This window comes from Ixodes scapularis, unplaced genomic scaffold, assembly GCF_016920785.2.
Source record: "Ixodes scapularis isolate PalLabHiFi unplaced genomic scaffold, ASM1692078v2 PGA_scaffold4__175_contigs__length_147842914, whole genome shotgun sequence".
Lineage (NCBI taxonomy): Eukaryota > Metazoa > Arthropoda > Arachnida > Ixodida > Ixodidae > Ixodes > Ixodes scapularis.
Genome location: NW_024609879.1, coordinates 57,773,224 through 57,917,402, shown reverse-complemented (window position 1 = coordinate 57,917,402; position 144,179 = coordinate 57,773,224). Strand labels below are relative to the sequence as shown.

At 45.4% G+C, this 144,179-nt stretch overlaps 1 protein-coding gene across 1 annotated transcript; it reads right to left on the bottom strand.

The window, feature by feature from the left end:
- Positions 1-60,966: 60,966 nt before the first annotated feature.
- On the bottom strand, positions 60,967-134,772 carry LOC115325237 (cytochrome P450 3A6-like). Its single transcript, XM_042293573.1, has 9 exons — positions 134,587-134,772; positions 120,002-120,178; positions 71,598-71,697; positions 68,090-68,168; positions 67,607-67,715; positions 64,945-65,033; positions 62,195-62,335; positions 61,524-61,689; positions 60,967-61,053 (listed from the first exon to the last, which is right to left on the bottom strand). The coding sequence occupies exons 1-9, from the start codon at positions 134,770-134,772 to the stop codon at positions 60,967-60,969; spliced, it is 1,134 nt and encodes a 377-aa protein (XP_042149507.1).
- Positions 134,773-144,179: the final 9,407 nt, after the last annotated feature.

Sequence of the window (144,179 nt, the reverse complement as noted above, 5' to 3'; positions counted from 1 at the left end):
CAAATGTAATTGTTTGTGACTTAATAAACTGATTGATTGATTGATTAATATCAAAGATGTAATAACCTTGAAATAAAAGGAGTGCCAGAGGAAGGTGATGCATGTGACGTTGTCAAAAGAATTGGGAGTCTCCTGAACGAGCCGATCCTTGACTCGGATATTGACATACGTCACCGTGTCCCGACCTTCAAGCCCTCTGAAAAGAACATAATTGTTCGCTCCGTGCAACGCACGAAGCGAGATAAAATTCTTCGAAAAGCCAAAAAGCAGAGAATGACAACTGAAAATCTTGACTATGGTGGGAACAGTAGTCCTGTTTACGTCAACGAACATCTGACGAGTTCAAACAAAAATCTTTTGGGTGCCGCTGTAGCCAAGAAAAAAACGGTTGGCTGGAAGTTTGTGTGGTCCTCGGGCGGGAAAATCTTCGCGAGAAAGGATGAGCAAGCAAATGTTCTAAGGATTGCTAACCTGGGTGACGTTGAAAAAATAACAAACTAAACAAGATGACTACAGCCACGGGATACACGCAAAGCCATTATAATGGAGGACACTAAACCTGATTGTAACTATTACGATTGTCAGGCATTTAATAAAAAATATGGAAAAGGTGAAGGACAGTTTAAATCTATACACTTAAATACAAGAAGCATAAAAAATAAGGTAGATGACCTCGAAATATTTTTACACTCATTGAGTGCGAAATTTGAAGCCATAGTACTCACTGAAACCTGGTTATCTAAAGAAGACACACCACCGTACCTGCAGGGTTATAAATGCGAACATCTGAGCAGATATGAGAAAAGGGGCGGTGGCATAGCTATTTATCTAGAAAATAACCTACAGTCTCAGGTTATAAATGACCTAACAAGAATGGATGAAAATGTCGAAAGCTTATTCATTAGAACATCTAATACTGAAGTTGCTGCCTTGTACAGACCACCCTCCGGCAATATGTTTTAATTCATGCAATTTCTTGAAAACGCACTATGCATCCACGGGTCGTTATCTCTGTCATTCATTATTCCCGGAGATGTGAACATAGACACGCTTTCAGGTGACCGTCATGCGAGAGAATTACGCGACATCATCCATCAGTATGCCTGTGACAATGTGATAACACTGCCAACCGGGGTGACTACAGACACTGCTACATCTCTTGACGTCTGCATTACAAACCTAGATAGTGGTCATATTACAGCTGGCGCTATATTATATGACCTTAGTGACCATTTTCCCATCTTCTGCTTTGGGTCTTATTTAACTGGGGAGCATAACAACGAAAAACAAACGTTTTGGCACCGCCCAATAAATGACGGCTCACTACAAACTTTTCGCTGCCTTATAGAACAAGAAAGTTGGGATGACGTCTACGGAGAACGTGAAACGGACCGTGCCTATAAAATTTTTGAGACTAAATTTAGACAGAATTATGATGCTGCATTTCCCCTGAGAGAGATAAAAAGAAGGAAGAAAATAAGAAAACCGTGGGTATTTGGCGACCTGTATGAAAGAATAAAAGAAAAAAAACGCAAGTATCATGCTTTCATCATAAGTCGGGATCTCTCTCTTTTAACTGAATTCAAAAGGTTTCGAAACAAACTGAACACCGATCTGAAGAGCGCGAAGTGCGATTATTATCAAGATAAGTTTCTGCATCATCACAATGATAGTCGAAAAGTATGGGACACCGTAAATGATTTAACCAATAAAAGGTCAACACGATATAGCTTGAAGGAAATATTAATAGACAATAGAAATGTATCTGGAAAAGAACTAGCAGACGAAATGAATCGGCATTTTATTGAGGTGGGCACGTACATGGGGAATAGTGTCAGCACAGATAACAGTGTGTCCACGATGAATCAGATGCAGTCTATCATGCTAATTCCAACTACGTCAAATGAAGTGCAAAGAATAATTAGAAACTTAAAAAATGATGTGGCCGCTGGAGATGATGGAATAAAATCTTTACCTATAAAACAGAATTAAAAATAGCCAAAGTAATTCCTGTGTATAAGGGAGGAGGAGAGGAAAATATTAATAATTATAGGCCGATCTCGGTTCTTCCAGTATTTTCAAAGATTTTTGAGCGCATTATCAATGACAGGCTAACGAGTTTTTTTCAGAAGCACCAAACAATAACGCAGGCTCAATACGGTTTTCAGAAAAATAGGTCTGCGGAACAAGCACTAATTGATATAAAGGATAAAATTGTTGAAAATATTGCAAACAAATTATTGACTCTTGGAGTTTTTTTGGACTCACAAAAAGCGTTTGATACTGTGCAGCACAATATTCTATTGAAAAAACTTGAAATCTACGGTGTACGAGGAGTTGCACTAAGACTAATAAAAATGTATCTTTCAGATCGTTATCAATATGTATCTATAAATGACCATTCATCTAATAAATTGAAAATACGACATGGTGTTCCTCAAGGCTCTATTTTAGGCCCTCTGTTATTTCTCGTGTACATTAATGACATTACGACAATACCAGGTTCCCCTGAACTAATAATGTATGCCGACGACACAAATAGATTCTTTGCTGGTGCGAAGAAAAAGTGCGTCGAGAAGTTGGCTAATGAATATCTTTCAAAATTATCAATATGGTTGCAAATAAATCGTCTACAATTAAATACAAAAAAACTAAGTACATAATTTTTAAACCAGCAAATAAGCAAGACTATAGTTCCATTAAAGTAATATACGAAGGCACAACATTGGAGCAGGTAGCAGAACAAAAATTTTTGGGCGTCTGGTTTGCTGAGGATCTATCATGGAATTGCCATGTAAACAAACTAAAGGCTGATTTATCCCGGGTAACAGGATGCATTTATAGAATACAAAATTTGATACCGACCTGGTTAAAACACACATTGTATTTTTCCTTATTCTACTCCAAAATTTGTTACGGTATTTTGGTCTGGGGAACGACGACGGCGGCGAATTATAATACAATTATCCTTCTGCAAAAAAAAAAAAAAAATCTTACGAATGTGTGAAAATTATAAAGGGGATGCCAGAAATTTAAGAACACAACCACTCTTCATCAAATATGATATTCTTAAGGCAGATCAAATATATTACTTCAAACTTTTACTGGGGATACATAAAAATTGACTTTACACCACACCAGCGAACAGCCTTAGTGCATATCCGATTAGAAATCCGAAGTGAAGGATGCCGGCCATAAGAACCAACTATGGTCAACAAACTTTCATTTTTCAAACAACTAAAACTCTAAATAGAACGGACTTCAACATTAACTTTAAAAACACGTTACCTGGTTTTAAAAGGGATTGTAGAAGTTTCCTGGTTGGCAGTGAAATCGCATTATCATTTGGATAGTGTATTTCACCAAGAATACAATCACTAGATATAGCTAATTTCAAAGATTTGTTTTCATTGTATTCCTTCATGAGAACTTGCTTGTGATGCTGATATGTCGGAGGAGCACAAGATTGCATTCTAGTTTTTTGTTGTTACTGTTTGTTGTTACTGTTTTTGGTTTCTTACGACCAACACTCGTTTATAGAGTTTTTTTAGCAAATGAATATAGTGTCTATTCTTCTTGTTTCTTTGACTTGTTTCTCTTGTTGTATTTTAACTGTATGATGTTTTGTAGAATCTGTTATTATGTAACTACATTGAGCTGCTGGACTTTAGGGGGCAAAGGCCTTGTCAGGCGTCACGCCTTTCTCTCTGCCCCCTACGCGGCAAACCCGCGAAACAAATAAAGAAAAAAATTGCTTCGGATTGCTATCAGAGCACCGCCTCCGTGAATTTGCTTGCACATTTTGTAATCTCTGTCCCCACGATAGACAGAAAACTGGGGCGGAAAATACTCGGTACTAGGAATATCCTTCCGCAACCATGTCTCAGTTATACAATATATGTCATATTTAGTAGCGATACAATTTCCCATGAACCTCGCAGCCTTTCCACGGATGCTAAGTGTATTCTGGTAATACAAAGATAGTTTGCGTGCATTCTTCATCGCCGTTCCTAGGTTGGTTGCTCGTTTGGTCAAAACGCATGCTGTCCTTTAGCGTACCGTAAAACGGACGAAATAGACAACTCTCAGGCCACAATTCAGTGTCGCTGATGACGTCCAATTTGTCATCGTATACAGCAATGTGGAAGGAGGAATAAGTGTCAAACTTAAACAACCGGAAAGAATAAACAAAAATTCGGGATGCAAACAGACGATACAACTCTTTCAAATCTCAACTACATTTATTTTGTCTCCGTTCAAACGACGGCCATCGAGCAGGTTCTGGGGAGGGAGCAGGAGAAGAAAAAAGGGGGGGGGGGAGGGTTGAAAAAGGAAGAGGGGGAAAAACGCGTTATTTGCGGCCTTTCCCTCAAGGTTAACATTAAAAAACGAGCGTGTTGGTAAATACTTAACCGGGAAGAATGAACACAAATTCGGGACGCAAACAGACGATACAACTCTTTCAACTCTCAACTACATTTATTTCGTCTCCGTTCAAATGACGGCCATCGAGCAGGTTCTGGGGAGGGAGCAGAAAAAGAAAAAAAGGGGGGGGAAGGTTTGAAAAAGGAGGAGGGGAAAAAACGCCTGGGGCACACAAGGCAGGTGACCTCGGTAAATGACGCCAACAGTTCACAAACATTTGCAGATGATGTATCCGGGTGAAGGCGTGTTACAAACACAGACTTCCGCGGGCGACGAACACTTGAGATGCTCGACGACTTGCATTTGCCTGTTCTTCATGGTGCTCTGCTTCCGTCTAACCTATTGGAAGCCATCGTTGGCTTCGTCTGTCGTAGCATCGTTGATGTTGCTCTGTCGGCCCTTCTTGTTGTGGCACTGGGATTCAAAGCTGTCATCGTACCGCTTCCTTGCGCCACGGTGCGTTGCGCAGTGCTGGCTAACTTGCCCGGTTCTGCCGATTTTCGCAGAGCGCCGGCGAACGTAGCCTGTTGTTTCTCAGGTGGGGTCACGGTGGGAGGATTTTCGAACACAGCGCGAAGTTGGTTCACGGCGTCCAACGTCTCGCTCGCCCTGGCTCGCAGCTCTCCATTTTGATCTCGGAGCGCACCAATCACTTGCCCCTGAGACGACACCACCGCTGACAGCTTGTCTACTCTTGCGAGCAGCAATTCCACAAGGCCGAGAAGCTTGTTCTCGGTATCAAAGTTGTGAGCCACCGCTGGGACCGCTGGTTCTTTGACGCCAACTTCTTTCGTAGAAGGGGGCGTGTCGCTTATCGAATTTCGCCGCCGAGTGCAAGTTTTGCATTTATATTTTCTCCGTCCGCTTGCCATAAGCACATCGTAATCTTCCGCGGTTACGTTGATACATTTACAATGAAAGCGTTGGCCACAGTCGCCGCGGCACTCGAGATACTGCTGCCTGCCGAAGATTTTCTTGGAGCAGTCGGCACACACGTCCTCCGCATTCGCCATCTTGGCGAATATATGTATGATTAGTCATACGTGTGAAGCAGGCGTGCCGTAGACCAACTCGGCTGCAGAACAGCCAAGATCTGCCTTAACACTTTTTTTTGTGCTTTCCGACGATGGTAATGTTTTCAAAATCAGGAGCACATTGGCATACTCGGCAATGCGCCGGAAGATGGCCAGCAGACATTAGTGCGCCCCCCGCAGGGGGCACCTGTGAAAGCAGGTGTTTGGAGAGTGGCGTCTCCACGGGCCCCGAGCCTCGCAGGGGACGCCTGCACCTTAGGTGCTAGGTGATTGGTGAGTAGCGTCACCACGGACCCCAGCCACGTGGGCCACCATACCCGCACGCAGGCGGCACCTACTTTAGTAGCTGCTTGGTGAGTGGCGTCACTACGAACCCCGAGCCATGTGGGTTCGCCCACCCACGTCTAGCTGTGCGTGGCGTACGCATGTCCGGGGAACAGGGGACCCTGGTGGTTGAGTTGAGCCCAGGGTATATTTGGATCCTACGGGGTCCCCCGGGCGAGGCAATACACCGCTCGGCTCCTGCTTCTCGAAGACAGGTGTCCTGGCTTGGACCGACCAAGATGATTCAGTCAGTCGCCTCTTCTACCCTCTTCTTCCTTCTTTCACTTTTCGTCCCACCTTTTTCTCTTTTCTTCTACACTCTCATTCTTCCTTTTTCACCTTCCTAGGTGGCAAGGGTCAACCTTGAGTGGAAACAGGTCCTGTCCCTGCAACCACATTAGGGTATAGTGCCCGTGCAGCACTGGTATAGTCGGATGCAACCTAAGAACAATCTTTTAGCGGCACCCACAAGCGCATTGCGCCCATCTGAAGTGCCTCCGCCGTCGAGAAAGTAGTTCGCTAGCAACGTTGCTCTTTCTTCCTCCAGGAAACGTGTCTTAAACTACTACAATATTTATTTAATTCATTCAGGACATTTAAATAAGTTAGAATACGTTTTTGTCAACGAAATAGCTGTTTAGTAAAGAAAGAAAGTCATGTCCTTATGTACCGTCTTCCCAATTCATTTTCTGTCCAAGGTACTGTCTAACATACCGTCTAACATACCTCTCAGCTGTGCTAAGCCTCACGCCCGCTTCGAAATTTTCGTTGGCGATAGCGTCGCTGGATTCTCACGTTATCGCGCAAAAACTGCTGCAAACGCAAGCCGATACCATAAAGATTTCGTGGCGTAACCTCGGGCACGTAAAACACGGTGCAAAAAAGCAGAATAATTGTCACGAGAAACTATAGCATCGCGTTGCTAAGGCCAGCAGCCATGTTGAGCTTTTTTTTTTCAAAAGGATCGCGATTGGTCTACAGAATCGTGACGTCATGAAAACAATTGGCTGGCGTTTCTTGGCGTAGGATTACATTTTCCTCAGAGAGGCATTTCCGGTTTTTTCTTAGCTTGCAACCGACTATAGTGTAATTGTATCAGCCAATCCTTTCTTGCTATGGCACATTACTTACCCCCTTGTTGGGCTCCGTGGTGGGCGGTGCACCCGGGCACTGAATTTCCTTCCCATCTGTATGGGTTCTATGCTAAAACAAACTGATCGGCCTCCTAAAAGAGTCCGCACCGAAGCCCTTTCAACGTTCCTAAACAAAGACGACTCCAACTCCAACGACTACTTCACCAGGATTTTTGTACAGCATTCTGAGGACACTGCTAAACCACTGTCCAAGGTATCTCCTTTCATTGTTGCTAAGGCTCTCCAAAGCACACTAGGATCAAAATATGAAGCCAAGAAGCTCTTTTCAGGTGACCTCCTTGTGGAGGTATTCCAAAAATTCCAGGCCACAGCTCTCCTGAACATCCAAACTATCCATGACATCAAGGTGACTGTTTCTCCTCACCACACACTCAACACCATTCGGGGTGTAATATCGGAGGATGATCTGGCTGACAGCTCCGAAGACAAAATTCTGGAGGGCCTGCAGGGCTTAAGGTGTTGTTGCCGCAAAATGAATAAAGATCCGACGGGACGGCGAGGGATGACCCACTAGGCACATAATTCTAACCTTCGAGAGAAGTACGCTGCCCCCTTCAGCGAAAGCAGGCTACATCAATTGCAATGTGCGGCCGTACATTCCAAATCCTCTCCGCTGCTTCCGTTGCCAGCGCTACGGCCATGGCTCGCGCTCTTGCCGTGGTCGTGAGACCTGTGCCAGATGACAGCTGATACTGGCACCTCTTCTGCTCCGGAAACGGACCTAGATGAGATGGGTTGGCAGACATTTTTATAATCTTTTACTCCAACTCCCTGAAACCTTTCTTTTACTTGCAGACTTTAATGTCCACAACTCTCTATGGGGCAGTGACCACGTTGACGCCCATGGTCGAATGATAGAATCAATTTTAACGTCTCAGTCACTTTGCCTTTTTAACACGGGAGAACCAACCTACTTTAGCCCATCCTCATTATCATCCTCGTGTATTGATCTTTCCATTGGTAGCGCTTCCATGTTTACTTCCTTTACATGGGTCGCAGATACTAACCCACATGGAAGCGAACACTTTCCGATTTTCTTGAAAATCAACCTTCCCCCAAAGTGCGTGCCGATGCGGACTGCCCGTTAGAAGTTTGAGAAAGCAGATTGGTCTGTTTTTACCGAGGCGACTCAGCTTGCATGTACATCATTTGATAAAATATCTGTGGACCAAGTTACAGAACTTTTAATTGAGTCTATTCATTATGCGGCATCTCTTGCTATTCCTATGACTTCCACGCATCTGCCTCGGAGACCCAAGTCGTGGTGGAATGAAGAGTGTTCTGAATCGAGAAAGAAACAAAACACAGCCTGGGGTATTTTTTGACGTTAACCCTCGCAGAGTAATCTCCTCACGTTTAAACCTATGAAAGCTCGGGCAAGATGCATTTGCCGCCACTCTAAGCGAAAGAATTTCCAGTGGTACGCCTCTTCAATTAATAGTACTGCAACTCTGAAGGAAGTCTGGGATAAAGTTCATCGGATCGAAGGGTTATACCATGCTTTCACAGTCCAGCTTCTCTCCCACAATGGGGTCTGTCCAGAGATCCTAGAGGGTCAGGCCAATCTTCTTGGCCAGCATTTTGCTCGTGTATCAAGTTCGGAAAACTCTTCCTCAGCATTTCTTAGATACAAAGAGCAAGCAGAAGCGCATGCCGTGAAGACCTCAGGTACAGTTTGTAAGGCTTACAATCAACCCCTCACGCAGCGTGAACTCGAAATGGTCATTCGCTCAGCAAAGCCGTCAGCTCCTGGACCTGATGGTGTCCACTACTGGATGCTTACGCACCTTCACCCTTCTACACTACTTCTTATCTGATACCTCTTCAATCGCCTCTGGCAAGAGGGCAGATTCCCACTGGCATGGAAGGTAGCCACAGTCGTACCACTTTTGAAACCCGGGAAGGACGCTTCCTCCGCATCTAGCTACCGTCCAATCGCCCTCACCAGGTACCTAATCAAGACATTTGAACGCATCAGTAATAAAAGGCTCATGTACTTTTTCGAAACAGAAAACATTTATATAAAAGTCAATGTGGGTTTCGTTCCTGCCATTCCACCGTTGAACTTCGAACTTTTGAACTTTGAACTTTATTTCAGCAACATTATGCCGAGGACACCGGACAAAAAGCTAACAGAAGCTAGCTTGACTGGGTCCGGTGCCCTTGCATGTACAGGGAACACCATCATATTTAAACAATCCTAAATATTTCTTACAACATTCAAATCGAACAATTTAAAATGTTCCAATAAAAATTTTAAAATCACCGACATTAGAGAACATTTTATTTCTTAATTTAATAACACAAAAAAGTACGCAATGTTTTCTTAGTTATACAATGAATATCGATGCGGTTCATTACAATGTTGTTAAGCAATGTAGGTAGATTATGAGCAAGAGACTGCAGTGCATAATTTGTACGGAAATGGGGAACCTTCCAGAATTCTCTACGACGAACATCGAAGACTGATTCACGCTCAGTCAGGTTTGCTAGCTGTGACAAAAAAGCAATAAACTCCAAAGTTGAAAAGGCGTAAGAAAATAGCAAACGATAGTCATAAATACAAGAAACTTTCATGATATTGTAGCTCAAATATAATGGTTCAGCATGTGTGTCGTACGGAACATTAGCAATGAAACGAATAATTTTTTTCTGAAGAGTTATTAGTTTGTTGACGTTACTTTTGGTCGTTGTGCCCCAAACTAAATGGCAGTAGTTGATTTGTGAGCCGAACAGAGCATGATAAATTTGAATCTTAACTTTTGTAGGCAAAAGAGCGCGACAGTGACCGATGATGCCAGCTACCTTTGCCAGTTTGTGAGTTAGAAATTCTATATGATGATCCCATTGCATAAACTCTGAAAAAATTATGCCTAGCGTTTTATGATGACTTACTATTTCAATTTCCTTGTTTCCAATCTTAAGAGCATAACTAGCATCAATATGTTTATTTACAGGTCAAAAAACAATCGCTTTTGTTTTGGTAGTATTTATTTCGAGGCCATTTTTTTCTGACCATAAGAGAAACTTTTCTAAGATAACATTACATTTAATAATCAGTTCATCGATATTCGTCGCAGAAATAAAAATACTAGAATCATCTGCATACATTATAAAACATGAGTGTTGACAAATGTTGACGACGTCATTTATGTACACATTGAACAGAAGTGGGCCAAGTATGCTGCCCTGCGGAACACCAGACTTCAATAGTTGCAAAGATGAGGTATAACGATTTATTGAGACACACTGTTTGCGATGTTGTAGATATGACTGAATGAGTACCAAAGACGTGCCCCGTACACCATACCAGGAAAGTTTATCAAGAAGCGTTGCATGGTTAAGAGAGTCGAAAGCTTTGCCAAAGTCAATAAAAAGTCCCAGTGTCATCTGTCGTTGCTCTATATTTTTTAATATTAGTTCCTTCTGCGTTAACAAGGCGCATTCCGCAGACTTTCCCTTACGGAAGCCAAACTGGAAGTCAGTCAGCACTGAATGTTTATCAAAAAAGTTATCTAAACGACGCAAAATAATTTTTTCTAGCCCTTTGGAAAATATGGGTAAAACAGATATTGGCCTATAATTCGTAATTACATTTTTATCGCCTCCCTTATGTAAAACGGAAACTTTCACGAGTTTCATGTTATCTGGGAACTTGCCAGTTGACAAGGCCAAGTTAAATATATATACTAACATTGGGGCAATTATATCAATCACAAATTTGACGGGCTTTATTTGTATGTCATCAATGTCGTGACTTCTGCTATTATTAAGTTTCATAAATACATTAAACACTTCTGACTCGTCAGTAGGGGCCAGGAAAACAGATTCGTCTACTCGACTCGAGATAGACGAGGAGGCACACGCATTGTGAGTGCGGGTAGGTAAGTTTGTAAAAGGGCAATTAAAATAATCAGAGAGCGGTATTCCCGATACGTTTTCACCAGATATTGAAAGCGTATCTATTGATTGTTTTTTATTGTTACGTTGAAGTACTGTGTTTATGGACTGCCATACAATGGCGGGGCTCTTTTTGTGCGCGGCATGAAAGAGACGTTTGTGATAATCTGACTTTGCTTTTTTTAGTGTAGATGTAAGTTAATTGCGATATTTCTTGAACGCAGTATTATCATCGTTATCTTTTGACGAGAGGTAGGTCTGATACAATCGATTTTTCTTTCGTATCATTGCTAAAATAAACGGGGTAACCCATGTTTTTCTTATTCGCTTTTTAGTCGTGACAGTCTTGTATGAAAAAGATGCGATGTAAATTGACGGGAATGTACTTATGAACTCATCATACGCGCTGTTCACGCACTTTCTCAAGAATACAGGGCTCCAGTTAGTTTCCATCACTGTGCTTCGAAAACACCGCAGTTGGCGGTCTGTAACAGGTTGAAAGGTAAAATGTTTACTAGCGCCGCTGGATAATTGGTGACTTTTAAAACATAAAAATATAGGTAAATGATCGCTTAGATCACTACTTATCGTACCTGCGCTGGCAACAACAGTGTTTATATTTGTAATAAAACATCAATAGCAGTTGATGTAGAATCGGTAATTCTAGTAGGAGACGAAATGACATTGTAAAACCCGCTACTACTGAGAGTGTCCTTAAGTCGCGACGAAACAGGCGAGTTCTCCAAAAAAATTCACATTTAAATCACCACCAAGAACAAGCAAATAGTTATTAGCACTAACAAAATCCAAATACTTTTCAAGAAAATGCAAGCAATTATTCAGATTGCCAGCTGGAGGGCGATACAATACAGATAGCAGCTGGCGCCCATGTTTCAGACTTCGAATCTCATAGTCATCTGTAATTTCATTAAATGGGTCAAGTATTTCACACTGAATATCTTCTTTGACATAAATGCAAACCCCGCCCCCTCGTTTTCCACTCCGGTTTAAGAAAAATTGATTGTAGCCAGATAAGATAACAACATCGTCTTCGCTTTGGTACCATGTTTCGGAAAGCATTATTATTTTAAACATAAAACATAACTGGTGTAAAAGGGTAATAAAACTATCCGTTTTACATTTCACAGAACGTATATTTAAATGCAAGATAGAGGTCATGCCATCTATTTATGCGTGCTGCTTTAGTTCATTGGGCAACAAATTTTCTTGGTAATCTGTCATGTGGTTAGGTTCGTTTGTGTCCCCCCGACAGCGCCCGAAACAACGTTTATATCTTCGCTTCCGAAACGGCGTGACGAAGGGAGCGGACCAAACAACTGCCTGAAAATACTGCCCTCTGGCCAGACAGACACGCTGTTTACGGTCTCAAATGCATCTTTATCAACAAGAACATGAAAAGATGCGTAATATGGGAGTCTCGTTTTTAGCTTAGTGCAGGTAAATGATTTACCTTGTAGAACAGGTGCGACGAGGTCTTCAACGTCCTTGGTTGTTGTTTCAGGAGAGAGCCTTGACACAAATAGAGCACTTTTTTGGGGGGCAGGGGGAATTGCAGATATCTTGGATGTTTTCGAAGTGCCGACAGATGGTTTAACGGGCTTGCGGTACGTGACACGAGTGAAGCCGTCCTCATCCATGTTCTTTCGCCGAACAGCTTCTTGGTGCTGCGTAGAAACAGGGGGCAATGGTCCAGAACGACCGGTGGTGCCCACCGAAGCGTTACCTCGTGGTGCTTCTCGGTGCATCTGTAGCCTCTGATGCTGGGAATGCAGAGGCGGAAACGCTGCAGCAGTTGAGGCATACGAAGGCAAGGTCGAAGTACCGGCGTCATCACTCGTTTGCGAGGCGTGTTGTTTCACAAACAAAGAAACTGTCTCGTTGAGGCGATGTACCTCTTGACGGAGCGATGCATTTTCCGCTTTCAATCGCGCGAAATTGTCGGCGAGTTCTTCGAGCACGGCTTGAATGTCTTTTTTTGTCTCCGGTGGGGGAGTGGCGTGCCAAACTTTCTCGGTGCCGGGTGCAGCATGCCTTGGCGTCGTTTGAGGCGTAAGCTCACCGCCCTCTTGACTCGTTTGCCTGGTGCATTTTGAGCATTTGTATCGGCTCACGCCTTCTTCCATCAGCAGGTCGTAGTCCTCGTCGACGATGTCGACGCATTTGCAGTGAAAATAAATCGAGCACACACAGCATGCGATAACTTTCTGTCGATAGTGAAAACCCGCGGAGCAGCTGCCGCACGCGTCCTTCGGGCTCGGCGCCATCTTGAAACTACCATTTGGTTGACCATTTGGTGCGCCTTGAAACTACAATTCGTGAAGCTTTTGTTAATAAACAACACTGCTTATAAGTGTTTTTTGACCTGGAGAAGGCATACGACACAGCATGGCGCTATGGAATTCTTCGTGACTTGTATGAAGTAGGGGTACGTGGGAGGTTGCTTGCTATCATAAAGAGCTATCTATCTGAGCGAACCTTTTCTGTGAAGTTGGGCACTGCTCTCTCCAGAGAATTCGTTCAGGAGACTGGAGTTCCGCAAGGCGGTGTCTTGAGTGTTACACTCTTTATAGTCAAGATAACCTTAATAGCCCGGTCTATACCTCCATCTGTGCAACATTCTCGTTATGTGGACGATCTCCAGATATCCATTTCATCATGCAATCTTTCCATTTGTAAACGTCGACTCCAAGTTGCAATCAACAACCTCTTGCAATGGGCAGACGAAAATGGGTTTAGGTTTTCTGCTGATAAGACAGTGTGTCTGCTAATTTAGGAGAACGGGAATCTCTGTAGAGCCTTCTTTACGAATGCACGAGACTCCCATCCAGGTAAAGAAGGGGCATAGGTTTCTGGGTCTTATTTTCGACCGTCAACTGTCCTTCATATCTCACATGAAGAATCGAAAAATAAAATGTCAGAAATCACTAAACCTCCTCAAAGTTCTGTCCCACAAGACATGGGGCTCTGATCGTCTGTCTTTTACAAATTTATCGCTCTGTGATTCGTTCACGTCTGGACTACGGCAGCTTTGTACACGGATCTGCTAGGCAATCAGCTCTTAAGGCTCTGGACCCCATCCATCATCAGGGACTTCGTTCAGCAATTGTAGCCTTCAGAACGTCACCTGGTCTCAGTCTCTATGCTGAGGGAAATGAGAAGTCACTTGACAGACTGCGATTATTCCTGGGAATTATGTACTCGCTAAGGATACGATCAGTCACTCAGCATCCAGCACGGGAGGCTGTTGAGGGCACTAAATATCAGAAGACATTCGAAAACAAGCTTAGGTTTATCCCTCCATTTGCGATGAGAAACAGAAATTTGGCAAAGTCTATTGGGATAGACAGTAAGCTCCCAGTTGATACAGTTGCAAGGACGGTGGCACCATGGGATTTCAACGGCGTACGTTGTGATTTTTGATTAACAAAGTTGAATAAGAAGGATACGCCAACTAAGGATATGCAACAAGAATTTTTCGAAACTCCACAAGGAACACGATTCTCATTCCCACTACTACACAGGCGGCACAAAAACTGAATTATTTGTTGGCTGTGCCATGATTGGCCCCTCAGTGAGAAGTGTTCATAGGCTTAATTTGTCCGCTACTGTTTTCACTGCTGTACAGCATGGCCTTCTGCTTGCAGTATGTCATATCATCCAAACAAGTAACTCTCGGTCAGTTGTATATACAGATTCACTGAGTGCTTTACGGGCTCTGACATCGCTTGAAACCCCAAAGAATGCCCTCGTTGTTTTATTACAAAACAAAATAGTAGCAGCAACCAGGAAAGGATGTAATGTTCTATTCTGCTGGGTACCGAGCCATGTCGGAATCCCAGGGAACGAAGAGGTAGATCGTGCTGCGGGCACTTCTGGCTCCCGTGCTGTAGACACTAGTAGCATCCCATAGAAATTACTGTGCCCTAATTAAATACCATGTTAAAGCCCAGTGGCAAGCAGAATGGAGCCTACAGGTATCAAACAAACTGCACATGATTAAGACTTTTCTTAGTGAGTGGCAGAGTGCTAGGCACAGAGACAGGTTTTATGAGGTAGTCCTTTGTCGACTGCGCATAGGGCACACGCGGCTCACGCACGGACACCTCTTACGTGGGGAGGGCCCTCCTGTATGTGAACCTTGCCAGGAACCGCTGAGTGTCTCACATATCCTTCTAGAATGTCCTGCATATGAAGAAAAACGCCTCCACTACTTTTCCCAGCTGTACTAAGAGCATGTTCCTTTACACCTATGTGTGTTACTTGGAAATCAGACACTACTCCCACCCACCCAGGTTTTTAAGTTTTTAAAAAGCGTTGATCTTTTACACAAATTGTAGCATTATTTATAATGTAAGGTCCTACACTTATTTTATTCATTTTGTAAATTATCAGCTGCTCAAGCTCTTTCTTCTCCAAAATCCCCTTCTGCCATAGTATCTTTTCTTGGCGCATCATAGCCTCAGCTGTTTTTGCGCCACAATACCCCAATCTACTACTACTACTACAGTAGTGCGCCAACGGAAGCTGCATGCTCCTTGGTGCGGTCGTTAATACACCGCTCAATTTGTCCAATGTAGCTTTTGCCACATGACAACGGAATACGGTACACAACTCTTTTTTCGCACAGGGCGTACGTTGCTCGGTGCGCGATGCCACAGGTGGACCTCTGATTTTGATCATTAATACAATTTACCTTACGGCACATAGCATATGCCTTGTTGGGGGCTGAGCATACGACCTGTATGCCTTGTCGGCCGGCGATCTTTTTTAGGCGATGCGTTATCCCGTGGATGTATGGCATCACCACAAGAGGTTTGGGGGCTTCTATTTGGTTGGTTGTGCGTGGGTTTCCTGTTTTTGCCGCACTTTCTTGCAGAGGGTCTCGCATACCGGTATTAGGAGTGTACTTGCGTAACCAGAGTCCTGAAGCCTACAGAGCTGTTTTTGAAAGCTACGGCCGACTCGATGGGGGCAAGGTTTTTGTAATGCCGAGGCGAGAGTTGCCAACCCTCGTTTTACAGTTCTTGAGTGTTCGGAGTTGCTTGGAAGGAATCCCTTACATGAGCGGGCTTCATACATCCAGCACACGTGGGTATTTCTGAACTCCAAGCAGAGATCCAAAAACCGTATGGACTGGTTTACCAGAAGTTCCTGGGTGAAAGATAGTCCTGGAAAGCTGTGCTTAAAGGTGCGTAAGACAGCATCTTAACACCCGTTGCTGGGCTCGTCTGCTTCGGAATTACACAGTACGAGAAAGTCATCCACGTACCGGAAAATGACCTCGATGCGTTGATCTTTTAGATTTTCTTGGGTATTCTTACCGCATGCTGCAAGGTACAAATCGCACAAGTATGGGGCTACTCGGGATCCTATGCAGACTCCACTTTTCTGTACATAGCGTTGCTCCTGGTGTGATACCACGGTAGCTGTGAGGTAGATTTCTAGAAGCTCCAAGAAGCTATCAAGGCCTATACCAGCTGCATTCTGGAAGCATTGAAGCCCCTGCTCATCGATGTTTGTTCGGAGGATCATCAGGAGAGCGGCATGGGGAATCGAATAATACATGTCTGTGATATCTAAGAAGAACCCCGATACTATTTCACATCCTTTTTCCTGAAGAAAGGAAATCACTCGGTCCGAGTTTGATATCCTGAAGGAATCGTTTACTTTAACTTGTGATAGAATCTTCGCCAAGACCTGTGACACATTACTTTGCCACGTGTGTCTCTCTGATACGATGGCGCGAAAAGGAACATTGTTTTTGCGTGTTTTTGCCGAGAAAAAGACACAATTCGCCGTGTTGGGATCCTCTGATTTTGGTGATGAGGCTTCTGCATCGTACCTTTTCGAGTAATTTTAGGATGGATATTTTGCTGATAGAGTTTGTTTTGGATCTACATGTTTGAAGTTCTTCGTTATGGCTTGTTCGGCTTTTTCTCCATACGACCCCGCAACAAGGACTACAAATCTTCCCTCTTTGTGGGAGAGGCACAGCCTTAAGTCTTTGTGACGTAGTTCCTGCACCGTTGAGGCAAATGTCATCTTTGTGGTGTCCTGGTTGCGTAAGCTGGCAAAGCATTCAAGTCCCTCATTGATGATTTGCGATGATGTTTCCTGAGGTGCTTTGGACGCGATTTCCCGTACCATTAGGATTTTATCGATGGCGTCTTGCCTTGGTGGGAGGCAGAACTTAGGTCTTTGTTCGAGCACGCGTCGGGCTGGTGCCGAAAGAGATACGTCCCCGATGATCTGGAGCGGCGAGCTTTTTGGTGCCGTCGTAACTCTTCGTGCTAGATGTTGTTTCCATGTTGGGAGGAAACACATTTTTCAAAAGTACTCCGTGGTGTATCTTGTCACTGTCATGTGGTTTGAAAAAGCGTTGGGGCTGAAAGATTCCACCCTGAGAAAATCAGTGAGAATGCGAACTTGGCGCCATGCCTCTGATTTCAGAATCTTCGAAACTCGTTGGGCACGCTCCTGTGATGGTTTAATGAAGCCGAAGAAATGCCGTACCTCGTCAAGAAGTATCTTCTTTCTGATGCTGTTGGCGAGCAACCTTGCCCGGCCGATGTTGGTTGGAATGAGATGACAAAGACCTTGCGGGTCAAGCAGGTGAAAATAAAGAGAAGATGTGCTCAGAGAACTGGAAAGATAATTCGTGACTGCCTGTAGCTGAGCCGGTTGGTATGAAATAGTAGCAGCAACGAGGAAAGTATCCCAGGTAGCACAAAACATTATAATAACATTAATTTTTTGTTGTGTAAGTTGAAATAACGTTTTGCGTTAGATGTAAATGTTAGAGCAACGTTCAAATACAACGCACAACGTTTTAGGTATGTTCGCAATGTTAGTGTAATGTTCAAATTAAACATAAAACAATATTGTTGTGTACAAAATGTTATAACAAAATTTAATATATTACTGTAAAGCAATGTTATGAGCACTAAAATTTAAGCAACATTTAGTAACATTATGCTGCCAACATTATTTTGAAGTTTACAATTAAACACCACGTACAGTAACAATTTATTGGTTTAATGTTTTCAACAGAGTAACATTTTTGCAAATGTTGTCAGAAAATGTAGTACACTATTTCAGTTTCAGATTTTATTGAAATGTAGCGTGAAGGTACAAAAAATGGCAAGGAAAATGAAAAGATAGGCTATGCAACTTTTTTGCATTTCATGTCTTTTGCCCTATAAAGATTCGATTTCGATTAACCATTTCTGTAGCAGCTGCAAACTCCAAAAAAACGGAAAATCTTGGAAACCTAAATGGAAAATGTGATCCATAGAAAGACGACCATAAATAGAATATACTTTGTTTCACTTGTTTTTTTGTTTCACATGAATATTCACTTCCCTTTACCAGGAAGGTCTGAGGGGAGAGGTGGTGATTATGTCGACTATGGAGCTTGTGGATAAGTAAAGCGATGATGTGCATCACGACAGCCCTTTCGTCCCTTCTTGATAAACGGTTCGTCTCTCGGCTTGCCAGCTTGACCCTTCTAAGGTGTTCACTATATTTCTTTGGCCCTCTTGAAGTGACCTGCATCCCACTATGATTTACTACAGAGATGCCCGAAAGTGGTGGATAAATTATCTGAAAGTATAGAAACATGCGCCTCCTTAAATAACAAAACATAATAAAACATAATAAAATGACTCAATAAAGCGCCACACATGAGATCACCTCTAGCCTGCCAGTGAAGGACCAGAATTCTTGCCAATGTCAGAGCAGTGAGTGATCGGGAGCGAGCATGGCTGCCGAAGAATAGCGTAAGCATCCCCCCTTTGCTGAACACTTTCAGCTGACCTTATAAGATCAACCTCATAAGAGTCTCATATGGAGCTGTGATACTCTAGGAGTGGCAGGCCCAGGACTATCAGAGGCACCTAAGTGAGCTATGGCCTGTTTCGGTGGACATACAAAGTACAAAACCCAGTGTTTCGCATATTTTGTACAAAACTGACGACATGCTGTGTGAATAAACATAGCTGCTTGTTTATAACAGCCCTTGTCAATGTTGTTCTGCAAGTCATTGTGGTTTCCAGGGTCACCTGATAAGCAGCACCGCCATCAGGTCAACCGTAACAGCAGTGGAGTCGTTTGGAGGGAGGCATTATCACGATTAATAACAGAGACACAATAGTAAGGGTGCAGGCTAGCTGGTGGATGTTAACCATGTTGAATATACCTGAGATTGGGGTAGAAAAAACACAAAAGTCAAAGAAACAGAACGGGACAGGACGACGTCTCAAACTCAAACGATTAATAAGCATGCTGCGAACAACTGGACTGAGCACACCGTCCCATCAAACAGTTGAGCACTTGGGCCACTGGAAATAGTTTTATGGTATACACTGCACTCCGAGCGACTGAACTTGAAGGCTTCTAGTATGCACACATTTAATTAATTCTAGTGTTAATGCGCACCAGTGGCTCGCTGGGCAAGTCGTAGGACTCGGTCACGGAAGCCGGGTAGTACGCGTAGTGTAGCCGCACCTTGCCAAGCTTGTGGGAGGTTCCAGCTCCAGGTTAAGGCGTCGCTAAAAGTGTAATCGGAAAAATACCACGAGCAGCACAAATCTAGAGTTCTTAGCAGGATCCTTTCCGGAAGTAGCGTGCTCCACTGTATCAATTGACAGGGTGACCGCCATCAACCGAATCCTGCATCCTCGTTTTACATACCGATAGAACTGACGTGGGATGCGTCTCAGGGAGTGAGTGAAGGTGAAACAGCTCAATTGGAGCCAAGTACCCATTTTGAGAATCATACTGCGAGTTAACACAACGCAGAAGGCTCGCGTCTCGCAGCGTCGCTTGTAGAAGCACCATTCGGAGAGTCTGCACACTGTGAAGGTAAGAGCGTTCATATTGAAGAGCTCATCATTGAAGGTGGCTACTCAGGTTTTAAGAGCCACTGATCGTTGCAATCGCACTACGAAGACGCCGCGTTGTCGTAGATTGCTTTTCATCAGCTAGGTCATGTAAGGCTGAGGCCAGGGCTGGGGGATCCGTCGCCGGAAACGTGAAGGAACCAAGCAAAGGACGTGAGGCTCACTGACTCAGTTCGTGGGTGTCGACGACGTCCGAGCAACCCTAGTATGGTCCTTGCTTCCAAGAAGACTGGAGATTCTTTCCGGCGGGCCCATAATATCCAGACAGCATGCTTGTGGCTGATGAGGATCGCAGGAGGTGGATAACAGGGCAACCAACGCACGAGTAGGTCGAGTAGGGCCGGCACTCGAGAAAATGGTGGTCGCCGCCATGTTAAAATGAAACCAAGTCAAGTTGACCAAGCTTCAGTGTAGTGCACAACGCACTACAACCTGGTTTATTACAAATAATTATATAAATGTTAAAACATATTTTTGTATCTGAAAGTTCTAATTTCCGACGACTAAAACAAGCACGCTCACGTTGCGTCAAATGAGCTGGGTCGGAACCAACGAGCAACGACTATCGCCGCACCTCCATCGCCATCGTATCAAAACACAAAAACAAAGCGAGCGGGTACTTTCATACCTTCGAAAAAAAACATCGAAGAACGTTCTTAGAAAAAGGAAGTGTCCTAGATGCCGGCGTGCCCGTGGAACCAGCTGTGGATTTGAGTCTAATTGGTGAGTGCTCGCCGAGTTCTACTTTTTCAGTCTTTTCTGTTCGGAGTGTTTATGACGTGTTCTTTTGTGTGCAGTCGGCGTGAAAACGAACGTGTGTGGTTCCTGGTCGCACACGTGCTTTCCGCATTGGATGACCTTCGAGCTTTTTCCAAGGAAGTCCCGGAACCGACCTGTCTGAGCGAGCAGTCAGATTGCTGGAACGCACCCAGAGCCAAAGGTCCCACCGGAGGCAGGCGGGCGGGCAAGCGAGGCACCTGGTAAGTGTATCAGGGAGCATCTCGTAGATCGGTGGACAAGGCTTGATTTCTGCAACTCGGGTGGCGGCTTGGTACCACCCAGCTAGGCGGTGTGTTTTGCGGAACCCATGACCGCTAAAGGTACCCGTTAGCGTGCTAGCGCTCGCATTCGCTTCCACTCTGGGAGTTTGAATTCAAGTTCGAATTTCTTCATCTGGATTCAAGTTCGAATTTCTTCATCGGAAACTACTCGAAACATTGCGTGACGCGCGCCTTTAGAAGTAGAGTCTTTATTGATTATGTTGCTTGCGAAGAGTATAAAGAGTTCTTTTTCGAGTAGGGCACTGACTTTTTATACAAAATCCTGTATATGTTGTGCCACAGGCAGTATTTTATTGTGAAGGTTGGAAGAAAAAACAAAAAATGCGCATTGAGTCGTGACAAAAGAAACACAAAAAGCGTTGAAATCTGTCTGAGGACCTATGTAGCTCCCATGGAATCTGGCAAGGTGAGTGCAGTTATTTTCAAATGACCCTGATCTCCGGCGGCAATGGGTTGCGTCCGTAAACCAAAAAGACTTTTGCCCAACGCCATCCTCTCAACTGTGCTCGGAGCATTTTGTGAACGGAGCGCGCTCCAAACTTAACGCTGTACTGTCAATGAACATGGAGTACGCTTGCAAGGTGCGTGCAAGTTTTCTTGTAGTAATTGCTGTTTGAGCTTGGAAATTTTTGTAACTGAAATTATCTTAATATTGGTATTTTGAAGTGTTGACAATGACTAATTTTATCAGCTACAACACTAATTAGTTGAAGGCTAATTTCCGAAGTCGGGTTTGGCTGGAAATTGTCGAAAGCTAGTTCTATCGGCTTTCCTGAATCGCAATGTCTTGCACGATACCAGAGAGCTGTGGGCCTCTGTTTATTATGACACTGCGACTAGATTGTTCTTATTTTCAAAATTAGTACATAATGTAGATGGGAAAAAAACCTTCAATTTCTGTTGCTAAAAGTTAAAACATGCTCGTGCATCGATTTTGAATCGTTGAATCGCTGATCGACTCGCTCCGGCAATCGACCCATCTCTACTTTGCTCTTTTCAGTTCTCGACAAAAGACACACTCGTCAGCACGGAATCCTCAAATTAGACATTTATTAAGAGCAATGCATGAGCATGTTTCAACGTTTATAAGCATTGATGCATAAGCCTGTTTCAACTTTCAGCAACAGAAATTGAAGGATTCTTTCCAGCTACATTATGTACTCATTTTGAAAATAAGAAGAATCTAGTCGCGTTGTGACGGTCAGCATAGGTTCACGGCTCTCTAGTTTTGCGCAGGAGATCGCGATTCAGGCAAAGCGATCAAACTAACGTTTCACTAAGTTCCAGCCACACCCGGCGGCGGAAATCAGCCTTCAACCAAGTGCTGTAGATAATAAAGTGGAGTCATTGTCACCACTTAAAAAAATTGATATTAAAATAAATTCAGTTTCAAAAAGTTGCAAGCTTATATAGTAATTATCAGGAGACAACTTGCACGCACCTTGCGAGCGTACCCCATGTTCATTGACGGTACAGCATCAAGTGCGGTGCGCGCTCCATTCACAAAATGTTCCGAGCACATTCAAGAGGATGGCGTTGGGGAAAAGTCTTTTCGATTTAGGGATGCAAGCCGCTGCCGCCGAACGTTGGGGTCACGTGGAAAGTAATGGAGCTTTAAGATATTGCAGCCGCACTCACCTTGCCGGATTCCTTACAAGCTACATGGGTCCTCAAACAGTATTCTACACTTTCTGTCATTATTCGTGTACCTTATAACTGAGCAACGGTGTCCCGATGACCGGGGGACTCTCACCATCCAAGCCCGTGCTTCTAATTAAGTTTTGGGAGTTTAGAATGGAGAAGAAAACACGAACGAAGTTCGGGCAATGCCTACACCCAACAGCGGCAAAGCCTCTCATCCACGGCTTTCACTCCTTCTAACGCTCCAGCAAGAAGGAAAGCGCTGGAAGCCCTTTAACCTTTTCTCTCTCGCCCTCATTCAGTAAAACGGTCTATATATGGCTCTGCTCTGCTTTAGCCCTGTTGAGCACGCTTTTTACTGAGCCCTGGTGCACTGCGGAAAAGCAACACCAGCGGGAGCAAGCTCCACATGGGTAAAAGTGCACTCAACGGTGCCGCAAGAACAAAAAGTATGAATTACACGAAAACGCTGTTCCAGTAAAGCGGCTTATTAATACATTGCAAAAGTAGCGGGACAACCCAAGTTTTGAAAACTGTTTGACCTAACGAGAAATATTAAATATGCGAGTTTGAAATATCGCGAGCCTACTGTATACACGAACTCATCTCTGTTACGTCACCGCACGGTGGTGGTGCGTCGGTCACACTTGCGGCCTGGGGCTGTTGGCAGAAGTCTGCATGCCAGACGTGTATTCCAGCGTTGTTTTGAAGGGAACCAGGTAAAAAGCTGCCTTGTCAAAACGCCGCAACTGAGGCCGTACCAAAAGTGTCGAGAAAGGTTTGATGGTCAGTTTTAACGTGCTCGGTTCGTCCGAGAATTTGGATATGTGCCGTGAAAAGGGAAAAGCAGACGCCGTTGGACAACGACTGCTTGGGCGGGAAGCACTTTGGGTTGAATTGACGGATACTTGTTGTCATCAGATTTATTTGTTTTGTTCCAATATGAACACCAGAAAACCGTCAGGTTGTGCGGACTAAGTTCCATGCGCCTTCAACTTCAAACGGCCGCCTGATCGTTCGAACTGTCGTCTGATCTTTCAAACGTTTCTGCTTGTCGTCTGCTCTCTTAAACGACGCCGGCCCATACACCAAATGTTGGCCTGGTACTTGCGATAAGAAGTAAGTGCAGGCCTCGAAAGACTTGAATTTGAAGGTTGGTAAGCAGGCTCGATATAAACAGTAGATACGGAAAAGATGTTGATCATTGTTACCAGTGACCATCACCGACTTGTTAGCCCTAATTCACTTGGTCCGATTCTGCTTGCGATTTTTAGTATCGACGTCGACTATCTCAGCCACGGTTCACACTTTTACAGCCCGAGCGGCATCGCGACTGAAAACTGCGAGTGAAATCGCATCATGCGAATCAGGCTTTACCGTACATACTGCGGCGTCTATGCGGAATGAAGCGCCACATGTCACATTATTCACGCGAAGTTTTGCGGTGTAACGAGCCTCGGTAATTTCGCTGACGCCACTCAAGTAGTCAGACATCACCAGGAAGACGTAGAATCAACAATTCAATGCGAAAAAGGGCAGGGGGACTCACACCGACGCCGACATCGCATTTCAATGGTTTGTTTATGGGCGATGGCGAGCTTCTTGCCCACACCCCCATCGCGCATGCGCGGCGCCGGTGGCGTCCGCTAGGGGCGCTCCGGTTTGGTTGCAAACATAAGCTGTGTATACACGAAGGGAGATCTGGCTCAGTTTAATGTGCTTAATATCACTGAATAGTTCTGCAATTCTAATTTGCTAGTTTTATTTCTCAAGCATCTTGTGTGGGGTACTCAAATTAATGCAAATTTTAACTTTGGTTCAATTTATGAAAAGTTTGTTTTATTTGTCATGTACAGTACAAAGCTGGGGCGCTGGGCTAGTTGGTAAGCATGTTGTTCGCTCACTTTAACCATGTATGTCACATGCAATTTGTTTTGATTGCGTATTGATTTCAAATGATCTTCTGCTCTTTATTTCAAGCTGCACTTACATGCACCATGAAGATACCGAAGAAGTCTTCAACTGAAGGACAACTCTAAGCACAAGCATGAAGGGGCATCTAGATGGCCAGCACAAGGACAACTATAATGTAAATTATCTCCAAAGTTAAAGCCCCCCCCCCCCAAGGCATGCCTTCTTCCTATAAAGGTATTGTGGCAAGTAGGTATGGCTGAGCTTCAAGCCGTCACAATATATACTCTTGTTCATTTATTTCTAATCACCTGCTCTAGACACCACGTCTAGTCAGTTTTAAGCTTGTTGTGGTACTACATACAGATTTGTTTTAAATTATTGGTGAGTCATTTTGACAGCAGAGTCTAGCAGCATCCTTACTCACATGTATATGCTTCTTTTGGTTCAATTTGAAACCACAATAAATCTGTTTTAGTACATGCACCTGACTGATTTCATCTTTGCCAGGGTAGCAAATTGCAACTAATTTCGTCTCATTATGTGCTGTGATGAAAAGGAGCTTGGTAATGGTCGTGCATTCTAGCGTTGTTGTTAATAGTGTGCAGTATAGGAAGTATTCACTGGCGGCCATAGGTGTGTGCGCGACTGCTGAGCGCGTGCTGATGACGAGCTTCCACAGTTCTTTTGAAACGTGCATTCCGCACCCTCAAGATTGCCGGTCTTAGCAGCCTATTAAAGTGGGCTCGTTCTGAGCATGCGCTCTAAATAGCACCCACAAAAATGGCGTCCAGTGAATACTCCTTATTGTGCCTTTCACAAACATTCTCTTTTTCGGTTGACGGACATGCTACGATCAAGCTGCTTAAAAAGGTGCATACAGTCAATTCTTTGCAGTTATGTATATAGTGCACTCGAGTCCAGTGGTTTTTCTTCTGGAAAACATTGCCATGTATGGGAAAAAGTACCTTCTTGAAGAACCAGGCCACAACACTTCTGCAAGTCTTAGCTTTTTCAGTCCTTGGAAAAGCCATGTTTGTAGCGAAACACTGCCTGTCGTTGGGTTTCATGGGGATTCCTTTCCAACACCTTTCTTTCAGCTTTGACTTCCTACGGTTTTGTTGGTACACAAGTTTATAAAGCATTAAATTCACATCAAAGAAACTGGTACTGCTACATTAGCAGAATATCCACAAAATGTTAGAAAGAACTTTTCAGTTGAAGAAGACAAAAGTATTGTAATCAGACGCAATGCTACCCATGCAGTTCGACTTGTTCACAGCCGAGGCGTAACAGTATGGGTAGCGGTTGCGTCTGATTTACAATATTTTTGTCTTCGTCAACTGAAAAGATCTTTCTAACATTTTGTGGATATTCTGCTAGTGTAGCAGTACCATTTTCTTTGATGTGAATTTAATGTTTTCCAAACCTTGCATACCGGTTGTAAAAGTGTTTCTCGAATGTTCCTTCAATGTTACTTTAATGTTTTGCAAACATTAAATTTATGTTGTAGGAATGTTTCCTGTGTGTTCAAATAACGTTTGGAAAAACAGTAATCTAACGTACAGATAAACATTGTGAAAACATTAAATTAAATGACATTAAGGACACATTTCAAACGTTTGGGCCAAACAAAAAAATAACATTATTATAATGTTTTGGTGCTACCTGGGATATAATGTTCTATTCTGCTGGGTACCGAGCCAAGTCGGAATCCCAGGGAATGAAGAGGTAGATCGTGCTGCGGGCACTTCTGGCAACCGTGCTGTAGACATTAGTTGCATCCCATACAGAGATTACTGTGCCCTAATCAAATACCATATTAAAGCTCGGTGGCAATAAGAATGGAGCCTATAGGTATGAAACAAACTGCACAAGACTAAGCCTCTTCTCAGTGAGTGGCACAGTGCTAGGCACAGAGACAGATTTTATGAGGTAGTCCTTTGTCGACTACGCACTGGAACACGCGGCTCAAGCACGGAGACCTCTTACGCGGGAAGGACCCTCCTGAATGTGAGCATTGCCAGAACCCATATCCTTCTAGAATGCCCTGCTTATGATGAAAAACGCCTCCACTACTTTTCCCAACTGTACAAAGAGCATGTTCCTTTACATCTATGTATGTTACTTGGGAATGAGCCACTATTCCCACCCACTCAGGTTTGTAAGTTTTAAAAAAATGTTGATGTTTTACACAAATTGTAGCATTATTTATAATGCAAGGTCCCTTTCTTGTTTTATGTATTTTTCCAATTACCACTTACTAAAGCTCTTTCTTCTCCAAAATCCTCTTCTGCAATAGTATCATTTCTTGGGGCATATTAGCCTTAGTTGCTTTTGCGCTACAAAACCCCAATCCACTACTGCATTGAAGCATCATGTTGCTAACGATCGTGCCGCAGCGTAAGTTATGCCGCGGTACGACCGCTGGCAGGTGGTAGCTGTATCAGAAATCCATTGTGCACTCCACCAAAGCGGCACCAAAGATTCATATCGCGTGTGCTGCCTTGCATACGCACATCTGGATAACGCGCCGGTGTCGACACCTGTCGCGATCAATACCACGCGCTTCAGGCGAGCCCCTCCGGTCCCAACACTACCCAAGTATTCCAGTACACTGTAATCCTGGGTTCAATAGACCCTTTCCGAAATTCAGTGCCATCTGTTGGTTTGTAAAGCAGTTTAGGTTTTGCCATATCAATGGCGGAAATGAACTTGTATCGGCGCCGTCACTTTTGCAAGTCAACGGCACGCGAGGAATTGTTCAGTGTGAGTTCTTTCTCGATCACATTCAGTTCGATAGTGACCAGGAACCTGCATTCAGAATAAAGCTCCAACCCACTCAGATGCCTCGAGCAAATCCTATACACCAAAGTGTTTTAAAGCCGATTGTGTGCCACCCACAGATTGACTGATACTTAGTTATTAGAATTAAACGCTTACGTAGCTCTTGTATTCCATTCTTACGTCGCGTCGTACAAGCCCCCTGAATGTACAGGCCTCACAAGATCCGCTTAGGAGCATCTTCAACGTCTTCCTTTATCTTCACTAGAAGCTCACCATAGCTATGGATAGTGCCACTAAATAAGTGCAGCTCATTTAATGGCTCTAGGTATGGCACAGATGCCGTTCCACAGATGATGATAGTGATCAAAGTGGTCAGACTGAATTTCTGAAAGGGTCTATTTTCACCCCTAAAGTCCTTCTATCCTTGGAAAAAAAAATTGGGTTGTGTGTGTGTTTATACAGCCTAGAACTTGGTCTGCCTCACAGGGGCGACGAGTCTCCCAGCTGTAGATGAGAAATTTAGCCAGTGCGGTACAGCCGCTAGCCTGGGGTCTTTAACGTGCATCACGCAGTAGTGATACACGACCGCACGCCGGTACGATGCTCGTCCAGATCGAAACGGGCAGGGGTGGGGCTCGAACCCAGGATCCCTGGGTTCTGCAGCGCATCCTTGGAAAAGTGGCGCCATTCATTGTTCTGAAAATGCTCAAGACACGTGCCGCGCGCCACTTCTGGGAAAAACATTGCGTCTGAAATCTAGCTCAGTGCTGCGCTGTGCCACTATGATTAGAGCCACTAAATGAGCTGCGCTTAGAGTGTCGGAGCTCCGTTCCTCGACATTGTTGTAGGCGCCGCCATTTTGGTGATTGTGCAAAGCAGACGCAGCTGCGGATCGCCATGATTCAAAAGTGCGACTTCCTCAGGATTAGGTTCGGTGTCAGGAAGCTCATGCAATATTGCTTTGCTTTGCCGCGAACTGTTTAAACATTTGTGGGGGACGGAAAGGCGTTTCATGTGATTTCAGATAAAGCTTAAGGTAAATGGCAACCATGGTTTTAAGCCACAATATGGCCAAGTGCCGCTACTCTAAAGCGTAGCTTATTTAGTGGCACTATACTCTGTTTCAGATTGTGTTTTACCACAGATGAGGCTACAAGCGCGAGTTGCTTGCTCTAAGGCACATCTCGGTAACACAAGCTCTCGTGCACCAAGGGCAGCAGCGAACGCTATGAGCACGCGCTTCTAGCCTTCGCTGCGGTGCAACGTAAGGTGAAATGGAGTATAGCCGTGATCTTCCCAAAGGCTGCACCATGCACGTGCCTCGTGCATCGACGCACCTTGTGCTGCTTTTAAAGCACGAAGGGGATTTACCCACCCCTTTCCGTTTCCAACTGGATGAGCATCGTACCGGCGCGCGGTCGTGTATCACTACTTTGTGATGCATGACACAAGGCTAGCGGTTGTACTTCACTGGCTAAATATCTCATCTACAACTAGGAGACTCGTCGCACGTTGAGGCAGACTAAGTTCTAGGCTGTATAAACATACACACAACCCAATTTTTTTCACTTTCATACGACCGCAGAAGGCGATTTCCTTGTCTGTTAATGCGACAGAAGGTTGAGTGACACAACACTCGCCTAGGCGGACTATACTAAAAGCTTCAACCTTTTCCCTGGTGTGTTTTACGTGAAATCTGCCAATTATGGAAGTTTTCTGTGAAAATGGCGTACGCTTACATGCTTCGCAATGCAGGGGTAGGTGAACATTTTTCTAAAATTCGAGCGAAAGCAGAGATATGACAAAACACAGGTGCAGCAACAAACATGTCCACCCTTATGAGCCCCGTTCAACTTGTGTGATTTATAGCATCCCCCTTTCATGCGGTAAATCCTACGTGGGACAAACAGGAAGGCGTGTCAATGACCGGTTAAGGGCACATAATCGTTTTCTCTAAACTCTAGAGAGTTTAAAGAAAACATTATGAAGCAGGTAGGTGTTCACCATCTTTACAAAAAACCTTGATAATTGGCAGATTTCACAAAAAACACACAAGGGATATTTTTGAATCTTTGTGTGCCCTCCGCGTGCTCCGGTGGCCCCGTGCCTGTGTGGCCTCGGCCCGACCTGATGCTGCGGGCTGTTCTTCTTGTTTCCTCCTTCAATACATCGAGTCGTGAGTTTGCGCTTGTCTGTTCTCTCTCCTCTCTTCCTTTTCAGTTGTGCGCAATTTTAACCATGTTCAATCATTACCGACTCGCCCAACTGACTACCTTACTATTGCAAATGCTCGTTCTACGTTTAAAACATCACCCGCACGCTCGAAATTTTAGAGAATGAGTGACTGATAAAAGCTATCCGGCATAGAAAATAATAAAAACAGGACAACTTTCATAGCGCACATGAGGGGCTCCGGAAGTGTATCTGATGTGTGGGGGCGGCGACTGGGTGCTCATGTCGCATCCTGTAGTTGCAATAATACTTAAAAAACAAGCGAGCTGGTGATGATTCATGGTAAAAAACCCGTGACTCAGGAACACAAAAGGGGACGAACAAGTTGAGACGTTGTGTTGTGTTCGTCCCCTTCTGTGTTCCTGAGTCTCGGGTTTTTTACCATGAATCCTGTAGTTCACCTCTCCCTCTCTCTCTCTCTCTGTATATATATATATATATATATATATATATATATATATAGAAGACGAAAAGAACCCTTGGTGAAAACAGCAACAACGGACAATTTAATCTTCGATGTTTCGGCCGGAGTCCGGCCTTCGTCAGGAAGACGAAGGCCGGACTCCTGACGAAGGCCGGACTGCGGCCGAAACGTCGAAGATTAAATCGTTCGTTGTTGCTATTTTCACCAAGGGTTCTTTTCGTCTTCTCTACCCACGCCTTCGGCCCCTCCGCCACCATGCCCGTTGTATATATATATATATATATATATATATATATATATATATTGTAACGGTTTATTCTGCGACCGATCGACGTTCTTCATTTTGCTGACTCGCTCAAGAGCCCGGTTCACTTTCTCCTCTTCTTCTTGTCTTGCTTACTACTACACTCGCCATCCCCGTCCCCTAGTGAACTGACGCTATTGTCACGGGTCGAGCTCTAGTGTCTGAAATTCCGATGATCGAGGGATATAGTGCCTCAGGTGGCTACGATGCACCGTGAATGTGGCCTTTGTACGATTAGAACTGCTAGCGCAGTCTCGTACACAAAATGACACAGGACCCAGTTGCTGAAGGACTTCACAAGGCCCTATAAAGCGTGGTAAAACTTCTCTGCGCGACCTTTCTTTCTAAGTGGTCGGCGCACCGCAACCCAGTCTCCAGACTGTATACGAGTTGGTAGTGAGGCTGGGGCAGTGCGTTCTTGAGTTCGATGCTGAGTCCGCAACCATGCGTCTCTGGCTTGCCTTCTCACGTCTCGCGAACGGTGCTCAGAGCTGCTCGAGAATTCTTCGGCTCTCAGTCGCCAAGCAGCATCGGTACCAGCTTCGCCTGGAAGAACTGGCTGGGTCCGTGCACAATTTCAAAAGAAGTGAACGCGGTCGTTAAGTGCTCCGTAGTGTTCATGGCAAATGCAGCGTAAGGCACTAGTTGGTCCCAATTATTGTGTTGGTTGTTGACGTAGCTTGCAAGTATGCCGCTGATAGTACGGTTGGCACGTTCAACGAGACCATCTGTTTGCGGATGACACGGAGCCACCCGAGCGTGATGGGTACCGTGCACTTCTGTTTCCTTCACAAATTGACGAGAAAGGAAACACGAGGCGCGGTCGCTTACGAGGACCCGAGGGACTCCGTGACGAAGAATAACTTGTTGTCGCAGGAATTGAACAACATGGTCGACCGCGGTATTTGGAACTGGTGGTAAATCTACCCATTTTCTGAGGTAGTCAATGGCGACCAGAACGTATTTGTTGCCATCTGGCGTACAAGGAAATGGGCCGAGGTGGCCAATGCCAATATCTTAAAATGGTGTTTCGGGAAGTGGAACAGGTTGGACGCTACAATTGATGGTGGGGTTCGTAGTTTTTCGAGACTGACATTTGACGCAGGACGCGGTGTACTTGGCGACGTCCGTGCGAACTCCTGGCAACCAGTAACGTTTTAAGATATCCTTAGCAGTTTTATCTCTTCCAAGGTGTCCAGCGGTCACGTCATCCTGACAGAGATGAAGTACAGCTGGACTTAATTTCACGGGTACAAAGGGCACCCATCCTTGAGGTCCACGATGGCAGAGTAGGCCGTGGTAGATACGATAGGCACGGCGTAGTCGTCGCTCTGGTGTATGCGATGGAGGTGACCTAAGTCGCGACACAACGTCTTGAACTTCTGAGCCTTGTCTTTGGTTTTCAGTAAAGTTAAACACAGGAGTGGAAATTTAACATCTTCTTTGTTTACCTCTTCGGCCGGGGCTACTGGGTTACGAGAGAGGAAATCGGCATCTGTGTGGTTTTTCCCGCTACGGTGACAGATTTCGAACTTATATTGGTGAAGTAGTAGAGCCCAGCGAGCGAGTTTAGGAGTACGGTCACGTTTTGTTTGAAGCCACAATAACGCTAAATTGTCTGTAATGGCAGAGAATTTATGACCTTATACATAAGGTCGAAAGTGTTGGACAGCCCAGATGAGAGCAAGGCATTCCAGTTCTGACGAATGATACCGTTGTTCCCTGTCTGGTATACGCGATGACTCGCTGAGTAGTTGTCGGGGGATACTATTGAAGTAGCACAGCTCCCAGACCATTTCCGCGGGTGTCGGTATGCAGAAAAGATGGTAATTCCGGATCAAAATGGGCCAATATTGATGCCTGAAGAAGACTTTCTTTGAGATCATTCAAAGCTCGTTCGTCGCTTATGGTTTATTTCCAAGGGCTATTTTTACGAAGAAGACGTGTAAGGGGTGTTGCGCGACTGGCGAATACTCAAGTGAACCGCCGAAAGTAAGACGCAAAGCCAAGGAAGCTTTTTACTTCGGAGAGTCGGGTCGGCTTTGGGTACTTTGATACCACTTCTAGCTTCGCGGGGTTGGGTTTGATGCCGTCTTTGCTACTGACGTGACCAAGGTAAAGAACCTCTTCAAATAAAAAAAAAAAAACTTTTGAGGTTCGATTCGCAAGTTCGCTTCATGGAGTGCGTCGAGAACAAGTTCAAGCCTCCGGTTTTGTTCTTCGAACGTTCAACCATAGACAATAATGCGTCAAGGTAAACTAGTCCCCTCCTTCTTCCTAGCTATCAGCAGCCGTTCAGGCGCGACCTATTCGGGACTACTCTTTTCTTTTTTCCAATATCAGAAGCATTTTAAACCAACGGGATGCCTTATAGTCTCTGGCTGACACATGCCTTGCCGATGTGATTGTCTTGAAGGAGACCTGGTTATCTAGTAAAGTTGACAGCCGTGAACTGTTTTCTTGTCAGAACGACTATCCCGTTTATAGACAAGATCGTTGCGGGCGCCTGGGTGAGGGAACTTTGATTACTGTTGGTGATAACATAGTTTCTTATGTTGTTCTCGTGCCTTCGCCTCTCGAGTTTTTTTGTACGTGCATTCGTTTAAATCACATAGACACGGTATTTTGTGTTTGCTACCGGCCGCCTTAAGATACGCCGACATATTGTGATGATTTCTTCGATTGCCTCAATAATGTGGTTATTAGATTTCCTAAGGCCACCTTAATCCTACTAGGTGATTTTAATTTTCCTGGCATATCGTGGAAAGATTGTTGCCCTATTGTGACCTCTGGTTCGTCGGAGTGTTCAGATTTCATTAGCACTTGTTCAATGTTTAACCTCTCCCAACTTGTAAATGTACCTACTCGCGTTACTAGCTCATAAGCTAATGTTCTTGACCTCGTATTGACCACTACACCTGAATCTGTCTCATCTCTATCTCTTCTGCCTGGTTTAAGCGACCACTCTGCTATTCACTTCACTTTAAAATCCAGTTCCCCCGCCTTCCTTGGCAGTATAAACTAATTCGGGACTATGGCAAAGCGAATTTTCAAGCAATCAACGCCGAGTTGGCAATTTTTGATAATGCTTTTTTTCCGCGGTTCTGGAAACGTTCGATTCATGAAAATTGGGATCTATTTAAATCCAAGGTCACTACTCTCGTTGATAAATATATTCCTCTTCGTCGAACATCCTGTTCCCGAAGATCACCGTGGTTCAACCTCTCGTTAAAACGTCTTCAGAACAAAAAAGCGTAGTTTTCGTCGCTGTTAGGAATCCAAGATAGGCGAATGTTGGTCAGCTTATCTGTCCGTGGCGTCGGAATATAAAGAAGCTATATTCAACGCCAAACACGTTTTTTTTTTATTAACAGACTTCCATCTTTGTTATCCACTGACCCACGCAAGTTTTGGAATGTCATCAGTATGCGTGAACGTAAAGACCCTATTGAAAGTTCCATCGAGATACGTAATTTGGGACACTGACTGCGAGTTAGCAGCCTTGGTGGAAGGTCCATTAGATGACGTCTGACTGCCACTGCCAAGGGAATTTCATCAACAAGGGCAGCATTTATATAAGAGTAAAGCTATACGTACTCATAAATATCGCCAAATGCCTCGACAAAACAAAATGTTCGAGAAAAAGCATAAGGAAAAAACGCAGCTCCACCACGGATCGAACCCGCGTCCACTTGCGTACAAACCGGACACCTTAACCCCTATGCTATGCCATCGCTTAGGAAACTCGACTTGACCATTTGTTTTATACGAGTTTAGCGGATTGCGTATAGCCATTTCCCTCCGATGTGCACTCCGGAGTGTCGTATAGCTTTACGCTTTATATAAAGCTCAAATTCCGAGGTGGCAATCTTGGATGGCTATGAAACGGTTCACAAGCCGAGGTGGCCATCTTGCATGGCTGTGAAATGGTTCACAAATCCTTAAAATGAATGTAATTCATGACATCAAAAATCAGGAAATGTGTGTACCCGTCCTTTGTTTTTTGCCCCCTTTTGAAATTTGCGTTTTTCGGGCAAAAGGAACATTTGTCTACAAACGGGACCACATGCACCGTAAGCATGTTTCAAAGAAACGCCCTCGATGTCTGAAGCTTTCGGGACGACTGTATACACTTTAATTCACAAAACCTATGCGACTCCGTTGAAGCTAGAGAGCAAGCATGCATGCTACGACAGCTAGGCAGCCCTGGCTTCCACGGACAAACGCGAGCAGCAGACATACCTGAACTACGCTCGCGGATGCTTTTGTCTGCACTCTTCATGAAAAAATAATGATGAGGTGCGACACACCGGTAAGGTCAATAGCCCATGCCAGATAGAAAGGTATAAATTTTCTAGCCCAAACCTGTCGGACCGAGTCAGGAGCATTTTAGTATTGCAGCGCGAGATTCCGACAATGAGCGCATCGCTCTGAAGAATGCTTCGGCTGCAAATGCAGCTACGCCTTCAGCATGTTATGCAAAGCACTCGTACATCATTCGCGGTACTTCAGTTCTGCTCACCTGCCATGTAGAGTACTTTCGCGTCGTAGGACGATCCTTTTGTTCGCGCGTCTCCGGCCCAGTAGACCTGGTACACCTTGTCGTCTTCAACTACACCGCTAAAGTCCCTTACATCGTCGGAACTCGCAACAGGCTGGGTCTTGTCGGGTAGAAATTCTACTAAAACATAAGACATTGTAGAGCCCGGGCAGGATCGACAGGTTGGAGCACGCGGGCAAACAAAACGAGTCGAGAGCGACCGTTCATGGAAGCTCGGCGAAGCGAAAGTGGCGTGTTCGGCGTTTCGGCGGGCTTCTGATGAAGATTGTCGGTCGGGTGCGCGTCATATGTCTAACATCAGCGGTTTTATGGGCTCACGTCCCGAAATCGTTTCCTCAAGTATAGATTATATTTTTTATTCATAGATTTGACGAAATAGTGGTATCCGAATGAACTTTACGTCCTTTGACCGTACGTCTGTCTGCACGTCAAAGCTTTTTGACGTACAGTCAGAGACAATCGATGTACAATCAGAATCGCCATCGAGACATCTTGATGGCGTTTCGCGGCGGCCGACTTCCACCAGGAAACCATCAGAAAGCCGACAAGCGGAGTCTGACTGGAGTTTGACTGTCGGTCAGAGTAACTTGTTGGCCAATCAGACATGCTTGACGTACAGTCAGGCACAGTCAGCGATCCACTAGAAAACATTGACTGCCAAACAGGGTTACATTGATGGATTTTTCATTCGGGGACATCCGTCTAAAATCCGAAAGTGACCTGTTGATTCCACGTCATCAAAGCTGTGTTCTTTTGAATAATACCTTCACACGGTTCTTCACGAATTGTGCACCTACTGCATTACCTGTTATACTAAATTTAGATTCTACACGCATGAAGCCTATTTTCATCGACTCGGTTGGTGTTTCTAAGCTGATAGGAGACGCGAAAGGTTCATCTTCAGTAGGTATTGATGGCATCAGTTAAAAGTTTTTGAAAAGTACTGCGACTTATTCATCTGTCATCTTGTCTCGGAGTTTTACGCGGTCATTGCAGTGTACCTCCCTACCCGGCGACAGGAAAATTGGCAAGGTGGTTCCGGTGCACAAATCTGGTGATGTTTTTAACCCTTGTAATTACAGACCAATTTCCTTGACATCCATTCCATGCAAAACACTTGAAAATGTGGTATACTCCAATCTTATTATTTTCATTGAATCAAATTCCTTCTTTACATCCTGCCAGCATGGTTTTCGTAAACATTACTCCTGTGAAACCCAACTACTCGTTTTTACTAATGACTTGTTTTCTGTGTTAGACCGTTCATCTACCGTTGAGTGTGTTTTTCTTGACTTCGCTAAAGCCTTTGATACAGTTCCGCATCGTCTACTACTTTACAAACTTAGCAGACTTAACGTCGATAGCAATATTTTAGGATGGATTAAGTGTTTTTGCATGATCGCACCCAGTATGTATCAGCTAACGATCATGATTCTCAACTTTCTTCTGTGTCATCAGGCGTCCCTCAAGAGTCTGCCCTAGGACCCTTTCTTTTCTTTATCTAGATTGATGACGTTCCTGACTCTATTTTCTCATCTATTAAAGTTTTTGCTGATGATTGTGTTTTATATAAAGAAATTTCTAACTCCTCTGATGAATCTATCCTTCAAACCGGTCTTAACAGCATTTCCGTGTGGTGCGACACTTGGCTGATAAAACTCAATGTTAACAAATGTAAGGTAATGAGAGTCACAAGATCAACTAATCAATCCAATCAGCCTTCTTATCTTCTTAATTGTTCCCCCTTGTCTTCCGTTTTTACCTATAAATATCTGGGTGTTCACATTAGCTCTAATCTTTCCTGGCAAACACATATTGAATACATTGCTAATAATGCTAACCGCATGCTCGCATTTCTTTTTCGTAATTTCTCTCTCGCTCCGATTTCTTTGAAACTGTTATTATATAATACACTTGTGCGCTCCAAAATTGAATATGCTTCGTATGTATGAGATCCACATATTAACTTGCTTGTTCTAATCCTTGAATCTATCCAGAATCGCTGTGTCCGTTTTATTTTGTCCAACTATTGCCGTTTAGCTAGCGTCTCTCTGATGAAACAAACATTAAATCTCCCCGATCTCTCTATCCGACGTCGCATCTCCATACTATGCCTCTTTCATAAAATTTATTTCACCAACGACAGCCTTTGTCAGTCACTTTTTACAGCCCCCTTTTATGTGTCATCCCGTTCCGATCATCGATGTAATGTTGGCGTACACACTTGTAGGACTAACCTGTACTTCAACTCCTTTGTCTCCAAAACCAGCGTGGACTGGAACCACCTTCCTGCCTCCGTCGTCTCCATCAGCGATCACATTACCTTCAAGTTTGCCATGTTTCATGACTTGACATCATAACTATTCTTTCCTTAATATGTTTTTGTTTTCCACGACTCACCTCTGTGACGCCCAACGGCCCTGAGAGTAAATAAATACATGAATAAATAAATAATGCCATGGTCTATTTGAGGTGACCTAGGACCTTTTCCATAAACCGTTGGAATGTAGCTGGAGCGTTACAAAGGCCAAATGACAATCGTGTGAATTGATAGAGTCCAGCGGGAGTTAGAAACGCAAATTTTTCAGCATCCTCTAGGTTCAACGGAACTTGTCAGTACCCGGATAACAGGTCAGGAATCGTAAAGTATCTAGTGCCTTGTAATCTGTTGAGCGAATCATTAAGACGGTGTAGAGGGTATACGTCTTGTTTTGTGATGCTGTTGATTTTTCTATAATCAACACAAAAACGGATAGATCCATCTTTTTTACGCACCAGGACAACTGGTGACGACCACGGGCTGTTGGATGGTGTGACAACCCCTTGACTAATCATGTCAGCGACTTGTGTTCGAATAACTTCGTATTCGACGGGAGCCAATCGACGTAAGGACTGGTAAATATGAGCATGCTCACCTGTGTCAATCTTGTGTTCCACAAGATACGTGCATCCCAGTTCGTCGGGATTAAGGGCCCACATGTGCGGTAAGTCGTAATGAGTCTCTTGAGTAAGTCAACCTGATGTTTGTCGTGGAATGAACCAAAATTAAACACCTCCCAAGGTACCTGGTCACTCTGATTTGAAGCTTGTGCTGGTGGTCGTGCTTGATCGACCGTTGCTCTCAAAAACTCGGCCGAAAGAAAGAGAAGTGACTCGCCGACGCGGGGTCCTTGTTTAAGCTTGGCAGGGGTACGCCCGATCTTCATCATCAGGATGCTGAAACAACCCTCAGTACACGTAGTCGACATTCGAGGTGCTGCTACTTCGCAATCAGGCCTCTAAATCCGCGATGCTTGATGGACAATGTCCCCGTTAAGATGAGGTGAGTTTGCTTTCACGTTGACCCATATGGCTTTTTCTGGCTGCGTCACCGTCGTAGCAGCAATGCGTACATCCCAAGTCTCTTTTTCAAGGACAGAAGTAGATTGTTGAGAGACATGCGGTAAGCTTTTTATTTTATCTACCACACAAGACGCACATGACGTCCAAACGTTCATGGAGTTGCGACAAAACCACCTAAGCAGAGAATAAAAAAAATGCCCAAAGGCTTATAAAATAATTCCAAAACAACCAAAATGGCGCAAAGCTATGACAGGCACCATGAGCATGCGGTTCCCAGCAGTAAGCGGGCTCTCCTGAATACCGGCAGAATCGTTTATAGAAAAGGAGCCGGCTTTAGCACACCAACCGTACCCAAGAATCACGGGACAGACACAATCTGGGATTACGACAAACTCTTCAACGGACGTGCGACCGAATAGTGTGATGCTTCATCGAACTTTTCCCGCAGTTGGTATGGTAGTAGCTTGGGCCGTGAATAGTGCTGGGCAGTCAGAAGAGAACTCAACGTTTGAAGGAAGTAAAGACTTATCGACAGCATCGGCAGTTGCCCCAGTGTCAAAAAGTGCGTCTACAATCCCCAAGTGTCCGACCAGTACAGGATGCAAAGGAACTGATATTAACTGGCTTGCAACTGATACAAGGGGTCTTTGAGCATTTACATCCGGGCCTGCCCCAGGGGACCGGGCGGCGTATTAGCAAACCGTATCCCGTACAGTGCCTGACCACGCCCCCTTTGGCGCGACGCAAAAGCGGCAATTTCATTGGTTTTCAAAATGTCATGTGAGATGACGTCACTTCCGCGCCGTTTGAACGCATTTTCGTCTCGTCAAGATGGTGACCGCCGCTACGCAGGTGGGTGAGACGCGCGTTACGCTGAGCCGCTGTAAACACTTCGTCTCACGCGCGTGCCTAGATGACTCAAATGCTTTCAACTTAGCGATGTGAACTCGTATTTCGGTAAGATGAACGCCCAGGACTGCACGCCGAGATGATGCCACCGCATACGCGCCGCTGCCGAAGTCGCCCCTACGAGTACGACCACTACGATCGTCGAAGTTCGCCGCTGCACCGTAGCACCAAATGCTAGCAACTAATGCTTTCACCTCGGCGATGTGAACTCGTTTTTCGGTAAGATGAACGCCCAGGACTGCATGCCGACATCATGCTACGCTGTAGCATTATGTCGTGAGATGCGCAAATCCAACCTACTGCGGTACATTTACTGAAGGTGTCAGTCATTCTGAGGGGCCCGAGTACTTTGATGGTCATAGAACGACACCTCCATCGTTTTCCGAATTCGCAATGGAACGCGCGTAGTCATCAGGCGCACAGCGCGCCCGCGTCACAATTAGGCGCGAATTTGCGTAACGAGAACATATTCACGTATAAAAAGCATTGCGTCCGCGTCGAGCCGTCCTCCTGCTAGCATTTGGTGCTACGGTGCAGCGGCGAACTCCAAGGATCGTTATGGGTCGTACTCGTAGGGGCGACTTCGACAGCGGCGCGTGTGCTGTAGCATTATGTCGGCATGCAGTCCTGGGCGTTCATCTTACCGAAAAACGAGTTCACATCGGTAAGTTGAAAGCATTCGAGTCATCTAGGCACGCGCGTGAAACGAAGTGTTTACAGCGGCGCAGCGTAACGCGCGTCTCACCCACCAGCGTAGCGGCGGACGCCATCTTGACGAGACGAAAACGCGCTCAAATGCGTTCAAACGGCGCGGAAGTGACGTCATGTCACGTGACATTTTGAAAACCAATAAAATGGCCGCTTTTGCGTTGCGCCGAAGGGGGCATGGCCAGGCACTGTTTGCTTTACGTTTTGCTAATACGCGACCGGGCGGCGTGCCGTTTCGCGACGAGGTAGAAGCAGTAGCGCATTCGAATGCAAAATGGCCGCGACGTTCGCATCGATAGCACGACCCATTAGCATTTCTCCATGAATGCCCCCCCCCCCCCCCCCCCCCCCCCTCGGGGTCCGGAGCTTCTGGGCCACATACTTTGTTCTTTACGTTTTGAATGTTTTAACCACTTGTAAAGATGCAAAACCGGGTCATTTTCATAGAGTGTTATGACTGGTATAATAGCAATATATAAGCTTCACCGAAATGCTGACGAGCCTTGAATAGTCATTATATTCATTTCGATTGTTATTTTGCTTAAAATCTTCACTTGTTTTCACAGACCTTCTGTGGAACAGAGGTTTTGAGCCTGAGATACAGCGAAGTTAAACATCGTTCGCTGTTGAAGAAAAATGTGCTAACCAATGCAATTACACTTTTACGATGTTAATAAAGGTACTTACTATTCCGTACGACTCAAATGACAAATATTTGTATGTCTTTTTCCGGCGAAGAGACAAAATGCACGCGCGTTTTCTCATGGAATGTACAGGAGCACCGCAGAAGTAGACTAATTGCTCTCTGCATGAATTTGCCTCCCGAAAGTCGCATAGACACTAGCGGCAGTTGAACCTCTAGCGTGCATTAGTCTCGTACAATTTACTTGCGCCTCTCGCACAGGTGCAGAAAAGTTTAGTTTATTACGTGGCCTTCAATTAATTTTGAATGTACATGCACAGGGAGCTTCTCATCCGGTGCTACTGCGTAGTTCTTGCCGTCTGTCTTATTTTTCCAGATGTCCTTCGTTCGTTTGTCACGTATATCCCCCATGATTGTCTTTTACCCTCGGGGCAAGAGGAAACACAAATCTTCTATACCTTCTCCACCACAAGAACCGCGGTAAAAGAAATCCGGCTCCTGGCAGAGCATTACTAATTTCTCCGTTAATGTGGAGAATTGAGATACATATAGGCGAATTTTAGATTATATATATATATATATATATATATATATATATATATATATATATATATATATATATATATATATATATATATATATATATATATATCTGAGAAGAAAAAGATCCTTTGTGAAAACACCAACAAAGGACGATTTAATCTTCGACGTTTCGGCCGGAGTCCGGCCTTCGTCAGGAAGAACTTTTACAGATGAACGCGGGTGGTATGTATACAATGCTACGGTCGAGTCCAAATTTCGGCGGGTTGACGGTTGGAGCTTTCGTGAGAGAGAAACGTAGGGCATTTCTTATCCGGGTGAAAAAGCTTGACGGTCGGGACCAAGTTTCAAGGACGGCGGGATGACGGTTGTAGCTTCTTGAGAGTGGGCACAGGGTGACTTTGCGTCGGGGCGGATAGAGGTGACCTGGACGATAGCCTACATAAAACGAAAGTTACACGCGCAAACTAAAGTGCTGTCTCCAAACAAAAAAAAAAAAAGAAGAAAACGGCACGGTCACTTGTGTTGTTTTCTGAGGCATGCATGAGTCAGAACTGGCTCATGCATGCCTCAGAAACATTGTTCCCTTCCAGGTCTGACTCATGTATGCCTCAAAAAACGGCACAAACAGCCGTGCCGGTTTTTTTTTTTTTTTTTTTTTTTTTGAGACAGAACTTTTGCGCGTGTAACTTTCGTCTTATGTACGCTATCGTTCTGGTCACCCCTGCCCGCTTCGACACAAAGTCATCGTGTGCCCCCTCTCAAGAAGCTACAACAGCCATCCCGCCGTCATCGAAACTTGGTCCCGGCCGTCAAGCTTTTTCACCCGCAAAAGAACTGCCCTACCCTTCTCTCTCACGAAAGCTCCAGCCGTCAACCCGCCGAAATTTGGGCTCGACCGTAGCATTGTATAAATACCACCCGTGTTCATCTGTCAAAGTTCTTCCTTACGAAGGCCGGACTAAGGCCGAAATGTCGAAGATTAAATCAACCGTTGTTGCTGTTTTTACTGAGGGTTTTTTCTTCTCAGTTATATACCCACGCCTTTGGCCTCCCGCCACCATGCCCGCTATATATATATATATATATATCTTACCTAGACCTACACGTTTCAATCGCCCAAAACATCGCTTCTTCCTCCGACAACTTAATCCTGATAGAACTACTTAGCGCGGAGTACGAACAATGCGCAACACTTCCTTTTAGAGCGCAGCTCTGGCGCACGTTTCGGGCTTGAGTGGCGTCGCCGTCGCCGTCGCCGTCGGCGTAACTGCGCGGTGCATTATGCGTAAATTTCCCCGCTAAATCTGGAGGAAAAATTTACCCGCTAAATCCAGCGGTAAAATTTCCCCGCAAATTCTAGCAGAAAAATTTACCCGCTAAATCTGGCGAAAAAATTTTCCCGCTAACTCTAGCGCAAAAAGTTACCCGCTAAATCTAGCGGAAATATTTCCCCGCTAGATCTAGCGGAAATTTTTTTTCCGCTGGGTTTAGCGGGAAAAACTTTCCGCTAAATCTAGCAGGGAAAATTTTCCGCCACATTTAGCAGGGAAACTTTTCCGCTAGATTTAGCGGGGAAATTTTTCTGCTAGATTTAGCGGGAGAATTTTTCCGCGGGTCACGTGACCCCCCCCCCCCCCCCCCCCGAGGTCCCGTGACACCCCCAAGGTTCAGTGACCCCCCCCCCCCCCCCCCCTCGGTACCCTTCCCTACTTCTCCCCAAGAGCTACGCTTTAATTCGGCATTACAGGGAGTTGTAAAAGGCTTTCACTTTTTTTTCTTCATGTGTAAACGAGCATAGATCTAGGGAGAAGCGTATCACTAATTTTCCTTTCATGTGAATATTTAAGAGAGATATAGGGGAATGTTAGATTAGACATATCTTATCAAGACGTAGAGGTTTCCAACGCCCATAGTATTGCTTCTTCCTCGACAATCAATGTTTGTAAGAACGAGACATGTACAAATTACTGAAAAAAGTAATCAAGTTAAGGTGCTGAGTATTGACGTGGAAAGTGATTTGAGTAGAGTAGACATTACTCAAATAGAAAGTAATTGACAGAATTACTAATTACCGCGAAAAAGTAGCGAATTACTTTGGAAGTTATTTGTGAAGTTACTTTTATATGTTTTTTCTTGTAACAAGAAAGTACAGAGGTTTTGATCCGTTAGCGAAATGTGCTCGCCAAATATGAATCGGCTTGTTTTTTTCACAGAAATTATTTAATAGATGGTTCTGCTTCTGCGTGCCTAATTGTTTTCTACTTGTTAGTCTGGTCAGTGATGTACTGCGAATGTGTCATTTCTACTTTGAGGTTTAGCACTGTCTGAGCTTGATTTTTTAGACAGTGTTTGCTTGTTCACAGTGTTGCGTAAAGTACATCTAAAAAGACTTGAAGTAAAGTACAAAGTAAATGAGAGGCTATGTACTTCAGGTAAAGTAGTAGTTACGCCGAATGAAATGTACTTGATTTAATGTATATAAATACAATATATTTCAAGGTAAGGTTCAAGCACTTGTAACACAATCTTTCATGATGCCCTTTCATTCCCATACAATGTTTTTTTTTTAACTGGAATGCATTGCTCCAGGCGTAATCGGAAGTGCATCAGTGTTTTATGGAAATGACACTAAATATTGCGCAAGGTCAAGTCGCCGCAGAGTAGTTGTTTTTCTCTCACTGACGAGCTATTTGACACAATCAACTTATAAGGCGCTTATTTCCATCGCTCTTACAGTCGCCATTCCTTCGCTCAGAGAAATGACCAGATGACGTCTGGAAGCGCGTTTTCACACGATGATAGCGCCATTTTTTTGTTTTCAAATTCGGGGAATGCACATTAAAGTCGGGAGTTTTAGTTTCCTCAGAGAATACAAGTATATGTTCGGAGAATTGACTTCATGTAAAGCACAATTTTTCTGAATAATAGTACTTTAAGCACCACTTACATAGAGTACTTCCCACCACTGCTTGTTTATTATTTTTCATATGAAAACGTCGGGGAAATTACTACAGGTTTGTCGAAAGATCTTTGAATCTTTGAAGACCTGCATATTTATAGTTTTGGGAGGAAAGGCAATGCAAAAAGGTAATTTTTGCGTTGCCCTTTAGCAGGCTCTTCTTCGAATGCAGCAGAAACTACGGGTGCACCAGATGAGTTTCAGAACTGGTGCTGCATTTTGTTGCCTCCTTTGAGTGAGGATGCAGTGTGTGCACCTCCTGTAGTGGGCGAGAATTTCTACGTTGGAAAGAAGCGGGGATAAACCCTTTTTTTAAATACGTCAAGTCTCCTTGAGCTTCGGGACACAAAGAAATGCCAGCTTTGAGCGGTAATCCCGCGGTTTCTCGGCCTCTCTTGCGTCGTGTCTGTTCGTTCCCGGGCGCGCCTGTTAGCAGTGTTATTGCCGGGGGGAGGGCGGGGGGGGGGGGGGGGGGGGGGGGGGGCTTGCGAAAGCTTTTGGGGGAGTTTCGGACCCTACAAACAATTTCCGCCCCCCCCCCCATTCCTACGCCACATGTTTCCCCCTCTTTGCAAATATCCGCTGATCTTCCAGCATGTTATCTCCTTTATGCAGGAACGTTTGGTAATAGCCACAACAACCACAAAAATTCGAAAGTAATTTGTAACTTGAGCAGAGGTTACTCAGAAAAAGTAATTAAAGTAAACTACTAATTACTGAAGTAAAAATGTAAGTGAAAGTTACTAAACTACTGAGAAAAGTAGTTAAACTACAGTAACTTGAGTAGAGTAGTTGAATTACGTACAAGTCTGGTAAGAACTAATTCGCGGGGTCTTTTAACATAGCGCACAACTTTCTTTTCTTTTTTTTGGTGGAAACGAGTATAGACATAAGGAGAAGCGTTCTCTTTACGATCATGAACGTGGCAATGTAACTTCCTTTATAAACCACCGTCCAGCTTCTTGGCTATTTTGGGACTTACGTAAAACTGAAGAATCAGTAGAATGTTTTCTCAATCTGATGATTGCAAGCAAGTACACAGAACACCCACCCACATTTCGAGCCTGAAAACGAAAGTTTGAGGTATGAAACCACTAATATTAGAGACAACATAATTGCTCCTTCATTACAACGAACTTCAAATGCCACTAGTCAGGTTTTGCCTTAATCTATGGGTCGCATTGTTGTTCGGTCGTTGGAAAGAAAATGTGAGCCTTCGGTTCCACGGCACACAACACTTATAAGGCATTGAGCGACAAATTTGCTGCAAACACATCTGTCAACGAGGGACTAAATGAAAACCGAGGCTCGTGTCTCATCTTCCCATAGCCAGTGACCTCCTACGTCGCCAATCCACCGGCTTGGATTTCTTTGGGTGTGAGCCGTCTGGCTTCTGCTAAAATTGCCTCGCCATGCCGCGTATTTTTTTTTTTTTTTTTATGAGCGCAATTTTTAGGCGTTAGTTTCTGACTTGAGTGGCGTCGCCGTCGGCGTCGGCGTAACCGCGCGGGTTGTATTATGGGACGTTTCTCTGCTAAATATAGCGGGGGAATTTTTCCGCTAAATTTAGCGGGAAAATTGACGTCGCCTGACCTCAACCCCAATTCAGTTTTCTCGCTAAATTTAGCGGGCAAATTTAGCGAACATTTCCCGCTAAATGGGAGGGGAGCAGGAGAGGAGGAGGGGAGGGGGAAGTGGGGGAGACGGGACATACGCTCCCCTCCCTACGACTCCCCTCCTCCTCCTCAAGAGCTGCGCTCTGATTCGGCATTACAGAGAACTGTAAATGTTTTTTTTTTTTTATTTTTAGAGCGCAACTCTTAGGCGCCCATTTCCGGCTTCAGCGGCGACGGCGTCGCCGTCGCCATCGGCGTAACCGCAAGGCCACGTGACCCCCAAACGTCACGTGACCCTCAGAGGTCACGTGGCCCCTCCCCAAGGGTCACGTGACCCCCAAGGTAGCGTGACACCCAAGGTCACGTGACTCCTTAAGTCACGTGACCCCCCGAGGTCAGGTGACCTCCCCGGAGCATATTCAAGAATGAGGGGAGGACGAGGAGGAGGAGGAAGAGGAGGGTCTACCCTGCCCTCAGTACCCTTCCCTCCTCCCCCTCAAGAGCTGTACTCCAATTGGGTGTTACAGGGAGTTGTAAACGGCTTCTTTTTAAAGATAGATTTACGGGTGGCACTTTGCAGAGATTTTGAACTCCTGGGCTTTCGTCGTCGCAATGGTCAAACCTTTCTCTTCTCTCTTGGCGCGAGACCAGGGAAGTCAGGTTTTGGAGTACCTCGTAAATAAGAAAGCTTAAGTGCTGAATTTTCCTGCGTCACTAAAGAAGGCCACCGTAGGCCACAGATTATACACGACTACGTCGTCAGCGTTCAGCTGGGAGTCGTGTCCAATCAGGGAGAAACCGACCCCTAGTCGAACGCTACCGTAGTCGTGTGCAAACTGTGGCCTCCGATGGCCTTCTTTAGTGACGCAGGAAAATTCAGCGCTCAGGCTTTTTTGTCTAGGAGGTGTTGGGGTTTTCCCGTCGGCCGCACAGCGCGGAGAGAAAAGAGAGGGGAGCCCCGGCATCCCGCCAGTAACGACGCAATCAAGGGAGGGTCTTCGTGTTGTCTGCTTGAAAGACTTGTTTTCCCACATTACTCGCGTCATGAGAAATCCCACTTTGGCAGTGTCCAGTTGCTACGCGTAATGTCGGATGGTTTTAGAAACTTCCACCACGCTTATCCACTTACTTTAAAGATCACCGAGCACTAGCGGCGGTCGTCAGGGGCATCCACGACGCCAAACACGGCGGCTATGAGAATTAACCACGTCGCACCTCCGTCCTCAGGCACGTGACGGCACCCTTACACGCGCATTGCGTGACTGTGCTACACCTATCGCTTGCGTTCCTTCGCACATTTCATTTTTAAAGCGACTGCTTTACATGGGAATCTCGCGGTGGACCTCGCTTGCTCGTGCTGGTGTTGGTTGCACTGCAGCAAGGCCATGGGAGGACAGGGTGTCAACAGCAAGCACAGCTGTTTGTTTGACATCATAGCCACTCCCATGAGAAGCGAACTGTCAAGGGAGGTCATGATGTCACGTGACATCACAGTGTTGAGCATCGTCTCAGTGTCACGCCATGTCAAACTGTCATGTGACGTCATGGTGCCACTTGAAGTCACGTGATCTCAAGGTGTCACGTGACGTCACTACTTTGACGCTATGTTTAGGGGGAAACCTTTCCACTTAATTCTGGTAGAAAGTGCTGCGCGTGAAACTACATGAAGTACTAACGCGCCTTCATTGCGTTAGGTGCAATGACTGGTCTATGCGGTCTTTTTATTAGGTTCTCTATTACGAGGGTGTTTCTTGTTTCATACATCAGAGACAGAAAAAATAAAAACACAAAAACTGACATAAAACTTACGTGTTCGTTTTTTTTTTAAATTTTTGATTAGAGCTAGTCGTTGCAAACTACATCACACTTCCAGCTATGGCGACTTGAACAACCATCACAAAAAAAATTTGCTTGCTCAGGACAATTTAGCGAGCATCGTCATAGATGTTTGGTGGTGAAGATTCCGCAGGCTCTGGATGCTTGGCCCGGGTGCTGTGATGTAGCTTACGTCCTAGAAGAAAGCGCGCAGGCTTTAAGAGGTTGATTTCAAACAGGAACGATTTGAATGAGGACCTAGTAAATGACTTGAGTGATTCATGTCGTTCCCAATCGACTACGGGGATTCCAGTGTGGCCTCATCCAGTCCGCGTTTCTTTTTAATTTCCTTTTTTTGTTTTTGACATAAACAGTCCCAGGAGGAATATTAATCAGAAACAACTCAAGGTTCATATAGTTTCGATATTGTAATCCGCTAATTGGGCATATACACGAACTTCGCATTTTACAATGATCTACAGCGTCTACCAAAAAAAAAAAAACAACGTGTAGTGTTTTTGTTATGTTTTTACCGCAAAACTAAACTACACAACGCCAAATGCTCAACCTTCGCCCAAATGTAGCGCTAGGGATCCGGACCAGATGCCAAAAGTTCAGAACAAACCGATATATCAAGTTCAAAAGGTAAATGTGATTTTCTAGAACTTTCGTTGTGAAAATGGGGCCGTTCCCGAAAACTCACGGTACCCCACGAGGCCTTCATATGAAAATCTTTTGTCGGTGACAGCGTTTCTATCGGTAAAAGTTTATTTTCATAGAATACTTTAGGAACAATACATGTACGAAGGATCTTACGTTGGTGCACCAGAAATGGTAAATTTAAATAATGATTCATGGTAGTAACACATGGTAGTACGGTGAAAGTTCCAAAGGATTTAGCGTATTCGCGATTAGGAACGTATTCAGCCGCAGTATAGTTAGCGACGAAAGAGTGGGGTCCCACAAGGCGCCACCATGTTCTAATTTTGGACGGATAAGCGTTTTGTATTATGTGAGTTTGCAGTGAAGACGGAAAAGGAAGAAGTGTTCTTTTTAAGTATCCTAATATACGGTTTGCACAGCCAACCACATATTCGACATGAATCTTCCAAGAAAGTTCGTGTTGTTTGTATAGACCATAGGTAGAGCTCCTGTATGGACTCCCTACAGGAGCCCGAGTTACGCGCGAAACACATGTACGACGAAGCCGTCCGATCGGACGTGCGGACTGCCGGAATGACCTTCGAGGGAGAGGGTTTTCGTAGCACCCGAGAGGGGTGGTTCCCTTTACGACCCATTCCCAATACAACCTTCTCGTTTGTACCTTCCCGTTTCGACCCGGCTCAAAACGACCTTCTCGTCTCATCCTTTCCCGTTTCCCCCTTTCCCGAAACAACCTTCCCCCTTCGACCATCGTTCGGTTCGTTTGTATTGTTCGTTAACAGTTGATTAGTTTCAAGTGTCCAGTGCCTGTTCTCCCTGCTCACATCACTTCTCCTTCTCCCGAAACAACCTCGGAGACACTGCACCGTAAGACAAGCGCTGTGTCGGGGAGGGCTCACCCGAACGTTTGCAACTTCATCGACCTGCAAACGGGATGAGGCCTTGACAAGGATATCGCTGCAGAAGCTCGCAAATGGTGGTGCCGTGCGGGCCAAGTGACCGCCGCGAATTATCACAATTGAAGTGTCGCCTCTCTGGTGGCGCGATTTTCCTGCTCGACTTCCTCAACCAAGGCGATACCATTTTGTGGTTTATGATTTTTGCCTGTGTACGCGACAGTTCTGTGTTTGAACTTGTAAGAAAATGAAGTCGCAATGATATGCCCGTCAGGCTGTTTGATTTAACACTTTTTAAAAATATCCCGTTCACTATAAGGAAGTTTTAGAGTAACGTACGTAAGCGCTTTGGGTAACCTAAAAATAGCGTCGCTATATATAAACTTGGGCAACGCAAATTTTTGCTTACTCAAAGTGCTTGCCTGCGTTAGTCTAAGACTTTATTAGGGAGTTTTGTAGAGCGCGTTTCCCTTTTCGCTAAGCCCTCCGCAACGAAGAAGCCGCTACTGCGCCTGCGCGCCGATGGCCTCGACTATAGAGTTCTGGGTATCGTAGCGGGTTGCGGAGCAGCGTCGAGTGACGTCGAAAATGGTGTTTGAAAGCTCTCTGTTATTGTACAGAGCGCGAAACCGTTAGCGCGAACAAACGATTGTTGGTTTTAGCTGTTTGTCTAAAAAAATCAGAAGACTGCCATCAATATTATTAGTGTGTATGAAAGTGCTCATCTGGGCCACTAACTTAAGCGGTAAAATGTGGTACCTTCTAGTACCATTTCAAAATAAAATTCGAAAAATCACCAACACCGTTTTCCTGGTAACGTTGTCGCGCAGTGTACATAGTTCATTTTGCAGTTACACATTTTGGGGACCATCTTGAAGGAAACATTTTAAGTGGTTCAACTAGAAGTACATTTCGTTGAAGCTTGTCTGAAAGTATTGCATATTTTAAGAATACGTTTACAAGCAAAAATATTTCACAACATAACTGAATTGCCCGCCTGCACCTTTGCATTAATTGCATCAACATGATTTCGGGACATATTCTTAAGTAGAAAAACTCCTCAAAGCAGGATTAGAACGATGGACACTTTCGCGAAGAGGTTGAGATGTGCGGGGCTTTATACCAACGAGTTCAAACAGGGCGAATTCAAACATAAAATATGTCTTGGCTACGGGTTAAAATATGAAGGGCGTTTCGGGAACGGGTTGAAACGGGACAGCTTAAAACAGGAAGGTCGTTTCGGAAATTGGTCGAAACGGGACGGGTTCATACAGGAAGGTCGTTTCAGGAATGGGTCAAAACGGGACGGACTCAAACGGGGATGGGTTGCTTCGGGCTACACCCCCGGAGAGCGTTCAAAACCCTCGCCTCCGACCGTCGTATTGCCTGGTCGGACATCGGATCGGACGGTTTCGTCGTGCATGTGTTTCGCGCTTTATGCGGTTGTTTCCCACGTGCCACCGCTCCGCTCTTTGCCGAGGTCTGATGACGTGAGAAGCAAAATTCAAGTGCCGTGCAGGAAAGCCACCGTTACGGCCGTTTTGCAGAAGTTGCACGTGCCCCGGCGTACGTTCCCCTGCTTTTGCAGCCTCCTTTTTTCCTGTTTTTTTTCTAGGAAAGGAAGAGAAGGAACGCGGCGCTATTCGCCGAATTCAGTCAAATGGCGAGCAGAATCCCGGGCAATGCAGGCAAGCCGGCGCTACGAGGATGAACGCGTAACTGTAACCACATAGGCCAAACTAAGCGCCATCTAGGGCACTCATGATCGATTATCAAGTTTCCGCCATATTGGGGGGTGGGGGAGGTGATTCCGTCCCGATACCCTTACAAAATTATGTATGGACACTTCTAGGACGTTCTATAGAGCAGCGTCCATAGGAAGAACAAAAGGCATCTATCTATAGGCAGACCACGACCGCTGTTGCCTCCGTGGAGTTGTCCTATGGCTGCCCTATAGAATATTGGCCAACGGACGTTCTATGGACGTCCTATTCTATGGATGATGTGTGGTCATCCTATACCCTCTCTATGGTAAGACACCATATAGAGTCCATAGGAACTCTATAGGGTGTCTACACACGGTTTTTACGGTGTCTACAGGGTGCCTGCAGAAAACCCGTACGAAGTCTACAAAAAGTCCCTAGGGAGTCCACAGGGAAGCCATACAAGGTCTACACAAGCTCCTTATGGGGTCGGCAGAAAAGCCATACAAGGTCAACAGGGAGTCCCTACAGACTCCTCAGAAAAGCCACTCAGTCCGAAGGGGTCCGCTACGGGGTCCGCACCGACCAAAGTTTCTAGAACAAGTCAGTTGGGAAACTGCTAAAGAGCTTGCTCTAAAAAACCGGCACCGATCTGTAATCGAAAACCAAACTAATTGCGATCGCAACACCACCATTCCTCCCGCAGCGTCCACTCGGATAACTGCACGACAGCATGTGCTGGTTTGGGACTATTGATTTTCGACAGGGCGTGACTTTTCTGCTTTGGCTTTAATCGGCCATTTCGGTGCCGAAACATATACGGTATAAGAGGGGTTTCAGGGATGCCAACCCCCGTCTCCCAGGCGGACGCGCCGCGAATTGCCACCGAAGTTAGGGCGCACCCAGGTCGGGACGCGCTACCTGAAGTCACCGGTGAGGCATGGCTGTATAAAAACAATATTAATTGTGCCGCAAATCCCTATAAGCTAAAAGTGTATGCAAACATCACGCTCCTTGTCACTTTGTACTAATCTCCACTATATGTTCTACAAAAAGCGCTCTTTCCCATTTGTTTTTACGCAAAAACGTGCTCCGTAAAAGCCATTTTAAAGGGTTTAAGGACCCTTACGGGTCTGCAAACAAGCTATACAAGGTCTATAGGGAGTACGTATGGGGTCCACAGGGAAGACATACAGGGTCCACAGGGAAGCTATACACGGTCTACACGGGCTCCTTATGGGGCCTGCAGAGAAGCCATACAGGGTCTGCACGGAGTCCCTACGGGGTCCATAGAGAAGCCACTTTAAGCGATAGTGGTACCGCGGTGTGAGAATCGCGCTCCCTAGCTCCTAGATGATTGGCCTCATAATAAAATGGCTTGCCTACACTTTCCTGACGTAAAAAAAAATAAAGTAATGCTTTGATACTGCGCGTATATGGCGTAAGTAGAATTACGTGTCGCGCGCAGACCCAGCCTAGTATACCGCTGTTTTCCGACGATCATCCAGATGACCGCCATTTTGATAGGCACCAGTGCGCCCCTATGGGTTGTGAAAGGTGCGAATACCTACGGGGCCGCAGAGACCCACATATACCTACGTCCCAGTGAGAAAGTAAAACAATTATTCTGGCACATACTAAACACTTCCATCTCCACAATGAATATACCCTGAGGTTGAATATGCCTCCAGACATCAATGTAACATATTGATAGCCGGGACTTAAATAACAACTCTAACTCGGACACCTCGCTCCACCTAAAGAAAACGTCTACCCGGCATCACTTTATTAATGTACCAATATATAGCTCACACCATAGAGAGGCAATAGGATGTCCATAGACTCTCCGGGAGCCTAGAACGGAAATAAGAAGGAATGAAAATGTTTTTCTTTCGCGGAGATTTCTATAGCGTTCTGTAGGCCATTCTATGGCAAACCAGTGGTACATAGACGGTCTAAGAACTGTCGACAGGAATCCATAGGATGGACAAAGGGTAATAGAACGGCGAAAGTATGGACATAGGACGTCCATACATATCTTTGTAGGGGTAGTTTCGCCCGACAGACAATGATCCCGGCAAAGTGGAAGTCGTAGACCCAAAAGATATGATCACGTGCTGCCAGCCCATTCCGAACCCTTCACGCAGCCTCTTCGAAAAAGGCCGCTTACTTACCTGGATGGCCCAGTTTAGCACTTGAGTGACGACTCTTGCGACCTTGTTGTTGAATATTGCTTCTCCAGAATTTCGCGGCTGTATTTAATTTATTCAATAAACGAAATTAAAATCAACCCATTGAGTATCGACCAAAACATTGTTTACAAACAAGCCCGCAATTGCCCACCAGGCGAGGGCACTGCGCGCGCGCAGAAACCAGATTCGGCCTAGATGAATCACCTGCGCATGCCCAGTGCTGACAGCAGCGCCACCGCAGCGGCGTGATGTCAGAGAATTCAGTTGGTCTATACAAATACATTGCCATAATGACATAAAAAAAACAAGTTAAAGGCAGAGGCGCCTCGCGCACAGGCAGAAAACGGTAAAAAAACGATATGGCGGTTTTAAATGGCATGATGATGATAGCTGGCAGGAATTTTACATTTGGCCTATTGTTCTTTCAGTTCCTTCTTGTTGTGTTCGGTATTGCATGCGCATTGAATTTGTTGCCTGCAACTCGGCGCGTTATTGTCTTAATTTGTTTCTTCTCTATATTGCTGTTTAATCGTTCAGGCTGTTGACAGGCCGTGCGGATGGTTCTGGAGACGCCTGCCAATGTTAAAAGCCAGTATTATGGTGCCTGGAGCGCGTCTTCGACTGGTGTGTTTAACATCATATGCTGCCCATACCTCAAAGGTGGTCAGAAGTGGCAACAAATGACGTAACAGAAGCCGGGGTGACATGCCGTTGCGTGCCGCGATTCTGGCAGTTGGTCATAGATATGCTAGCGAGAAACTACGGGTGTTGCTGTCGTCACTGCGTCCCCATAGTACTTCTGGCTGCTGCAGCTTCCGTCGTCTGCCACACTGGAGAGCGATCTGCAGCAGGACAGGCATCTGCTACATACACCACAGCCGCTGGGACGCCGCCAGGATCGCGACTGGCTACAGCATGATACTTCTATGACGTCACCAAGCGGAACTTAAGGGAACCACTTTCTTTAACGTTCTGAACACACCAGTGCGAGACGCGTTCCAGGCACCATACCAGTATTGGCGACTCCAGCGAATTAAACGCCGCGTAGCGGCAACGCCGAGAAGCTCAGGAGAAGGGGTCGTTTCGACTGTGTCGTCTGTTATCGCTACTTGGTTCTCGTGGGAAGCATTGAAACAAACACTGTTTCCAGTAATTAGTTTTATGCTTCCGCCGTGTTATTCATTGCCTAGAAGAAGCTTTTGTTACCGTCGAAAATTCGCTTTGCTATCGTATGTTAGCGATTGTAAGCTGTTGTGCAAGAGATGTATGGTGGTCCGCGTGCTGAACGACGAAAACGACCTCCTTTCGTCCGCCATTTTGCCTGATCAGCGCGCGCCCTATAGCTCGCTGGAGTCGTGAATACTCTTTTCAAGACCCCAGTAAGCCACATTGGTGGGGGCCATTTTTGGACGCCCGAAGCGCGTGATTGGATCCGAGCTCTCGCCGAACGCCGACGGAACCCTTTTGTGCCAAATCGGATCATTGGCGCAGCAGCTACTAGATGCCGCGCTTGTTTTCCAAAAGACCCGCAGCTGCCTCCAGTGGTTTCTTGCATCTGCAGCACAAAGCTTCGCCCAGCAGCAGTGGCGGCGGCTTCATCAGACCGAGCTAAACCAATCCTCACGACTTGCTTTTTGTGGCCAAAGGTTCCAGCCGCTGGCTCTTCGGGATCGCTGTCATCATCGTCGCGCCGCGGTTCGTGATCGGTGATCGGGATTCGGTTGTCTGGCCAGGCGACACTTCGAGGGACTGTCATCAACGGCTGCAGCGCGTGGGTCATGAAAGAGAGACTCAAAGAAACGAGCCCTCGTTTGTGCACACGAGGTGTGGGCAATGCACTTGCGCAGTAGCCAGGTTCGCGCAAGAGGAAGCGTTTGCGCATGCGCAGTGACGCGGTGCTTATATGGCGCCCGTTCATGCTCATACGGCGCGCGTAGTTCTTACATGATTTGGTCGTCGGAGACACATGCGATTCTTTTGGCGTTTGAAACGTGTACTTCTTGGTAAGTAACATATATCTAATCTAAAATACACCTACATATATCTCAATTCTCAGCACAAGAAGAGAAATCAGTAATGATCCGCGAGAAGCCGTACTTTTTTCTTTCCTATACGGTTCTTGAATTCAAAAACGTGTCCAGAAGACACGCAGGGATCGCGCGATGACGAGGCAGCCAAGCGCGCGTCGCCGTCGGTTCAGGTCGGGGGTAAACAAACGCTCTTGGGGGAATTTGGCGGGAAAACAAAGGCACGAGGTGTGCAAAGAGCAGAGAAATTTGCGCGCCCTGGTTCGTTGTCTCCCGTTCTGCAGAAAAGCGCATTCAGAAACCTTTCTTTTTAGAGCGGCTACGTTGAAATGGTGTCCTTCATTTTAAACGACCATGCAAGTCTTACTGTGTCTCGCAGGTTAATTTGAATCTTAATTCTTGATTCACGATAACATTGCACTAAATTCTACCACATAAAAAAAATAATATTAATAAAAAAAAAAACTTTCAGCCTTTTCACTTTCGTGAAGAAAAAAAAAAACAGCGAAGCTGTACATGCTGGGAATGAAGCAATGGCCACGGGCCGCAAGTCGGCAAGCCAGAGCGGAAAAGCTGGAAAGGCTGCGCCATCTATGAGCGATGGTGGCAACCAGACAACCGGTAAGCCCCATATAAAAATGATTTTTGACATTTTATTGAACAAAAAAGAAAGACGTTTACAATCCCCTGTAACGCCGAATTACAGCACAGTTATTGAGGAAGAGGAGAGGAAGGTACGGAGAGAGGCTATGCCCCTCCTCCTCTCCAGCTCTCCTTCCATTTAGGGTAAAATTTTCCGCTAATTTTAGCGGGGAAATTTACTCATAATGCACCGCGCGGTTATGCAGACGGCGACGGCACCGGCGAGGGCGACGGCGACGCCGCTCAAGCCGGAAGCGGGCGCCTAAGGGCTGCGCTCAAAAAGTATAGAGTTCTTGTTTACTCTGATTACTTTCTTTTGACTTTGACTTCCTGTTGCCATGGTCATCAGAAAGTTTGTTGATTTTGTGTTTAAACTTTTCTTATGATTTTCTTCAGTCATTGTTAACGCTAAGCAACCGTTAACAATGGCGGACGCACGCGTCTTTGCGCTCCTCCGCCTTCACGTTTGTACTCTGGGCATTCTCCAACTTCGTCGCCTCTAGCCCGTCACATCAGGAGACAGTGATTGCCTGGATTGTACCGGCGCCCGTGCTGTGTTGGTTGCACGGATCCCCGACGCCGCCTGTACTCGGGACTCGCTCGGTTACTGGCTGAGCACTAAGCCTAAGGGGACGCTGATCCCCACAACCCGGAGTCGTCAGCCGCAGACTCTGCTGCTCCTCCTGCTTGCCAGTGACGTGTCACTGAACCCTGGTCCTCGTCCCAGTTGCCCCGCTGCGACCGAGCCGTCTACGACAGTGTCGCCGCTTTACAGTGCGACAAGTGCAATGCCTGGCTGCACCGGACGTGTGAATCGCTCTCCCTCCGCTCCTACAGACGCATGTAGTTGACATCGGAAGAATAGTACTATGCCGCTTGCCAGCTCCCGAACTTCGATGATGCCCTGTTCCCAACGCCCGCTCCACGGTGCTCCACCCCTCCCCTCGACCCAGTGGCTGCTTGCGCTACGCGGCATACACAGGCTTACTCGAATCTTGCAGCCCCGTCGCACTGGCATCCTAGTGCCAACCTTGCAGTTTGGTTCTCGAACGTCCGCTCCGTAAAGAATAAGCTGCTTGATTTCCAGGCCCTCGTCACATCCTCTCCTCAGACAGTGCTAGCCGTCTGCGAAACATGGCTCGATACCTCGGTGCCTGATGGACTGCTCGTTGATACTACTCGGCATGTTGTGCACAGGAAAGACCCTGAAGGCCGCAGTAGTGGTGGAGTTATGTTCGTCGCCCCGCGACACCTTACCTGCCGAAGGCGTCGGGACTTTGAAGTCGGTGGCCTTGAGGCTTTGTTCGTCGAGATCGCTCACAAGCGAGGGAGGGGGCTCCTTGGGTGCGTGTACTGGCCGCCGGCTGCCCCACCTGCGTCATTTAGCCTGCTCAGTGACGCTTTGGAGCGGATTGTTGTAACCGCTTACCTAAACATTAGCATACTGGGTGACTTTAATGTCCGTGTTGACTGGAGGGATATCTCTGCACCCCTCCCATCGGCATCACATGATGATGCACTACTAGATGTTATGGAGTCAAGTGGATTTATCCAAGCCTGTGATGAGCCATCGTACTGCTTGAGCGCACAAAAAGCGTCTTTTCTTGACCTAGCCTTCATAACAAACCCGGCGCTCATCTCCTCCTCCTCCCTGGAACCCACTCTCGATGGGTCTGACCACAAGGCCGTATACCTTTCGCTGCCAAAGTTTGGCCGGCATGCAAGACAGGTGAAGCTATTCTCCCAGATTGATGTCGCCCACCTAAACAACCTTGTGCACCTTGCACCCTTAATCACTGCCACAGATGAACTGCAGTCGGCTAGTGATACTTACGACATCTGGCTCGACCTAGTAAGTGTGATTGAGAGGGAATGTGTCCTTGTCAAGACTGCCACTGGACGACTGATGTTCCCCTGGATCCCCGAGAACATCCTTCAGCTTTCCCGAGAGCATCATAAACTCTTCAAACGAGCAAAGAAAACTCAGAACTCTGATCACATCATTCAAGCTAGGCAGGCTCAGAGGGACCTAAAGAAAGCGATCTACGCCTCCCATAGGTCCTGTGTGAAAACCATCCCCCAGAAAGCAATCAAAACATCGAAACTGTTTTGGTGGTACGTCAACCGACAAAAGAAATCGGCATCCTCCCCGGAGTTTACAGTCGGTGGAACTATCCTGCAAAGCCCCCATGCTGTAGCGGAACTGTTCAGTGATCAATTTTCCACAGCATGGACTGTTTCCGAAACCCCTAAGACCACTGACACTCTTCCACTCTCACATGTGGTACCACTTGGAAACATAGAAATAAATGTAGACGATGTAATTGAGGCTGTGAGACACTTGAAACCTTTCCGAAGTGCAGGCCCGGATGGAGTGCATCCTATGTTGTTGAAGGCCGGCACTGAACGTCTCAGCACGGTCCTTGCACGGCTTTTCACGAACTTTCTGCAAGCTGGCTTGGTTCCCCACCAGTGGAAACTGGCTCTTATCATACCGGTGCTCTAGGGGAATGGCGCCCCTATATCGTCTGTTGCCTCATATACGCCCATCTCGACGACCTCTGTCGTGTGCAGAACCATGGAGCGGATTCTGAACAAAAGGCTTCTCCAACATCTGGAGCTGCATGACCTACTCTCGCCCTGCCAGCACGGTTTTAGGCCCGGACGAAGCTGTGAGTCAGCCCTAGCCTCCACCGTTAACATGTTGAGCTCGTCTCTGGACGAGCGCATGCCCTGTCAACTCCTGCAACTTGATTTTAGGCAAGCTTTTGACAGTGTTGACCATACAAGACTTCGTCAGAAGATGTCCAAGATGGGTATCTCCGGCTGCCTCATGAACGGGTATCTGACTTTTTGCACAATAATTCCCATAGTGTTGTATTCGAAGGAGCCGTGTGAAGCTCAAAACAAGTTTTGTCTGGAATCTCACAAGAGCGTGTCCTGGGACCAACTCTTCTTAAAATTTTCATAAACGATATAACATCTTCGCTACAGTGCACATCTCTACTTTATGCAGACGATCTGACCATATTTCATCCGGTCCAGTGCCCCGCACACTATCAGCAACTGCAACATGACCTTATCACTGTTCATGACTGGTCAATAGAAAACAGGCTCCCTAAAAGCATTAAGAAGTGCACATCAACGTTACTCAGAACATCTAGAGACCTCATCACCGAACAACGCAGCTTCCTGCTGAAGGGAGTGGTGCTTCCTGTTACCGATTGCAGGAGACTCTTCGGTGTAACATTAGACCCTAAATTAACTTTTGCTGTTCACATCGGTGAGGTGGTCTCAAGGGCACGTAAGGTGCTGGGGTTTGTGCTCCGGGTCACTCGGGGAGCTGGTCCCAGCACACTGCAGCACCGGTACACCGCACTCGTGCTACCACACTTAGAGTACTGTGCTTCGGTCTGGGACCCCTACAAGATTACATTAATAGCGTCCCTCGAAAGCCTACAGCGGCGTGCAGCCTACTCAGTTCTCCGTCGGCAGGCTTCCCCAGGTCTGCCGCGTTACCGTGACCTACCCACGCAGGAACTCCTAAAAATGGTTGGATGGAGCCCATTGTTTTTCCGCCGACAAGTTGCGTCACTCCGGCTTCTTGCAAGCACCCTCCTGCCAAGCAATTCAACACTCCCGCTGGTGGAAAGCCTACGCCATACACGATCCGGTGGATTGCAGCCACTCTTCGGCCGCAGTACGCGACACCTAAATTCATTCCTCATCAGGACTGTGGCACTGTGGCGCTCACTACTAAGGCTGCTCACCAAGTGTCCCTCCGCCCCCCCCCCCCCCCCCCCCCAAGAGAAAGAGGACATGAAAGCCTGGTCCAAGGAGGCATTAGACTTCCTCCGGCAGTGACGGACACCTCCTTTTTGGACTGACACATACCATCCCATATGACCTTTGCGTTAAATATTAATTACTGTTAATGTTCTTGTTACTGTTGTGTTAAGTTCCTGCAATTCTGCGGCACCACAGGCCTCAGGTACGGGCCAGTGGCTTTTCTGTGGTGCTGCGACCCTCCAGGGTCAAATAACGACTATGTATTTATGTATCTATCTATTCACTTCACGTTGATATTTTTCTGCTAACTTCCTGTTGAGAGTGTCACCAGAATGACTACAGACGTTCTGTTTACTTCGTGTTGAAAATGTTCAGCTTACTCTCTGTAGCGAGTGTCAATAGAAAAGCTACAGACTTTCTGTTGACTTTTTATTGAACGTAGTACACCTCGATCAGATGTTAAAAGTCATTGAGTTTTTCAATAGTCTCTGACAAGGTGAGAACGGCAGAGAGAAGCTTCGGTTGTCTCGCCTCTGGTTCGAGCCTACTCCTCTTGACAACGCTTCGGCGTTCGTGCACCTCGAGCGCGCGCGTGCAGTCAAAGCACAACGGAAGGCATAGGGCGCGTGCTGGAGGCCAGGCGTCCAAAAGACACGCCCTACTGTTTTCACTTTGTGAATATAATGACTTTAATGACCTTATTAAACGAGTCAACTAGTAAAGAAAAGCAAAATAACTTTGTTTATGTGGAGAAACTACCTTAAGTTGCTTCGTCCTGAATGGTATTATGCAGAGAAGCAATAACATTTCTTCTAGGAATCGTTTTTTTTTTTTTGTGGATGTTGTTTTAGCGACTGCGCCGAATTATTATTAGTTGTGCCAATAATTTTTTTGTAAGAGATATCGTCCATGAACTTCGAAACACTGTTTTCCCTTTGACAGACTCCTGAGAAGGAGATCGGATACTTGGAACCTTAATAAGGGCTGAGGTGGTCACGGGCCAAATGATTACCTTCAATATGTAGGCTATATAAGGCTACAAGCAGTCAGGTGTTCAGTGCTTCATGGCGTTAATGTTTGTGTTCGTTCCTAACCTATAGTTGTGGCATGTATGTAGCGCTTTCCAATACGACGAAAACACCACTTCATAGCAAAATTAAAAAAGAAGTGGCATGTGTTCTTTTACGTTCTTTGCTGCAGCCAATTTGTAGCAGAGTGGAAAGCCGCAGTAAGCTTTCAAAACTTTGTTGAATGAATAGCTAAGCTGTACAGATTTTTTTTCTTTTTAGAAGGCTATAGTTTTTTTTTTCAATTGAATAGCAGTAGCTTTTCATTTGAAAAGCTACCGAAAAAGCATCTTGGATTCGACGGAAAGTCAGTTGAAATTTTTTTATTAAAAAGTGGTTCGATATCTGAAAGAAAGTCAACAGAAAAGCAAGATACATTTTATATCCTCTGATGACTTTTTCAACAGTTTTCAACAAAAAAGCACCGCATTTTTTTTGTAGGGGGCCGGCTGTTTGGTTGCCGCCGTCACTCATAGACGGCGGGGCTGTCCAGAGTTTCGTGTCATCATTTTTTTGCTGACGGACACAATACTGGGGAAACTAGCCCTTTTTTAAAAAAAAAAACTTCAAATTTATACAGCCACGAGAAAATATAGGTAGCGCGTCATGCGTTACTTGTCATTGCCGTTTTGCATAAACCGTGAATGATGCGAAATCTCCAGTTTGCTAATGCATTTATTACGCTCGTAATGAATGGTACTGCTACGATAGAATAAGCCGGAACAAAAACTACTTGTCCTCTCAATTAATCTCGTAAAGGTGAAATAGCCGAGTCAGTACTTCTCAAACTTCGCATAAAGCCCTCGCTTTACGTGACCCAAGACGAGCAAATCTTCCATATCGTCATCAGTCAGGTCAGCCTGTAATAAAGCGTAGAGAAAATTTAGCATAAATGCACTCCGATATAAAACAGTGAATACGCGCTTAGATCCTACAGGGGTGTCGTTTTAAGCCTCTCCGTCACACACTGCCTGCACACCGTACAAGAAGTTACACCTACAGACACCTTTTAAAGCGGGTTTCGTAGCTGGGTATGATAATCCAGTTCCGTTGCTCGTACAAAAAATGTATGCGAAAATGTTCGAAGCATACGTACGTGTGAGGCAAACACACTCCGAACGTCCTTGAGGCGTGCTCGCACATAATGTTGTCCATCGTGCGAAAACATCGTGCATATTGTACCACGTATGAGCAAGGTGCCCCCGACTTAGAGTGTGATAATATACGAGGACTAGCTATAATACATACTGTTTTCCGTGCACAGTATACGAGCACTATGGCTGAAGCTTTAATGTGTGTTATAGTGATAACATACGAGGCCGTAGCTAACCTCGTGATCGGCCCGGCTGAGAACGAGCCTGTACTTGGCGACCACCTTAACCGCCAGGAGCATGATGACTTTCTTTGAGAACGCCATAGCGAAACAGTTTCGGGGTCCGGCGCCGAAAGGCTGGTACGCACCCGCATCCCCAGGCTCGAAAGTTTCCGGACGAAATCTAGAGAGAGAGAAAAAAACATTATAAACATGTTTGTCAGACGCAAACGTTTTGCATTAAACGTAGCCACACGGCGCATGCGTCGCACAAAAAAAAAACAAAAAAAAAACGCGCTGTTTGCCGTAGACATGATTACAGAATTACATGCGGACACCTCTCGGGCATGTTGGCTTTGTGCTATCGTGTCATTTGGACATATCTGTAGATCGTTTTTTTATGACCGATGTAAGGAGGCCGTCATACAAGGAAGAAACGTGTCGCAGACAGTTTCTGCAGACTGCCTTTTGTACGATGGTATTGGCAATGTAAGCGCGCAGCTTAAAGGCCGACGACCATACACGAGATTCTGCAAGGCAGAAGATCCTCCTCACCCTGGGAGAAAAAGGAACAGGCAACGCTGTACATGGTAAAAAGGGGAGAGGAGGAAGCGGGGGAAAAGTGGAAAGCGCGAACTGGTCCTTGGTCTTTAACCAATGACGAATGTTTGCTCGTTCAGCTCCATCACCTTTCGGGATCGAAGCTGCCTGGGTCTTGCCATAGTTCTGGGTCGTGATGAAGGAGGTAGGTTGGGATAACGATGCTCACGCCTTCAGGAATTTTGACGCAGCCAGCATCGAGTTCCTTTTCTACGAGACGAGTAACAAATCTGAAAATGCAAATGTGCCGTGAGGAAAAAATAGCATGTTTTTCGCTCAGCAAAAAACAAAATGCGCGCTAGGCCGGTACACAGGCTTGCGTTTGACTCCGACCGACCGAGACGAGACCGGCCTTTAAGCGCGTCGGCTTACGACAAGCTGCACTGCTGCGCACCCGGTCCTAAGCCGTCATAAGAGGCTTGAAAAGTGTCGTATGTCACTTGGGACAACTCTCTCCTCCGAGCCTCCGCGCACATTTTCGGCTTCGGTTTTGAGCAGTTGTATTTTTTTCTACATTATTAAAAATATACGTGACCCTGTAGAAAAATATTGATAGGGTAGTTTCCTGACACCAAACTAAATCGCCTGGCAAAAAAAAAAGAAAAAGAAAATGCAGGGCAATTTTTGGTACTGCTAAAGCGAGCTAGTTGAACATGAATACTTAACATCGAAAGAATAAAACACGGAGGACAAGCACAGGACAACCACGTTCTTTCATATAGCAACGACGTTTTTTGGGGGCAAAAAAAATTGCGCCTGAACCTCATACCCCCAATATTTCCCTCCCCCCTATCACCCTACCTTAATTGGGATCTCGTTCAGGGTGCAGTTTTTCCTGCCCAAAATACACGTCGTTGCTTAATGAAAGAAAGTGGTTGTCCTGTGCTTGTCCTCCGTGTTTTATTCCTTCGATTTTAAGTAAGGGTATTTTTGTTTTAAATAAAACAACAAACATGATTGCGTTCGTGTTTCCGGACTTTACCACCAGGGAAATTTGGCCCTACCTGACAGGCCCCTTACACGCGCCCTCTTCCCTGATCTTCTTTCCCCTTTACAGCGGCAACGTTCTTTCGCGATTTGACAGACTTTCTAGAATAGAGGAGGCTATGTTCTTACACTTCTGACTGACTCCGACGCGACCTATTTTTAATCCCCTTGCGACTGCTACGACAGGCAGTGCAGTAGCAGCAATGGCGGTCGCAAACGTCCTAAAAAGGCACTGACAGGTCAAAATATTTTTTTATTATTATCCGAAATGATAGAAAACGATTCCTGGACATAATCTTCAAAATATGAAGTTTGGGAAAAGAGTATTTGTGAAGTAAAAAAGAAAAAAACATTTCTAAAAGCCGATTTGAAGTTCCGCGCGATCGGTTCCAGTCCAGTAACGTCAAAGATTGAGTCGTCCTGCAACTCAGGTTTCTCTCCCACCTCCGAACCGTCCCAACCGGAAGTGCCTGTATGCCTGCCGGCCTGCCGTGATTACCGCCTATCGCTGTGAGCAGACTACGCTTCACTTCCGAGTTTGAACTTCTTCGGGGCCCTTTCAGGGATCTCAAATCTTTTGAAACGGTGTGAGGTCGAAGAGGATCCGCAGTGGAATTTTGTGAGCGACGTGAGGATCTATGTCGCGCTGGTGCTGTGCGAAAGGCTGCCTCTTGTTGGGGTCACAACCGAAAGTACGCTGTACAGGTTCCTGAAGAATGAGTCAGAAACGGCCGCAATTCCCGAAGGATTACTGGAGAGCTTTGGATCGAAGTCCTTTATTTGTTCTTTACACTTTGTCGACGAGGGTTATGAGGTCAGCCAAAGCGTCTTTAGGGCATGGGCGGTTGAAGACATGAGGCGTGCTGTCGTCCGAACGAACTTCCCGCAGCAAGTTGCATCGCACAAAGCGAAGCTTCCAATGCTAGAGGGCTAGAGGTAAGTCTACCAAACATAGAGAACTTCGTCCAATTCTCTCACTTTCCGATCACCTTCACCGTTACGAGTGCCGAGCGCCACCATCTCTTTTAAGGAAGGATAAAAAGCCAGGAGGCGACATCACTTCCGGACTTCGACTTTTGATATTTCAAAAGAAATAGTGCGTTCGGAATTGCGTTAAAAACGGGTTTTGCGAATGTCGTTATTAAATAATATAGAAATATCGCTACAAAAGTTCTAAATTTCATACTCAATTACGTGACAAATAAAAGAAAGACGAGGAGGTCAGAAGAAAAAGAGAAAAGCGCCAAAAGTTAAAATAAAAAAAATGCGTAATTTTTTTTTGGTGGTGGAATTTTTTTTTTGTTGTTTATGAGTATTGTTGTCATAAACAAAAAAATACCACAACGCGTTAGGCTGCTAGTATTTCTTTAAAAGCCGGTTGCGTCGTAGTCGGTCGCAAGTGTGAGCACCAGGCTTTAAAAACTCATAGACCCTCGTACACCGAGAGAACACACTGGCGCCATCTATAAGATCGGTACTTAAAACTTCCGTAGATTTCACTTTTTTTTTTTTTTCGGGCATCATTCTTTCTTGAATTAATAAAACGCTTTTAACAATGCGATTTCTTTTTTGTAGGCGGTACGTACTACGTACATTTGATCTTGCAAATACAGCAAAAGCTTCGCTCGATTAAAATGCAGTTCCAGGATCACCTCATAGATGGCATCAGCGTGCCAGTATGTTCTCTTGTCGTAAGAGAACGCAACAACTCGGTCCCAAGCAAACGCAAGTGTGTGAACTTAAGCCTCAAACTGGCCTATATTGTCGATACCACTGATACTGTGATCAGTTGAGAACGGCAGTATATTGCTCAAATAAATAAATGGCAATAAAAATGTTTTGTATACATTACCCTGAGGGAGACGATTGTGTCCGCATAGATTCGAGAAACACTTGTTCCAAATATTGCATCTTTGGCACGGCGTCGTAGTTGAGGACACCCTGACCGATTGGAAGAGTTTCAGGGTAAAGCAGAAAGCACTTGAGGGACGAAAATCGGTGCGCAGCATCCATCACAGCCAACGGAGCTAGCGTCCCTACGTCACTTCCTCGAGGAGCTGCGTTGCTCGGATCGTGGTCTGTTCAGAGCGTAGAATTATTATAATCCACGCTAGAGGTTCAACTGGCGCTAGTGTCTATGCAACTTCCGGAATGTAAATTGAAGCAGACAACAACCAGTCTACTTTTGCGATGCCCCTGTGCATTCCTATGGGGAAACGTGGGTGCATTTTGTCTCTTCACCAGAAAAAGAAACCATAGAAGGCTTTTGTTAGTTGGGTCGTACCCGATAGTACGCATCTTTATTAACATCGTAAAAGTGTACTTGCTTTATTTAGAGGGTATATCTGTATCAGTGAATGATGTTTAACTTCGCTCTAGTTTTGGGTCCAAACTTCTGTTCCATAGAATATGTCTAAAAACAAACTACGATTCTAAGCAAATGAACTATCGAACAGTATATAGGATATGTTCAAAGTACGCCAGCATTCAGGTGACGCCTATGCATTGCTAATATGCCAGTCCTGTCACTACTTGAAAATTACCCCGTCGTGCATTTTTACGAGGGGATAAAATCAGTTAAAACGTAAAGAATAAAGTACGTGGGCTATAAGAGGTATCTTTCTTTTATTATTTTCTCTGTCGGGCAGCTTTCATCCGGCACTTGTTTCCTAAGCTTTCGAGCGTGCGTGGATTGTTTTGAACGTAGGACAATTAAGCATATTCGCGTAGAGCAGAAACAATAAAGCAGTACTTACTATTGAATATCGGGCAATATAGCGTACCCTCCAACTTATTTTGATTATACACAGCGGGGACATCATGTTCGCGCTAACAGCGTGCAACAGTGCACATAAATACATGTACAAAGCCATTTTAGCTACGTCTTTAATGCAATGAAAAAGAAAAAGAAAACCGCAATAGCTGATCATTTTTTTTATCTGACTGCCTGACTAAGAAATGTTCGAAGCTATCTAGTAAGTATGAATTATTTATTTATTATTTACAGAAACGACCTGCAGAGCTGAGGCCTTGTAGCAGAGAAGCACAAAATAAACACATTATCACGAACATAAATAAAATGGCAAAAATATAATAACTACTGTTGAATAAAAGAACACACACCAAAACTTGAATTCTATTAGTATATTAAAAAATTTGGAATATTTGTTTTTATAATCGAGCACAGGGAAAAAATTCACTCATTTTTCCTATAAAAATGTATTACCAGAAGTCAATTTTCCACTGGTTACTGTCTATTTCAGTTTGTGACAGCTCACTAGCGCCAGTTTTACCTCTAGCGTACAATATAATAACTCTATGGTTCCGACAGGGCCGCACGGTGCGACTTCGGAGCACATAGCGGCGAGCGGCGACCACCACAGTACATGTAATTAAAAAAAAAGTCAGTAAACAATATTATAGCAACAATGTTAATACCACAGGCCTATCTTGCGATAGAAAGGAACCATTTTTTTTTCATCCCCAAAATAAACTACCCATCGATCGAATGCTCAATCTACGTCCAAAAATGCAGTTGCGATTGAGAGAAAGTTTCAGAACTAACCAGTATCTAATACAAAAGTCAAAAGCGATTTTTGAAGATTTGCACGGAAAAAATGGCGGCCAACAAAGCCCGCGAATCATGAAGGTAAATGGCGTCTTCTATTGTCAACGAGCCCTGTTTTATCAGTGAAGATTTCCAGAAATCGCTCGTCACTTTTGAACGACGTAACGGCACACTCTAAAGATTACATGTGATTTCAATCGGTAGCAATGCCTGTGGGCGAAGACCGAGTGTTTTGAGATGCGTAGTTTAATATTGCGACAAGCATGACACGGTTATTTTTTCTCCTAAACACCTGGTACATCAAACAAGAAATATAGGAATCAAACGAGGGTTAATCGCGAACATAATTATTGCACCGTTTTTATGCAGTACGGCAGAAGCAGTCCATCCTTTTCGCTTGCTATTCCGAGAAATCTGTACCACCGTACGCTTGCTTTATCTCCAGGAAGATTATGGTATCGGTCCCATAGGAGCGCATGTGTGAAATATGCAAGGTGCTTAAAAAAACAGTTGTGAAAGCTACATTAATGTGATTTTGTGCAGGTGAGCTATACAATCAGAGGAGCATAATACTGAAGAATGATCAATCAATAAATCAATCGATCAATCAGTCAATGTTCCGTCTTTATTTTTGGCCTTATAGGCAACGGTGCCCCATACAAAAATTTGCCAAAAGCAGCTTGACGGGTTTTGAGGCCCCGTCAAGCCAACCCCAACCCTCAAGCCAGCGTCACAATAAGTCGATTATTTAACTAAATTTTGTTAAGTACTCGTTAATTAATGAATATAAATACATTAATCCAATCAAACACTTGCTGAGCGTCATCGAAAACCACAAAACGAAGAAACTTTAGAAATATTTGCGGTGGGTTTCCTCCCGCTGAAGCAGATTCGGCCGGGTACAGGTCTGAGCGCCATAGGTCCGAGTCTCGAAGCGGCGACTCACCCCATTTTGAAGTATGGTTTTAATTTCGTCCCGGACTTTTTCTTGGACGTCTTGATGTCTTGCTAGAAGGTACAGTAGCCAGGACGAGTACTTGCTCAGGTTCACGGTTCTGGAGTAACACGTACGCTCGACGTTGAATAGCCACACGGTGCCTAGAACGCGGCTGACGGACGGACGGACGGACGCCTGCCCACCGGTCCGTCCGTTCATCCACAGACCCACCCATCCATGCATCCATCCATACATCCACCGATGCACCCACCCATCCACCCACCCCTTCATCCATCCATCCATCCATCCAGCCATCCATCCACTTATCCTTCCAACCATTCATTAATCCATCTATCCATCCAACCATCCACCCACGCATCTATCTATCAATTCATTTATCCATCCATCCATACATTCATCAATCTATCTATCCATCTATGCATTCATCCTTCCATCCATCCATTCCTTATTAAGATTAGCTCTGTTACTTGCCCTGCTGTCAGAACGAGGGAAGCGTTGCTCTCTACTTCCACAGGACTCAGGAAGGATTGTTTTGGCGGCGTTATTTTCCCTTTGGGAGAAACGGAAAGGAACATCTTTTGGGCAGACATTACAGCAGCGTGGAACTGCTGCTGCACAATATAAAGCCACCGTTACACTGTTCATATAGACGCTTTGCAGCAGCTGTGCATGGGCGCCGCCATAACTGACCTTCAGTTTTTGTTTCCCCTTATTATGTTTACTTCACTTCATTATTACCATATCAGGCTAGGCCATTGCCATCCTACATTTTACTCTGCCTTTCTCCCCAGCATTGGCCTTTTTGGAGGCTTGTACACACCGATTTCAGTGGCTAAGTATCTTGGTAAAACAAGAGAAGGTCAGCAATGGCGGCTGTATTCTGGCGCGTGTGTAAAGCGTCTATATCGAGCAAAAGACACTGTGTTCTTTGCAGACACATGGACAGAATCATCATCGGACACGCCTCGAGAATGCTCCGAGCGTGTTTGGTTCAAACATACGAACACTTGGAACATGTCTGCAAACCGTCTTTGTATGACCAATGCGACATAGTCCATATATAAGAAAGAAACATGCCTCAGACGATGTGTACGGACTGTCTTTTGAGTGATGTGTCTGCAGTGTGACCGTGCCTTAATTAAGGACTGCTCTACAGTCACTGACAGCTAAGAAACGCAACGCGCAGCTTATCCCGAACACCTTTTTCTCGCTCCGGCCAACGAAATGAACATTCTTCTCTGCCTTCTTCCAGAGCCTTCTTTCAGAGCCCTGTATTGGGAGAGTTTGGCCAATGGGTGCAGCAAAGACCGCCGCCAGCGCCGAATATTTCACCCGTGGTTAGAGGGTAAACTAAATCTGCGACACACTGGCGACCAATCAGAAGACAGTGACGTCCCAATATTGGAAACGACATTTAAAGCGTGAAATAGAAGCGTTCAATCTCGGTGTCTCGGTGACAAGGGCGTCAATAGCATAGCGAATCTGCAGCAATGATCGAAACTAAGCAGTTTGCTGTGGATTAGAGCGCATGTTCGTTTATTCTATTGTTGAATATGAACGCGATAAAAACCTCACATGCGCCATGTTTTTAGTCACCAAGAGTTTTTACTCTGGCGACGCTAATACGGCTTGAACTAGTCGCGTCGCATTTTTAGAGCTCATGACCACTGCTAGGGGCTGTTTCGCGGCATATCAGTGGCCACGAGAAGCTCGCCTATTCAAACCAATTAATGGCCAAACTCTGACTTGTTCGATTCAGGAGCGCCGTCTGAGGAGTTGTTTGAGAGCTGTTTGGGAGCTATTTTACGCAAAATAAAACAAATTTTTTAGAGCAGTATTGACAGCGCGAGACGCCATCTAGTCGGTAGCAACGTTACTAGAACCACTCAGTTGGGAAGCTGCCATAGAGACTGCTCTGAAACAGTGGCCCCGATCTGTCCTCCGAAACCCAGCTAATGGCGAACACAACGCCACCATTTCTCCCGCAGCAGCCACTCGAGGAACCGCATGGTACTTCTATTTGGCCATTAATTGGCCATTTTGACGCCGAAACAGCGGAAGAGGTTACAGGGGTGCCACCACCGTCTCCCCAGCGGACGCACCGCGAATTACTACCGAAGTTAAAATGCACCTAGGACGGGACGCGCTACCTGAAAGCTCCGTTGAGGCATGGTTGTATAAAAAAAATATTAATTGCTCCGCAAAACATTGCAAACTAATTATTATAAAAACATCACGCGCCCTTCATTTTGTACTGGACTCCAAAAAATTTCATAGAGAGTTTTTTCCGTTTGTTTTTACACAAAAACATGCTTTCTAAAAGCTCAAGGTGACCACAGTACAGACAAATGATAAAGAGTGGCGCTGTTGTATTTAGCTCGGTCTCGGTGGACGCCAGCGGCCCAGGTTTCGACGGCGAATTTCTCAACAGAGTGTTTCAGTAACGTTGGTCGGTAGTCACCTCATTTTCACTTGTTTTCCCGCTCGGCATTTCTGGCTCGTGGAGAAGAGGTTGATTTGCTTTGCCTTCACATTCAGGTGGAAGGAGCGAATGACCATCTCGTTGAGGTCAAGAGAGCGAATGGCCATTCCGTGACGTCATTAACTTTGTGCGCATAATTTCAAATACAATTATCGCCGTCAATATTGCTATAATTTTTTTTTTCGCGTAAAACTTTTCTTACACGCGCCTCCCAACCAGACTGTCAAAAAATTTCTTGTTTTATGGGCTTCTTAAGATTAGGGACAACAACTGGGACAACACAACAGTCTCAAAGTCTCAACGTTTCTTTATTTGTTTTTTTCACTATGATTGTTTATTAGCTGGACCTCCGCAATAACCCTTATTTCAGTGCAGATTATCTTGGTCGTGCGGTACGCTTCCCTCCGGAAATGGTGACACCAGGAAACAATGCCAGGGGCGAGGGTGCACGCATGCGCAGACGCTTACTGTGCACAAGCATTAGCCACTCAGAAGGCCGGAGAACGAATGACCAATCCAAAAACTTGAACGTTGTTTAAGTCCAGACTCAGCCGACGTTACGAGCGGATGGAGTCAATCAAGGTGCGAGAAAAGTGCAGCGTCATGGCGATCGAAGTGTCGTTATAATTTTTTGAGTTTCTTATCGCCGGCTAAACCGATTACGCACTCAGAAATCCTAGGATAGCGTCCGATTCAGTTGGCGAGGTTGATTTAGTCGCTGATAAGAAATGTTACGCTCTTGGCTCGGCTTGACTGGTTTCACTGAATTGTAGCGTTTGTCGAACCTGACATTTCATATCGAAGCTCGAGTTTCGACTGGTTTGGCGCACCTTCCAACCTTTGAAAGAGTTTGACAAAGTTCGACTTTTAAAGATCGTTATCGACGAAGGAGCGAATTTTGACGACGCTTCTCCCAAAAATTGCAGATACTTGAGAAAAATAAGTTTCACGTGACTTTTCCTATATATTTTTCACGTGATTAAAAAAAACACACACACACACACAAACACATAGGAATATACACACACATACAAACACACGCAGAGCAACTTATTTAGTCCTGTAACGTGAAGGATGCGCCCAATAAAAAAATGGCACCCCTCCTTTGGTAGGTGGCGGGCCAGCTCGATTTTGAGGGTTGTGAAAATGATAGATGAATGCTTCTGCTTATCGGCGATATGAGATTATTTACCTTTCTCTATTAAAAATATTTTATGGGATGTTAGTTAGTTGTTGGATTTAGAAGCTTTAGCTAGGTGGCGCAAGCCGCCGCCCGATTAAGAGGGTTCAGCCGTATCCATCCATCTATTCATCCATCTAAATTTCACCCATGCGGACAACAGTCGAGCTTCAATAAGACTTTTTGTAGAATTTCTGCGTGCCACTTTTTTGTGTCACTTTTTCTAGGTAGCATTTCCTGCTATTGCACTCTGTGTTAAAAGACGGTCGGATGGGGACACTTGTAATAAGAGCCGATGCTTGAATGGTCATTCATACCCTCATCTGTTCCAATGGGGACACCAGCTGCATTGGAACCTCCGCAGTTCCTGTCCATTGCGTCGATCAGAAACTGCAACAAGTCCCGTTTCTTGTGTTCCTTCACCATTTTGGAAAGAAAGAAAGAAAATATCGTAGCGATTTCTATATGTGTTTAAGAAGGCAATACTTACCACTTGGCAGTTACTTTTTTTTCTAGCTCTATCTGTTTCTATTCTCCTCTCCATTCAAAAAAATAATATTTGAGTTCTGTGTATGTTTAGACAGAAGGATGTTAGTCAACCCCCAGTGGGTGTCTGGTGCCTCATTGTGGATGAGAACTTTAGCCAGTGCAGCACCACCGCGAGCCTGGGGTCTTTAAAGGAACCATGGCATTAATTTTCAGCTTCTTCCCCCTTACCTTTCCTTCTCAACTCAAAAGCGAAATAAGCGATCACCTAGTCGTGACGTAGCACTTCACCGGAACCGGAAGTTCTTACAGCCGTCTGAGGGACGGCGGGGTTAGCCGCGTTTCTTTTCATCGACGTATACCAGAACGCTGTAAGGTTGTCAACTGTGACGGTGTTGGTTTCGGAAGGCGATGACTCCGAGCTTCCACCGTACTTTTTAAGCATACCGCGGAACTTGCCTTTCGCAATGATGATACGTGCCGCCACGGCATTCATTGGCCACGAACGTGAATTTAAATATTTGTCGACATAATGATTCTTGAAGAGCGCATACGTCCGAGGGACGGACTGCTCGCGTTCAACGCGTGAGCTGGGTTCGGCTGAATTGTTTGGGTACAGCGGATGTATAACAGTGAAAAGGCGGGGAGCGTTCGAAGGAAAGGATGGTAAGAAATAATCCGCTATACTTTGAATATTTCGTACCGAAAAGCAGGCCTTTGGATCTTTACCCGCATGTAATGTCAGCACGAAATGAAACCCGAACGCCGGAACGCGTGGCCGTTAATACAGGCTGCTCCACCTGGAGGGCCTCTGAGAACTAATGAAAATGCTCAGGGGTGCGAGGGTGCGGGTCCTACTAAGGTGGGCTCAACCCTCGCGGGGCGCGTCTGGGAGTTCCGCATTTCGCCGGTGGCGCGCTGTAAGCGCCATCACATCCGATACAAAAAATCACTGTCACTGGCTTTGTGTATCGGATTCTTAGCGATATCTCTTCAGCGCTGTCATTCATTATCACTTTGTGTAGCGCAAGGGCGAAATGAAAGTTGAAACATTTTGTGCACAGAAGACCCGTAGTGCTTGATGACGTATCACCGGAACCACGCTGGGGCTCCGGTGAGCAAAGTGCCACGCGCGGTTTCTGAGAAATAGTGAAACGTTATAAACGCGAAATAAAATTTGTTTATTCGCACGATCATACTCTTTATGAAAAAAATGCTACAACAGACCGACCCTGATGCCTCGGTGGTTATCAAAGGGAGCTGATGCTCTCTTTGGTAACCACCGATATGCCAGGCGTATCGATTCCGGAGCGGAGTAAATTCATCACCCTGTCTGAGCAGGGCCTATCGCAAAGAGCTATAGCCAGGTCAAGCGGCCGCCCGGTGTCGACCGGGCGACAGTGCTGGCGACAGAAAAGCACCCGAGTCACGTAACGTGACGCAGAGCCCTATATTGGGAAAGTTTGGCCAGTGGGTGTGGCGACGAAGGCGCCGGAGAGGAGAAAAGTAAATGAAAGGGAGGAGAGCGCCGAAGGAGCGAGGGAGAAAGAAGGGAGCAGAGAGGAGACTACCGCCATTTTTTAGCAACGCTGTCGGAGTCTGGTCGGAGAAGAACACTGCTAAGGCTACGCGTCGTCTGCTACGGGCAGACTCCTTTTTCGCCTGAATAAAAGTTTGTGGCCCTACGCCGAAAAATCTTCATTTATTAGCTTTTTAACCCACCGAGAAATAACTGAATGTCATTTTCTTGCCAGAGCCAGCGATATAAAAGGCAATCATCGAGATTTAGATGCCGATCCCACGCATTCCGCCGGGAGAATGACCGAAGATGGCGGCCCTTCCCACTCAGGTGGGAGCAGCTGGGAGTTCACGCGCATGCGCTCATGCCTTTCGCTCTACGCCGCGTGCTCATTGGCTCACTCGGAAGGAGAGCGTCACGGCGGCGAGATCATAGACTGACCAAACTCTCCCCATATACGGCTCTGACGTGACGGCGCTTACAGCGCGCCATCGGCGAAACGCGGAAGTTCTGAGGAGATCTTAGTGGGACCCGCATCCTCTCACCCCGGTGCATTTTCATTAGTTCTCAGGGGCCCTCCAGGTGGAGCAGCCTGTATCGATGGCCACGCGTTCCGGCGTTCGGGTTTCATTCCGTGCTGACTTTACTTGTCTTCCTTTAATCCACTAAACGATATCCCATTAGTAAAATCTCCATCTAAAATCATTTATTCCAGCCCAGAATTCAATCCATGGTCTCTTTAATGTGCATCGTGCACCAGGCAGTCATGATGCAGGACACCACGCTGGCACAATGCTCATCCAGATCTAAACGGGCAGGGATGGGGATTTAACCCAGGATACCAGAGTTCAGCAATGCCCATTTATTGCGTTATGAAAACATCTGTATGCAAAGCTGAGGAAATCTATATCTATATAAAAACAGTGATCTAATCTTGAGGATGTAAAAAAATATATTAAAAGAAACCGTCACAAGTTAGCCTGAATGACAAAGGATGTAACAGTCATTGTTACTATTAACATATATTAGAATTGCGTTACTATCACCGCATAAAAATAATCAAATAAGTATAAGCTTATTATCATCAGGGTTGTTTACAACTGACTCAACGACTAATAATTAGCATATGGCATGGTTATGGAGATGTTTTTCAGTGTGGCTTTCCAAGCGATTTATATTTGCTTAATTCTTTCGAGTGTTTGCTTGCTTTGATCTAGAAAATATACATTTTGCAATTCTTTTCTTTTGTTAAACTTTTGTACTAATTTTTCAGTTGTTTTAAAAAGAAGTCAAGCACAAAAAAAAAACCCCTACTCATTATGTTTATTTTAACAAAATAACAGATTTAATGAACTGAATGTAAGGACGCAAACAAGCTGGTTAATATTAAAGGGGGGATGCAACAATTTTTTTACTTCGCGCTAATACCGTTAAGAAAGGACCCCTGACGTTAATGACCTATAACACACGCCTTCGTTTTTCACCCGACGCATTAAAAGTTCCCGAAAAAAAAGAAAAACGAGCATCGTTCACCCCCTCAACTCGCAGCCAGAACAAGATGCCACGTGATCTGGAGCCGACTATATGCCGCCAATATTGATCATAGCCACGCGCTGAGTTGGCAAGGCACAGGACACGCGCTGAGTTCCAGACATTGTTATAGCACGGCTATTGTCGTCGTTGCAGCGATTGGACACGGGCCACTACCCGAATGCTTCTCGAGCTAGTAATCATTACGAGCCAAATCGAGTGCCCATGCAATGCTCGGGTCCAATCTATGAACTGCATTAAAATATCGTCATTGGGGTGCACTGCGATCCCCACGTTACGTCATCACTAATTGCAAAACAGAGATTGAATAAAAATGATCGCTTTTGTTCTTGAAATTGCACCGCAACAAAGAAGTTTCTCGGCCAGTGGCGTTGCGTGCGAGTATGCTTGGGTCCCACTTGTGCCAGTAAGCTCGTGTAAAGTGAAAAACATTCAAATTGAATACCGTTGCACCGCTCCTTTAAGCATGACAGAACTCCTGAGACTGTGGGTCAAAACGACACATCCCCTAATAGGTTTCAAAAACCGGTTTCAGTGTATACAACGTTTTTACCCGCAGTCTCAATATGCATAATTGGTTCTAGATTTAAGAAAAACAAAAATGTACCAGCGAAGTTTCTTCTTCCGGATTTTTCGGAACACCGTGGTACCCTACACCTTTTTGTTGCACAACTTGTTGTATTTCAATTCCAATTCTAAACGATTCAGTTACAGTGCCATGAACGCGCGTCTCTGACTGGTGCGTGTTCAGCGTCCTACACTGCCCATGCGTCAAACCTGGTTTCCACGTGGGAACAAACGACATTACACGAGCCGGCGTGTCATTGGGTAGGATGTGGCGATCCTGGGGTATAATCGGGGAAGTCCTGGCGAAAAAGGCGAGCAGACACGATGGCCGCTCTCGTCACAGCGTCTCATCAGAAAGCCTCGATCTTAGAGAGGGCGCAACTCATACAATGGAGGGCGTTTAGAGTTTAATGGAAGACGCCTCCTGGACAGATTGGTCGAAAATACGTACGCGTTGCCTTGTCGCGTTGCGAGGAGAAAAGCGGACAGAGACGCTTGTATGCGAGCAACGCTTTCGCCCGCAACTCGCAGCTGCGGCCCTGATCAAGCAGTAGGAAGCACTCTAACATCTAGGCACACCACGTCTCATTTCGTGTCTGCTAGAGCTTCTGTGAACTGTCCAGCTAGAGGGCAGCCTACACTAGCGGCTTTGTTCGCAAATATGAAATTCGTGCTTTGTTTTCCCTCATAAAATAAAGCTACAGTCATTGCAAAAAGCTGAAACTGCTAAAACTTACAAACTTGCCCAGCGTCATTAAAAACCACTAATTCAGTAACTTTCAGAAAGACATTGTGCAGGTGAGAAGCGTAGTAGCGCACTAAAGTTACCACTCCTGGAGCAGGTACGAAGCTAGCGGTTGCGGTAAGGCGCCCGCGCGATTTTTCCGTCTCTTATCTAGCCCCAGCCTTGTACCTGCTCCACGAGTGGTAAATTTAGTACTATACTACGCTTCTCACAAGCCGAAAGTCTTTCTGAAAATGACTGACCTAGTGGTTTTCGATAACGCTGAGCAAGTTTCTAATTGGAACAATATGTCTATTTTCATTAATTAAAAAGTTATTTAACAAATTTTAAATAATTAGACGACTGGTCGTTACGATTAGCCCCCTGTAATATGTCCCCCTGGCCGTATAACGTACCTCCACAAGCGGTGTAGGTGTAACTTTCACGGCTTTTTTTAAACAAATCTGTTAAGCTTAAAAAAAAAAACACCGTGTATACATATATTGTTACAAATTCTGCTTTCCTTTTTAACTGGTTTAATCACCGCACAGAGAGGTCCGACATCTTTGACGGTTCGCTGCCAACTGCCTCGCGCACACGCACGAGCACGACGAGCGTTCCCTTCGTCGCGTGCCGGTTGCTTCTCTTTTATGTTTTTTGTTCACCCCGCACTCAGCGTCTCCGCTACACTATCCCCCTCCCGTCCTTTGAAGACCGAGCAAGTCCTACAGAAGTCCCTGATACAAACACTGCCGGTCGCGGTGGACCACGAGGGCCCGTGATCTATCCTTGCGACGTATGCGATAGACCACATCACTGAGACGTTTGATGACGATGAAAGGTTCTTTCCAGTTACGCTGCAGTTTCGGAGACAGTCCTTTCTTGCGAATCGGGTTGTAAAGTCATACTCTTTCCCTGGAGAGAGCGGGCGTGTTGTGACATGCGCGTCGTACCGGGCTTTCATCCGATCCAAGTCGCTTGCCAAACGCTGTCGAGCAAATGCGTGCATCCGCTCGAGGTTTGTTCTCAGTTCACCTACGTAGGACGCACGGTTTGTGGTCGGCTCTGATGCTCGTGGAAGGGCTAAATCACAGGGCATGCGAAGGTCATGACCATAGGTCGGCATTTTAAGCTGTCCTCAATCAAACTCACGATCACTATTTTTTCCTCAATCAGAACTCACGCCCACTCACGATCACGATTTATTCAAAATAGGATCTTCACCCGGACTCACCCTCACGGCTCAACGCAAAACCAAAACTCACTCGCCGTCATCATCACGGTCGTCACGCTCACAGATCATCATGGTCATCACGCTCACAGGTCATCACGAATCATCAGACTCACAGGTCATCACACTCACAGTTCCTCACGGTCCTCACACTCACAGGTCATCACACTCACAGATCCTCACGGTCCTCAATACTCACAGGTCATCACGGTCCTCACGGCACTCACACTCTCAGCTCCTCGCGGTCCTCACTGTTACAGGTCATCATGCTCATCACACTCACAGGTCCTCACACTCACAGCTCCTCACGGTCCTCACACTCGCAGGTCCTTGCGGTCCTCACACTCACACAGGTCCTCACGGTCCTCACACAGGTCATCACGCTTGCCGGTTGCTTTCTTTGTGCTTTTCTTTTGTTTCTCTCAAGCCTTTGGTTTGTCTTCGCGTGAGTCGTGCGGCGGGGAAACTTCTGAGCCACTAATCCAATTTCAAAGAAATGTACTATGTTAATGTTTATGCTCCTCACATTTCTACCAAATTTCGTAAACCTGGATGAATTACGAAAGAAACTAAATGCAAGCTGACTAAAGTGGGTGCGTTTAACTTTCGCCTGCTGACAAGGGCGGCGGGAAAACAAAAACGCGCCTTCCGACAGGTTACACAGTCAATGTCGCAGTGATTAGAACATCGCCTCGCTGTGCATACCTCGCTCATTTGTACACAGATAAACAATTACTACATATATCACCTCCGTTTCTTTTTTAGTGCCACCCACAGGTACTTCTACGGAAGTTTATGCAGAATGTATATATAGTAAACATATGGGCATCGATCCATATTTTTTTTTGTGTGTGTGTGTGTGCGTGGGGGGGGGGGGGGGGGAGAACGGTTATATTAGGTAGGGTGGTTGCACGTGACGACGGTTTGAAATCTCACCATAATCCCTGTTGACAGTGGTGTCTGTCAGTCGTATGCTATTCTATGAACAGAGGCCGCGGTGGCCGAGTTTTCTTCTCACTTGAGTAGCTTCTGATTTTGTTGATCGACCGTGCTTGCCGGAGTAGGCTGCGATTTAAGGAGAATCATCGGCTGGCATTGTTTTTCAGTCATCTCGGCCTTTATAAAATACTGTCAGCATTCATTATCTTGATACATGCAGCCGTCCTTGAATTGATTTCGTTTGGATTGGTTTGACTTTGGCATGACTTTGCTTGGTTTGGTTTGGAGTGGTTTGGGGGTTTGCGGCCGTCCCCATGTGGTTCTTTGTCGCGCTCTCGATGATGTAGTGCGCGCCACTTTTCATGTGGCAAGCCGCGTCATTCTTGACACGCAGTTTTATAGTGAGCAATCAGTTCGTCGAACAAGGTTTCATAGACAGATTGTTTCATCGACACTGCGATGTTTCATCGGCAGATCGTTTCTTCAACATTTGTTTCATCGATGTGTCATCCGAAGATCGTTTCTTCGACATTCCATGCTCGACAGAGCTTATTACTCAGCCACCATATTACTACATTTTGTCGACACTTTTTTTGTTCGTTGTGTTTTACTCGTACGTCTAACGACATTTCTCTTTCTCTCTTTCATCGACGCGGCGTTGGCTCCTTGACGTCATGCGTTCTTCGCGTGTTCGCAGCACACTACGGTGTCCGCTTCGGACAGGGCGCAGGTGGCGCTCCTCACTCTTTGTACACATGCAGTGCAGTGTGCTGTGCGTGGTGTTGGCTGTGCGCTTACGTCGCTTACGTTGCTGGAGTGGTGCGTGCGGCGCGGCGGCCTTTTGCACACGTATGACCGTTTGGCCGCGTGCTCGGCCTGTCTAGCGGATATTGGTTTACGAAAGGAGCGTGCCCTATAGGGGGGGGGGGGGGGGGGGGGGGAACTGAGGCTCGGAGCTCGGCAGCCAGACGGTCGGACGTAATTGTTGCTTTCTGTCGTGCTTTTGGCCGCGTGCACACTTGACGCTCGCGAGATGCTGAATCATTCCAAACTTCTTCTAAAAGAAGTTTTTCTCCACGCAGTGGTGGCTTAGTATACCGCTCATTTTTTGTAGCGTCATGTGAGGCTTATTTTGTGCCCAGTAATGCACGCGAAATTCCAAAACTGACGTTTTGCAAGTGTTCCGAAATAGGTAGTGACGTAGAGGTTAATCTGTCGGTTTCGGTAGTCTTTAAAAGTCCAATGAACGAGGTATTTGCATTGTTATAGAGTCGGAGCATAAGGAGTTTGAGCGAATATAGGGGGCACTCCGATTGATCCAACATGGCGGAAAAGAGGGGGATAGATTTGCGGCGCCCGTAGATCGGTAGCGTATAAATTAAACAAAGCGTGCTGTTCTGTTTGTTTACGTGTGCGAGACGATCATCGCTTCAACCAAGACCTACCGTGATGCTACAAATGAAGTGTTCAAGCCAGTCGAAGGCAAGCAATCTTGCCATAGTCAAGATATGTGTGCAAGTGTTCGACGTGAGCTCTCACGCTGGTGCAGCTGTCATCAAGTTGAACCGAATGTACTTGGGTCCAAAGAAAGGTGCACATCAACAATGTTGGCGCGTTGAAACTATGACGCGTACTTTATCTAAAACTAAACTTATCGGTCTGCGGCTACAAACATTTTCGTTGACGTTGCTTAGATGAAGTAACCATTCAGGCCTCGCATTAAACGGTGTTGCGAACTCTTTGGTTGTTCTAGTTAATAGTGCTAAAAAGCGGTTGGATGGAAAGTATGACAGCTACAGCATACAAGGGACGACTGAGGTCTTTATCCTGCGTTCTATGTATGGAAACATCGGTATTAATGAACAAAAAGTAAGGGCGCAAACGAGGTGGTGTACATTGCTCATGGTTGAAAAAACCCCGAGACTGCGGGTAAACGACACAACACTAAAAAGTCTCTAACACAGCTGAGCTGTGTTAGAGACTTTTTAGTGTTGTGTCGTTTACCCGCAGTCTCGGGGTTTTTTCAACCATGAACATCGGTATCCTTGGTGTTATATTGCGATCAGCTGGTCGCCGATCGTCCTGTTTTTATGCATAATGTAAACAAGCCCCGGAAGTGCCAATCTAATTTCGATGTGCTTGTGCACCCCTACAAACCTCCTTTTGGCTCTTGTGGAAATCTTTATTGTAATAGCAATAGTCTCATTGGCCGTTCGAGTTGTATGTACCACGGTGATATCTGCTGTGTGCGATCTGCAAAATAAACAAGTCTGTATTAAATGCCAGAAAGAGAACAAAGATAAAGCTTTTTTAACTTTTTTTTTCTTTTTACAAAAGAGGGCAAAGCTTCTGAAACAATAGCAACCTAAGCGGATATTTGAGTGTGCTCAAGAATGAATGGCAAAAGGTGCTTATGCTAAGTGGTAGATGTACACAGTTAGTTTTCTTTTGCCTCTGCATTGTAAATTGAAAGATATGTATCAGCAGAAGGCACGTGTCCTTTTGAAAATGTATTTTATTAGGGCAAAAATAGGTTTTCATACTCAACCGAAGAGTTCGCAACACCATTTAATGCGAGGCCTGAGAGAGAAATGGTTTATTGAAAGACGAAGATGTTAACCTAGCTGTATGATGCCGGTTTGCTACTTCGTACTGGGGAAAGGGAAGGGGAAATAAAGAATCGAGAGGAAGAAAAGAAGAACAGAAAGAAAGAGTACTCGTGAAAACATTCACGCACACATAAATTAACTAAACATAAAAAAAAAAAAAAAAAAAAAATTGACCTTAAACGCAAAAGTGGAGGAGCGTATGCGTCAATCGCAAGTACAAAAGGAACAGAAGGTGTAAAAAAAAAAAAAAAAAAATGATTGGCGTGGTCGGTTCTTTCCTCTTTGTCTCTAAAGTGTCCTGTCCAGCCGGGTTTCTTTTAGATACTTGGTCAGCGCATTTGTTGCAACCTCAGCTTCTCCATAAGTTTGCCAAGGGCCAAGGAGTCGCTGCAGGGATAATGGTTGTCCGGATAGATGCAATGCCTGAGCCATGGTAGCACGTTCCTTCTCGTACAATCTGCATTCGCACAGGAGATGATGTTCGTCCTCAAGTGATGAGCACGGTTGGCAGAGTGGGGATGATGCTCTGCCGATCATGTGAAGATACTTCTTGGTGAAAGCAACACGCAGGCGTATTCGGTGAAGTGTGGACTGCTCACGCCGTCCAAGTCCTCGCGGTACACGAAACTGAAGTTGAGGGTCAATTTCATGGAGCCGCTTGTAGTGATAGTTTGGGCAAGACCAGAGGGAAGAACGGATGGCGCTTCCGATACGATTTGCCAATCGCCTAGCGTCTGCCTTTGAGTATGGAATACGTATGATGGAATCTGATTTTCTTCCGTTTTTGGCAGCAATGTCTGCTGATTCATTTCCGGCGACTCCACAATGGCTTGGTATCCATTGGAAGAGAACTGTGTGTCCAGTCATGATTGTCTCATTGTGAAGGTGCTGTATTTTCCGTACTATTTGGATGTTCGCGCTTTTTACGTTTGGGTTTATCATGCTTTGCAGCGCCGCCCTAGAATCAGTGAATATCGTCCAGCTGGCTGGAACTTGTTCAATTATTAGCCTCAAGGCTTCGCGAATCGCAACTAGCTCTGCAGCTGTGGAGGACGTTGCATGACTAAGCTGTGCCTCAAGTGTGAAGTTCATCGACGGAACAGATATTCCTATGCCTGTGCTGTCTGACGCAGTGGATCCGTCAGTAAAGATATGTCGTCGTTTAGAATGGCGTTCCTGGATTATGGTAAGAGCATGCTGCTTAAGAGTTGTTAGTGCGCATTCTTTTCTTGAGGTAATTCCTGGAACATCAATATAAATTTCAAGGTCCGAGCGTAACCACGGAGGGAATGAAAATGTCTCTAAAGGTTCGAATCCATCAGGAAGCTCACTACTGAGAATGTTCAAAACCTGCGCGAAGCTTGAAGCCTTTCTAGTGCTACCAAGAGTGGCGAGATGATGTGCCTTATGGCGCGTGCTTTGTCGCAGGTGTGTACATAATATTTCCTGTGTCCTAAGAATAGCGATGGAGAACGCTCTGGCTTCTGCAACGCTTCCTGTGTTAGATGTGCATGAAGGAAGTCCGAGGCATGCGCGAAGGGCCTGAGCTTGCACAGATTCAAGCTGCTTCATGCTAGAACGTGAGATGTTGTACAACACTGGCAGACTATAACGCAAGAGTCCCACGAATAAAGCGTTGTAAAGTCTTTTAAGGGAGGGGACGGAGGAACCCCACCTGGTGCCACTAATAAATTTGAGTATGTGTACTATGGTGACTAATTTTGCTTTCAGACGTTTCACATGAGGAGACCAACTTAGGGATCGATCAATTACTATTCCTAAGAAGGTATGTTTTCGGACGTAAGGGATAGCAAGGCCATCAATATATAGCCGGTACTTGTCCGTGTCGCGCCTCGTAAAGGCCATTGCCGCTGTTTTTTCTGGTGAAACTGTAAGTCCTCGTTCTTTTAGGTAAGAAGATATGATGATAATTGCTTTCTGCAGACGGATACGATTAAAGTGTTGTGAGATGGAGGATGTCCAAATACATATATCATCTGCGTAGAACGATGTTTTTGTAGACTTTGGAATCTTTTGTGCTAGTTTGATAAGACATATGTTGAATAGGACGGGACTTAAGACACCACCCTGTGGGACTCCGCGAGTGACACTGTGCATTGTAGTATTTCCTTCTGTAGTTGACATATAGATAAGGCGGCCATTCAAGTAACTTAATATCCACGCGAGAAGTCGTCCTTTTATACCAATATCACGTACAGCAGCGTGTATTGCCTCGTGCATAACATTGTCAAATGCACCTTTGACGTCAAAGAAGACAGCTGATGTAATTCGTTTTTCTTTTTTGGCTTGCTCGACGGATGAAACAAGATCTATTACACCATCAACGGAATTCCTTCCACGTCGGAAGCCAGACATGCTTTCAGGATAAATGTTCCGTTCCTCTAAGAACCATTCCAAGCGTCCTAGTATCATCCTTTCCATTACTTTACATATGCACGAAGATAGCGCTATCGGGCGGAAAGATGTTATGTCAAGTGGAGACTTTCCCGGCTTCAAAACAGGTATAATTCTCGAAGTCTTCCAGCTCTCAGGTACTACTCCAGATTCCCATGATTGGTTATACAAGTTGAGTAGTCTAGACTTTCCTTGTTCACCAAGATGAGCCAAAGCTGCATACCGTATATTATCTGGACCGGGCGATGATGGTCGATTGGATAAATTGAGTGCTTCATTTAACTCACTTAAGCTAAATAATTCATCAAAAAGAGTGCGGTTCTTTGAGTAGACTAAAACCTGGGCATTGTAACTAGTGCCTGTGGAGTTATATGTCAGTTTCTGACAGTACTCTTCCGCTATTGCGAGCTCTGGCTGACGGAGACTAAGTGCTAGCGCCCGGAAAGGATAGAGTTGCTGAGGAGCTGTTTTCCGACCACGAGCAATTGACCAAATCTTTGTAAGGCGCTTCCGAGGGTCAAGGCTTTCACAAAGCGATTTCCATCGTTTCCACGAAAGTTTTCCAAAATAGCGCTGGATCTTTTTTTGAAGGCGTCGTGCCTGTCGCGTATCATCAACGCTTTTTGTTTTTCTGGCGCGTCGTTCAGACTGGCGACGAAGAGCGCGTAGCCTCTCATAATCTCCGTCGATGGATACTTTTTGATATGGTAGTGTGTACTCTTTCGTGGACATATCATTAGCGTGATTCAAGGCAGCTATGAACTCTTCGTTCGTAGTCGCAGACTGAGATGCTGTCTCCATTATGTTGCTTAATGTTTTCCAGTTAGTTCTTTTGACTGTATTTCGTGGAAGCGCCGAGTGAAACCCGTATATTAGTGTGTATGTGGGAATGTGGTCGCTCCCATGTGTCTCGATGTCAGCAAACCAGACAGGAGTTCGGGCTAATGATGATGAGGACAATGTTATGTCTAAGCAACTGCTTACAGAATTTCCTCTAAAAAAGGTAGGGCTTCCATCATTAAGAACTACTAGATTGTGTTGCTGAGCAATGTCTACAATATCTGTTCCGCGACAGTTAGCTTTCTTGCTACCCCACAAAGGGTGGTGTGCATTGAAGTCTCCAGTCAGTATGTGGGGTGAAGGAGTACTGCTGATGAGTGTGGCAAGCAAGTTTTTGTCGAGAGGCGCCCTTGGTTCTATGTAGGAAGCAATGACTGTGATTGTGGTTTTGTTGCAACGGACTGTTGCAGCAACATATTCATTGGTTCGATTAGGCGGAACACTGTGATTAATGTACGTCAAATCTTTACGTATGGCTAGCATAACTCTGCTTGGGTCTATTCCTCGAGGGGAATGAAATATTTCGTACCCTGAAAGACGCAATGTGTTTGGAACTCGAGACTCGGAAATGGCCATAACTGGAAATCTATACTTATAGGCAAACTGGCGGAAATCTTAAAGGCGGCTGCGGAGGCCCGCAGCGTTCCATTGGAAGATAGTGGCTTTGGCGCGTACTTCTTCTGTTGTTAAATTGAATTAATGTTTTGTAAAAGGATTACCTACTTGCACCAAGAGGTGACAAGAGGCAACGCTATATCGATGATGGTTATGACTGCTTGGCACAATGGAGACTCGATGGAAACAAGGAGGTTGCGTACCAGGGTGGCGATTGTGTAGACAGCGCTCCCTAGGTTTTGAGTTCTCGGTGGTGAGGAGTGCGATGCTGTAAGTACCTTCCTGTTAATATGGCTTGTGGTGGGGGATGTTTCATGCTCCTCAGTGTGGCCTTTGCGGTATGGTCGTGGAACCACTGTACTCTCGTTTTTGTTAGTTTGTGCATCCCTCGTTTTAGAGGGCCACTTGGGTAGTGGTGGAAAATCGGCATTGCTTGTAATAGATGGGACGTTTTTCTCAGTTGCCTCTTGAGCTATGGTGGTCTTGTTGGCTGACTGACGCTGCTCAGTTTCATAACGCTTGTTGGGCGACTTCACAGCTTCTTTCGCTGACAGGTAGTCAACCTTATTTGCGCTGCGGTAGTTCGATATAACCTTTTCTTTTCTATATACTGGGCAGTGCCGGGATGTTGAGTCATGCTGTCCTTTGCAGTTTACACATGTTGGTGCGTCTGCTTCGCATGTGAGGAGATCCTGATCGCCGCCGCAGCGACTACAGCTGAGTGGCTTTGAGCACGTGCTGGCTATGTGCCCAAAGCGGCGACATTTCAGGCATTGTCGAGGTTTTTCAACGTAAGGAAATATCTTGAATCTCATGTGTCCTACAGTGGCGTACTCGGGTATAGTTTCTGATGCGAAGACAAGCTTGATTACTTCTGACTGCCCCATTCTTCTGACCTGGGTGATTGATACCGGCGACTGGGCTAGTACTCTTGTCTCGGTGTGGAGCTGAACATCAGTGATCTCCTGGGAGACACCTCGGATTACTCCAACGGTTGAGGTTGTTGGGTGGGGCTCATAGATGGTGACCTTTATCCCGCACAGTGATGTAACTTTCAGCAGGGCTTTTGTTGATTCGACGTTCCTTGTGTCGAGACCGAGTACGTTCAGTCGGTGGTTAGGTCTAATATTCACCACGCCAGCCGGCGCGATGCTGTCAAGAGACTCTGTTAGAGTAAGAGGATTCACCTTGGTTATAATTTTTCCAGCATCGGCCGGTTTGATTATGACAGTAAGCCCGTGAGTAGGCTGTTGGGCTGACGTAGTGATTATGGTGCCGCTACTTGACCCTGATGCTTGCGAACCAAGTCGCCGTTTCTTTGTTTTCTTGGATGTTACCTCAGTGAATCCGGTGTCGTCCTCGATGTCTCTCATAGAGCTCTCAGATGAGTCGTCGCAGATGCTGGATGCCCTTGAAGTGCTTCCAGTGCTGCAGATCGGCATGGCGGTCGGGTCGTCCATGAAAGACGAGTCCCCGAAGGGACAGGGCGAATGATTCGCCTTCAAGTGCTGTCGTGGAGGGCCTTACCTCACAATATATCGTTTTCAGAAGAATGTAGAAGAACCGGCACTTATATAAAAGGCTTGATTAGCGGAGCCAGGAAATCGAGCGTCCTTCTGAACCACGTCGTCGTCGTCTTTTCCCATCGAGGCCTGAATGGTTACATCATCTAAGCAACGTAAACGAAAATGTTTCTAGCCGCAGACCGATAAATTTAGGTTTAGATAAAGTATGCGTCATAGTTTCAGCCTCAAACGCCAAACATTGTTGATATGTACCTTTCTTGATGACAACTGCACCAACCTGAGAGAGCCCACGTCGTCGAACACTTGCACCCATATCATGACTAGGGTATGGCAAGATTTCTTGCTTGAAGTGAAGATCATCTCGCTACGACTAGCTACGACCACACACCGCAGCGATGCAGGCGTCGAAGGGGTGCATCGCAGTCAGTCGCCGTCACCCGACGCTGCTCGTTTGACATTCACGGCTTTCCGCCCAGGTGCTTCATTTGTACTTGGAACCAAGTGTTATTTTCTGAGCTTGTGTCTGTGCTCAGTGGCTGGATATGGGCCTCAAGAGCAGTTCTTCAGGCTCAATAGCATTCGCCGAAGAACTTGCGAAGAAAATGCCACCCAGGAAAAAAAGCACGAAAACACAACGCACCAGCTTGGCGGACTATGCACTGGTCGCGGAAACCAGGCCCTGCGGAGTATACACCAAATGCAAACTATCTAAAAAAAATCATTTTTAGGTTCAAATTGGCTTCTGCGGACTAAACGCCTCGACACTGCCTGTTATTATGCATTGTATATTCACCACTGTTTGTTGCGGCTTGAGACTGCCTTCCTGTAATGACGCAGAGGGGTCAACTGAACCTTGAAATAAACATATTTAAACACATCTAGACACGATGTTCCTTAAAGCCAGATGGTCAGGGAAAAGGTGTGCCATTACCTAATTTGCCAACAGCACACCAATGGTCACAATCAAAACTCACCGAGTCAATGGGCAGTTTTCCACCGCATTATCGCCGTGTAATCACCCATTTGGTCCATTAAAAACCTTGAGGCTGTAGCCACCAGCACACCTATTCTAGATCTGGAAAGCTTATGCTGTAGACGAAATTCCCATATCATCACATTTTTAGCAAACTGAATGGTCCCACCTGTTACACTTTTAGCTTTGGAAGTAAACTAGTTCACAATACCACCAGTGGCATACATCGTGCCAAGCATTAGTGCCGCGTGTGGCAGCAAAATGTCCTAACTAGGGAAGCAAACTTAATTGATCGTGTTGATTAAGGCACCTAGATACGGGAGAAATTATCAATCAATCAAAGAAGGACCCTCGAAAGGGAAGTTTTCTCGCCGAACGAACATTACTTTTTATTGGGCGTTCCGCAATGTAAGGCCGAAGACATTCACTCCGTGATCGGTACAGAAGCATTTGCTCAGTAGTCGGTCGTGCGTGATAAAAACAACAACAAAACAAAGGTGGATTTGAAACGCGATAGATTCGCCTTTGCACGGAGTACTTAAACTTAAAATCGTGTCAACATAAAGCGACTATGGCCCGCCATGCTAGCAGCTATCTTAAATTTTACCCGTGTAGTCGTCACACCCGTGCACCAAACGAAAGCGTTGCTGCAAGCACCTCCGCCGTCAACTTTGAGTCGCTGTTGAGTCTGAAGAACTGCTCTATGAGGTCCATATCCAACCACTGAGCACATACTCAAGCACAGGAAATAAAACTTGGTTCCAAGTACAAGCGAAAAATCCTGGGCGGAAAGCCCTGAATGCCAAACGATCTGCGTCGGGCGACGGCGACTGACTGCGGTTGCGCTCCTTCGACGTCTGCATCGCTGCGGCGGGTGGTCGTAGCTAGTCGTAACAGATCGTGTCAGCTCTGTTGCTCGTACCGGAACACTAGAGCCGCGTAATATTCTTGCTGCTGAAGTTTATAAGCCTACGTTCGTGGCCAACGCATTTACACAAAGCCAACGCCCAGCTAACCTATCCCCCTCTTTCTCTTTCGGCGACCGGCCGCCAGGGCGGTGACATCGTCGCTGAAACTCCTCAATCGCCTACGTCGTCTCCTTTGCCATAGGGCAGCTGACCGCTTCTACGTGCGCGAGCTCTCGCTGGAAGCGTAATCCTATTTATATAGTGCTCATCTGTGTGTACTGTAGCGAATATTTCAGGCCCAACATATCAATAGTTTATTGTTATCAACCAGGAAAACGCAATATCTGTAAACACCCCCCGACAAAGAAAGAAAACGAGAGTTCGCCGTTCGCTTTGACCAGTAGACCGATCTCACCAACCGTCAAGAGCGTGCGTGACGCAGCCATAGTTGTACTTCACAGGAGGCAGCGGTAGTGCACGAGACGGCTCGTCTCGTGCACTACCGTGGCGTTTACCCTCGTGCGGAAAGATCAGAGTTCCCGCAATTCATTGCGACAGAGGAGGCATTGCGAAACTGGCGATGAGGTCGGTCTATTATCCCAAGCCCGGTTCACAAATCTGCGTTTGAGCGACAGAAACGACAAAAACAACACGAACGACATGACAAAGGGGACGATTATGTTCGTATTACAGAGCGTGGCAGATAATGCAATGAGCAGCTTTGTCGAGCAATCATGTGTCAAGGTTGTCCCGGTGTCATGTCGTTCGTGTCGTTTCTGTCTTTCCTGTAGCTCGGAAGGCAGATGTGTGAACCGGCCTTTACGAGCCTACTCTGATGGTACGCTTGAACGTCACGGAAAATCGGTCTCCTCGCCTTTTCGAGGTGTCGCATCGGGTACGAATACTGGCGGGGTATTAAGTGATTTGTTCGGCACACAAGCGTCACTACAGGTTATCACTCTGTCAACATTGCCTGAATCCTATTCTAATTGTAAAATAAAATATCGAAGGTGTCTTCCCGGGCACAATGTCCGCCCATATCAAAATCGAACTTGGCGGTTTTTTTAAATGCAATATTTAGCATTATTTCGCGCATTAAGTTCCCGGAAATTAGCAGCACATTCGGGAAATTGAAGTTGAGTGCTTTTTTTTTTTTTCATAACTCGCGGAAATGATGACAAACGGTTTCTCCGGACATTTAGTTGCAAATTCACAAGATATATTATAATTTATGTTGCATAATTATCAAATTCGCGGCCTTTCTGTAACCATCGGTTCGAGACAGATTCTCTGTCGCTCGGTTAACAAGTGTTCGTTCAACGCAGTAGCGCACTTCAACGAACCGCTGATCAATCTTGCCGTCCGCTACACCATGGTAAAAATTCATTGCGGGCTTGAATCATCGCGATATGTGTCATATGCCTTTCAACGATAAGAAGTGTTTCAGAATTGAATTGTAAAAAGTTGGTTATCAGATATATTATTTTTGTTTTACAAGAAATTCTTGCCTCACTCTGAGCACCTATGCATTAGACCATAACAACGTAAAAAAGAAACATGAATAAACAACGGCCAAGGGGAGCACAGCCTCACGCACGAAGCCCGAGAAGCCCGGGCAATTGGCGCCTCGGAGTCGCGTCCAGCCGGCGCGCCGGCAACCCGGCCGTGGCCGTGGGGCAGGCGCCGCGACGTTGCGGCCACTGCGCGCCTCCGTCAGCGAAGGCACACGGCACACGGCGAATTCTGCGAATCCCGATGAGCCAATAGATTTATTGGAGTAGGACACATGGCAGCGTCTCACAGGCGTCCATTCTAGATGCCACCTGTCTCTACGCGACGCTCTAATTGGCCCACTGAGTCGTAGCTTCCACAGTTTGCTAAGTGTGCCCATAGGCAACCAGCAATGCAGCTTGGAAGTTGGCACGACACGTTGCGCCATCTAGCGACTGAAAAATAAAACAACTTGGATAGTCCAGGACGGCCTGGGTCGCGAGGACTGTGGGCGGGCGCATTTAGAAACCACGTGTGAACGTGGCATTTTGGATCGGCGTGAGCCTTTTTGGAACTGTTTTTTCATAAAATTAAGTCTCAACTTCACGTCTCTATGACCTTTCTGGGTTCCTGTGACATCTCCCCTAAGCCTAGAGTTTTCCCCAAAAATAAACGCCGCTACTGCTGCGTGAAAGACTGCCACGGTCGTGCAGGTGACCCAAGCGTCAGACTTTACCGCTTCCCTTTAAGACCTTGGGAAGCGACACGGCGACAATGTGGATTACTGCAGTGCGATGCATCAAGTAAGTGAATTTTACATTAATTGTTGAAGTGAACGAAAATAGATGTGCAGGCTTGGAAAGTGGTCTGACAGACTCCTTTTGCAAAATAACGTATTTATACTAGTTTTTTTACGAGTCTCTGAGACAACCATTTAGAGAAATACAGTAAGAAAAATTGGGCCGATTGTTGCTTCGCTTTGACGTCGAGAATCAGGCGATCAGGTCTTCAAGCGAGATGCCCTTCGACCTGTTCCCGGCACTCGTAGTTGTAGGCGTGCATTTGGTTGCGACCGCGCGCGCCGTTCGGCACGCGCAGTTGCAACCAAAACCTTTTAAGCATGCAAGTTTTTAAATAATGGATTTTCGTAGAACAAATTTTTGTTTGCTTCGGCTACCAAATTCAATGCTGAGTCTGGTAACAAATGTGACGGCGTGCGGAAAACAGGATGCTCACTTTTTTTCTGGGAAAAGCTCATGCGAAGCGTAAATATCCTTCTCATATCCTGTCGCCAGACTTGTGCACTGTTCTCTAGCACGGAGAGTTTGGTTCTAATTACCCACATTTTATCCTAGTGTCGTGGGGGCGCCGGGAGAAGAAGAGGACGGTCGAGCGATGCGCGAGCGGGGGCCAGCCGGCGAGGAAAGAGGAAGAGCGTGCTGCACGAGGCTGGGGCCGGGCAGGAACGATAGAGCCGTTCTGGCTGGTCCGGCCCATGTCGGTCCCAGGAGCGTTCCACCAGCGAGCTTCGGATCAGGACCAGCGGAAACGGCGAGCCTGGCCTTATCGGCCTAGTCCATGACGGTCCAGGAGTGGTTCTGCAGCGAAACTCTAGCTGTGATAGCCCGGAACAGCTAGCGTACGCAGTGCGTGGGAAGGACGATCCGCAGGCGTGGACACGGACTCCGAATGCCAGCTATGAACGACGGGCGACAACTAGGGTCGGCGGGTCCGGACTGCCGGCTCTCGAAGACGAGCAACCGGGAAGTACAGTAAACCTATTCGCTGCCTTCTCGTTGCGTTGTGTCACTTCCTGGGAGACGAGCGAATCACAGACCGATCGGGCGGCGATTACTATAGAGCGACACCGCAAGCGCACGAAGACAGTTCAAACAGGTGTCCAAATGACAGCTTCAGATTATGCTCTCAACACTTGGACCTATTAAGGCTCCCGATGGTCTTAAAAAACCGCATAAAATAAAAAGGGACATGGCGCGCACGTGCACACGGGGACTGCTGAAATCGGGTTCGCCGCCGCTCGCCACGGCCCGACGGGCAGACTAGCCACTGGCCGACCCATTAAGAGAGACCCCTCCGCTTGTGGCGCCGAATGCAGCACTCTCGTGGCGCCGCCTGGCCATTGCTGGCTGGCTGTCCTGCACTTGCGCCATCTTGCCCCAAACAACACTTAAAAGCATGATATCGCACAATGTGAAAGACCTCACTCGAAGCTTCGATCGATCATGACACCGCCTTTGTCGCACTTCCTGAGTGATGACTCATTGCGAAAGGTACGTTGAGGTGCGCGGAGAAATGAAATTCCGGGTGCTGATGAGGATCATGCGAGTCATTTAATTTTATTGCAGCTGTGCGAACGTTATAGTTGACGCAATCATAACATTCTGTGCCCACTGACACCAACTTGACAACAGGAACCGAAATACACACGAACCTTTCTATGCCACAGAGAGAGGAGCGCTAGCCGTTTGGAGCGCTTCCCCAACTCCGGCGTTACCGCGCCGCCTCGAGGCGCCGACAGTCCGTTGGCGTCTCGCAGTCTGCCGTGAAGCGACCCTATTGAAAATTCCATCAAGGTACGTAATTTGGGACACTGACTGCCAGTCAGCAGCCTTGGTGGAACGTGATGGACCATCAGACGTCATCTGATGGTCCATCAGATGACGTCTGACTGCCACTGCCAAGGGATTTTCATAAACAAGGGCAGCATTTATATAAGAGTAAAGCTATACACACTCATAAATATCGCCAAATGCCTCGATAAAACAAAATGTTCGAGAAAAAAAAAAGAAAAAAAAATCAGGACAACCGCGGATTCGAACCGGCGACCACTTGCGTACAAATCGCACACCCTAACCGCTACGCTATGGCGCGGTTGTTGAAACTCGATTTCACTAACCGTTTTATACGAGATGCTTCGGCTGCAAATGCAGTTAAGCCGTCAGCATGTTATGCAAAGCACTCGTACATCACACGCCGTACTTCAGTTCTACTCACCTGCCATGTAGAGTACTTTCGCGTCGTAGAACGATCCTTTTGTTCGCGCGTCACCGGCCCAGTAGACCTGGTACACCTTGTCGTCTTCAACTACACCGCTAAAGTCCCTTACATCGTCGGAACTCACAACAGGCTGGGTCTTGTCGGGTAGAAATTCTACTAAAACGTAAGACATTGTAGAACCCTGGCAGGACCAACAGGTTGGAGCAAGCGGGCAAACAAAACGAGTCGAGAGCGATCGTTCATGAAAGCTCGGCGAAGCGGCGAATCCTCTATGGGCGAAGCGAAGTCGGCGAAGTCGCGAAGTGTCGTTTTCGGCGCTTCGGCGGGCTTCTGATCAAGGTTGTCGGTCGGTTGCGTGTCAAATATCTAACGTCAGCGGTTTTATGGGCTCACGTCCCGAAATCGTTTTCTCGTGCATAGATTACTTTTCGTAATCATAGATTTGACGAAATAGTGGTGTCCGAACGAACTTTACGTCCTTTGACGTACGTCTGTCTGCACGTCAAAGCTTTTTGACGTACAATCAGAGACAATCGATGTACAGTCAGAATCGCCACCAAGACATCCTGATGGAATTTCGCGGCGGCCGACTGCCACCAGGAAACCATCAGAAAGCCGACAAGCAGAGTCTGACTGGAGTTTGACTGTCGGTCAGAGTAACTTGTTGGCCAATCAGACATGCTTGACGTACAGTCAGGCACAGTCAGCGGTCCACTAGAAAACACTGACTGCCAAACAGGGTTACATTGATGGATTTTTCCTTCGGGGAAGAGCGAACGCCGAGGAGAGACGAAAGCGACCCCCCCCCCCCTTCCTCATACCCCCTCTGCCCTCTACAGCTGGTTGAGACATTGCGGAGGGCGCTGGCAAGGAGGAGCCTGCAAGAACAAGCACCCCCCCCCCCCCTCCTCCGCCCTCGACAGGAACCGGCGCGTTCACATGGCGAAGGGGCAGGCGAGCGACACCCAAACCAACTCTGAAGGCCCGAACCCCACGCAGTACTTGCGAAGCGAGAGTCTCCTCGCCCACCAAGACGGCCCAGGAGCTCACGTGACCAGCCCAGCTATGAATATACCAGCGCTCACCGCGACTCATCATGGCCATGGTCCTCAGTCTCACGCCATCACGCAGACTAATGCGATCACCGGACTCATATCCACCCAAAGACTCACGTCTTGATTCAGGCTCATGCTCATGAGCCTCGAAACTCACAATCACACTCTCAAGAGACCTCAAAACTCACTCATGAGTACTTCACTTAGCGCTCAAGCTCACACTCACACTCAAGAGTATTAAGAACTAACAATCACACTCACGGTCAAACTCACGTTCATGAGTTCGCAGGGCTCACACTCGCACTCACACTCATTAGTTCTCAGAACTCGCGATCACACTCGCGATCAGACTCACGCTCATCAGTTCTCAGGACTCACGCTCACACTCACACTCTTAAGTTCACGTACCTCACGATCACACTCACACTCACAATCACAATTTTTCGAGACTCGCGGCCTCACTCACGATCACCTCAAATCTGATGGTGAGCGTGAGTGATCGTGAGTGATCGCACTCATGAGTGAGAATGCCGAGGTATGGTCATGACCGAAGAGCATTGTGGCAGGCGTATAGCCAGTGACCTCATCAGCAGACGTGCGATATGCATACAAAAACAAGGGCACGATGCTATCCCAGTCATCTTGTTGATCACTGAAGAACATGGACAGATGTTGTAGGATCGTTCGATTCATCCTCTCGACTAAACCGTTTGACTGCGGGTGGAGAGGCGTCGTTCTTGTCTTTTTGATGTTGAACAATTCGCAGACTTCTTGGAACACCCGAGATTCGAAGCTCCTGCCTTGGTCCGAGTGGATGCTCAGGGGAACTCCATACCGTGTAATCCAGTTCCTCACCAGAGCGTCGGCGATCTCGGAGGCGGTCTGGCTCGGTATAGGAATGACTTCCGGCCACTTCGTGAAATAGTCAACAATGACCAGCAGGAACCTGTTGCCAAGCTTAGATCGAGGAAACGGTCCAAGCACATCAATGCCGACGCGTTCAAAAGGTGCTCCCGTGACATGTTCTTGAAGCGGTGCTCGCTGTTTTACGTGACGACCTTTCCGTGAGACGCACATGTCACATAGACGGCACGATTGCTTTACGTCATTATGACAGTGCAGCCAGTAGAAGCGCTGCCGAATCTTTTTCAGGGTGCGGTTCACGCCGAAATGTCCTCCTTCAGGGCTTGTGTGCAGGTGATGAAACGCTTGAGAGCAGAGTCTTCGTGGCAGCACCAGTTGCCATACAACAGAGTTGCCCGCAGCGGACTCAGAGCGTCGGTAAAGAACACCGTCGCGCAGCAGCAAAGAGTCCCATTGCGCCAAGTAACTCTTCAGGGCCGGAGACAGCCGAGATACTTCCTTAGGAGGGGGCCTGTTATTCTGTCTCTTCCATCTTACTAATGGGCCGATATCCGGGTCGTCAAGTTGAGCGTTTCGGAGCACTTCTGGCGTCCACGCTTCGTAGTCGCAGGGTAGGTTGGTTAGTGCGTTAAGCGTGTCGAAGCTGCGCTTTTCAATGCTCAAGCACTGCTTGCACTTTTCACTACATGGCCTACGAGAGAGACCATCGGCATTGGTGTTCTTTGAGCCGGAACGATGTTGCATGTCGAAGTCGTATTCATGGAGGCGTTCCAGCCAGCGGGCGACCTGACCATCAGGCGTCTTGAAGCTCAGCATCCATGTCAGCGATGCGTGGTCGGTTCGAATAACAAACTTCCGGCCCAGTAGATAGTGGTGAAAATGGGTGATGGCTTTGATGATGGCCAGCAACTCCCGTCGGGTGATGCAATAACTGCGTTCGGGCTTCGTGAAGACCTTGCTATAGTAAGCAATGACGCGTTCTTGTCCGTCCTGCTCTTGTGATAAAACTGCGCCAATTGCCGAGGCGCTGGCGTCGGTGTCAAGTATGAAGCGTCCAGTCTCCTTCGGATACACAAGTGTTGGCGGAGACGTGAGGGCTGTTTTGAGCCTCTCAAACGCGCGCTGGCATTCCGAGGACCAGACGAACCTCTCTTTTTTCTCAGTCAGGTCATACAAAGGCTTGGCGATGTGAGCGAAATCGGAGACGAATCTTCGATAGTACGATGCCAGCCGAATGAAGCTCTGCACGTCCGTGGTGGATCTCGGGGTTGGCCATTCAACGAGAGCAGAGAGTTTCCGGGGGTCTGTGGAAACACCCTCCACCGAAAGATGTGGCCAAGGTATTCCACTTGCCTTGTAAACAGCGAACATTTCTTCGGTGTGAGCTTCAGGTTCGCATTTTGCAGGCGTGAAAAAAACCAAGTTTAGATTCGCCAGATGGTCTGTGACTGTCTTGCCGAAGACGATGATGTCGTCAAGGTATACAAGGCAAATAGTGCCTATGAGCTCGTTCAAGACAGACTCCATTAGCCTCTGAAATGTAGCTGGAGCATTGCAGAGTCCAAATGGCATTACTCTGAGCTGATACGAGCCGATACCTGTGGTGAAGGCGGTCTTCTCGCGGTCTTCTGGTTGCACCGGGACCTGCCAATATCCGCTTTTGAGGTCGAGTGTCGAAAACCATGTGCACCCAGCGAGGGCATCCAAGATGTCATTAGTCCGAGGAAGTGGAAAAGAGTCTTTCTTAGTGACGCCGTTGAGTTTTCGATAGTCTATGCAAAATCGAGTTGTACCGTCCTTCTTCGTCACTAGCGTAACTGGTGATGACCAGGGGGAACATGCTGGTTCAATCACGCTCTGTTGAAGCATTGTCTTCACCAAGTCGTCGACGTGAGACCTCTGTGTGAGAGGAATGCGCCGAGGGGGTTGTCGAATGCGAGAAGCCTGTCCTGTCACAATCCGGTGTGTCGCCACCGATGTTAGCCCTATATCTGCGTCTCCCGTGCTGAAAAGGCTTGTAAATTTTTCAAACAGCTGGCAAAACCTCTCAGCATCCAGTTTATCGAGACAAGCAGACGCGCCTTCGTATAATGGTAATACGTGCGCAGCTAGCTTGATAGAGGATGTGCGAGGACACATATACGGGAGGGTGTCGTTTATTGGCAACCCAGTGTCGTAAAGGACCGTCACCTTGGCGGCGCCAAGGGGAAACAAGTCAGTACCGAGATGCAGCAATCCAGCGTTGAAATCGAGCACGCACTTGTGTGCTTTGAGGAAATCGACGCCCAGGATGCACTGCTCCTCGATAGCGGCAACGACAACAGTCAGCGAAACGTGAAGGCTACCCACGGTGAAGGGTACAGTTGTGGAGCATAGTACAGCTACCATGTCTCCCGTTGCGGTTTGCAGAGCATAGCTGTCAGATTTTTGTGGAACAGGACGATTCGCTTTCATCAAACCTTCCGGTCTAATTACCGAGGTTGTAGCTCCGGTATCAACAAGTGCGCGTACCGAAACTCCGTCGACGACGCCCTGAAGGTAGATAGATGTTAGTGGTGCTGTCAGGACACGCGTTGATGCGATTATCCGGGGCGATGTTGCTGTTGGGTTCCGGCTGCTGGGGTGATACGTGGGACATTGTGCCCGCGTGTGGCCCTGCTGATGGCAGTTCCAGCAAACTGGGGCTGGAGGCGCATGTGTTGCTGTTGTTGGGGCTTGCGGCTGCGTAGGAGGCCTCAGAACCGTAGATCGTGATGCTTGTCGAGCAGCTTCTATCTCCAGCCCGCCCGTGTGTGCTGCTCGGAGAGTCTTGGGGCGTGCTAGGCGAACCGCATCCTGCACCTCAACGGATGAGATGGCGTCAATGAACGCCATGGTTGCCACAGCGTCAATTGTGACTTGTGGGCAACCAGGAAATGCAAGATGGGCGAGGCGCTCGATGTCGTCGGCGACTTGAGAAACTGTCTCGGTTGCAGACTGACGACGGTTGCGAAGTTGGGCGTGATGAAGAAAGCGGAGGGGTCCTTCCCCGTAGCGCTCGTTCAGTGCCGCGACCAAGACTTCGTACGAATGGCGGGTGTCGGGTGGTAGGTAGTGTAGTACTGTCAAAGCTGGTCCGGTTAGATGGGCGACCAAGGCTTGTCCCTTTTGAGCCGGAGACCATTGGTTAACGTCAGCAATGAGGTTGAACTGGGATACGTAAGGCGCCCAAGGAACGGTACCGTCAAATGTCGATGGCTTGACACGCAGGGTTGAGAGTCGGGTAGCGTTCTGAACCGGGGGGCTTGCGGTGCGCTACTCCTCGAGTTCAGGGAATCGAGACTCCAAGCGCTGAAAACGTTCTGTTATGGAGGCAGTGAAACCCTGAATGGATGATGTCATAGTTTGGAGAAGCAGGCTCTCTCGTCGAGCGTAGGACGCTTCCGCTTGTTGGAGCCAGCTTTTGAAGAGGGCCATGGGTTCGGACGCTGTCGGGTCTGAAGAAGCGAGATTTTCGGTGCCGGTAGTTGCGGTGTGGTCCCCTTCGGGACTGGTAGGAGGTTCCATTGCCCGGGGAAGGCGTCGGTCCGAACGGAGCTCCACCTCTGACACCAGTGTTACAATTTCTGCTTTCATTTTTAACTAGTTTAATCACCGCACAGAGATGTCCGACATCTTCGGTGGTTGGCTTCCAAGTGCCTCGCGCACACGCACGAGCACGACGAGCGTTCCCTTCGTCGCGAGCCGGTTGCTTCTCTTTTATGTTTTTTTGTTCACCCCGTACTCAGCGTCTCCGCTACAATATATATATATACAGGGTGTTTTTTTATTCTTAGACGATTGTTTAAAAAGAACCGTGAAAGCTACACTAATGCGGTTTCTGTAGGTAGGTTATACGGTCAGGCGGACATTGTGGGGGTGGCTAATCTTTGCGATAAGTCGGCTAATTAATTAAAATTCGTTAATTAACTTTTTAGTTACTGAAAATAAACATGTTTTCAATTAGAAACTTGCTGAGCATCATCGAAAACCCCTAAATTAACTATTGGCGCGAACCTAGTCCACCCCGGGTTAATCTGGCTCCATCAACCATTTTTGGAAGGATATAACGCCGGGGCTGCATTACACGACGTTCTGTAAAAACGCTCTATTTGAACGCGTTTCTAGATTTCGGTTTCTTATCCGATCGCAACTACGCGCCCGAAATCCTGCTCCCCGGTGGTCCCGGCGCGAAGCCACCTCCTCGCCTCTCACGTAGAATGGGGGGGAAGTACGGCGCGCGTGTGTTGCGCGTCTCAGCCACTGGGGAGCAGGACCGCGGGCGCGGTGATGCGCTCCGATAAGAAACCGAAATCTTGAAACGCGACCCAATGGAAAGTTTTTACCGAATGCTGTAAAATGCTTCCCCTGCGTTATATCCTTCCAAAAATGGTTGATTTAGTGGTTTTCGATTATGCTCTACAAGTTTCCAATCGAAACCATATGTCTATTTCCACTAATTAAAAATATAATTAACGAATTTTAACTAATCAGCCGACTTACCGCAAACATTAGCCACCCACATAATGTCCGCCTGGCCGTATAACCCACCTGCACAAACGGGATTAGTGTAGCTTTCAAGGGTTTTTTTTAAACAAATCTGTAAGAATAAAAAAAAAACACCCTGTATATAGTATATACAAGATCCGTGGACTTAACACAAACAAGGAAAGGTGTATATATATATATATATATATATATATATATATATATATATATATATATATATATATATATATATATATATATATATATATATATATATATATATATATATATATATATACGTCTTCCTGACGAAGGCCGGACTCTGATCGAAGCGTCGAAGAATAAATTGTCCGTTGTTGCTGTTTTCACCAAGGGTTTTCTTTTCTTCTCAGTTATACATATATCGTGAACGAAGAGGGGCGATGGTAATTATTGAGTTTATTGCATTAAGGCTTCGGTCCCACGGCAGCCATCTTGAACAAGCCGTTTGATCAACCAATAGATGGCGACACGCACCCGTGGGGTGTAAAGCCCCTCGATGTGTTTGGGGTGGCCGAAACATTGATTCACAGTGGGATGGCTCGAGCACCATCACGTTCCTCTCGTGGCCTTCCTCGCGCCGCTGCCAGCTGTGCTCAGCTAGCTGAAGTAGCGTGGCCCAGCAAACGAATGTATGCGAGAATGTCAGGCTGGGTATAAATTGTTCGTTCCGCGGTTGTAACGGGCTTTCGCAATAAGTCTTACCAAGAAGGAATCAAATGTTGATTGACATGTCAATATTCTATCAATGAAAATTTCTTCTGCAGGAATGCACGCTCAGTAGACTCAATCTTCCAAGACACCAGTGGAAGCGGACGTCTAGTAAACTGCTTCGCGATTTACTGTACATACCTCGCCATTTTATTGACGACTAAAATAACGTTACGAAATATTGTGTTTCACGGAATCCGGAAGATGTTGTAAATGTTGTTACATTATGGTTCCCAGAAAACGAACACCGTTGCAATCTTTTCGGAAGTACCCACACACATAATGTTGTAAGTACAGCTTAGGAGGAATATGATGAAAACCATCAGAAGAAATAGGAAGACGTTTATGTCCAATAAAGGCGCTATGAATGAATGGCGTTTAGCGACGGCAAGTTATGAGCGTTCGGGAATTTATAAGTTCACGTGATTGCTAACTATGGACATGCGGACAATGAAGACCAGTTTTGTCGGGAGATGGTGTCGCGGTGATGACCTGATATCGGACGACTCGTGGCAGACGAACAAGCAAGTTTTTCTCAGCAAATGGTAAGTGTCCACTGTCAAGCACAGCACGTGGCTAGCGACATTTTCAACGTTTGGAAAACTTACCGCTTTCGACAAAAGTCCTGGCACCTGGGCTAACTTTCTGGAAAGACTCGAAGTCTTCCTTGAGTCCAATGCCATCATGAACAGTAACTGAAAACGATCCACTATTGAGGGTGGCGAAACGTATCCACATCTGCAGAGTCATAGTCGATGCGTACTCTAAGTGGCTGGAAGTTTACACGATGCCTGCCACGACGTCGAAACACGTCATTGACGTTCTACGGTCTCTTTTAACTACTTTTGCCCTACCGAATATACTTTTCTCTGAAAACGCGCCAAATCTTGCTTCAAATAAAATAAACAAGTTTTCGAAGAAAAAAAAAACCGGCATCAGGCATCCCATTAATGCACCATAGCATCCTGCAACTAAATGGCAAGCAGAACAGATGGTGTGCGAAACGAAAAAAAGCCCTTTTGAAGCTTACGGAAGGAGCAGTTCAGTGAAGAATCGCCAGGTTCTTGTTCTAGCAGCACGCGACGGTCTCATCTTACACGGTAAAAATACCCGCCAAAGCAATATTCGGCGGACGAAGAGCCACACCACTCGATCTTATGAAACTATGGCCTACGAACGAAGATCGAGAGATTCCCAGATCGGGAGTAATGGCAGTTTATTCGGTCGGACAACTCGTCTACGTGAGGAATTCCAGCGGAAGTCGGGCCTCCCATGTAAAACTTGAGGAGAAAAGGTTCTATGTTGGTTGACCAGAAGGTGTCATCCCTCTGAATACGTCATATATCAATGCCCTTGAGTATAAATATAACTAAATCACAAAACTCTCTTTGTGTATTGTGTAGCTGCCCTTGTATTTGATAGTAGAAGCTGTGGTGGTGATTTGGACCTTTTACACCGGGCTCCTTATTCTTATTTTTCGCCTCATACTCCTTTGCGGTTTAAGTATGCTTCAAGAATCTTTTGGAACGGGGACACTTTACGTCAACGAGACCATTTCTTCCAAGTAGTCAATCAGGGAATGCTGCTAGAAACCCGTCCCTCATATTAACGAATAAGCCGCACTTCTGCACAGTGCAGTTTTACTGTTTCACGTACAGCTGTAAAGCAGCATCCTCATTGATTCTACCGTATTCTGTTGCGGGTGAGGAAAGTCTTTGGTTACACGATACTTGAAACAAGTCTGGCACTGTACGTTGTGGTTTGACACCCACTAATGTCGTCGTCCTTACAGAGCCTCATCATTTAATCATTACCTCGTCACCTCATATTGGTCTTCATCAACAGTAAGTACAATAGGCTACCGCCATATTACAATCCAAGAATAAAAAATTGTGTCGTTCAGTCCTTCAGCAAGTTTATTATTTATATAATGCTATTACGTTACATTACTTCAAGACGATCGACGTCCTTCGTCGATCTTCAAATACTTATACCTGTATATAAATTAGACGCACAAAGGGGGGGGGGGGGGGGTCGGTGGCCGAGTGCATGGTCTAGCGCACACCAGCTTGGAGCACGTGGAGTGAAAGCTCGCACTGCAGAACCCACCCCGCCCCTGCCCGTTTCGATCTGGAAGAGCATCGTACCGGCGTGCGGCCGTGTATCACTACTGCGTGGTGCACGTTAAAGACCCCAGGTTTGCGGTTGTACCGCACTGGCTAAATTGCTCATCTACAGATGAGACATCAGACGCCCACTAAGGCAGACTAACTACCGGCTGTATAAACATACACACAACAATTTGCAATTAGACGCATAATAACAAACAACACAGCGTGCCGCCTCTTTTCTTTGGATTCCTTTTTTTTTTTTTTTTAACCAGCGCAAGCTCGCGCGTTCTCTCTTTTGAGACGGTTAGAACGGTCGCACATAAAACCCGCGTTTCTCCTACCCGGCCGCTTCCTCCTCTCATTGTGTGTAGTTGGTTATAACTAAATAAGCTATAATAATGGTGTATTATTCATATATACTTTCAGTTTCAGTCGGGGAAAAGGAGTTTCGCGTGAACTAGAGCCAATAAATAAGCTGCGCTTAGAGTATCGGCACTCTCTTCCCAGACAGTGTTGTGAACGCCGCCATTTTGGTGCTTGTGCAAAGCAGGCGGAACTGCCGATCGTCATGATTCAAAAGTGCGGCATCCTCAGCATTAGATTCGGTGTTAGGAAGCTCATGTAATGTTGCTTTGCTTTGTCGCAAACTGTTTAAATTGGAGGACGGAAAAGCGTTTCTTGTGATTTCAGATAAAGCTTCAAATAACTGGCAACCATGGTTTTAAGCCACATTATGGCCAAGTGTCGCTACTCTGAGGTGTAGCTTATTTAATGACTCTATTCATGCTCTTGGTCATATTGTGGCTTAAAATCATGGTTGCTAGTTATCTGAAGCTTTATCTAAAATCACAGAAAACGCTTTTCCGTCCCCCACAAATGTTTAAACAACCCGCGACAGAGCATTGCAATAGTGCATCAGCTTCCTAGCACCGCATCTAATGCTGAGGAAGTCGCACTTTTGGATCATGACGATCGGCAGTTGCGTTTGCTCTGAACAAGACCCAAAATGGCGGCGCCCAAAACAATTTTGGGGAACGGAGTGCCGATACATTAAAGCTCATTTATAGACTCTATACTCTGTTTCACCTTATGATGTACCGCAGGAAAGGCTACAAGCGCGAGCTCCTTGCTCTAGGGCACATCCCAGCGGCACAAGCTCTCGTGCGTTAAAAGCGGCTCCCAACGCTATGAGCATGCGCTTCTAGCCTTCGCTGCGGTACAACATAAGGTGAAACGGAGTACAGGCATGAAGTGAACTCGGGTGTATTATTTTCCTCTTCGTCTTTATTGTTTATTGATTTCAATCATATCGAATAATAAACACATTATATCACGCTACGCTTGTGTAATTATTCGTCTTAGATTTATTAACCTGACCAGTACTTGAACCATTCATTTATCTATAGTAAATCTTTCAATATATTTTTAAATGTGAAGGTAAAAAGACACGGAGATTGATGATGACACAGACGCCAACGCCGCCCTCGGAAAGTTTTTGAACATTAGAAATCAGCAGTTTTTCTGCCATCCGCCAGGTAGCGCAACAAAACACCCAAACAGTTTTTAATTGCTTTTAGAATTAGCTAAGCTCTACACCTATCAAAAAACCACAGCAAGACCATTGTGAAAATGTAATACATCGCAATGGATATCTATTCCAACCAATAAATGTTATTAGATGCCAATAAATCTGTTTGATGTCTAAAAAAGTTATTGCGTCAAAACAGGTAAGTTTGAAGAGCTCCTGGACCGTTATGACTTTGAAAATGAAAAAAAAAGCCATCGTCCACCTCTTGGGCAACTATTGTAGCTCAAAATGTTATAAAATATTTTATCATAGTTTAATTATTTCCTCAACGGCATTTGAAGTACCATGACTCGAAGCACAAAAAAGTGCTACGTTTGATATAACATATCTAAACAAAAAAATTTTACACAACATTAAATTTTTTTGCTGCATATTACCAATTATAAGCACTACATGTGTAGCTAATTTCATTACCCTAGCACGTGTCATTAAAAATATATTTGTGCTGTAAAATGTCAATTTTAGAGCAATATTTGGAGGGATGAAAAAAACAAAGTAGTGCAAATACCAAAAAAGTGTATCGTTACATTCTGCTCCGACATCATCAAAACTGCTATATTGGAACCGTGCTATCTTTAATGGATCGTTCATAAAACATGAACTAGCGGAGCAATTGAGGGTCCGCGCCATCATATTCGCAACGCTGCAAATGCGCATGTACAGTAAAAACCAACACATACATAATATCAAATGAAAGAGGATTGCATTGCCTTTCGAATGACATCAATCTCACACAACAGTATTTAAAAAGAGATGAGTAATGACCTGCCAAGAAGTACTTAAACTGCCACAGTCAGTGGGACCGTGGCCTTAAAGTTAGGGAAAGAGAGCTGGCGAAAAATTGGGCCAGGAGCGGGGCCCATTTTTTCGCCAGCTCTCTTTCCCTTTCCTTTTCCCTAACTTTAATGCAATAAGTTCAAAAATCACTTTCTCCTCTCATCGTTCACGATATTACTACGGCTGCACTTGCCAACCTTCGCTCATTCCCTTTGTGTGTGTATATATATATATATATATATATATATATATATATATATGTATGTGTGTGTGTGTTTGTTTCCTCGTGTGTGTTTATATATATATATATATATATATATATATATATATATATATATATATATATATATATTACAGTATATATGTATATATATCGGGTTTTTATTTTTAATTCGAACATATTTATTTTAAAAAATCCGTAAAATATGCAGTGATACGATTTGTGGACGTGAGTTATACGGCCAGGGGGACATATTATAGGGGGCTAATCGTAACGATCACTTGGCTAATTAATTAAAATTCGTTAATTAACTTTTTAAGTAATGAAAATAGACATATGGTTCCAATTAGAAACTTTTACAGCGTCACCGAAAACCACTAAATCAGTCATTTTTCGAAAGACGTTGAGCGCGTGAGAAGCGTAGTAGTGCACTAAAATTACGACTCGTGGAGCAGGTACAAGGCTGGGGCTAGATAAGAGAGGGAAAAATTGCGCGGGCGCCTTACTGCAACCGCTAGCTTTGTGCTGTACCTGCTCCACGAGTGGTAAATTTAGTGAGCTACTACGCTTCTCACGCGCTCAAAGTCTTTCTGAAAATGACTGATTCAGTGGTTTTCGATGACGCTGAGCAAGTTTCTAATTGGAACCATTTGTCTATTTTCATTATTCAAAAAGTTAATTATCGAATTTTAGTTAATTACCCAACTGATCGTTACGATTAGCCCCCTATAATATGTCCCCCCGGCCGTATAACTCACCTCCACAAGCAGCATAAGTGTAACTTTCACAACTTTCACGTCTTTTTTTAAATAAATCTGTTCGAATTAAAATGAACACCCTGTATATATATATAAACAGGGTGTTTCAGAAAACGCAGGCCAAATCGCTCCTGCAAAATCTACTTATCACAACAAAAAAAAGGCTTGCGGCGTTTTGGTCCTGGGACAGGGGCCCATTTAAGTAAATGATTAAAGTCCCGGATAATTAAGTTGCTAATAATTTTTGCGTAATTAACTTTTTTTCTATTGTGTTTAAGGGCAAGGTTTAAATTAGAAAATTGCTCAGCATCATCAAAAAGTACTAAATCAACAAATTGCAGAAGGATAGAAGGCCCGCGAAGCTTTTTACGGCTTTCTGAAAAACCGCACAAATTCCACGCGTGTTTAAGTTTCGCTTTGTTTTCGCAGCGCATTTCCGCCCCGACGGCACCGCGCCCCGCAAAAAGATACCCCACTGAAAAAAAAGAAAAAAATTTGAAATTCAAACGGGTGGCAAACTGGTCGACGCGTTTGAATCAAACGGGTGCAAACTTGTCGACCCGTTTGGATCAAACGTGATTCTGGGATACGGGTAGCCGTTTGAAACGGTACGTGCTCGAAACGGTACCCATTTGATACAGGTGCCAGTTTGATACGGGTGCCCGTTTGATACGGGAGCCCGTTCGACCTTGCACGTGACCAGACGTTTGAACGTGCCATTAGAATCGGGAAATTATGCGCTAGCCCTAAATGGAAATCGTCTGGTAGGTTGGTTATCTTAAACTTATTCAAGATGTTCCGAAACTCATAAACCTATTTATAACATGGAGGAAACACGTAGAACAAATGTGCTCACGAAGGTGCTTGCAAATGGACAGGAAAACAGACACAAAAGATCGTTTTCAATTCTCCTAAATGTTTATTACGTCTTCTGTAGACAAGTACAAACGTGCAAGCGATCTGTGAAATGTGAGAGGCACTCTAAGCTTTTATACAACTGAGAAGATAGCAAACCAAACAAGAACCGAGGTAATTCTAGACTATGAAGGTAGACTTTCGGGAAATTATTCGCCCGGCTGCCGCAAGAATAGTGGCTGCACAATTATATAGATAATCTGGAAGAGTACGAGTAGAAGAACGGTCAATCGTTGCCGAGTAGGTTGCAGTGCACTTACCATAAAAATAGCGGACCTGAAAGATGTAATCAGTGATATTTGTCGACACGGTCAAAGCAGGACAACCGCACAAAGACAAACGAGAGAGAACGGCTCCTTGAAAGTTTTAACACGATGTGGCGTACAAGCTGTCAGTTGCCGAACCCAACCAAACCGCAAGAATTCCTGACTTCTTTGAAGAATCGCTTGTTGCGGATGTAGGCGTAAGACTTTTCGAACACTGATAGCTTTGGTGCACATCCAATACGTTGTCGAGAGACATCCTAATAAGACCGCAGGGTTAGGCGACAGATCGAAGCAGGTGGACGAGCGAAGTTCGAGCTGGAACTGACAACAAGCAGACAAAAAAATTCGGCTGCCAGGTGCACCCTTCCGGATCTCGATGCTTATCAGCGTGTAGCTCGCGCGCGGCTGCGAGTCACGTGACGGGTGACAAGGAGGATGGAGGGGGCGAGGACCACAGGGACAGGCCCTCTCCCTCTCCCCAGGCATCCCAGTGAGATGTGTTTTGTAGCCTTGAAAAACAAACACACACAAGCAAAAAGCGCCGAAAAAATACAGGGACACAGACGAAGGGAAACAGGACAAGGCGCGAACAAACACACACGCGCGCGCGCGCGCCCATTTTAGCACACTCGAACTTTGGAAATGGCGGCGGGGCGGCCAGAAGCTCGGCTTACGCCCGAGCGAAGAAAGTACTCAGCGCGAGCTCGTAGTTTGACTGCTGCAACGGCGGGCGTGCTCTCGCAATGCCAGATGTTCTTGCAGCCGCGTGTACGCGTGCTACCTTCGCTGCGTCTTGAATTAAAGTGAAACGGAGTCTAAACGTACATTCTTTCACGCGGTTGCGTCTTCTGCGAGAGAGATTCGAGCTGAATATTAAATTGAGGCAACAAAGATGGACAAAGTTTTAAAGTTCTGTCAAAAATATCGGCTCACCAACGTCGCGCGTTTACGTATAACAACAAAACATATTTTAGTTGCAGTATAAGCGAACATCAGCGCAATTGAAATATAAATATAATTACTTGCATTACGCGGACGATCTGAAATCGATGAACCGGCGCTCCCAGCCTTCCGGAAACATTGGCTGCCACGGCTGAAACGCTAGGCGTGCCCACGCCGCCGATCTGTACGTTCAATATCAAACGGGCTCCGGAGAGCCGTTTGATTAAACCGGTACAGTTTGCAACATGGTCACCGGTTTGAGCAAAAGTGCGACAACTTTGCCCAAACGAGTCGCCCATTTGCCCAGACGAGCGACCCATTTGCCAAAGGAGTGACCTGTTTGTCAAAATAGGTGACCGTTATGGCTCACACGGGGGACCCCTTTGAGCCATACGGGCGACCCCTTTGACAAACTGGTGACCGGTATGGTTAAACTGTTACCGGTATTGACCCGTTTATTTCCATATAGGGGCCAACTGTTTTTGTTTTTTTTTCAGTAGGGTAGTGAACCAACCTTTGCTGTGCTGTCATCGCGTGACGCAGCAGAGTCTGGTTGCACTATCACTCCACGCGGGGCGGTGCTGCCGGGGCCGAGATGAGCTCCGATAACAAACCGAAACTTAAAACCCCGTCGAATCTGTGCGGTTTTTCAGAAGGCCGTAAAATGCTTCGCGTTCCTTCTATCGTTTTGCAATTTGTTGGTTTAATGGTTTTCGATGATGCGCATCAATTTTCTAATTTAAACCATGCCCTTAAACACAATATTAAAAAGTTAATTAGGCAAAAATAATTAACAAGTTAATTATCCCGGACTTTAATAATTTTCTTAAATGGGCCCCTGGCCTAGGACCACAACGTCACAAGCCTTTTTTCGTTGCGATGAGTAGTTTTCGAAGGAGCGATTTGGCCCGTGTTCTTTGAAACACCATCTATATATATATATATATATATATATATATATATATATATATATATATATCAACGTTACTAAAACACTCAGTTGGGAAACTCGCCGTCGAAACCTGGGCCGCTGGCGTCCACCGAGACCGAGCTAAATGCGACAACAGCGCCACTCTTTATCATTTGTCTGTACTGTGGTCACCTCGAGCTTTTTGAAAGCCTGTTTTTGCGTAAAAACAAACGGAAAAGACTCTTTTTGTATGAAATTTATTGGAGTTTAGTACCAAATGATGGGCGCGTGATGTTTTTATTATCTTTAGTTCGCAAGGTTTTGCGGAACAATTAATATTGTTTTTATAAAACCATGCCTCAGCGGGCCTTTCAGGTAGCACGTCCCGCCCTAGGTGCATTTTAACTTCAGTAGCTCAACGCGGCGCGTCCGCCGGGGAGACGGGGGTGGCACCCCTGTAACCTCTACCGCTGTATCCGTTCTTAAAGCCAAAATTGAAGTCACGTGCAGTTCCTCGAGTGGCCGCTGCGGGAGAAATGGTGGCGTTGTGTTTGTCATTAGCTCGGTGCTCGGAGACAGTTTGGGGCCACTTTTTCAAAGCTGTCTCTATGGGAGTTTCCCAACTGAGTGTTTTAGTAACGTTGATATATATATATATATATATATATATATATATATATATATATATATATATATATATATATATATATATATATATATATATATATATATATGTATATGGGTGGTTTCATCTCAACTCAGGCACGGATTTAGGGTCGAATTTTTAAATTTGACGAAAAAAATATATGTTTTGGGGCAATTCCTATAATAAAAGAAGACGCAAACGGTTATTTCGTCGGATTTTTTGTTCTCAAGTTATGGACCGTTGAAGCGGTCAAGGTGGAAATTGATGTTTTTCCAGCCTATCGGAGGTGCCATATTTCACTCCTTCCCTTTTCCCTACTTTTTACGCTACATCAATATAACTTTTTGGGAACACTCTAGACATAGGCTTTTTCATGCTAATTAAGCGTCCAGGTCATAACATTCTTAATGATATTTTTTTTTATTTGTCAAACCGCCTCTCTGTGACGATATTTGACGAAGTTCAGCAAGCTGTGCTGTGTGACCTAATCAACATATTTTTATGATCTTTATACCACCGTAAAGCGCCAATTATGCTCTTTCTTTTGAGTATAATTTCAATATTTTGCCACAAGTATATATTGCGCTACATGTGCCTGAAAAACGAATATTTCGAAAAACTAGCAAGTTTGGAGTCGATTTTCTAAAAAAACCCACTTTTTATTTTTTTCATTTTTTATTCACAGTTAGTTAATATAGTAGTCTATCAGGAACTACCAACAGAAATTGTAATATATTGTTTGTATGGCCGCTATTAAGACTCGAATCTCGTGCTATGAGCGTTTTGAACGGGACTTCGCACAGGCGCTCTGCTGAGCAGAATTTTGGCCTATATAAGGTTTTCTATTTATAATTAGCAGTTACCTAATATCCAACCATAAACATTAAAAAAAATTTGAGTAGTGCTCTTAAAAAAAAGTTACTTAGAAGTCCGTATTCACAAGTGCGAGCGCATCTTTTTGTCCCAATACGGGGGAATGCAGATCGTTAGAGAAGTCCTGTGAGGCCTTTTGCTTTCGGCTCCAAAATTTTACAGATGCCACCCTAGTCAGGCGGCGTGTATAGAATACTTTATCTTGAACATCACGCGGCTACCGCCTCTATCTTCGTCGGGGTCCTGGAGCCTCTAAGGATTATGCCTTTGAATGCGACCGACACGGAAACCCTGATTGTCGGGAGAACAGGCGTTTCGAGGTTAGAGTTTTCGTCGCAAGCCCCTCTCTGTCTCTCCAAGCTCCCCTCCTCGTCCTTCTAACACAACCGTGCCACTAATCCGCGGGCACTAAAAGAGACGCCGCTGCTGCGTGGCACTCAGATTACGCGCGAGGCGGAGAGCGATTGTTTAAGTATGGATCGACGGGAAGATTGGGGACCCAAAGGAAGCCGAATCTTCGCACGTCGTCTAACTGATAATAGCCTTCTCGGTCCCTTTCTGGCTCTTGAATTCCTAAGCCACGGCGGAAAGCTGGTACTCATTCTAACTCCGTGCTGTCTGAGCTGGATGAACTTAAAACTGCTCCTGCTTTCAGAAAGCCAGAAGTGTTCGTTACTGCCATGGCTAATACATTATTCAGTTCAGACCGGAAAGTGTGCGCCGACTGTTCAAGGAGACACAAGAGAAGAGTGTTTTACGGACGCCATTTTCGTCAAGTCTCGGAGCTAAACCTACGTTTTCTTAAAGGCCGCTGTACAAACGGGACGTTCTGCAGGGAAGAACCTTCTCTCCCGAAGCTGGAGACGGGGAGGGAAAGGGCCAGCGTTGGGTGGAAAGGGCGTCTAGAGAATGGGATTAGCCTCGGGGCGAGCCATCCTCTCGAGAGTGAGTGGGGACGGAACAAAGCTGCCGTGGGGTTCCGGCTACCAGGTGGAAGATAAGCTTGTCAAACGGCGACCTCGGATGCGAGGACGGGCACGTCAGAGAATTTGAAAATAGCTGCTTGATTAGCTGGACGACCCAGTGCGGACTACTGGCTCTAGAAGGTGACTCGGATGAAGAAAACTCGTTTTGCTCAAAACTCTAAAAGCATTGTGGAACGTGAACTCTTGCCACAAATAAAAATAACACATACATAAAAAACTACGAAGGCACCTAAGCTTTCTCCTATGATGTGAGAATGCGTGAGCATTACAGGCAGAGTTATGTTGGCGCAACTTGCAATAAAGAAAGAAAAAAAAAGTTATGTTGGCGCAACTAAGCGCAACGAATAGCGCTCTAGTTTCACGATCAAGAGGGCCTAGCTTCGAAACCGGGCAGGGGGTGGTTTTTTCTCGTGTTCTTTTTCTATTTCGCTTATTTTTTTTTGTTCGGTCACGTGACAATAAAAATCACATGAACAGAATTTTTTTTGGCCACGTCACCAGAGATTTTGTTTTTCTTATTTCTCCCTTTCTTCTGTCTTTTTCCCCCTTTTTTTCGGTTTACGCTCCTTTTTGCAAAACTCTTTGCACCTAGGGTGCCTACATGTTTGCACCCATTTCGCGTTTTTTTGGCGTTAGCCAAATCATTTTATTTATGGCAGGGAATTCTGCCGTACGTATATTATGTTGCTATATTAACAATCCTGGCTTGCAATACGCATAGAGAATTTCGTCCGGCAACCAGTTTGGGAATGACGAGGCCAAATTTGTGTTATAATTTTTTTTTAGGTATAAGCATAATTTCGGCCTCGTTATCCGTCGGTCTCTATGATTGGTTCTTCAAGTATCTTTTGGGAAGGCAGACGACTGGCATTTTTAGAGTGCACGTGTGTCGACCAGGGTGAACATTGCTGAAGCGCCTCCAGTGTGATTTTGGCCGTAAATAACTGAAGGCCCCGGGCAAACCCACCCAATGTAGGAAAGTATCTACCTTTCTGGTTTCATAGAGAGCTATGAAAGGGACGAATCCCCGCCGAGTCAAACTACCGGCTTGCAAACGCAATCGTGTTGACAATAGCTCCAAGGAGTTTGTATGACTCTCTCTGGCGGTGTGCAGAGGGTAAAGGCACGGAGGTAATATATGCTTTCGCCTAGTCACCTCGCAAACGGTTGGGTATTGGCTGCAGAGATCCATTTCGCTTTGTTTTACCACCGGGATTATAGCTTGATTTCTGTGTTCCTAATTTCACAGACAGAACGAAATCGCTTTTCTCGTGTGGCGTCATGGCGGTCAGACAGAAATCAATCAGTTTACCGGAATTCGACGCTTGTGCTCGTGCTATGTGCGATCACGGCTGTGCAACGTCAACAATGCATAAACTGCAGTTACTTGTACTCGTATTGCACCGTGATGGTACGACTATGACTGGGTAAACAGGAATAGGGAGAATGGGTGCGTGTGATTTGTTGAAGTTCAAATCAACAAATCAAGCTTCAACGAATGCGATAGTATTGCATTCACTCAACCAGCTATATGAGTTTTCAGACGGTATATACCTTCCAAGTATTCGATTCGTATTCTGCCAGTGGTACCTCAGCTAGATTAAATATCAGAATCCACGTTGAAAAAAAAAAAAAAAAGTTTACGGTGACTCGAGCCGCTCACGCGCCAAATCATGTTTCACGTAAGCGTAATCTTGGGGTCGATGCACGACGAGGGGTCTTCAATCATAAAAATAGTTTGATTACGATTATTGGCAACGCTAAAAATTTGAAAGCCAAGCAGTGAAGACAGCGGCGTTCTTATAAATATTATATACCTTTTATTTTACACTGTTTGAATATGCTGCCGTCGTTATGTTCTTGAATTATTGGGTAGCTTGTGGCGGACAGGGAAGTCTTGCAGGACCATATGATAGGACCTACACTAAACCTGCCGCGCTTCGAAAAATGTTAGCCCAATGCGTACAAGCTTGTTCAAGGCGGACGGAGCGTTGCGCATCCGGCAAAGCGCATTCAATCGCTGCCCGCGGCGATTTTTTTTTTTTTTTTTGAGCAGCGAAATAATTTTTGGTCAAGCAGCAGGCCCCCTCTTCGGCGGGTTAGGCCGGATTTAACCGGAGGCGTCTCCTAATCCATTCTCCGTGTTGTCCCCTCGGGGGAGGGCGGTAAACAGGTGGGGGAGGGCGGTGAAGGAAGGAAAGGAGGGCAGGAGAGGAGGAAACGCAGAAAAAGTGGAAAGCGCGAACTGTACGGCGGCCTTTAAGCAAGTTCTACCGGCTGAGGACGCCCAGCGCGTAAGCCCTGGAGATGTTCTGTGCAATAACTGCTACACAATGTTCTTGGGTCAGATTGAAGAACATAAGCAAGGACAGGAAATGTTGTCATCAAGCTCATCGCCATCATCCCTGAAACCAGCGGACAGATCATTCGTTGACGAGGAAGCCCTGGTCCTAGGAGTGTCTGAACCAATTGATGCTGCCGAAGTAAGTGTGACACCACTTAAACTCCCTTCTAGCGTGACCCCACGAAGTCGTACCGGCTATGTTAAGCGAAAAAAATCCGAGATAACCGCGGACTTCAAAAAGAAAATTGGTCGTAAACTAAGTGACGTGTACGGAGAACCTACGGGCACAGACAAAGAAGATCCATGCTCCTCGTGCTCCGACTGGGTCAGCAATTGACGAGCAGCCTACGTCAAGAGCGCGTCGCAACTAGAACGCTACCGCCTCTTAACTGTCTTTCCATCTAACCTCAAAAAGAAAGATATCCTGAAAGCAATTCCTGAAGTGACGAAGCATGCTTTGGACCAATCAAGAAAGCTGAAAAAAAATGGGGGTCTGGGCGTCACCTGACCCATACCAAGGACATGCTCTCGACGAAAACGATGTCGCTCTTGCGTTGACTTACTACACATCAGATGCAAAAGACTGCTCAAGACAAAGCCCGAACAAGAAGGATGTCGTGAGGCTTTTTATTGATGGTCAGGAAGTCTTCGTCACGAAGCGATTTATGACGAGATCTATTAGGGAAACCTACAAAGAATTCAAGGCGGCCAATCCCGAGTCAAAAATGGGCCTTACAAAATTTTATTCTCTTCGGCCCAAGTGGGTTAAGAAACACCCTGTACATGAAGTGTGTGTGTGTGTATGCTGCGCCAACTTCATACTCTGTCTGACATCTCTGTCAAATGCGGCGGGGAAGACCATGACCTTTGAAGACATCCAGAAAATGTTTCTTTGTGAAAATCCTTCCCAAAACTGCTTCTTGCTGAGGTGTGAAGCCTGTTCGAACCGGAAGGACATATCCCACGAGATGTTAGGGATGAGCGCTGAAGATGAACTGGAGTTGGCACAGTGTGAATCTGGTGGCGAGTTGGTGAAAAAACATTTGGAGGCCACTGCTTTTCTTAACGAACTCAACAAGTGGACGAAGAAATACATACCCCACTATTATATTCGGCGCGCACAACAGAGAGCAATATGGCTTGAAAAAGCAAATGTGAAGCCACGGGTCGTAGTCCTCCACTTTGATTTCGCCGGAAACTGGAGTATTGTGCTCCAACGTGCAGTGCAGGGATACCACTGGAAAACCAAGATGGTGACAATCTTCACCTGCGTTGCGACGACCACGAAGGGAACACTAAGTTTCGGCGTCGTGAGTGACGATACCTGTCATGATTCTGCACACGCGCTCTTTGCGCTCACAATGATTGAAGACAGGCTCGAGGAACTCGTGCCCGTTTTTTTGGAGCTGATCTATGTTTCGGACGGCGCTCCAAGCCATTTCAAAAATCGGCACCAATTACACGAATTTCAGAAGAAGTTTGTCGTCAGCAGGTGGATATACTCGGCGTCAGGGCACGGCAAAAGCGCGTGCGATGGAGTGGGTGGTGTGCTGAAGCATCATGCGTCACTGCATAACTTGAAAACAACTGAGCTGAGCTTCATAACTAACGCGCGTACGTTCGTTGGAGCTCTCGGCCAGAAAATCAAGGGGATAACGCTTCTCTTCATCGACCAAGAGGAGCTGTCCCGTTATCGGGAGCTTAAAAGGAAGGAGTGGGAGAAGGTAACCCCATCGAAAGGCATCCAATCTTCTCATGTGTGGAGCAAAGCAATGGGGGAAGGGGGAGGTGATGTGGTCCTAGAAAGAGTTTACCAAACCCCAGAATAGACAGAGCTAAATGGTGGGACCGTGAAAAGGCCGGACCGTTTCAACAGTGCGTTCATCCTTGTCCCCCTGTGAGTGCGCGCTGTGTGATCAGACGACGCGACTTTGACACTGAACTGACTGCAATTTGGACAAAGCGAAAACTGGCTCAGAATCGCATCAACCTATTGTTTCGAAATGTGCTACGTCGAAAGATGACTATCCCTATCCCAGGTGTTTATCACTGTTTTTGTGTGAGCAGCGCCGTGTATAGTATTGAAAAGGTACTGCGTCGTCTATTCGTAAACCAGACGGAATTTGGCGGTGTTCAATTCGTTTTAAAGTTTATATTTGTATTAACTTTGAGTGTATTTTATGTTAATTAGGAGTATATGAGACATTTGGTCAACACATTTTGATATATTTTATGCAATGCACATGTTTAGGCTACAACATGAAATATTACTTCCCTTCTCTGGTTACGTGTCGCATCTTGAGTTTAAAATTCCGAACTTTATATGTAATTGTCATATTTTCTTATGTCAAACAGATATGCAGTGCATATACATATGTGCGATTTAGTATCTGACGCTTAGGAAGTACGGTCTATTTTGTGCACATACGGGCTCTTTCGTAAAATAACGAGCATTTCGTGGCGTGTAAGGACGAGCATTTCGTGGCGTGTAAGTCTTAAAATGCGTTAGTCATGTGTTTAGGTTTCATTTCTATTTGCAGTGATTCATGCCAGGTTACTTAGACGTTTCCCTATGACTTAAGTTTGTCCGTGAGTTTAGATGTTACGTACTTCTCCGTCAATACATAAGGCGAAGCTCACACACCTTTCAAATCACCCCAGTGCCAAGTAAATAAATGTTGTAAGGATAAATATTGTTACTTCACTTGCTTTTACGCTCAGATATTGTGGTAAGTACTAACATTAAATAGAAAAACTTTACATTGGCCAAAATTCTGCTCAGCAAAGCGCCTGTGCGAAGTCCCGTTCAAAACGCTCATAGCACGAGATTCGAGTCTTAATAGCGGCCATACAAACAATATATTACAATTTCTGTTGGTAGTTCCTGATAGACTACTATATTAACTAACTGTGAATAAAAAATGAAAAAAATAAAAAGTGGGTTTTTTTAGAAAATCGACTCCAAACTTGCTAGTTTTTCGAAATATTCGTTTTTCAGGCACATGTAGCGCAATATATACTTGTGGCAAAATAGTGAAATTATACTCAAAAGAAAGAGTATAATTGGCGCTTCACGGTGATATAAAGATCATAAAAATAAATTGATTAGGTCACACAGCACAGCTTGCTGAACTTCGTCAAATATCGTCACAGAGAGGCGGTTTGACAAATAAAAAAAAAATCATTAAGAATGTTATGACCTGGACGCTTAATTAGCATGAAAAAGCCTATGTCTAGAGTGTTCCCAAAAAGTTATATTGATGTAGCGTAAAAAGTAGGGAAAAGGGATGGAGTGAAATATGGCACCTCCGATAGGCTGGAAAAACATCAATTTCCACCTTGACCGCTTCAACGGTCCATAACTTGAGAACAAAAAATCCGACGAAATAACCGTTTGCGTCTTCTTTTATTATAGGAATTGCCCCAAAACATATATTTTTTTCGTCAAAATTAAAAATTCGACCCTAAATCCGTGCCTGAGTTGAGATGAAATCACCCATATATATATATATATATATATATATATATATATATATATATATATAGAAACGAAAACAAACGTATTAGCAATGAAGGGCATGAATGCTGCGAACTTTTTCAAACCGAAGTTTCGATGATCTAATCAAGCGGTTCGAAAGATTTGACAGATTTTGAATTTTCGAACATTTTTATCGTAAAATTCGACCAAAGTCGAATTTTTGACCATGTTAAACCAAGAAGTTCGATGCTTTTCGAACCGTCGAACTTATTACGCTAAAAAAATTCTATCCTTTTCGAACTTTCTAACTTATCACGCTGCAAAATTCGATGCTTGTCAAACTTTCGAATTTGATAGACCAAAAAATTCGACAATTGAAGTTCTTGCGCTAAAAGGTTCAAAGCTTTTCGAAATTTCGAACTTCCTACGCTAAGGAATGAGATAATTTTCGAGCTTTCGAACTTATTTATGTAGAGAATTCGAAAAGTTTCGAACTTTCGAATCCTGAAAAGTCAAAAGTTGACGAACTTTGAACTTTTAGAGTAAAAGTTCGACGTTCGTCGAACTTCGAAAGACCGGTGGGCGGTTTCATTTGAATTCATTAGCGGGGTACATTCGTACTTTTTTTTCTCGAATTTTTACATGCGGTTCTACGTTCCTCACGAAAGACAATGCCGTTTATTTCAATGTTCTGGCGCGCTTAGTTTTAAAGAAATAAATTCTCGATGGGGCGAGGATGGGCGATGGCTTTTTGACGATTGTCGTTTGTGCCATATTTGAAGCGCGCTATAGCCGAAGCTATTTATGGTAAAGATGTTAAAGTTTTTAGGAATGATCTATGTATAGCTTAAGTCAGTGTCGTCTTAAGATGTGATTATTCTTATTCAAGGTGCGTTTCGAAGAACTGTCCAAACATGTATCTTCGGGCAATTATGCCCTAAACTAGGTATTTATTTTCGTTTAAGTTGTTTGAGGTATCGCATTTAAATTAACACCACAGACAGTATATATCATTTCCATCTGCAGAATACAAAATAATGTATATACTTTTTTTTTCACGTTAGGGATTAAATTACCTCATGGGAGAAGATTTCTAATATTGTTCAAGTTCAACACGTCATTAAAAGAAGACTTCTTTTTGTTTCACGTTTTTTGGGACGTCTTTCTTTTAGCCTATACACATATACACATTTTGGTGGGAGAAACTTGTTTCGAAGTTCTGAGCCTCTGCTTATGCAAGAATACAACACTTCCGGCGAATTCTTGATAGTTTTTTTTTTCTTCATCTTTTTATTTCCGCAGTTACTGTTAAGCCAACTTTTTTGTTTATTAATGCACAGTTATTGAGGTCGAAAAGACATTGCATTGAACTTCCGATCCATTAAGCATGTGAGAAGTAGTGCCTTCTCACAAGGAGTTTCCGACAATGACCATCTGCGCGATCTTTTATGCAGTGAACAGCGACAGTAGCTCTACATATGCATGATTAATTACAGATTACAATAAGTTCCATCACGCCCTCTTTCCCCGTATCGTTTTCTTTAACGGCCCAAAATATCTGGAAGGGGGGAAGGCTGGCTAAAGCCCCCCCCCCCCCCCCCTTTCCCCTCCGTTTTTCCTCTTCCGACGCATCTTGAATGGTAGAACGCTCCTCGACCTCGAGTTCTTCCGGCTTCTGTGCTTTTAGCGAAGCCCTCCCTCCGTCCCGGAAAATAAACCTCCAGGACAATTACAAACTTAACTTACTATATGCCAGCGTCACTTGGGCTGCGTTCTATCGGATTTCTACCAGCGTGCAAGGGGTGGGGAAGTAGTTTGCCAGATCGCTTCAAGTTTATTCGGAGCCTCAACCACCTGCCAGCCCCTGGCTGTTTCGAACTGGATGAGTATCGTAAAACAGTGCGTTTGTGTGATCGCTATTGCGTGATGCACGTTAAAGGCACCCCCGGGCTGGCGGTCACAATTACTGATCTTAGGTTACTCGTCACTCTACACTGGCAATAATTCCAGTACATCCAAGACACTCGTCGTCTCATTTAATTGCCTGACCAACTTTGCGGAGTCTAAATATCACACCCTAACTTTCCTAAACCTAACTTCTCCGAAATGAAAATCAATGAGTCGTGAAAACGTTATTTAAAACTGAAACTGTGGAAGAACATGAAAACCGGACGTCGAACTTTGAAAACTTGGACTTGAAAGAAAATCAAAATCTTCGAAGGTTTTTTTTTTGGTTTTTTTCGAATTTAACGTTAAAAGAAAATGGAACCCTTGAACTTTTCGAACTTTACGTAAAAATAAATTTGAAATCTTCGAATTGTTCGAACTTCATGTTTCTAAATATTACAAGCGTTCGAATTTTATATCCTTTTCGAATATCTCAAATTTCAAGTTAGGAAAGTTCGAAATCTTCAAATTTCTCGAACCTCAAATAAAAACATATTCAAAATATTCGAACCCGAAATTTTAGAAGCCGTGAAAGCTTCGAACTTTTTTCAATTCGAAACTTTAATGTGATGGAAGGTTGCGAATTTTCGAATTCGAACCTCGCTCGGTACGAAAAAATCTATTCTTTTTTTTTTAATCCGAACCTCAGTTCGCTTTGAAAATATCGAAACCTTTAGATATGGAACCTAGGGTTGTTCGCGACATCCCTAATAAAAAGATACTGTTTTTATTATTAGAGCTCTGTTTCACTGCAGTGAATGCCACATGTGCCCACAATCTCATTTCTTGTTTTTACCAACTTAGGCTTACGTAGATTTCGGCTCACAGAGCAGTTTCGTCTTTCTTTTTTATTCACATAAAATTATGTTTTGAAAATTTGGCATTCCACCCCCACCTGCGTCTCATTCCGACGGATTTTTCTGTTTTGTGAAATGCGCAGTTTCTTCGTGCGGCTCGAAAAAACTGGCTTCATCGATCCTACCCTTCATGTAAACAAGCACCTGCCGCGCATCCCCTGCGAATGCTTTGTCATTGCCAGGATAGCGGCAGCCAAATAGAAATTTGGGCTAGTTGGTTCATGATCAGTATATACAGCGCCAAAAAACGGCAGGACAAAGACGAGAGTAAACAGGACGAGGCGCACTCGCAACTGAAGTTTATTTAGGAAAAAACACATAATAGCGGCAGCCAACAGCGCGACACGTGTGCGACGTCATCAGGCGAAAATCGAGGGTTCCCAAACGAGGACGCGGTAAAAAGGACCAGTCAGAGGCAAGATCGAGGCACTCACTGAATAAATTCGCGCATTTCATTCTCGGACCTCCCCCCCCCCCCCCCCCCCCCCCCCCATCTGATGTATGCTTCTTACTCACCGAGGCATCCCATTTTCGAGCGTAGATAATCGGAGCAATGGCATCTTGAAGCTTCCGTACCCCGGGCTTCTGGACGCTCTCAATCACCCTCAGCACGAGTTGGATGATGAGAGTAAATTCTGGGAAACAATCTGGGTGAAAAATAAAAAAAAAAAAAAAAAAAATGACAAAGGGTTTCTAATAACGAAAAGGGTTAGGGTGGAAGCTCCCTTGCACCTCTTTACACTTTACCATAGCGAACTCGGTAGAGGAGGCTGCCTCCTTTCGAGCCTTGGCTCTGCTAAAGGGGAAAGGGGTGGGAGGAGTATCCCCGGAACTCTTGGCTCTTGTGATATCTTACGACGAGAGTACAGAGTGGCGTGCACGCTAGCGCCATCTATGAGGTGACCCTCGCAATGAAATCTTGCTGGAGCTAAGGCCTGTTCTGCGGTATTTGCGAGATCAAAATTAATACTATCAACAAAATATAGTCGTTTATAACGATGTAAAAAAATTTCAAGCCAAAAAAAAAAGATGCGTGATAGAAAGAGGAAGAAAATGGCAGAAATTTAAAGTGTTAAGTGCTTCCCAATAGATGGCACAAGTGTGTTTGTTCGTCGTAAGATATTTTAAGAGGTTTTAAGGCACACGTTCGTAAGGTCGTAGTGTGAACCAGCCTTTACGCCAACAGCGGTCATAAAATGCTACAAGGCGGACATTTCTGCGTCTGCTGCCTCGTCTAGTCTGCGTCTGCAAACGCAGACGCAACGCAAGCTTGGTAATCTGATCACTTTTGGAAGTACTCATATCGCTCATAACAGTTACAATCTTTCCTTGCCCTTCCTAACGGCGCCCTTTTGTTTGAACGAGTTTCCTGCCAAGGAAACCTCGAACAATGTCTTAGACAGGCGAATATGGTTTACCGAAATTGGTGGATTAAGATGACGGGTGGTTGTTAATTCGGGCATTCGAATTCAACAATGAACAGTACGAAATATGTTTCTTTAAAGGGGCAGACCAATATTATCTTAAAAATCTGAAGTAAAAAAAAAAGAAAACTACCGCTTACATTTTTAACTAACGGTCAATTCTTCTCAAGTAAAGAGGTAACCAAAATGTATACTTTTTAACTAATGGTAATAGAAATTATTACTTTTTCGAGTGTACAAGAATGTTTACAACTTAAGAAAGCCAGGCCTATTCAGATTAGGCTTCTCTATTCTCGCTTCGGGGTCTTCATTAACTGATGCCGCAACCGCGGCTAGCGATAAGATGATGATCCTGTGCTCGGCACGTCTCGCGCTTCTTAAAAGGGAACTCCTGGCGCACAGAAATGCCGTTCATGGCCACAACTGGGAAATTAGAGTCGTATATAGACATATTACAATATATGACCCCATATATGGCCTTATTTTCCCAGTTCTTGATAGGCCGGCAATTTTGTACGGGTCCAGCGATTTTTTTTTTCTTCATACTCTTCAATTTTGCTGGAATTAGAAAGACCAAATAGCCCTTTCACACTTGATAGCTAAAATGCCCCCCGCCCAACACGCACACACATTTACACACATACACACGCACGCACGCGCGCGCACGCACACACACACGCACGCGCGCCCGCACACGGACACACACACAGGGGTGGATTGAGAGGGGGGGTCCGGATGTCCTGATCCCGCTCTTCGATTCGGCATGGGTAAAAATTTAAGGCGTAGAAACGGGAAAGGGGGGGGGGGGGGGTCTTAAACATATGATACGCTGACCAACACATGACTCCCCCCCCCCCCCCCCCTCAAGAAATACCTGCGTCCGCCCGTGCAAACACACACACACACACACACACATATATATATATATATATATATATATATATATATATATACAGGGTATTTCACGCAACTTGAGCCACAGTTTATAAATATTATGGTCCACTTTCGAAAGACGAATCTAAAGAAATAAAATGATCATTGTTGAGCAAGTCAGGCCATTTTTTTGTACTTTGCCCTATTAACTAATTAGTTCAGACCAAGTATTGAACTTTTAAAATATTCAATTTAGAGGAACATTTCTAATCACAAAGTTGTAGAGTGTACTAATAAATATCCAATTGGGTGTTTTTTTATCAAGAAACCTCTAACAATGTTCGTTTTTCAGGGCTTAAAGAAAGCTAACGAATCATGCAAAAAAAAAACAAAAAAAAAAACGTGTATCTTTTAACAGCGCTTTGTCAACAGTGTTCTATTTAGCATGCAGGCCTGTTTATTCAAGCCACGGCTGAGAGCGCTGCACTTCAAGGCTGTCAAGCGCGAAGTCACATGTTTTTTTTTCGTAATTTGCGGCACCTTTTAGAAGCCCACAAAAACCAACAGTGTTAGTGGTTTCTTGATGAAAGCTATTGAATCAGACGTTTCTGAGGACGCTCTCCAACTTAGTCATTGAAACGTCTGCTCTAATTTGAATATTTCAAAAGTTCAATAATTGATCTGAATTAATCAATTAATTGGGCGAGGTACAAAAATAGCCTGACTTGCTCTAGAGCCTAAATAATGAACATGCATATTACTTTAATCTCGTCTTCCGAAAAAGAAGGAAAATAAACGTAAAACTAGTCTTATAAGTTACCTGGAATACTATATATTTGAAACTTCAGATTTAGCGGGTCGCTTTAGTTCGAAAAGGAGACTCTCTACAGGTCCTTAAATTTCCCTACTTTTCCCTTCTTGACTACGTCACTAGCGGGAAGGAGGACGGGTGACACTGGAAGTCGCTTCCCGGGTAACCAGCGATCGCGATCCTTTCTCTGCAGCCTCAAGGTCAAAACTTCTTTGACCATGGGTATGTCAGAGATTGCAAAACTATTTTCACAAAGCTATTAAATTATATTACTAATTGCTTTCCTCAAATCGCAAAAATGTAATTCAACTACATTAAAAACTACAGTAGACTACAATTAGTGACATTAGATTACAGTGACTTCTAAAATTAACGAAATAACTTTGGCATTACTTTTCAATTTTAGGTAGCAATTTGTGTTTATTTTTTTAGAGTATGTATACCAGAACTCAGGTCTCCCTGTTTGCGCCGCAAAAGCCAAATGCGCCTCCTCGCGAGCCGTACTGAACAGCCACTCCGCTGGCGAATAAGGCGGACAGATTGCGCAAATACCACTTAGAGCGGATTCCTGACGTTAATGACCTGTGAAATACCCGTTCATTTTTCACCACACGCAATCGAAGTCACAGAAAAATAACAAAGAAAAACGAGCAGAGTTCTACCCCTCAGCTCGCAGCCAGAACAAGCGGCCACGTGATCCGGAGTCGATTATATGCCGCCAATGTTGATCATAGCCACGCGCTGGGGCTGGAAAGGCACAGGACACGCGCTGAGTTCCAGACATTTCTATGGTTCGGCTGTTGTCGCCATTGCAGCGAATGGAAACAGGACACTACCCGAATGCTTCTCGAGCAATCGATTATCACGAGCCCAAATCGGGTGTCCACGCCATGCTCAGGTCGAATCTATGAGCCGCATTCAAATATCGTCACTGGGCGGTACTGCTACCGCCCAGCTACATCATCAGGTTTTGCGAAGGAGAGATTGAATGAAAACTATCGGTTTTTGTCCTCTAAATTACAGCGCAACAAAAGAGTTTCTTGGCCAGTGGCGTTGCGTGCGAGTATCCTTGAGTCCCACTAGTGCCAGTAAGCTCGTGTAAAGTAAAAAACATTCCAATTGAATATCGTTGCACCGTACCTTTAAACATGACGAAGAGCTTCTTTAAACGGGAATAAAAAGAAAACTGCATCTCCACGTGGTGAATGATGTTGATTGGAGCGAAGCTCTGGTGGTGGTTCTTGTCTGCGTAGACACTGAGCCGCAGCATTCCGAGCCTTTCGTTCGTTTTCATCCATGTCACGCAGCGTTCAAATGCTCAAATGCGTATTTAACCACATTCCATACGACATATTCCCTTTCTGACAGGGGTGAAAACGAACGAAAGGCTCGGCATGCTGCGGCTCACCGCCTACGCAGGCAAGCACCACCAGAGCTTCGCCCCAATCAACATCATTCACCACGTGGAGATGCAGTTGTTTTCTTTTTTTTTGCCCTACACGAGCACGGGAGCACGTGCTCACGTGCTCGTGAGCACGTGAGCTCACGAGCAGGAGCACGTGCACCCGACGGCGGACGGACATACGGACATGGCTAGCCCATAAGGAGTTTCGCCCCTAAAACAGTCGCCTCACGACTTCGCGGTTCAATCAACGATGAAGGTCCACAGTTGAAGGCTGATGTGATTCCGTCTTTCTTATTTTGGCGAAGTCGTAGTCACAGTGAACATAACAGCGCACAAAGAGACAACTACAGAGAAGAGGAACATGCACGACAACGCAAGCGCTGTAGTAGTCGCTGTCAGTAAACTAAGTCGGGCCATGGAAGCTCGTCCTCACAAGAAGTCAAGTGAAAAGTTTCCCCTTTGACCAGGAATAGAATCTTATCTTTTTCTCCTAAGAGCACTATGTCCACGGATTCCCGGGTATTTCTCTCGTGCATTATTGTTCCAAGACACAGAGTAGTTATCCGCATCGTCACTCAAAGGGGACAAGTCTTGGCGGGGCAGACACGCCGCCAGGGAAGGGAATGGATCGCAGGAGCTTTCTAAAATTTGTGCTTTCCGAACGGATGAGTGCCAATATGTTCGCGTTTTCTCATTCCTGACAAAACTTCCCAAGGAAAATGAAGAGAGGTAACCGCGCGCGGTACCTACTTTTGCTCGCTTCCCGTCGGCTACGACTACAAAAAAAAAAAAAAATTATTTGCAAGGTTTTAAACTTACATTTCATATTAACTATCGAGCCCGGTCGTTTGTTGTTTAGATCGCAATGGTCGAACGTTGACGGCTTGACCTCGCTTGATGAAAGAGCAAGGCTGGCGATCTGAATTTCCTATTGGCTCAGGTTTTAGAATGGTTTGACCTTACTGGTGGCGTGCTTTTTGCATTGCAGCCTTGTGCCGTCCGGATGACGTTGTGCCGGGAATCCGCATTGTTGGGAGTTTCGTGAACCCTGGCTTTCCAGTGATATCTCCTCAGGAGAGCTTTTCTCTATCTGCTTCGCCTTTCGAGTCCACCTTCGTGCATTTGTTGCGCGCAACGTAGGAGGCTTTGCGCAGAAATGGGCCTTCGCTTATTTCTTTTTTTTTTTTTTTTGAGGTTCCCCCTTTTTTTCCCTCTTTCACAGTATTTTGCCCTGCAAAACAGCTATCTTTTTTCCTTAGAGCTTGCAAACTCTCTGATATTGAACAATGGGAATTTTAAACGTAATGAGTGATCTTCTCAACATTTTCAGCTGACGGTAATTCATTAAATTACTAAATTACCAGTACATAAAATGTATTCATGAAATTACTCATTAGCGCAATCAAAAATTTAACTACTATGATTTCGTTAAAGTAATGTAATTTCTGCCATCTCCGCAACATATGCTCAACGATAGATTGCACAAACGTTGTTAGAAAACATTGCATAGTTGTTTTTGTTTTTTTTCGCCCCCTTTTGGAGGACAAACCTCGCTCTGCAGCAGGTGTGTAAGATGTAGGCGCTTTAGCGCGAGCGGTGTGGCGAAGAAGCCTGTGTTCCATAAAACCTTCTCGCTTGTGCTGAAAATACTTCACAGCTGCGAGCTGCGCGACCAAAACAGTCGCTGTGATCAGCCTTCCACGCTAGGCCAAACGTTAATGATGACGTCTTGGGCAGATGATTTCTGCTCTAATAGGCAGAAATGAGAGCAGACTCTCAACTCTCGCTACGGTGTGGATTTGGGAACATGATGTCTAGGTTTCCACCGCGCTTCTTACGCACCATCGAAATTGCCACTCGCTTGTAATGAACATGTTCGTGACGTCAGGGAGGACCCATAAGATGGCTATTAGGAAACATCATACCGACAATAGAAGTTGTAACTAACTCAAGGGCGGCAATGCGGCGAGAAATCGAGGGAGAGGAGGGGACGTCAGAACGTTGATCTGTGATTGGGTAGCCCTGAAGGCCTTTGCCTCCACTGCACTCGTCGAGCGCGTTCGAATGGGAGAGCGTCCGGCGAACGCAGTGTAGACAAAGGCAGAGATTTAGGTCTACCCAGACTTGTGCCTATCTCAAATAACTCTACTTAAGATAGTGTATTTCAAATATTTTTGTTGTATCTTGTTATCTTGCAAATACTTTTAGTCGAGAGTATCGGATGCTGTATTTCAATTACATTTCTGAGTATCTTGTACTCATTATCTCGAATACGATTTCGACGTTCCGCCATCTTCCGAGTTTAACGGTATGAAGAGGCGTGGGCGTGGCAGGAGCAAACTTGAACATTTTTTTCGAGCAACCAAATCCTGCAGCTAGCTCCGATAAACTCCGATGGCTTAGAATGAGCTCGTGAAAACATCGCTTTTGTGCCGATTGTGACTCATATTTCGCCCAAAAGTTAGTACCAGTGAAGGTTTTCCCTCTCGCCTCCCCGAAAACGCCCTCTTTTCTCCTAGAGTTTTCCCCGAAAAATCCTCAAACAAAGCGGGTGTTTTTACGGAAGTAAAGATTGCCACACTGAGGCGCAACATAGAACGGGAAACGACCCACGACCACAATGCAAACTGCAGTGTGCAAAAAAAAAATATACAAAAAAAATGAGATGTGGGCACAAAAAGAAAACACTTCTTTTTGCTTGTTGTGTATCTTACGCCGCTATGGCAAACCTCGAGATTTCTTGTTTCTTTTTTTTTTTCGTCAGTCCTGCACTTATTGCTCTCTCGAACACTCTCTGTAAGCGAACACTGCTAAGCAGAGAAAAGAACAGGAAATTAACTACTATCAGGACGACTTCTCAAAATGCCAACAAAGCGTTCCCCAACGTTGAGTGCCTTTCTGAACGCAACCTACTTCAAGAAGGTGTGACGAGTGCCGCGGCTATTATCTGGGCTCTTTGTCATTCATTCTCTCATTTGTATATTCCAAGTTTATATATATTGAACTTCCCATATAGGAAATATGGATTGTAGCTAAATGATGCATCTAAGGCCCGCCGCAGGACGTGATATTCAGCGATGTCACTATTAGCAACATTCAGCGGTGGTGGTACGGCGGTATGAGAATCGCGCTCCCTAGCTTCTTTATGATCGGCTTCACAAGAAAGGTGCTTGCCGACACCTTCCAGGCGGAAGAAAATAAATTAAAGCTCTAATACTACTCGTATGAGACTAAACTAGAATTAATTACGTGTCGCCTGTTACTGCTGTTCTACGATCATCAAAATGACAGCCATTTTGATAGGCTCCAGCGCGCCCCCTATAGGTCGTGAAAGTTGCGAATAACTAAAGCGGCCTCTTTTTTTTGTCCCAGAAATGTTTTCTAACATGTAATAGTGATATTCAGCTCCTTATGGTTTTGGCTATATAAAATAGCCCTACGATGTTTTTTTTTTTTTCGTCTTGTGTCGTTGAGTACTAATAAACCATTCTGGTAAACCAGATATGCGCAACTGTATAATTATGTTTCTCACTGATGTCTATACAAAATACGCACTGCGGAAGTACCTTCACAAGTAATTAAATTACATTTCTCAGTATTTGTAGTCTACTCAAGATACTTCAAACCGAAAGTAACTTGAATAGTATTTTAAATACTTTATGAAGTATGTATTTAGTAACTTAACTTAAATACTTTTATCAAGTATTTTGTCCCAACACTGGGTCTACTTACTAATCGTTCGAAGCAGATTTAAGCGTTCTGACCTTCCCAAGCGCTCTCGTCCCCTTCTCTCTGTTAGTTTCTCTACCATCGACTAACTGCGAAGGCCGTGCAAGCGCCAGACGCTGGCTTTGATTGCCTTGACTGGAGCACTCACTGCATGAGCGTTCGTGCGGACGCCGAGGCTTCATCCAAAGCAACTAGCTCGCGCTTTTAGCATGCGCTGCTAACAATAGTCCACGCTAAGGTGAGACGAAGTACACACGCTTTGCAGCAGCTGTGCATGGGCGCCGCCATGACCGACTTTAAGTTTTCGTTTCTTCGTATTCCGTTTACTTCAATTCATCATTACCCCAGCAAGCCAGGTCTTTGTCACTTTAGATTCTACTATGTCTTTTTCCCCAGCACTCACCTTTGCAGAGGCTCGTCAACACCCGTTTCGGTGGCTCGGTATCTCGGTAAGACAAGAGAAGGTCAGCAATGGCGGCTGTAATCTGGCGCGTGTGCAAAAGGTCCATAGCGAGTATTCACTGGCGGCCATAGCTGTGTGCGCGACTGCTGAGCGCCTGTTGATGGCGGACTTGCACAGTTGCATTGCGACGTGCGATCCACGCCATCAAGATTGCCGGTCTTAGCAACCTGCTAAAGGGGTCATGAAACGGTATCGGGTTGGAATGTTGATAACTTTGCAGCGAGAAAAAGATGGGATCAACATTATTTCAACACGCCTTGTTCGGCGCTCGTTAAGAAAGTTCTGGGCCTGTTTGGTCGAAGCGCTAACCGCGGCGGCTAAAGTTAGCCACAGCACCTACGACAGGGATTTCGAAATCACGTGACTGGCTCGGTTGGGATGGGATGCGGGGAAACATGGCGGTGCCTCGATGAGTGAGCGCCGCTCGCTTTGGAACAAATATGTCGTTGTAGCTGCAACATCGGGCGCGTTAGTTAGCAACGAATGGTGCAGGAGGCTTTCGCTTTGCCTTACGTCACTTAAATCGCAAAGCATGAGCAATGTCCTCGCCGCATTTTTTATATAGCCTTTCGATTCTGGCTATACCTTAGCCTAAATGAACGCGATAACTGTCGGCATGGCAATATTTTTGGAAAGTGGATTGCTTGACTCAATCGGCCGGGTATGGATAGCACGCAAAAGCAGACTGCGTCCCCATAAATCTTTTTCTAAAATTCCCAAGCACCGAGAAGAACGCTGAAAGTGTGGTTCTACTGTCGGCGCGCGCTGGCCATTCTCTTATAAAAGATTTTAAGTAAATAATCATAAGCTTTGACGAACGCGTGTGCGAGTCAAAATTTGTTTTAGACTTTTTGCTTTTCAACAATTACTACTGGAGACGCCAGCAGGTGCAGCGCGTGTAACTACACTCGTAGCAAGCACCTCGGTACTTGAGAAATTTAGAAAAAGGTCTATTGGGACGCTGTCTGCTTTTGTGTGATATCAATACCCGGCCGATTGAGTCAAGGCGATCCACTTTCCAAAGACGTTGACATTCCGACAATTATCGCCTTCATTTAGGCTTAGGAATGGCCAGAATCGAAAGACTATCTAAAAAATGGGGCGAGGTCATTGCTCATGCTTTGCGATTTAGGTGATGAAAGGCAAAGCGAAACACTCCTGCACCGTTCGTTCCTGACTAACCCGCCCGATATTGCAGCTACAACGACATATTAGTTCCAAAGCGGGCGGCGCTCACTCACTGGGGCACCGCCATGTTACCCCGCAACCCTACCAAGCCTGTCACGTGATTTCAAAATCCCTCTCCTAGGTACTGCGGCTAACTTTAGCCGCGATTAGCGCTTCGGGCAAACGCTGGTGTGTCTACGATTTATCTTCTGGGAGGGTGGTCATGGTGTGCTTAAGGAGAGAGCCGTAGTGGTCCTAATCTGGCCACTCCCTAAAAGTGATAACTGAATAAAAGTGCTTTATTTTTGCTTTCTAGGAAATGGCAGTCACAAAAAAAAAAAAAAAAACGAAAAATATGAGCATCGTTCACCCCTCAACTCGGAGACACAACAAGCGGCCAGGTTGCCTGTTGCCTATCCTATGCCGCCAAGGTCACCGTGGAAGAAACATTTAGGTGATTAATCTTTGTCCGACGTGGCGACCACATTATGTTCGGCGCACCGAGGCCTTCACTCGTACGAGGATAGATGGCGCCCAAGTTTCGGGTCCATTCCAAACCGACCGCTCCGGTTGTTTCTCCTTAGCGGTGGTCCCGCATTCCCTCGCTCACCGCTTCTTGCTGTACCCGCGGTGCTAAAGGTGAATCATAGCCACGCGCTGGCGTTAGAAAAGTAATAAAAACGTGCTGAGCTCCAACCATTGTTTATTCGGATATTGTCATTACCGCATTGGTTGGTCACGAGCCACTACCCGAGTGTCCGCTGAGGCATTGATGGCTACGAGCCGAACTCGAGTGCTCACGCAGTTCTCGTGTCCAATCTAGAAGCCGCCCTGGACTGTCGTCAGGCGGGTGGTTTCAATCCCACAATTAAGTCATCATGCTTCGTGGAGGCAAGAGTGAAAAAATACTCCTCTTTCACCCTCGCCATTTCACCACGACAAAGAACCTTCCGAATCAGCGGCGGTCCCTGCGAGTATAGTTGGGCCAGACTAGGACTAGTACGCCTCTGCAAAGTAGTGAAAATCCGAACCTGATATCGTTTCATCACCCCTATAAAGGGGAACTCCGCCGATTTTTCGGTAGACTTCGATTTGGCTGGAAATTTGCAGACCGCGTCAATAACCCTTTCTCAAATGATAACCAAAATATTTTAAGAAAATAAAACTTTTCCGTGAAGTTATGGAATTTTCAAGTTACGCCGGCCGCGAGGGTTCCAGGAGGCGACTCTCTACTGGCAACAATGAGAAATCCCTACTTCTCCCTACCCGCGTACATCACGATTGTGCTGGCAGACGAGGGACTCGGGCAGCCGCGGCCCGCCAAGGGGCTTTCCGGACGCCAGCGATCGAGATCATTTTTCCGCAGCTTCAAGGTTGAAAGTTCCTTTGCAATGAGTAGCAATATGTGCTCCGCGATAGATTGTACAAACAGTGCCGGTAAAAAGATTTTTTTTTTACCCTTGTTTTTGTGGGAGAAAAAAAAAAGCGTTCCCCGGCAGCAATGGAGACCAGCGACGTCAAGGTACGTTTGTGCAAGCTGTGTGCCGAGAAAACTGGTGTCACGTGAAATATTTTCACTTTTGCTCGGAATACTTTATAGCCGCGAGCTGCGAGTTGTTTCCTTCAGCAGCTGGAACAGCTTCAAGAGCGGCAAGCGCAAGCTCAAGCCGGCTGTGACCATTACGACACCCGTCTAAAGAAGGGCGCTAATAATATTGAGAAATATAGTACACGATATACCACTATAGTCGACATTTTGCACAGTCACATTTGTTATTCACAATTGGTTCAGTGATTTTCTTTTATTTTTTTATTTGTTTTTTTATAAACACTATATCTGTTTCGGACGTCGAATCTAGCTCGGGCTACTCTCAGAGTTCCACTCACACGGTGATATGTTGAAGACGCGAAGTGAAACATCTAAACAAAGTTCAAGTCTGAATTTAGACATGACTTTCGACAGATTGCTATTTCTGTCTGCTATTACAGAGGTTTATGAAGCAGGTGTTGAGCTCCATTAAAATACGATAGAGCCTTGCCTGGTTTGTTAAATGGTTGGTGTGCAATATTCTTTGCAGAAGAAGTGGTGAAAACGTCTTTAATTTATTCCATTGCGGAGAAATTTTATACAGAGCTGAAAAGTTTTTTATTTAATCATGAAAATATTAATGTTGTTGAGGGGAGGTATTCAGATTTAAAACTGATGAAAACTGTGCTAAACCAACTTAATTTTAAAGAAAAATCTTATATAGAATTACCTTTTTCCCATGTGCTCTCGTGGATGGGTGTTTGAACGCGTCGCATTCTACTCAAAAAGTAAAGAGAAAAAATACGGGTACATATTTTTTAGCAACTTTTGTTAACTTATTTTTAATTAAAAGATTTATTATGTCTTTCTGTACCTCACGCACTATTGTATCTTCAAGCAAATATTCTTTATTTTGAGATGAAGAGTGTAGTTGTGTATTTTATACGCATTCCAAACCAGTCCCATGACCCGTATTCAGCACTTCTACAATACTCCCAGGGGAGCAGATATTAATGTTTTTAACCCAAATTTCGCAGCTTTTAAGACTGTTCTAACTAAACTGTGAACATTTTGTTGTGCATCATTACCAAGGCGTCAAGCTGTTCATGAGCACAGAAAATAAACAAATGAATGAATGAATGAATTCCATTGCACCTTGATGTTTGGGTTGGTGATTGCAAAGTTCTCTTAATCGTCATTTTAACAGGATCTTCATGACCAGTAACCTGTCATCTGATCTACACGAATGCAGTTCATTCTATTCTATACAATTCATTGTTTACGAGAATCACAGTCTACATGTCTCAGGTCCCAGCCCGGCATGAACATGTTCGCCGCTTTGGAAGGCGAGCAATGTACGCGCCACACGCACGAACGCTAAAAATTGCATCGACCAGAAGCGCTTTTCAGAAATGGCCTACAGACCTTTTGCTATATTACTTAAGCACCAAGGAGCCTATTCATGCCACAAGAGTAGTTACACGTGCTGACGCCTGCAACAGTAACTTTTCAAAAGAAAATCTAAAACAAATGGCACGTTCCTTCACGTCATACGAGCGTGTATTCTGAGCACCCACATTCCGAGCATTTTCCGCGGTGCTTTGGTAATTCGTCAAAAAATATATTGCGTGACTCTTCGACCTTTCTTCGCCAGCCATCTTTTAGTAAAGGGAGAACGGGTTTACTGGCGATATTACGAAACTAACGAGCTGCGGCTTAAGCGTAGCGAGTTGCAAAAACGGTTTTATGAAAGTTCCGATTGATTCCTTTTTTTTTTACTTTCTTATAGTTAGGCACGTAGGCCATGGCCAGACTTTGTGCAAATATCGATAATTATCAGCTTCAAACAACACGAACGGCCCGGTTCTTTTGCTGTTAGACGCGAGAAGGGGGGGGGGGGGGGGGGGGGGCACGAGCGTACCCGATTGGCGGGCCGCGCGTCGCTGCACACAAGTGACGTCAGGCTTCGGCGGCGGGGAAAACAGGGGAAAAACTAGGGAGAACGATGTTTACGTTTCGGCAGCAAACAAAATATCACATTTTCTAATCAACTAGAGTGAATCTGGGAGAACGGCATTGCATTTCGGAATCAGGAAGCCATCTGCATTCAGATTATGCCTTTGTATTCGGTAGCTCAAAATGTCGGCGGATTTTACCTTTAAGGGTCGGGTAATTTAGCAGAAGGTCTATCGCAGAGTCAAACCCGCCGGTGTGAAGGCGACCCTCTTGTAAAGTGGAAAACTAACCTAATCGAAAGAAACTTCATATTTCATATTCATTCTCACTTTAAGTGGAACCGCGCAAATGGTTCACTACCAAACAGCGCCCGAAATTGCAGCGTCACGATGATCGTTTTGTTTTTGGGTTCGTGATCCCCAGCTAAAACGATCACGCACAAATGTAAGCGCAGGATCATGGTTCATTTACTGAGTGATTAGTTTAATCGGCGACAGGGCGGATGCAGAAAGACGATGAGTGCCCTTGACGAGGCAGTTTTGGGCGCTGCCTGGTTGCCTCCATTAAGGTCCCTTGGTACTCCTTTTACAAGTAACGCCAACTAGGGTCGTGCGAATGGGCCTCCTGTGCTGGAGCTTTGAACAAACTGTGGCGCCCTCGTTTTGGGTAGTACAAGCTCACCTGGTTGGGACTCCCACTTTTGTGGCGTCTTCTCTGTGATTTTTTTCCTTCTGTGCAGTGCAGAAAAACGGAAAAAACACCTTCAGGGCGTCCGAAATCAGCTACGTTTAACGCCGCTAAACAATCGAAAGTTCCGGATTCATGCCACCACCGCTAAGGTAGGCGTCTCGTATCTCTAAGTGGTGAGGTTAGAGCATCTGGCGTCCCGACGTTTTTGTGTTTTCCTCCCCTTTATGTTTCTCTGGAACGCGTGATATGGCGCATCTTGGTTCACGCTATTATCGTCCTAGCTTTGGCCTATGCTTTGACGACGTTCAAATTTTTCATTTTTTCTCTATTCCTCGTTATCGTGTTCCGCGCCCCCATAGCAAGCAAGCTTCTATATGTGTGTCAGTTTGAGTCGCTCAAGTTTGTACTACCCAAAACAAGTCCTAAAAAGTCATTTTTCGCAGCGCCTCGTGGACAGCCCAGGATGCCTATAGTGGTTCGAATCGAATACTGCTGCGTTATCCATCGCCTTAACAATGCAAGGGAAAGCCAAGACGGCCAGTTCTTTTAACAGTGAAGAAGCTAGGCATGACGCTGCGCTTTTTGATTCGAACTACTATTCGCACACCGCTAACGAAAACCAATACAAATGACAAAGCATATTCCGCTGGAACAATATGGCGGCATTCAGTTCAAACCTTCGTTGTGCGTCGCCATTCGCTTCCTAAACCCTGCACTGTCACGTAGTTGGCGCTTCAAAGAATGACGCTACTTGGAGGTAGCTTTTATCTAGGGACTTTAGCCTTCATCGAATCGCGGTGCCGCTCTAAACATCTGCTGATCGGTGCGCAGTCAATGGGAAATCCTGGCGGTATCAGCCGACCAGGCCGCCGATGAACAAATCAAGGAGCAAGGAGCAGGATCACAATGGGCGAAGCCCTGCGTTTCATTTAAATTGTCCGTGACAATCATAAAATAAAATTTAAAAAAAATTAAAAAAACGGATGCCTACTTGAAAGCCAGTGCAGGAGTCCTTCCTGGAAGACCGCGATGTTCCTAAGCGTGAGCTTCCTGACGTAGTTCCTGACTTCTCTTCCGGTTTTGTCTTGCTCGTCCAGCCTGAAGCTGAATCCCGTCCGAAGCATCGTGTTCGCCGCGAAGGTTTTGCATATAGCTAAGGTGTCGATGGACTGGTCTTGAGTGGACGTCCCTTCGAGGACTTCCAAAAACTCGTCCGTGCAGCGCTCCAAGAGGTGCGGCATCTGGAACGGGAACATCGCATACCTCTCGTGTATCAGCTAGTTCACGCACTTGCGTTTGCTTATGACCGAGTTCTTGAAACCTCTTGCGACCGAAGAACAATCTGGCAGGCTGGCGGCCTCTGTGTGTTGATCATGGAACTTCACTTTACTACAGCGAAGGTTCTGCGGCGTTTCGCAGATCTAATGTAGGTACTATTTATGAGAAATGATCGCTTATAGCAATGTCATCAGTCTTTCGAGCCAAGGAAGAAAGGATGATGCGCGATGAAAATGAGATATACGGAAATGCCGAATGTTCCATGGCTACCCGATAGATGGTGCCAGTGTGTTTTTTGTCGTAAGAAATTTTATCGAAAAGAGGGCGAAAACACAGGCCAGCTGGTGAAGAATTTCCATAGTAACCTGAGACACGGGACAATAATAAAACAGGCAAACTAAAACAAGTCTCCAAGACGACACCAATTCAGCCAAGTTGAATACTCAAAGGTATTAACATAGGCAAGCCTGGAAGGCTTGTTTATGTTAAGATGACAGTATTAGTATAGATAAAATTAGACGGGTGTGTTGGTTAAACATCTTGGTATGCGAGCGCAAAAGGAGAGACGGGACACACAAAAACACTGTCCGTGCCCCACGTGTTTTTGTGTGTCCCTCGTTTCCTTTTGCGTTCGCATACCCAGAAGAATTATTAGTATGTTAAAATGACAGTATTTAGGCTTTAACGTGTGGGAAAGACTATGCTAACACTTTTGGGTATTCTACCTGGTTGTAGTTGTTTCGTCATTGAGAATCGTTGTTTTGCCCCTTTTTTAACGTTCTTTGTCTTGGTTACTATGGAAGAAATGTTAAGATGTTCTAAAGCATACAGTCGCAAGAAGATGCTAATGTGCAGCCTCAATTGTTGCGCACGTGGGAGACCACTACGTTCAATGAGTTTACTCCCAGAATTATACACCTTTTTTGTTTAGCCTCGCACCTAGCCACGTTGTACCCCCCATCCGGCATGCGTTCCGAACAAAAAGCAAGAGGTTACAACCTCCAACAAGTAAAATATATAAAAGGGTCATATCAAGAACGAATGACGGTTGCAATAAAAATGTTAACACGTTCTACTGTCGAGGAGAGAAGAAAGCGATGTTTTCACGCATACCGGAAGTTACATAATTGAAGATGGTGGGGGGGGGGGGGGGGGGCGCCCACGTAGAAAAGGTGCATAGCTGTCTACTCAGGCAACCAATTATACCTTTCTCAGATGATTGGAGTTGTACGATCTGGTGCATACTCCACGAATGCTCCGCCATTTCTGACCCGAAGCGTTGAAGATATGTAACTTTCGGAAAGGATGATGAACAGAGAGCATGGATGTGATCTGCAGAAAAGTAACCCGTCATGTTGAGAGAAGATTCGAGACCTCATAAGAACGGGGCGTGACGTTTTTGTTCCTTGCTTGGTGAATATATCTTCTCCTTTTTCATCGGCTTATAGTCTTACTGGCTGGAGAGCGATGATACTGTTTGGGACTAGCCAGGCTCAGCCCTTCTTAAAGAGACACCGACAGGGTATTTGCGCTCGCCGAGGTTTTTATTTAAAGATGACATATAAAAGCCCAACTTCCCAGAACGCAATCGGCGGCTCGAAATTCGTTTTTTCCCGATCGAAAACACCGGGTCCAGAACCGACCGGTTTCACTCGCGCCCACTTTATTTTTCCTGGTCACGTGGTGTTCAAACGATGTGCACCAAATATATTCAAAGTCGTGGGTCAACTAATGCACGCATTCAATATTAAGAAAATAAAAAAAAAGAATACCAACCCGATTTGTGTGGCCTCCAAAAAACTGCAAATACGTGGATAAGAAAAAATAGATGTTGCACAGACCACCAAAAATACACGTCATTCTCAATATGGCGACGTACCGCAGGCATACAGCGGGCTGGACGACGCCATGGCGGCGCACGACGTATCAACGGTACGACCACTGATCTCTATTGTAATAGGCTGGATCGCGGACCGAGGCTTGTCTTGCTGTGAACGAGTGCCGCCACCGGCAGTACTTAATTCACACCAGCTAATGCACGGGATCATAAAACCCTATACAAAAAACGAGACAAAAATGGCGCGTCCCCCGTTTCTAAGGCGTTGTTCATACTAAAACATTTTGGCTGTTTTTCGGGAAGCCTTTCATATACCTTCTGCACAAACATTAAAACTGAAAGCCCTCACACTTCTTATAAATCAATGCTTCGTGGTCAAGTGTAACTCCGCTTGGCGGCAAATGTAGTGCAGTTCAATGAGACAAGAGTTATACGTAGAGTATATCGCGGAGTCGGTGGCCGTTTCGATGGGTTGGGTCTAGCAGACGACAATTTTAGGCGTTGCTACGCGGAATTCATTCACTCCCGGAAAGCCGCTGTCAAGAGGGAACTTTTTTCGACATTCATCAAGTTCTGGGCTTCCCCGAAAACGGTCTTATTGATGGCAAGTTCCTTTGTTTACTCCACTACGAGATCAGGTTTGCCAGCTCAGCCGAGGGTACTCCGGCACGTTAGATTTTATTTTAATCGGCGTTCCGACGCTCGAAAAATACCGATTCTAACTTCAAACACCCGACATAATGATCGCAGCATGTAATAATAAACTCGCCTTCGAGCACTGCGTACAAGCTTCAGTATGCCTATTTTTGTGGGCGTCTTTCATAGACTTGCGTGTATTGCCTGGTGTCAAGTAGTCGCCGCGGGTGCTGCCACCGACAGGCTGCCGATCCGCGATCCAGCGTACTACAATAGAGGGCAGTGGTTGCGACAGACGTGGGGCCGCTACTTCGGAACTGTCATTCCTGGTACCGGCCGATCGATTCTTCATGCGCAGAACATCGAGCGAAAGGGATATTAGTGCGAAACAATCGCGCGACAAACAATGCACGCAACTTCGTTGTCTACTTCACGCCGCAGAAGCGGAGAAAAACAAAATACCGTGGTCGGGAGTAGCCACGTGACTTCCGCTCATGAGGTTCCGTGCTCGTGTTTCGGTTTGGAGCAGTGAGTTTTTTGGCTTTATTGAAATATACGTGACTATGTAGCAAAATATTGAATGGGTAGTCTCCTGATACTATATTAAACCACCTGGCAAAAAATAAAAAAAATTGGTGGGTTTTAGTGTACTTTTATTTGTAATTGGTTGCAGTGGAGTGTGAAGGGTGTGAAGCGTCCAGAACAGGAAAACCACCTTACCCCGCGGGAACTGCAGTCTTTAAACTTGGCGATTTGAATTTGTTTAATAGCGTCGAGGTCCTTGATTAACACCATGGGTACTCTTCCATTGTAAAATCTAGAAAGACGCAAGGAGCATGAAAAAGCTTTATTTAAATTTGAAAATTCTTTCAGAAGTCGTTTTATTTAATGGGGTTCCGTGTTTGCGGCATATACCGAATTAAGCCGGAAAGCAGCCTTCCAGCCGGGCTGTGTTTCGAGTCGACATAAGTAAAACATAAACGAAATTACACACAGATTTTCTGCCCTTTCAATGCTATTTATTGAATAAATTACGGGACTTCGAAGATAAATGTCTGTAATATATTTTTTTTATTTTCCTCGATTTTTATAAAATTACCAGAAGGGTTAATTTTATGGGTCTATTGGTACTTAGCAAAAATACGGAATTCTGTATAGAAACTGTAATATTATTCAGAACTGGTGAAGATTGTAAACTTAGCCGCTGGAATGTATATCCATTATACACAAACTTTGGTACCACCGATTGAGGGGCAAATATCGCTCTAAAGTTTAATGTAATAACCGCACGTATGACTGCGCGATCAGTGGGTTTGCTGTGGAATCAAGCCTGCCATAATACTATCGATAATAGTGAGAGCGTTCACGTACCCTACGACAGACCCGTACTTCTGCGTCCATTGTTTGAATGTTACCACAATTCCCTAAAAGGAATTCGAGAAACAGAAAAATCAAGCTTTAATAGTTGCTTTCTAGTAAAAAAATGTAAAGAGTGCATTCCTTTCGGTCCTTCTTTCTTAAAGCAAACCGCATTTATCTGCAAGTGCACGCGTCGAATGCGCTCTAATGCAAGATCCAAACGCCCGCGTTCTGCGTTTGAACGCATTCGACGAGTTTAGTTTAGATTAAGGCAGCTAGCTTTAGGTCTACTTACAGTCACTGAATGCTCCCAGAGTACCGAAGCTCCTAGGCTCGATAACGCCAAAATGACAACTCAATCTTTTTTTTTTTCTTTTTACTGTGGTCATTACGAGTTCTTAGAAATCACGTTTTTGCATATGGACAAACAAAAAAAAAGCTTTTTGTAGGAATTTTTATTGGAGATTAGTATAAGATGAGAAGTTCGTGACGTTTTCCTATAATTTTAGTTTACAAGGTCCTGCGGCGTAATTCATATTGTTTTTATGCAACCGTGTCTCACCGGTGATATCAGGTAGAGCGTCCCGACCCGGGCGCGTTCTAACTTGGGCATTATTTTGCGGCTTGTCCGCGTGGGAGATCGGGGGCCAGGCGTATCACCGTAGACGTTTCGGTCCCAAAATAGCCGATCAAAGCTAAATGGGAACAGCCACAGCGGGCGTTCTCAAATGCGATATTCTGGAAACATCCAGTGACTCTAGGTCCTACTAATCCTTCCGATCAAAGCTTGGCGTTTTGACGTCACTTCGTACTTTCGTCTTTTTCTCAAAACGACAAGGGGGGTATTTTAGGCAGTCGGTTTTCTCAATCAATCATACCTTCTCCACCAGTTCGGGCAAATTGCCGCTGATAATGTTTGGCGTTGGTCCGGGAATCCCGAGAGTCTTGAAGAGCGAGAACTTTCGTTTCCGCCAGCTAAGTTGATAAAAAAAATCGTAATGAAACAGCAATAACACGAGTAAATATGCGGTCAAGTCATTCTACCTACCACACTAGAAGCAATGCACACCCTTAAGAGTGTTAAAAAGGTGTACATTCATATGGCGTCTTCCATTGGGTCCATGGGTGCGCACTCGGTGTGCACCAGATAGCTATCACATGCTCCATTGAGCCGCACGCCACCGCTTACAGTTCAATATGGCGGTGCCTGATCGTAAAAAGGGTGACGATTCTGATGTCTCTGCCTGGCTGTCTTCAGGATAGAAAAACTTTGCGGCGTCGGCGCCCCGTCGCAAAGTGCCATTATAAGGTACGCTAGAGGTTCAACTGGCGCTAGTGTCTACGTGACTTTCGGGATGCAAACTGAAGCAGACAGCAACCAGTCTTCTTTTGTGCTGCTCCTGTGCATTCCTCTAGGAAAACGCGCGTGCATTTCGTCTCTTCGCCGGAGAATCAAACGTGGATCGCTTTTGTTATTTGGATCCTACCAAATAGTATAGACTTAGTATCGTTTTAGAACTGTAATTGCTTTAGTTACAGCATTTGTATTTATCAATCAGCGATGGTGAAACGTCTTTATATTTCAAGCCCAACCCTGCGTTCCACAGCAGGTGTCGTAAAACAAGAAATTGCTAATGTGACAGTCCTGACAAAATATGAAAATGATCCCCTCGTTTATCTTTACGAGCGGTTCAAGACTTCACAAGCGTAAAAAAGGAAGTAACTTCGGCTATGGAAGTTTTTCTCAATATTTTTATTTATTATTATTATTTTTTTTATGGCTGGTAGTTCTTATTGGGAAGCAGTTCTCTGGGTTTTCCGTATTTTTAAAGACTTTGAGCGTGCGCGTAGGATGTTTTGAGCGCAGAAAAAGCATCTTCGGACATATACGTGATCGGGGAGAATAAGGCAATACTTATTTATTGCAAAATGGACATGCTTCCTTTGCGTTCACTTTATTTTGATCGTCTTCATGCGCGGATTACTGATTTAGTGTTAATGCGTAGTTCTTGCCGTCTCTCTTGATTTTCTAGATGTCCCCCGTTTGTTTGGCACGGATATCCCCTCTGCAGAAAAAGCGCAGACGCCGTGTTCGCGCTAATAGTGTCCGACGTTGCACATATATGAAATATGAAGCCGTTTTAGCCCTGCGTTTAATCCCACGAATTTGAAGCAAACAAAACCCACTGTAACTGTCCAATATATGCGTTTACGATATTGAAAATTGTTCCAAGGTATTTACTGCGTTATAATATTTTTCGTCATACTATTTTTTGTTATAAGTTATAATTAAAGGGGCCATCAAACGAATTTTGGGTTGCGATGAATGATTTTAAATTGGGACTTTACTAATCGCATATCGTTTAGTTGGCCAAAAGAAAGAGGCTAGAAAGTCAAAAGCCAGCTTTTCGGTACGAACATTTGAAAATATAGCGGACTATTTTCTACCTTCTTGCCTTCGAAAGCTCTCCGCCTTTTCACTACGATACATCCGCGGTTCCAAAAGCGCGTCACCGGCGCCAAACTGACGTCAGCAGAGCCCAGCTCACTCATTGGACACGAGAACTGCGCCACTCGGACGTGTGCACTCGTCAACAATCAATCTGTCGACGAATATTTGGATTCGCGTTCGTGGCCAATGAGTACCTTGACGGAACTTATTGTCACTGGGGAAAGACAAGTTCTATGGTGTGCATAAAAAGCACGGTGGAAGCTAGGAGTCATCGCACCGGTGCCGAAGGAATGTCACGACCACGTGATTTCACAATTAGCATTTGAGTTGAGGATTGAAGCTAAGGAGGAAGAAGTTGGAAAATCGTTTCATGACCCCTTTAAGAGCTGAGAAAAAATGGACCCGCTTTTCCCTTTAGGAATGAATTACCGGATGTAATTTTTTAACTGGTGACTGTCTCCAGTCAGAGTACACTTGCATCAGTCAAACCTCTATAGCGTACATATTGTACTAACTATATGGTCAATCGCTGCGACATCAGTGTCACGAGTTCGCAGGGGTACTTTCCCTGACTGCATTGGGCACCGCCTCATTCTCAATGAAACACAGATTAAAGGGGCCGTGTGCCACGATATTGGGCAGGAGCGTTTCTCACTTTACACTCAGCTTACATAGTGGGACCCAAGAATACTCGAACGGAACGCCACTGGCCAAGAAACGGCTTCGTCGCAGTGAAACTCCAAGGATAAAAAGCGGAACTTTTCTTTCACTCTCTCCTTCGCAAAATAAGAATGACGGAGTTGTGGGGACAATGACAACACTACGATCCCCAGGGCCGGTTTGCTCCTCTTGCGGCTGCGGCCGCGGCCGCGGCCAAGAGGGATTTTTACGTCACGTGGGCACTTCATGGGGACAAGGAAGTACCTAGCGTCCCTGCCCAATGGCGGAGAGATCCGCATCGCTTCAAGCACAAAAGCCTAATGTCGCTCGCAGGAACTGAGTGCAGGGACTTTCAACTGGAGTCCGATTGACCGCCCCAAAATACTGTAGGAGCGGCAGGTAAAGTTACGGCCAGGGAGCCAAAATAAAGAAAAAAACCACACGAGATAAAAGCGTTAACAGCATATTTTTTTTTGTATTTTGCGCGTGTCTTACTTTTTAACTGCGATCCTTTTTTAGGAAATCATTCACTTGCACTACTGTACCTTACACGGTTTTTACTGTTAGTCCCACCTGTTCAATCGAAACACCGGGAAGAAAAAAAAAAGGATCAACGCAAGTTAACGCGCTAATACAATCATTTCATAATGTTCATTAAAAGAAAACCAAGATAACAGCATCGCTATGGCTTTCACACTAACGTAGCCGAAACAAGCATCCTTTCCCCAGCAACCAGTTTTATGTGTTTTTAAATATACAACGCTCTTGCTACGATTCCTTTCAATAATTTCAATTTTATTAGTCCTATTTGGGACTAATAAAAACTGCAATTGTGACAATTAAAAAAAAACAAGCAAAAAGAAAAAAAAAGATTAGCAACTGTGGCTACACTGATTGAACGAAATCCTACAGGCAAGGCAGCAAGTCAAACGTCTGAGAAAGTAGTAAAACCGAAATAAAAGCGATCATACTTTTACTTGCATGAAATGTTACGAAAAGTATATTTATACACTTTACATTTTGTTGTGGCAATCGTTTTGTAATATTACCACATTACTTGTTGAATTTTAGTTAGATTAGCGGACGATCACGACCGAATGCAAAAATTAATCAGGCGTCGACATCGCAAACCCTCTCTCTAATGCAAACACCTAAAATGTCTTTGGAACAAGAAATGGAATTCATTATAATTAATTCCATTTATGATCCAAAGCCATTTTAGGTCCCTCACTTTAATGCAAACTCCTAAAATGACTTTGGATCAACAAATGGAATGAAATGATTGTATTAGCGCGTTAACTTGCGTTCATCTTTTTTTTTTTTCTTCTTCCCGGTGTTTCGATTGAACAGGTGGGACTAACAGAAAAAAAACGTGTAAGGCGAAGTAGTGCAAGTGGATGATTTCCTGAAAAGGATCACAGCTAAAAAGTAAAACGCGCACAAAATACAAAAAAAAAAGAAAAAAAAATAAGTTCCCAGCGCGATTTGAACTCGGATCTTTCACGCCGCGACGACAAGTACCGGCGCTTTAACCTTTCGACCATAGCAGCAGTTTTTTTGTTTTTTTTTTTAACTTTATTACAGCATACAAAACACAAACACGTTCAGGCTAAGCGTACAGTCTTTTAATTAGCACATATCAATTAATACTTTGGGGGCTCTTTAGGAGTCTCTCACACATCCCAACCCACTCAGGAACAGTATCCTCTTGTGCATAGGTACTACATATTTCAGTCACAAATTCTATAAAGTATGCCTCAACCGGTCGCGGGTTAAGGTCCGCAAGCCTCACCGCCATCCGCGAGCATTAGATGCTGTACAGGCCAATTAACATTATAAGGTCGTACGGTACAAGTTTCTGTGAAGTAATCGGAAGAAAACGGATCGAATGTGCTGTTATTTTTAGGTCTTTTTTTTAAAGTTCTCTGCAACACGTCCAAAACAACAGGGCATCCCAACAGAAAATGAACACGTGCTCTATAGTTTCGGGAGCTTTACACAGCAAGCAATTAGTGGTCCAAGGAACAAAAATACCTTTCTCGTGAAGCCACGCTTTCACGGGGAGCGTCGAGGTATGAAGTTTGAAAAAAAAAAAAAAGCTTTTGGCACGTGGCTGGATTGCCATTCTCTTGACGCGACAAAGAACATCCTGGCCGGTTTCCTGGTTGTACAGTGCACGATACAAAGGCTCCGGGTAAAGGGTGTCGTACAGGGCGTTGGACAAAGATTTTCTAGTTATGCAAGACAAATATTCTCTGGAATAGCGCACCGCCAAAAAACGGTATGCTTCAACAACCTGCTTTAGAAATCCACCAATTCTAGCTGGCTGCTCGCCATGACTCGTGACCAAAAAGGAAGGCAAGTGCCCGGCCAGTTTCGTCTGAAACACCGCGCGCATGAAAGGCTGTTCAGTATGCCGTAGGAAA

Coding starts and splice junctions, on each gene's coding strand:
- LOC115325237 (XM_042293573.1), bottom strand. CDS start 134,772: ATGCCGCACCTCTTGGAGCGCTGCACGGACGAGTTTTTGGAAGTCCTC. Junction 68,169..71,597: donor CCCCATTGGAACAGATGAGG/GTATGAATGACC, acceptor TTTCTCCCAAAG/GGAAAATAACGCCGCCAAAA. Junction 61,690..62,194: donor GGCAGCTTCGATCCCGAAAG/GTGATGGAGCTG, acceptor CTCTCTCTCTAG/ATTTCGTCCGGAAACTTTCG.